At 41.1% G+C, this 121,896-nt stretch overlaps 7 protein-coding genes and 1 non-coding gene across 8 annotated transcripts; 2 read left to right on the forward strand and 6 right to left on the reverse strand.

Moving 5' to 3' along the window:
- Nucleotides 1-21,456: 21,456 nt before the first annotated feature.
- On the reverse strand, nt 21,457-22,364 carry LOC140366157 (EKC/KEOPS complex subunit TP53RK-like). The gene is made up of 2 exons (XM_072452831.1): nt 22,092-22,364; nt 21,457-21,967 (listed from the first exon to the last, which is right to left on the reverse strand). Exons 1-2 carry the CDS (start codon nt 22,291-22,293, stop codon nt 21,480-21,482), a joined length of 690 nt encoding a protein of 229 aa, XP_072308932.1. The 5' UTR covers nt 22,294-22,364; the 3' UTR covers nt 21,457-21,479.
- Nucleotides 22,365-23,465: 1,101 nt separating this feature from the next.
- On the forward strand, nt 23,466-26,328 carry LOC140365421 (solute carrier family 2, facilitated glucose transporter member 10-like). Its single transcript, XM_072451832.1, has 5 exons — nt 23,466-23,680; nt 23,833-24,990; nt 25,412-25,534; nt 25,783-25,918; nt 25,979-26,328. Exons 1-5 carry the CDS (start codon nt 23,677-23,679, stop codon nt 26,094-26,096), a joined length of 1,539 nt encoding a protein of 512 aa, XP_072307933.1. The 5' UTR covers nt 23,466-23,676; the 3' UTR covers nt 26,097-26,328.
- A 419-nt stretch (nt 26,329-26,747) lies between these two features.
- Nucleotides 26,748-31,626, reverse strand: LOC140365422 (casein kinase II subunit alpha). Its single transcript, XM_072451833.1, has 12 exons — nt 31,399-31,626; nt 31,214-31,325; nt 31,003-31,104; nt 30,529-30,579; nt 29,714-29,773; nt 29,545-29,628; nt 29,335-29,445; nt 29,118-29,219; nt 28,616-28,716; nt 28,365-28,513; nt 28,207-28,296; nt 26,748-28,068 (listed from the first exon to the last, which is right to left on the reverse strand). The coding sequence occupies exons 1-12, from the start codon at nt 31,497-31,499 to the stop codon at nt 27,950-27,952; spliced, it is 1,182 nt and encodes a 393-aa protein (XP_072307934.1). The 5' UTR covers nt 31,500-31,626; the 3' UTR covers nt 26,748-27,949.
- On the reverse strand, nt 29,828-29,961 carry LOC140366497 (small nucleolar RNA SNORA57). The gene has a single exon (XR_011928044.1). It is a non-coding gene; the product is annotated as a small nucleolar RNA SNORA57 (small nucleolar RNA).
- Nucleotides 31,627-36,287: 4,661 nt separating the features above from the next.
- LOC140365423 (transcription factor 15-like) lies at nt 36,288-41,076 on the reverse strand. The gene is made up of 2 exons (XM_072451834.1): nt 40,711-41,076; nt 36,288-36,376 (listed from the first exon to the last, which is right to left on the reverse strand). The coding sequence occupies exons 1-2, from the start codon at nt 41,059-41,061 to the stop codon at nt 36,314-36,316; spliced, it is 414 nt and encodes a 137-aa protein (XP_072307935.1). The 5' UTR covers nt 41,062-41,076; the 3' UTR covers nt 36,288-36,313.
- A 2,391-nt stretch (nt 41,077-43,467) lies between these two features.
- LOC140366158 (uncharacterized) lies at nt 43,468-45,585 on the reverse strand. Its single transcript, XM_072452832.1, has 2 exons — nt 45,172-45,585; nt 43,468-44,219 (listed from the first exon to the last, which is right to left on the reverse strand). The coding sequence occupies exons 1-2, from the start codon at nt 45,317-45,319 to the stop codon at nt 43,531-43,533; spliced, it is 837 nt and encodes a 278-aa protein (XP_072308933.1). The 5' UTR covers nt 45,320-45,585; the 3' UTR covers nt 43,468-43,530.
- Nucleotides 45,586-63,186: 17,601 nt separating this feature from the next.
- On the reverse strand, nt 63,187-71,811 carry LOC140365436 (ubiquitin-conjugating enzyme E2 variant 1-like). Its single transcript, XM_072451858.1, has 4 exons — nt 71,723-71,811; nt 67,497-67,645; nt 66,147-66,272; nt 63,187-64,214 (listed from the first exon to the last, which is right to left on the reverse strand). Exons 1-4 carry the CDS (start codon nt 71,742-71,744, stop codon nt 64,068-64,070), a joined length of 444 nt encoding a protein of 147 aa, XP_072307959.1. The 5' UTR covers nt 71,745-71,811; the 3' UTR covers nt 63,187-64,067.
- A 2,175-nt stretch (nt 71,812-73,986) lies between these two features.
- Nucleotides 73,987-121,393, forward strand: plxnb1b (plexin b1b). The gene is made up of 38 exons (XM_072451845.1): nt 73,987-74,112; nt 99,987-100,080; nt 100,555-101,680; nt 104,060-104,242; nt 104,831-104,959; nt 105,750-105,850; nt 106,713-106,845; nt 107,077-107,233; nt 107,337-107,445; nt 107,636-107,744; nt 108,529-109,368; nt 109,833-109,967; nt 110,102-110,224; nt 111,164-111,257; nt 111,645-111,811; nt 111,880-112,031; nt 112,308-112,413; nt 112,488-112,624; nt 112,711-112,887; nt 112,963-113,128; nt 113,225-113,467; nt 113,550-113,729; nt 113,806-113,954; nt 114,041-114,141; nt 115,702-115,919; nt 116,069-116,247; nt 116,336-116,402; nt 116,698-116,844; nt 116,926-117,091; nt 117,746-117,849; nt 117,931-118,015; nt 118,133-118,299; nt 118,402-118,562; nt 118,634-118,781; nt 118,956-119,020; nt 119,108-119,183; nt 119,261-119,335; nt 120,292-121,393. Exons 3-38 carry the CDS (start codon nt 100,577-100,579, stop codon nt 120,394-120,396), a joined length of 6,558 nt encoding a protein of 2,185 aa, XP_072307946.1. The 5' UTR covers nt 73,987-74,112; nt 99,987-100,080; nt 100,555-100,576; the 3' UTR covers nt 120,397-121,393.
- The last annotated feature ends 503 nt before the right edge of the window (nt 121,394-121,896 follow it).

Here is a 121,896-nt window from a genome sequence, read left to right on the forward strand (position 1 = left end):
CCACACTTAAATCGTTTTCAAAAAGTGCATAATTGACCTGTTTCTCTTTTGAACATTTATAAAATCAAAATCAATTCTGTTACACAAAAACAATACAAACAATAAACAAAAACATATATATTAAAGGGCAGAAAAATGAGCTGATGAAAAATAAAATAAACTTGAAATGTAATATTTCAACTTGACTTTTTGAGCAATATGTGAACTTCAACCAAGACGTGTTTGTACATATGATGGACTGCCTTAATATTGTCCAAATACTGAGAAAATATTGAAAGAGTTTTACATTTTGCCACCGGCAGAGTTGGCGGTAACACGATCAAACTTTTTCAAATCAGTAACAGTCCCGGAGCCAGTTTCGCTCCGACATTCTTAAGCTGTTACCACATTTGCCCACAATATAATGTTCCTGTCATCTTAGCCTTGTCCAAATAACAAACAATAGACAAATGTTGGTGTGTATGAGGATTGGGGAAAGTCCATTTGGAATCAGTCAGTTTCAGTTTCAGCTCCTGGGGCCAATCACACGACCTGAAACCTGCTCTCACCTGGACTCATCACCACAACGCAACCGTCTGCTGCTCACGCTAAACACGGACAGCACTACTTATAAGGGTAATTTATTATCCCGTAACATGTTTGAGGACCATGTAAGTAGGTGAAGTTCCCAAATTGCGTCATGGTTATCCACAAATTAATTGACACGCAGGCTTTTCACAAGTCATATTTGGAAATAGTTTTCACTCAACACATTAAGATGAGTCTGATGAAAGGAATAGACAATGCAGATGAATAGGAAAAAGAAAAATCCTCTCTTAAACCCCAAGCCCCTACCACGGGCATTATGTAACAGGGAAAAAAAACATGCATAATAAATAACAACACAATCCGATCTAATTATAGGGTCTTTTAATATTCTCCATCTTTCCATTACATTACTACAATTAATGCATTTGTACAAGAGAAGGAAACAGCTAAATTAAATGAAAACCCTGTGCACCCTGAGTCGCTACGGAGGCTACGGAAACGACCGGTAAGAACGACTTCATGTTTAGCCCTGGGTAGCGCATTGGAGAGGGAAGCGTGCGCCACAGTGTCCTTGGTAACAGGGAGAGAGGGACGGTCTGATGGACTCATGCGCTAACTAACGCGTGTCAATGAAGTAAATTTGTTTTCTTACAAAGTTCAAAGTGTCTCTCCTCCACCTGATGCACAGTCAGGTGTGCAGAGTCTGACCAGAATGTATTCAAGGCAAGGCAAGTTTATTTGTAGAGCATATTTCATACACAATGCAATTCAAAGTGCTGCACACAACAGGAAAAATGCATTAAAATCACAAAAAAGAACAGACCATGCATTAAAAAAATGCATTAAAATCACAAAGAAATTACAGACCACATACATAGCGTTCCAGACACTCTTTCCCATATTTATTTGACATTGTCTCCGGGATGGACACATCACTTTTAGATTCAAATAAAGTTAAGTTGGTATAATCTCATTCATTCATGTATTACAAATTCTTCATGTGAATTTTTCACATAAAAGGCCTTTTATGTGTCAAGAGAAACTAAATTGTATTATTTAGACATTTTGAGTTATTCACAGATTCTGAAAGTGTGAATTCAAAGCTTTCCAATGATGTCTCACTCATGTAGATCTGGTAATATTTGAGTAAGTTGTGGTCATTTGAATGTATACAACTCTCAAACCCATTCACTGAGAAAACGGGGCTCAAAGTTTCTCACCAGAGTGAGCCCAGAGTCACAGGGGGGCTCATTTGCATCTCATTGAGATAAGCCCCTCCCCCTACAGCTGTCACTGAAGACTCAAGGAGTGTTGTTATTGATGGTAACTGGACTTGAATCAGAATTAGAAGTTACTGTATTAAAATGGAAATACTTGGATTACAAAAGGCCCTGAATAGAATCAAAGAATCAGAATCGGGTTCATTGCATTTGTCGATAAACATAATGCACAGGTGATTCAGTGCAACACAAACAACAAAAAAGATAAGATAAAATAGCCTTTAATGTTACAACGCAGTAGATACAGGGGGAAAGGACAGATAACTTATAGGAAGTTTAAAAAACACTCTTAATAGAAGAACTCTTATAAACAGATGCCAGGGCCAGGTATACGAACTGCAACGGGTCCATGGCTTTGAATATATGAGATATGAGATAATAGATATGATATGTACACCACCAGAGTCTAATTACATCAGAGATCACATCCTCATCCTCTTCTTCGTCTGTGCACTCTTCTGTGCTGTGACTCATGTCCATTGTGTAGTGAAGCTTGGCCCCGGCTGCAGAGGGTTGGACGGAAAGTGTATCTGTAGTAGACAGAGAGAGAAAGGAGATTAGATTAATACATATGACATTTGATTAAGACGTATATGTCTCTATAATTGCTATTCTGCATTTGCACTATTATTAGTACCTGCTGTGCAAAGTCAAAGCTGTAATGCATCCTGATGTCTTTGCTTGCTGGCGGTGAGGGTCCAAAGACAGCACATTAGATTCTGTTGTAGAGATCTGTGCGTGGCCTGCAGCTTCTGATGTGTGGGAGAAGCTGTTTCCACAGTGATCTGAAGCTTGATTTACAAACTGCAGGCTCACCTGAAAAACAGATGTTGCTTATGGTTAATTATACTCAATAATAATAATCATTAAAACATGAAAATCACCAAAATAATGTTTTACACTTACCAAGCGCCTTAGCAGACTTCACGTAGAGACCTTAGTCACATGGGTTGGGAGCAACTTCACATGCCAGTCCCTATGGCCATGATGTCGACCAGGTAGCATTATGGAATGGACTTCTGCATAGTTTTTGATAAACTCCACAACGGTGTGAATCACTTCATGGCTGATGAACCTGCGTGAATGTGGCTGTGGGCGCTTCTTCCTCAACCATGGTGTTGCTCCATTTTCGTCATAGTGTTTGATTATGTCAGTCAGGGTGCCAATTCTGAAAAGGGGAAAAAAAGGATTAGGGTTAACAGTAATATGGGAATAACACGCTTCACAGATAACAGTTCACATTGTGACGTTAACGGTGTATTTAAGATGCAAAACGCGGAGATATTGGGACATCTGCCCTCGGTTAGCGGGGCTAGCTAGCTCACTTGAGATAACACGGCTCGTAAAAGCAGAACACTTGCAGAACGGCACACCAAAACATGAACATACACTCGAGTTTAAAACCGGCGCACATTAAAGTGATTAAAAGCGGGTGTTTTAGTCGCAAAGCTTACCTGATTCAGCCGTCCTGTTGTCTCTTCCAACACCGTGCACAGAGAGACACACAGGAAGCTGATAATGGCCAGGCAAGCGCGTGATTGGTTCGAGTGACGCAGTGCGTGCGTGACGTGCGACGTACGTAAGCCACGTGACCAGAAGTGGTATTGGGAGTTGTAGTTTTTTTCTATTTCTATTTTTTTTTATTTTCTAAAACTAACGCAAAACACCATACAACACACACAAAGCACAACCCACACAACCCACAGGTCAATAAATACTACATAAGTATATAATTTGTACAGACAAAACGCCGAAAAATAACCCGATAACATAACAAAGTTTAGCTTACAACTTATCTCCGAATAGCTGCGTTTAGCTCCGGGCTGTGGGGCTAACAGCCGGTTTGGCACCATAAAACAGACACAAAGTACGACCCACACAACCCACGGGCCAACCCACGCCGAAAAATAACCCGATAACATGATGATAACAGCAAGTAGTCATATTAAGCCCGTATTGCAGAGTGCACTGAAGCAACATGTTAGCTTAGCATTAGCTCCACCGGAGCAGACAAGTAAGATTCTAAAGTGATCACGAGGCCGCCTTAAAACACAGCGTTAAAGCAATAATTTAGTAGTAAAGTAAAAGTGTACCTGAGTAAACAGTTCCGTTGCAATGTAGTCCAGGAAATGTAAGCTCTGAAGACTGTGCTCTGCAGACGGTCTGGAGTAATGAGACGAAAACACAGAGCATGCAGCTGTAGCCATGCGGATCACAGCTGATTGGTGGAAAATGTAAACAATACGTTGGCTAGAAAAAGGTGACGCCCCCCAGGAGAGCAGGAAAAAGACCCGAAAACTCCACATTTTTAACAGCTTAATGTATACGTTTAAGACAACCAATAGTGTTATCTGAAGCACACAAGGGCTTATTCATAACTTCAACTAGCACATTCTGCAAAAAAACGAAAATCACACATTTGAAAAAAAAAATATTTTTTGGGGTTTATCCATGGATCTATTATAATATCTGGATAGGGTACGCCCCCTCTGCCTCTGGCTCCAAATTGAGTAGTGGCCACTTCGCAGAATGCAGCCTTTTGGTCGGACCATTTCAGGAGTTCGGCCTCTAAAATTACCAAACATGCTAAATTGTTTTTAGTCTAAAAATAAAATAGAAGGAATTTCACTCTTCAACTGTTTCTAAAATACTTAAAAAACACATTTTTAACCTTCCGGTGAACGGTGTACGCGCACCGAGCGCGCACGTCACCCTCATGAACGAGCCTCGGGAGAACACGTGACGGAAACTAAACACAAACAGAAGAATGTGACCAGACGAGACCACGATACACGTAAGTTGTGTTTGTATGTCATTCCTCACGTTTCACACATCGTTCCATATGAAGTGTAAAACAACGATTACACAGTTAACACAAGTTAACACGAGCTAACACGAGCTAACGTAAGCTAAAGTTTAGCTACACAAAGATGCAATAACACGTCGTGATGGCTCGTGCTTCTGCAAATAAATAACTAATTATTTCTCTTACTAAATGTTCTATTAGACAAGAGGTTATGCACAGATCAAGGAAAACTAGAGAAAGAAGGGAAATAAAGTGATGTTTGTATTATGTGCTATAAAAAAACAACCAATAATTCAAATATAACCTGCTATAATGGGTCATATCTTACATATATAAATGTAAAGGTGTTTAAAAGTGACAGTTCTGTACTTACAGGGGCTGAGACCACATTTGAGGTTTTATTACATATTTCATAATGACGTGTGCTATGTTTAAACAAAGCACACGCTTGTTTTCTATAGGAATGTCATGGATTTACTTCCATGGAATATGTAGAGATTTAGCAAACATGTGAGTTATGTTCTAACTTCTAAGGTTTAAACTTATGCATAAATAAATGACTTTTGGTTCTAGCTTTAAAAATTAATGTGAAAAGAGGAACTTTTGTGTTACAGAGCGAAATGTAAATCTGTCAATAATATATTCCATCTTTTCTCTGTTAAATGTGCAGAATATATCAACGTTCTAATGAGTACCTTTCTCATCTTCAGAGTGCTGACCAGTGAGTTCAGTCTGTCTGTGCTGTCCAGAGCTCTACAGGTCACTGCAGGTCACTGCAGACCTAATCACTGCAGACACAGTCATCTCAAGTAAACTCCTGACGACTCCAAAGCAAAAGGTATTTTAATAATAACTTGTGCCTCGACTAAAAGTAAACAGTGTAGAATCAGTATTTTGAATTTATAAAATGTCTGTTTTGTTATGACCAAAAAAACTAAATGATAATTGTTCTTCAAAAGAGCCACTGATGTGTCACATGTGTCTGTGAAGCAGCTTCAGGACAAACATGTGAAGTGTATGTTCTATGACTTTTATAAATCTAAACATGTGAAGTGTATGTTCTATGACTTGTATAATCCAAACATATGAAGTGTATGTTATATGACTTGTATAATCTAAACAAATGAAGTGTATGTTATATGACTTGTATAATCTAAAACATATGAAGTGTATGTTATATGACTTGTATAATCTAAACATATGAAGTGTATGTTATATGACTTGTATAATCTAAAACATATGAAGTGTATGTTATATGACTTGTATAATCTAAAACATATGAAGTGTATGTTATATGACTTGTATAATCTAAAACATATGAAGTGTATGTTATATGACTTGTATAATCTAAAACATATGAAGAGTATGTTATGTGACTTGTATAATCTAAAGCTGTGACATGTTCTGTTTGTCTCTGTCATACGATGGAGCTGAACGGTGCAATTACTGAAGTACAGAAGACTGCGTAGCCATGTAAACAAAGTCTTGTTAAATACTGAGATATTCAGTATTTAACGCAATAATGTCACATTCATGTGCATATAACTGATGTCAAAAGAGTGTTTATTTTACCATTATTATTAGTATTATTTTGTCTTACGCTGTTTTTATTTTATCTTTATTTCCCCCTCCATTCTTTATTAAGGTATGAGAGGTTCTGTCTAGAGGAGTTTTTGTTTATAAGAGTTCTTCTATTAAGATCGATCTATTAAGAGTGTTTTTTAAACTTCCTATAAGTTTTCTGTCCTTTCCCTCTGGATCTACTGTGTTGCAACAACAAAATTTCCTCATGTGTGGACAATAAAGGAATATCTTATTTTATTCAGTTTGTTCTATTTGACTTATACAGGTTGTTTTATCATTGTTAATATTTTTATGTTGCACTGAATCACCAAAGCAAGTTCCACTGTGAATTCTGTTCTTTGACAATGGAATAAACCTTTTCTGATTATATTAATGATGATAATAATAATGAACATTACACAGACTCCAAAACCCCTTAATAAGGGACTCCCACATTGTAGCTTTAAAACTCATTGGAGCTTTAAAACTCAACTAAAACTGGCTAAAATCAATTTATCATTTGTAGTTATAATCAGATTTGCATTTATTGAACAAGTTCATTCATGTTCATTATTTGTATTAAATACATTAATAAACAAATGTGTTTTGTATTTATTAAAGATTGACATGATAAAAAAAAACGACACAAAAGGAAACTGAATATAATTAAATACTGCTTAACTCAATTATGTAACAGAATCGATGATTATATTTTATATTTCTTCTCATCTGATTAAAAAAAATGCATATTGGCCAAATTATATTATGTAAATAAATAACTGAAAAGTTAACAAAATAAATACCCAAACCAAAAACTACAGAAAATGATGAGGACGTTATTCCACCTCTAAATGTAATTCATTGTCATTAAACCAGACTTTTTATCTTAACACTTCTTTATAATTCTCTTAAATATCAGAGCTTTACAACATGATACATGTATATTTATAGATGGATATAACAATCCATCATTATACGTTACGTAAACAGAATATTTCAAGCCGAATTATTCCAAAAGTCCGTGTTGACTTCTCAGTCTTTCACGCTGCTGTGACGTGCGCGCTCCCGACGCCAAAGCCTCACGGCGATGACGTCACAAAAGTGGGAGGAGATATACCACTGTTCAGGAAGTAATGCGGAACTAAAAAACTTTTTTGGAACCATGCGCCAATGAGCAGCTCCATAGGTTTCAATGGCGGCCATCTTGGCTTCCGGGGGCTTGGGTTTATCTCAGTTTCACCGAGGCCGACATGTACCGGCATTAAGGCTGCTGCGCCACATATACATCTGAAAAAAATTATGAAGCCAGGGTAAAAAAAAAAAAAAAAGCTTAATTTTGTTAATTATTTAATAGCTTATTTAGCATTTCAGTGAACTAGGCCTACAAATTTAAATTTTTAGGCCTAGTTCACTGAAATGCTAAATTCTCTTCACATTCACATTTACACAGCATGAGCACACAGTATGTCATGTTATGTCACAGTTTCTTGACCAGTTAGCCTTTAGTCTTCATCTACACATGCATTCTGTATTTAGGATCTTCACAACTTGCTTGCTCGCCACATTTTCTTATCTTGTATTGACGGTGTACAAACAAGCACTGAGAGTAGAAAGTACATGCCAGGATTTTTCTTTCAAACGTAAATAATGTCAGCAGCTGAAAACCATATAATATAAACATTAAGAACATGTATGAGCTGAATAAAAAACCCACAACAACAGGCCATGCATATGTTTCTACAATCGTACTTGGATTCGCAAAGATTACAGAGACTTATATAAAGGCCAGTGGAGCATCTGAGGATCTCCTCTCCCAGTGTTTCTATGAGGAGAAGATTTATATTCACATTTACACAGCGTGAGCACACAGTATGTCGTGTTATGTCATGTAAACAGGCCGGGCATTAAAGCAAAAACACAAACAGCACTGTGGTTCGGACTAACAACATTTTTTCTATATGTATTTTTGGACTCACAGATATTTTATTACAGCTTAGTTTACATTTTTACAAACACTTTCAGAATTAATTATTTCTTGGACAAATCCTTTTTATTTACCTATTTTTGTATTTTGCATTTGTTACCATTGGGGTCTACTTAGCACAATGTCCCTTCCCAGTGTTTTGTGGATGGTTAAAAGACTGCAGAACACTAAGACACTTTACAAGTTTGTATGAGAGGACAATTATAAAACTAGATGTTGAAATTGAATGCTGAAAGAAGCAATTATATATATATATATATATATATATATATATATATATATATATATATATATATATAATATCCTTATTTCTTATAATCCACTCTTCGATAGAGTGGTTAGTAGCTTTAAGATGAAGATGCACGGCGCTATGGGGTCCTTAATTTGCATGTCTTCTGTGCTGACAGTTTTTGTCTTAAAGTGTTGCCTGGTTTAAATAAACAGGGATTTCGTGTTGTCTAAAAAATCTTCACAGTTTTTCCGACAGTCCAGAGACATAAGGGTTAGAGACACCCTTCCTTCTCTGTTCAGTTTCTCTTTTGTCCTGCTTTTTGGTTCTCTTCACTCTGTTAAGAGCCCAATCGGGGTATCCACAGGCGGAGAGAGCATTCTGGACGTGTTTTTCCTCTTTCCTCTTGCCCTCTGAGCTGGTGGGCACCTCTTGGGCTCTGTGTTGCAATGTCCTGACCACTCCCAGGTTGTGCTGTAATGGTTGGTAAGAGCCAAAGAGCAGGTACTGACCCGAGTGTGTAGGTTTCCTATATACTTCTATTTGGAGTTTTCCGTCCTCTCCTCTGATAGTGGAACAATCAAAAAAGGCCAAGCGATTCTCCTTAGGGTCAAAACCAACATTGTTATATTTGGTAGCTAAACTGCTCTGGCTCACATAAATATAAACTGTGTTATTGGACACTTACATACTCCAGTGACCATGTACACTCTTGGCATATTTCTGATTCTTGGTTTAAATGAGATAAATAATTCTGATCTGTTGTGAAGTGAAACTATTTCCTATTTAGACTTGTACCTAAAATCATAGAATACCTTCCACAAGCAATGTTCAGAGGGCTATCCTTGCATTTATCTAGGCTCTATATATTTATATGTTTGAATACACTGGCTCCTCAATGGGCACTTGTCTCTTTTACAATTTATGGATGTCACACTACAAGATGAGGGGCAGTTAAGTCGTAAGGCAGAAAACAGATGGTCCACTCAATCAGTCCTGGCAATGACTGAAGTTTGTCTGAGACTCTCTGTGAGAAAGTCAGCCAAGTTGTAACGGTTAACTGAGGCTAGATGTTTTTGTGTTTGTAAAAGACAATGTCCCGTTCAAGGCAGAACTCATCTGCTGCACTTTGAGGAGAGTTTGTGTTTGGATTGATCGTAGACGCAGAGACTGGAGCGCTCACTCTGAGACCAGGAGATACAGGTTTGATATAAATCGCCGCTCGTCTTTGGTTGTGCAACAGTTCTAAGTTGAATCTTTGTCCTGTCTCACTGTGACACCTACGATTTAGAGCCACAACTTTATACTTTCCCAACGATCAGAAATCTTTCATCGCAGAAGGACAAAATCGTGCAGTGGACACCCGGCTTTACTCAGACCTGCAGCTCAGCGCCTCCTGTCTGCACAAAAGTCCAGGCTTGTGACCCTTTTCAGTGGTGGCTCATAAACTCTGCTCAGACTGTGTTTAAAATAATGCCCAAAACTCACATATTTGCATTGCCTTTTAACGCAGTTTAGACCTGTTGTCTTGGATGTTATTGGGACCACAACTCTGACTTTCTGTTCAAATGCTACAATTTCTAGCCAACTATATGTGAGTGGAGATGTTCGAAATAAAACAAAACAAAGTAATTCTAAAACATCAATCACATGTGGTTCTTTTGATGCCTGGGGTAGTCAAACCAGGTTGGCATTACTGTGACTATTATAAACAAATGGTACGCCTATGTGGTCAGTGATTATAGCCTTTTGATAATTATTATTATTATTATTTCTGCCCACAACGTTTTTCTTTTCTTTAAAAAAAATCATTCTCAGCTCTTACCGGAAATGATTCCCCTCAAGCAAACAAAGTACAATGTCTGAACAAAGCCTGTCTTTTCTACACACTTGAATCCCAAGTGTATTTATTTCCACCTCATTTGCATAAACCGTAGCGCACTTCCACCAGTGAACTTTGCTCAACAGTACTTGGCGTTATTGGAGCACAAAGCGCCTGTGTGCCTGCAGCTGTTCTTCATTTAGTGATTGTGGGGCAGAGAAAGCATGTAAACAACAGCAGAGCCAGGACTCGGAGACTGTCTGTGATTTAGGCCCTTCTCCTTCACTGTAACGTTCTGTTCATTCATTGTTCTGGTGCAGGTGTACTGTACGTACCTAGGGGTAAACAGTGACACCAGGTGGTCCGCAATTCTTTTTTAAATTAAAATACAGGTGTTACAGGCAACTTAAAGGGGATACAATATGCAAAGTCTTTAAACATCCTTAGTTTCCTTTGTTTTTTCATTGATTCTTGCATGTTTGAGTGATGCTGTATTGTCCTTGCCTGATCAGCCAAGACCACACGCTTTGAAAATACTTTTACAAAGACGTTTTTTTTATTCTGGAATCATATCCGGCTGCTCCAGTTTTTAAATCACAATGGATTAACCAATCATTGAAACGCATGGTCCGTTCGTGTCTAAACAAACATGGCGGCTTTGAGGAAAACATATAATGAAGATAACTGTAGAGTACGGTGTACATTAAGTGACAACGAGGAATGACAATGTCCTAAAATGTACACCGTAGTAGAGGCTAATCCTAGTTCTTTGTTCCTTCGTTTTAACCTCTTCGGAAAATAATGACTGCATGAGCCTGTTTTACGCGTAGGACCACTGGTGTAGTCGCAGCACGGTAAAACGACCGTGTTGCTCCAGCCATCTCTCTTTATTAACAGTTTTACAAACAAAACTTCTTCACCTGTTTTACATGACAGGTAACAGTAGTGCGCCCCCAAGCGTCCAGGACATGCACACACATGCAAACTTCTTTTAAATAAAACACAAATGAGTTATTATGAATAACATAAAATTAAGAATGCAAAATATCAAACCATATAAAATGGCGCTTACAATAACAGAGAGGACTGAGAAACGGCTCCGCCTTTAAACTAAACTCTGTAAATCTGAGATCAATTAAGTTATAATATATTTTGTTCTGAATGTTCTGAAATTATTTGAGAGGCGTTGTCTTCCACGTTTGAGAGACTCATGACACAAATTAGTGACAAGCATTGGACCGAGTTTTTTTCATGGATGTATTATATTATCATATATTATTATATTATATTATTTTATGCCCCTCTATGGTCCGATTCCTGACCCTTCTGCATTTGAACAGAACGCGGGAGGGACTGGCTGGTCGGGCGAGTATTGTCTGGCAACCAAGGTTCCAGTGCTCAGAAATACTGTAAATTGTTGCGACTATTTCAAAAACAAAAACACGTAATTGACAATCCCGCTTATCACATCTGCTGTGTTGAACAGGAAGTTAGTGAACCTGTTTCTATTATTGAGCTGTTTTAGATCAATAAGTACTTGAAAAATGCATACTATGTCCCCTTTAACAATTGCTATGATAGTTTGGATCTAACACAAAATCACTGCTATTGCCCACCCAACGCTCGAGTATAGCATTCATATACGTTTTAGTTTTTTTTCTGTTCTAATGTAATAACACTACAGTAGAGCTCTCTTTTGCTGGCCCCAATCTAAATGGTAATATAAGATTAATTGTCTCCCTCTGTGCTATCCAGAATACAATTATATACAGGCACAGCAAGTCAAAGAGTCCCCCTGAAATATAGTAGCAAGAGTCACACATATTGCACGTTGAAACCTTTCAATAGCCCCATGTTCTGTTATTAAATGCATGAAGCAAAAAACCTACCTGTGGATGTACATGGAAAGCTTTTAAAAACCAAAAGGATTCTCAGCTACTTTTTTTATATTTTTTTATCGAAAGCCTTCTAACATTTTCTTTCATGATGCTGATTTCACAGCCTGTCCTTGGAAGACAAAAGACAAACTGCAGAGTGTTAAAACCTGCACTCTTTGTGGAAGGAACAGGTGCTGAAGAATGCAAAAAGCCTCTCACTCCAGGGCATCGTTTTTATGCACCGCTACTGAAAATAAATAATTTTTCCTCATCTTTTGTGTCCTCTCAAAGTATGATGGTGCATTCTTAATTCTTATTTTGTTGTATTGTCTTTAATTATATACAGTAGCACCATAAGATTGACAAAGAGAGAAAATGCACACCAAAAAAATGGAAGAAATGTCAAAGGCGGATTGATAAAAGTGAGGTTTAAGAAGTGATTTCAAAGACGATACTGATGGTGCAAGTCTTACCTCATCAGGTAAGTCGTTCCAAGGCTTCAATCGACCTCGACTTTAAGGTTTGTAGAGTGTTACAAGTCCAGAAATGTAACTTGACGCGATGGACCTAAACAGGTTTCAAAAGTGCTGATCAGTTGTACTTGAGCGCTGAAATGAACAGAGACACATTGCTGATCTGAAAAATGCTCCAAATGAACGGCCCTCTGCATGGGATTCTGAATCTACCACTTGGTAAATACTGAATGACAACAAGGGCACAACACAAGACCTGATGTTAAACTGCTCATTGAATTTGCACAAATCCACACGACACAGTGTAATTAGTCTTTTTTGCACTTTTTTACAAACTATTGATAATGAATAACTTGATGTATGACTGGCTGTACTTCTGATTAAGGTCTGGTTTTATTGGTGTAATGATGATGACAATAAGGTACTGAAGAGAATTGGACTTTAACGCTCATGTTATGCAATAATACAAGGTGAACACTGGGTGACAGCATTGTCCTGTGTGTGCATATGACACGAGGATGACAAGAAGCATCCAAGATAATCTGGATCCAAATGAGTTCATGTTGCATGTGTCAGATATGTGTATTCAAATATTCTTTCATATTTAGTCCAATTATAACGTTTACATAGTACGTTTTTAATAGAGTCAGTAATTGAATATTTAGAACTTTCTGCAACAGGCATTTTGAATTGTTTCGCAAATAGTTGGATTTAACAAGTCTCTCTCACAAATGTCATTAAACTGAGCTGTATTTTGTGAATAGAACGTTATAATAATATACTTTTTCAATTCCTCTGAAGTTCTGTACAATGAAACTGAAAATGATTTTATGCCAAAACATAACATTAAACCTTTTTTTAAAGGTGTTGTACCTGATTTCTATTGTCTTAAAAATGAGGAAAAAACAAAACCAGTTAATTTTAAACAGTTTCCAGCAGTCCACGTGTACTTCTCACTTACCAAATGCATTCCGTGCATTCTAAATATCTCCTGCAATGAGTGTACGTGTAAGCGCTTTCCACAACTCTCTGTATCATGCAAACAGTGCACTTCCTGCTTTGTGGTTGATAAAACGCTCTACAAATAGATGCAGACATCACACTGCAGTCTCATTTTGACCTGAATGCTTTTGTACTATATCTGTTCTGCTGCAAAACTGACTTAACTTTATCACATGAATAAACAAAACAGGTGCAGACCCCTTTAAAGTGAACATTCTACATTCTACAACTACAGAAGCTAGAAATCCATTACAAAACTCAAATTAACGCACCCGTTTGAAGTGTGCTTTGGTTCTGCAGTTCAAATCTTCTTCCTGGTTCTCAAATCCCCCACACCTGCACACAGATGGTGTTTTTAGCCATGTGTGAGACCAAAGTGAAACTGTAAAGATTATCGATTTCAGTCGCTACAACACTCCGCTTCCTCCAGATGGCACGGTCGTTAAGTCCTCTGAAGACTGATCCTTTCAGTTCCCCACAAAAAGGTGGCAAAAAACTAAAAATACTACCAAAATACCACCATTTTTGTATACCACACTGCAAAAATTATTATCTACACGAATTGACTTGTTTTTAGAATTTTCAACTTGCAACACTGTCAAAATAAGGTCAAATGTTTGACTGAGTATAACCATCCCAAATTTAAATAAATATGCAGGCTCTACGAGAATAAAGTTGATATTATATGAGAATAAAGTTATGATAGTATGACAGTAAAGTATTAGTCAAATAAACACGTAATTTGACAAAAGTCGACATTTTCACGTAAAGGGAGCGACATTGAGCAAATCCCTTTAAACACCCCGACAAAAGAATGGCCTTGGATGAGTAAAAAGTTTACATCAAACTTTCTGAGCATGTTGTCTATCACCTCTGCAGTTTAGCTGCACCTCTCCGCTGTTTCCGTCATTCATAAACTGTTGGACCATATTCTGGTGTAACTGCAGTGCAGAATGCACCTGGAAAAGGCCTGTTGAGCCGGATGTTCCCTGGGGCTCATTGGGCAGGACGCCAGCCGTGCTCCGAGCCACAGCCGGCCGCAGACAGGTGGAGGAGTCCCGATGCGATGTTCACTCTCTGCTCCTCTAGCTTCTGTCTCTACTATTCTAAACAAGGGCCCTTTGCACTCAATCACTGTTCTTAGAAGTGCTTATTGTGGATTACATTTACTTCATAGCGGCTTGTTATGGGCTTGTGGAGCCGTGTGCACAGGGAAGCTCCTGTTTTACACACCGTTCTTTTAAGTTTTTGAAGATTTTGTGGCTCGTAGGCTTTATTGTCAGGACAGTACAGTGTGAAATGGGGGATGGATGAGGGAGTAGGGAGGACATGCAGTAAATTGTCGGAGTCAGGAATCAAACTCACGACACGCTCACGCAACTCACGCTATAGTGGTGGTTGACAATATTTTTTAATGTTGTTTTCACACAGAACACCAACATAGCTGTCTGGCAGTTACATTGGTGTACTGTCTGCTGCGCTGACTGCAGAGATGCAATGGCAGACTCATTTTGGTCACTGTGGCTGAACTACGTTGAACGAATATAAATAAGTCACCTGCCCTACGCTACGGTTGTGTTTGTGCGTTGTACTCGGACATTGTCAAAACCAGTCTAAATATTCCCTAGCATCCATACAAACCGGTCCTCTCACAGCCACAGCCAACACATGAAGCACAGGCTGATAACTACAATAAGAGGAGACTATAATCATAACACATAAGCCCCTCCTTATCGCCTTGAGTGCAGCTCCATCTACTCACACTACAAGGTACATGCACACCTACACCTACACTCGTCACGACAGCCTTTTCGTTTTACACTTATCTCAATGTGAGGCTGCGAGGATTTGCCAAACATTAACAAACATGAAGTTCTTGTCTTGATATTCAGAGGACTGAAGAGCATCCTCTAACTGTGCTCTGTGCTGATGTCTCCAAAGTTTGTGCTGCCTGGTGGTTGAGTGGTTAAGGCGGTAGCACATATGCCAAGCTCCATGTGCAGCCGAGTCTTGAGGTTGACAATTTACTGCATGTCCTCCCTTCTCTCTCATCCCCATTTCATGCTAATCTGTCCTAATAAAGCCTATTGGCCCCCAAAAAAATAGGTCTCCAAAGTTTATGTTAGTCGTATATGCAGGGCATAAACTGGTTTTGGTCTATGATCCCGAATGCTTTCTGCAGAATACACCTGAGCATACTGTCCTCACTGGCCCCTGGCCAACACACAGGTGTTCCAGACAGACTGCGATACAGGAGCTGTCACTGCCCGGGCTGCGCACGACTCCACAAGCCTATAAACAAGTGCTTTATTGTAAAATCATTCCTGTGAACGATGATTTAATACATTGTTTTGAAGGGTAGAGAGCTTGAAGTTGAGGGAAGGATTATTTGTGAAAATAGAGCAGCCTCCTTCACCTGGGACATGGGGTCCAGGGGCGAAACAATAGTTTCTAAGAGACCAGCATTATAAAGTTCGACATATATTGTGGGCTTTTATGTTAAAATTGTATTTATCCAAGAGCCATTTGCAGCGTGGCTGTTTTTGTCAGTTCCTAAATCTTTTAAATATTTAAACTTTTTCTCGATAATACTTTATTATTAAAACATAACCACTGTATTTTTGTAATGTTCATATATTTTTTTTATTTTACATAGCCGTAGTATGTTTGTATTTTTTATTTTTTTTTATTTTATTTTGATGAGCCAAAGGGGGGAAATGCCAATGGAGCAAGTTATATTCCTTAATAAAACAAAACAAAAACTTGTAAAAACATACTCGTATTTCACTGGTATTAAAGGTGCTCTATGTCACCTGCTTGTTTTCATGAAGCTTGTTTTGTGACATCATAAGTTGAAATGTTTGTGTTTTCCTGCACTTTACTGCATTTTACATCGCCAGACTCGCTCTGAGCATTTCTGTCGTCAAATCACTTCATGCTTATTGCATGTCAGAGGAGAGCTACCTTTTATTTCACCATGGTAATTCTCTCATCATTATAAAGTAATTTTTGATCTCAGTCGTATACATTATTTTAAGTCCTAAAATATAAAAGGCCAAAGCAGAGCAACTCAGGAGCATGTTTAAAGGAAATTACATGACATATAATGCATAATATGTCCAGTCTATCAAGTCAAAATGATCAAGATGAAATTCCAAATTCAAGCATTTTAAATATATTTAGTATTTTTCTATGGCCTCCCATTTCTGGTTTTAAGGTTTTCAGAATTTTAGGTTTTAAGAATTAGTATAAGAAAATAAGATAAATCTGCAAATGTAATTAGCTCGACATGAAATGCATTGTAAACAAGTCAGAAATACACTGAAACAGATTAAATAACTTTGGTCCTTTGTAAGGAAACTAAAAAACAAACAAAAAACTATTGAAATATCAGAATTCAAGTCATTTTACCTCATCCTGGTATTAACATTTTAGAGTGTATTTCCTCTTGCGCTATCACACGAGCCTCATAGGTGCAAGATTACGTATTTTTCATAAGCTATATTGGGTTATGTCCGCCGAGTTTGGAGCACTCTGTGGACCATATGTCACAATAACTGCAGCTATTTCCAAGAAAGGGCTTAACACACATTTGCTTGTAAAGTCAGAGCTTTGTGAGTTACGTGCTGTATTCTCGCAGATAAAACCAGGGCCTTGTTAGGGATGTGATGGACTTTATGGAGTCAGAAGCTTCTGAACTGGAAGCAGGTATTTAAATGTGTCTAACCCGTCCCTCGCTCTCACAATCCCTTTGGCACATCATTAGTATTCACATGTGTTCATTTTCAGGTGCAGGCTTGGCTTTACAACAGCGTTTTTTAGTGAAGTGAAGCTCATGCGGACTACCCTTAGCACAGCCAATCAGAGCACTGCTTTCAGCTCTGGCTGTGAAGACATAACATACTTTTATAATTATCTGTATATTATAATACAGACAGTGCACAGCGGTCTCATCGTTGTCTCTTTGAGAGAAAACACAAAATATACACAAAAATAAACACCAGTACCCCAGCTTTAAGGAGGCCATTCAAACATGGACATGTGCCCACAGGACTATAAACAGGGACAAAGGGACTTTTTACTCTCACACATCTGGGATTCTGTCCTAAAGAAGTCAGACTGCAGATGGCGATGTTGTCCCACCTCTGCCAGCGCCAAAACTGAAAATCAGCTGACCAGACATGAATCAAGAAGATAGCAAGTGAGAAGTCCAATTGTCACGTATGAAAAACCAGCAAACTCTGGTCTGAAAAAAAAAACTTTAAATTAAATATTGGGACTTAATAAGTAAATATGTATATAATGTTTTTCAAATTTCCTATAAGTGATATGTTCTTTTCTTCTGTATCTACCTCTGTATCTACCTGCGTTGCATCAATGAAATTTCCCCATGTGGGACAATAAAGGAATATCTTATCTTATCTTATCTTACATGCATATTGTGTACATCATTTTGTACCTTAAGTCAAAGTAACAGATATGTTGAATGGGCCATGAAAGGTCCGATACTCCACTTGACAGACAAGTCCAATTAGCCCGTCCTTTAACACAGAAGAATGCACCGTGATGCCACTGCGAATACTGTAGGTGCCATCTGCACTGAGCACTTCCATTTCAGTGCAAATCCGATAGAGATGGCTGACACTAGAGGGAAGTATGTGTGAGTCATTGTCTAGGAGCCAGCTGACAGTCAATTTTCTGGGGTAGTAGCCTCGTACATCACACAGAATCATCTTCTCGCCACGAGCAAGAGCTGCCTTCTCAGGGAGCAGCACTGATGGACGGGCTGTGGGAAAGACATGCTTATAAGCTCAAGATAATGACAAGCAAAACATGGAGTGAATGGCCGCTAGTTAACTTTTGTATGATGTAAATTGTAGGGATTTGGCGTGTAACATTATCAGTATACGTCGGTGTAATCCCTCATTCGTCCAGGCGTGTTCCATAGTAGAAAAAGCTTCAGTTGTAGTCATCTGGACTCAGTTTGAAAAATAGACGTTTCGACTCTCATCCAAGAGTCATTGTCAATAAAAGAATTTAGGTCGAGAACTCCGATATTAATACTGTTCTGTGGGCGGGTCTTACCACAGAACAGTATTAATATCGGAGTTCTCGACCTAAATTCTGTTATTGACAATGACTCTTGGATGAGAGTCGAAACGTCTATTTTTCAAACTGAGTCCAGATGACTACAACTGAAGCTTTTTCTACTATCAGTATACAGCATAAAGAGTGACATAATCTTATATTTTTGTTGTTGTATGGAGTGTTACTGCATTATAGGCAATTATGCATTTTGAACCATCTCAATTTCATGCAATAGTAAATTAATTGAATTGCATTACACTCAGATTTACTAAACAAAATGTGTCCAAAAATAGCAGAAATGTAGCATTTAGTTGAGTTAGATTGTTTCAAGTGCCATGATTGTCATTGTGGTAAATAGAGAAAAGTCTATACCTATAACCTCCAGAGTGGCAGTTCCTGTGTCCACGACAGGTGTGATGATTCGGCAGGTTCGACTATTGGTCGGATTCTCCTCTCCAGTACCTTGGAATAGACCTTACCCGGGAGGCTGAGGAGTGTGATCCCTCTGTAGTTGGAACACACCCTCCGGCCCCCCTTCTTGAACAGAGGGACCACCACCCCGGTCTGCCAGTCCAGAGGCACGGTCCCCGAACGCCACGCGATGTTGCAGAGACGTGTCAACCAAGACAGTCCTACAACATCCAGATACTTTAGGTACTCAGGGCGGATCTCATCCACCCCCGGAGCCCTGCCACCGAGGAGTTTGCGAACAACCTCAGTGACTTCAGCTTGGGTGATGGATGAGCCAGCCTCCGAGTCCCCGGTCTCTACTTCCTCTTCGGAAGACGTGACTGAGGGATTAAGGAGATCCTCAAAGTATTCCTTCCACCGTCCGACGACATCCCCAGTTGAGGTCAGCAGGCCTCCACCCGCACCGTAAACGGTGTTGGTGAGACACTGCTTCCCCCTCCTGAGGCGCCGGACGGTTTGCCAGAATTTCTTTGGTGCCGACCGATAGTCCTCCTCCATGGCCTCCCCGAACTCCTCCCAGGCCCGGGTTTTTGCCTCTGCGACAGCACGAGCCGCGGCTCGCTTGGCCTGCCGATACCCGTCGATGACCTCCGGAGACCTACAAGCCAGAGTGGCCTGATAGGCCTCCTTCTTCAGTCTGACGGCATCCCTTACTTCCGGTGTCCACCACCGGGTTCGGGGGTTGCCGCCACGACAGGCACCGGAGACCTTGCGACCACAACTCCGAGCAGCCGCATCAACAATGGAGGCGGAGAACATGGTCCACTCGGACTCAATGTCCCCAGCCTCCCCCGGGACATGGGAGAAGCTCTCCCGGAGGTGCGAGTTGAATACCCTACTGACAGAGGGCTCCACTAGACGTTCCCAACAGACCCTCACAATGCGCTTGGGTCTGCCAAGTCTGTCCGGCTTCCTCCTCCGCCAGCGGATCCAACTCACCACCAGGTGGTGATCGGTTGACAACTCTGCCCCTCTCTTCACCCGAGTGTCCAAGACACGCGGCCGGAGGTCAGATGACACGACAACAAAGTCGATCATTGACCTCCGGCCTAGGGTGTCCTGGTGCCATGTGCACTGATGGACACCCTTGTGCTTGAACATGGTGTTCGTTATGGACAATCCGTGGCTAGCACAGAAGTCCAATAACTGAACACCGCTCGGGTTCAGATCAGGGAAGCCGTTCTTCCCGATCACCCCTCTCCAGGTGTCACTGTCATTGCCCACGTGGGCGTTGAATTCCCCCAGTAGAACAACGGAGTCCCCGGTCGGTGCACTGTCCAGTACCCCTCCCAAGGACTCCAGGATGGCCGGGTACTCTGCACTGCTGTTCGGCCCGTAGGCCGCCACAAGTGAGAGACCTGTCCCCCACCCGAAGGCGGAGGGACGCGACCCTCTTGTTCACTGGGGTAAACTCCAACACGTGGCGGCTGAGCTGAGGGGCTATAAGCAAGCCCACACCAGCCCGCCGCCTCTACCCGCGGGCAACACCAGAGAAGTGGAGCGTCCAGCCCCTCTCGAGGAGATGGGTTCCAGAGCCCAAACTGTGCGTGGAGGTGAGGCCGACTATATCTAGTCGGTATCGCTCAACCTCCCGCACAAGCTCAGGCTCTTTCTCCCCCAGCGAGGTGACATTCCATGTCCCCAGAGTTAGTCTCTGTGTCTGGAGATCTGGTCGCCGAGGCCTCTGCCGTCGACTGCCGCCCAGATCTCTCTGCACCGGCCCCTTATGGATCCTCCTGCGGGTGATGGGCCCACGGGAAGGCGGCCCCACGTCGCTCTTTCGGGCTGTGCCCGGCCGGGCCAAGTCACAAGGGCTGTAACAATAATCCTAATGTGCCATTGATGTTCCACCTTTTTCATAGCATTGAAAAGAAACTGCTAAAGATCAGAATTACAGCAATAGTTAGACTTCCCACTTTTGCTCTAGGTACAGCCTTGACCTCCAAGCCCCATAGAAATATGCTTATGAACTACCGCCAATAAACAAAGATAAGCGACAAACGAGACTGGAGAGCCATCTTTACACAGCAATCATGAGGTGTAAACAATCTTAGTATTAATTTCCAACCATTGTTGTCATCTTTGAAATGTCTAAATGTCACTGCTCCTCTACACTTTTCTATTTTCTTGTGGTGAAATGCTGCATATTAATTTGGTTGGCCTGTGCATTTCAGTGCCAGGGAACCAGTGCCATTCAGCGTTAAATGCAGCAATCCTTATTACCATATGCGTGAATAATTGAGAAAGATTTTAAATTGCATTTTTGATGAAATACAAAAAACTAAACAAAGATTAATCAAACCAAAACATCTTTATTAAAAGAATGGATTCAAACTCATTAACATCGACATAGTCCTTATCCGACCATGGATCTTTTTCTCCCTTCTAACCGCACCTCATCCAGCTTCTTAATGACGGGCTCAGACTTCTTGGAAGCTTTGGTGTAGCTTCTGAGCAGCTTCTCAAACAGCACTTCAGTGTTGGGATGTGTGCTGAGGAAATCTTTCTCCAGAACATAGAGATCTACCTCTTTGTCCTCAGCAAGAGCAGAGATATAACTCAGGCCAAAGTCTATTAGCAGCAGGTGTTGCTCTGCTCCATCTGAGGTGTGTTTATGGAGCATGTTGGATGTAGTCAGGTTTCCATGGATCAGGTCCTCATCATGCATTTGAGCCAATATCTGGCCTATTCTTTCAGCCAGCCACTCGAGCTGCTGCTGTTCCTCAGGCTGCTGCTGTACAGAGACAATGTGGTCCCTAACGGTGCAGGAATCTACTATTTCCTCCCAGTAAATACAGTGAGTGCGGTGATCCACAAAATATACAGCAGGGGCAGGGATTCCTGGAAAAGACAGGAAAAACATCGAAATGTACTACAACGTCTCACTCTTTTTTTAAACAAAATATAAACAAGAAACAATCATTTATGTCTGAATCCCGTTTAAAATAAAATCCAAACATGGTTTCCTCAGCCAGTGCTCGCAGTATAGCGCGTAACTCCTGCACGGTCCTGCGGGGCGTCGGTTTCTCGTCAAGCGCTGGATGTCGGTATCGCTTTGAAAAGCGCTCTTTAACGATGACCGGTTTACCAAGAAAGCGTGAGCGGTAAAGGCGGGCTTCTGCCCCCTGTTTCAGCCACTCTGACTTCACCAGAAGCTCCCCAACCTCCATCCTCAATGCTCTGCTCCAGAGACATGTTTACTTCCGCTTTGCGAGATCACGTGTTGTTGACTTCCTCTTGATGAATCCATGTCTAAAGGGCGACACCTGCTGATGAGAATTAGAAATAACAGCACAATTGGATAGGTTTGACGTATAGAGCGTATTTATAGCCATCATAGCCACGCTGGTTTCATTTTGAGCTACACTTATTTTAATAATTGTCTGAACTATACGTTTTAGCCTACGTTGTACCCTCACTTTGAGAGGAGGTCTGGGCCGTCCTTCATGGTCCTCCCCCAAGAAAATGCAATGCATTCTTGTGAATCATTGCTTTTAGTAAAAGACTATTGCTAAAGGGCTATATTTTACATATACAAAAACCCGTTCTAAAAGCAGTTTCTGCTGTGTTTACACAAGGACTGTATGTCGACCTCTAGCTGCTGTTCAAAACTTTCTCTAAAGTTTCCCCGTCCCGCCCGGCGCCACGTCGCTCAGTCCTCTCCCGCGGTGCTGGCATCGGCTGGCATCAAGTGCCCTGGCATCAACTGCCCTGGCATCAACTGCTCTGGCATCAAGTGCAGCACATGCGATTAGACTTTGTAAATATGTGCTCGTGACCAAACAATGAAAGACTGTCCGGAGCAGCCCATGTGTGATCACCTCTGCTAAGTCCAGTACAAGGTAGGCTGCTTGTGTGCATGACAACCATAGTGTAGTTTAAAAAGTATAGTTTAGCCCAACACATTATGCTTTCAAAAGGGGCATGGAATTGAAACACGAGATGGGATGCTGCTTGTTAATCGTGCTCCTTTGTGCGTATTGTTATTCTTCACAGTTCTGCCTGCTCCTTGTCAAAGCACGTACCTAGTTTCTCTCGAATACATCTGTGTCTTCTTTATTCTAAAGAAAGCCTTTAAAGTTGCAAATATTCTGCTAAAATAGCAAATACTTAATATTATTCAACCAAACCGCAGTAGCCTGCTCTAGAAACTCTTGGTTCCTGTTGTTAACGACCAGGTTACCAGATGAGTAGCCTTTAAAAATATAATTTGGGATGTTACGACAAAAAGCTCGTTGGTAGTAGTTTGCTGTGAACCTTTACATATTAGAGCAGTGTTTAAGAAGACTATAATACATTATTTATCCTGTCGACACAAATGTATTTTGGAGGATGTTCTCTCTTTTCTGGTTTCTGTGTTTGATTGGGCTCAGTTCAAATGGAGTCTAAATTAAATCATTGCTATTAACAAGGCGATCCCCATGGCAACACAACCACAACAGCTGATTGCGGACATCTCAGCTCTTTGTGAACAGGACATTTTCTGATGTGTACTTCCTTCAGCTTTTGTAGATCCTGTCCTCACTGACAACTTCTCATGACCAGAACAAAATATGGGTAAGTCTTGTTTTATTAGGCTGTAGCTTAAATGCCATTGCTTTATATGATTTGACATATTAAGGCTACACATTTTTTTTTTGGCTATAACGCATTTGGAACCCGATACAAATATTTTGTCTTTTCCCACAAATATTTCCTACCTCTTGCAGGTCACTGTAACCTCCTACTGCCCTGCCTGGTGTCCATTGGAGGTGGGCTGGTGTTCGGGTATGAGCTGGCCATCATCTCTGGCGCTCTGTTGCAGCTCCGGGTGGACTTTGCGCTGTCCTGTGTGCAGCAGGAGGTTCTGGTCAGCGCCTTACTAGTCGGAGCCCTGTTGGCGTCAGTGGTGGGGGGCTCTCTGATTGACTGGCATGGTCGTCGCAAATCCATCCTATTCAGCAGTGGTCTGACGCTGGCTGGGACCGTCCTGCTCCTCATCACTTCGTACCCTGCCCTGGTAGTGGGGCGGGCCACTGTGGGCTTTGCCATGTGTATCTCCTCTATGTCCTGCTGCATATTTGTGTCTGAGCTGGTGCGGCCGGAGCGCAGGGGCCTTATAGTGAGCCTGTACGAAGTGGGGATCACTGTGGGGATTTTAGCAGCTTATGCCGTTAACTACATGATGGCTGACACCCCAGACGGTTGGAAATGGATGTTTGGTGTGGCTGCAGTGCCCACTGTGGTTCAACTGGTCACCTTATGGTATCTTCCTTCAAACACTCAGACCAACCATGCTCATAAACACCTTTTTAACCAGATGAAGAATCAGGAGACCACCTACAACTGCCTGTCTCTTTTCCACACAAAGGACAACATGAGAACGAGGACTATGATTGGCCTGGCACTTGTGCTGTTCCAACAGTTCTCAGGACAGCCCAATGTTCTGCTCTATGCCTCCACCATCTTCTACGAATTGGGGTTCCACAGCCACACAGCAGCAGTCCTGGCCTCGGTTGGCTTGGGGCTGGTCAAAGTCCTATCCACACTGTTCTCCATGACACTGACAGACAGAGTTGGGCGTCGACCTCTGCTGATTGGCGGGTGCTTTTTCATGGCTGTTAGTTTGATTATGATCGGACTTCTTTCTACGCAAACTCATGTTGAAGAGATGTCCTGTATTACAAAAGATGTAGTTTCAAATAGTAACATGACAAGGACACATGAACCGCAAATAACTGTTGAGTATTTGAATGAAACTATGATAAATGGTGGAACAGAAGTAAAGCCTTCTGTTGCATCACCCTTGAATACTCCAGCTGCAAAATGGGTTATTCTCCTGAGTCTAATGGCAGCCGTCAGCGCGTACTCGGTGGGATTTGGACCAAGTGGGTATTCATTGCATCATTTTGCCATGTAATACTATTTTCTTAGAATTCCACTTACCAATAAAGTTGAGGCTGTTTAGCTGTACATTAGGTCAATCCTAGCTACAATGTGAAAATGTCTTTAATTTTGTACTGAATGTTTTACAGAACAAAGTTATATACAGTAATCATCACAAAGGCATAAGCCTCACTGACATTTTTTGTGACCAGATAAGCAGGCAGTGTTATTTAGAAACAGGAACTTGAACAGAGCCACTTTATCAGATCATCCTAAGTGAAAGAATGTGCGCTGAAATTGCAGACAGGAACATTAGATCTTTCTTAAGTGACTCACTTCTATTTCCTGATGAACCAGCTTTTGATACAAAAGGCTCACAAATGTAAGCCAAGCCAAATACTGAACCTTTCTGTCTGCCTACAGTGACGTGGCTGCTCCTCAGTGAGATATTTCCCACAGAGGTTAGAGGCCGGGCATTCGCCTTTACCAACTGCTTCAACTGGTCTGCCCACCTCCTGGTTACATTCACATTTTTAAATATAATTGGTAAGAAGTTTATACATTCTATACATGTGGAATTTCAACATGCAGCACTTCACCTGTTTCTATTCAGAATCAAAAAGCTTTATTGTCAGTGAACAAAATTCACAAACTAGGAACTTGCATCAACAGTAAGACAGTATCATTCAATTGGTGTTAAAATACAATTGAGAGATAGCGTTACAAATTTTGATTTGAATTTTAATATTCTGCTGGACCTGTTGACTGATAAATGGCATGTTTTTATTCCGAAGATAACATAGGGCTCCCAAGACTCTTTGTGCTGTATGGGACAATAGCAGCAGTTGCTGCTGTCATCTTATGCAAGATACTTCCTGAGACTAAAGGTAAATCGTTGGAGGAAATAGACCAAGAGCTGCGTCTAAACCGGTAAGAAATTATATCTAGTCAAATTCTTAAGACATGGATTAATGTCAAGTTGTTTTGTAGGTTTTACCAGAATGAAGACTGCTGTGGTTTCCTGAGCAGGAGGAATAGTGCACCACAATATCACAAGGTGCACTGTCAAGACATTGGATTGCCAGTGGCTCTAGAAGGACAACACTAATCTGCCCAATATTTGAATGATATGTGAAAGCACTGACATGATTTGGGTTTCTGGGAAGTCTGTCAGAAGCAGTGGTTGGCTACTGTGATACACAGGGACCAATGTTAAGTTCTAATTGTTGCAAAAGGGTTGTAACAAATGAATGTTTCTCAAAACCAAATATTGAAAGTGTAGGTATCGAACAAGGAGTAAATATACTCATGTGGCATTAACCAAAGTGCCCGAGTGGCAGCCAGTCACAGCAAGAGCCGCTAAACTGGTGGTCACACAATTGACGGGATTGAAGACGTTAATCAGTGAGGGACAGGTGGACACTGGACCTAGTCATCATAGACACGCCTGCTCACCCACTCAATGGAAAATAGAGCAGAAGAGCTCATTCTCCAACAACTCATATTTTACGTTTACTATATTTTATTTGATAAAATATCTGTATATTTATGTCTTGGACAAGTCTTTTGCTATATTTTTTTTTACCATTAATGTGTCCAAATAATGTTCTTTGTGGATCAATAAAGTTTGCATATTTAAGTTACTGTACTACCTTTGCCAAAAAAACAAAAACAAAAAAACACTTCCTACAGATCGACACTCTTTGTTAAGCATTTAAGTGTGTATTCTGGATCCTGGGAGAAAATGCTTAAACAATAACTGATAAATAAAACATTTATTTACAGTTTTAAACTTGTTCTTCACATACACACCAAGACTTCCATACTCACTTTTAAGCATAGATGTATTGTTCTGCATTATATGCCATTTCACACTTTAAAAAATACCAGTATATGTACAGTACAGCTTTCACTTTGTGGCACTGATCAAAAGGGTTTTACATTTGTCTCTTGCTTAACATCAACACAACTTAATTCATGATAAGTCAGAATCAAAAAGGCTTTCAAAAGGTTTGTAGATTTATGAAGCCCTTTTCGTCAAGCTGTATGGAAGGTTTGAGGTTGATAGTGCGAGTCTAGAAAAATCATGTCTACTATATTACAAAATGTAGATTAGGTTTATTAAATTAAATCCCAATTTTTGCTAAGGGTTTATGGTTCAAAAACAGTCTATTTTATTGCATTGGTTTAACACCTGAAGTGTTTTATCCCCCAGTGTTCTCATTATCAACCATTTGTGCATTTATGTTGATTACTCTTTAAGATTGCGTCATAACAGCACTGTAATTGAGACAAACACCTGGAGAATATGTAAACTTCAATTGATGAGCTGTAAGCTTTTAGTGATACTATAAATTTAACAGACAATGTAGTTCCTTTTAGTACAAACAAGGCGTACTGGGCGTATATTACAATATGCTGATTCATTGCAGAATAGTAGCTGATGTCCTAAAATGAAACCGTTTGTGTGCAACTCAAAGCAAGGTCAGTCTGTTATTCCAAAGAATAAACCTTTGGTAATACTGAAGCCAACTCACATCACATAAAGCTGCATGTGTTGTTAAGTAGTCACATCTGTTTAGGGTTGGGAAGAATATAGTTTAAAAAAACAAACAATATAATGTCATACTAACCTATGCCCTTGATTTGGTTCTTATGGGTAGTAAAATGTAAGTCCTCTCAGGAATAGGGTTCTTTCACAGACCAGACTGGGCACAAACCACCCATATTCCCAAGTATTCCCAAGCTGTGCAACTGAGGGAACGCGTATTTAACAGTGTACATTCATGTCCATTTCAGGCAGCAGTCCTGAAGCCAGAGGAAGCCCCAACAGCCCTCTTTGTGGTCCAGCCAATAGGTTGGGTAGAGAGCAGCTACAGCAGACACATACGCCATTTAGTCTCACAATTGAGGCTGGATGGCGGTGGGAAGTGGCAGGGCAGCCCTTTTGAGTCTGGGAGGTCACTGAGGGAGCCCTGCCACAGCGGGCACTTGGGTGCTCAGGGCGTTAGTGGCAGAAGACAGGACAGGCGAGCCACTCAGGGGTCCCAAGGCAGTGGATGCAGGCAAGGCAGAGATTCCTGAGCGAGAACAGCAACAAACAATGGTAAGACTAAACTTTTGAACTCCACACAACAAAATATTAGGTTGTTTCACATAAGCCAAAATACCAAGTATAAATTATCATAGACCATTATATGTGGTTACCATAGACTGACCTGTGATCATGCTGGCTGTACTGACAGCAGGATTCCCAATGAGCTGGTTGGCTGATCCAACCACACGAGTCTGCTCTTTCACAACATTAACTGCAGAGAGGAAAGAGTGCATTCAGAACAAGTCAATGTGTTGATATGAAATGGGTATAAGTGCTTACAGAAGTAGGGGTGGTCCATGGCTTCCCGGGCTGTTAGTCGAGCCTGGTGGTCATAGCGCAGCAACTTGTCCAGGAAATCCAACGCCTCTGGGGTCACCAAGTGCTGGTTTTCACTGTGGACAAAGCGCTCCCATCGCTTACGAGAATGTCTGCAAGGACCAACAAGGCAGATCACATTAAATCCACTGGCCCATATGTTTATACTTTTATCCGGCCAATATTTGAAGTTAGGAGCCTTTAACACTACTTGCCTTCCCAGAATGTCATTAAATCGGGGCTCGAGCTCAATGTTGTACTTGTCAATATAATCATAGAGGTCCTCTGTCCCAAGAACTTTTGCTATTCTTACCAACTGTAAGAAAAGTTTTCAGGAGTTCACATGAAGCATAAAAATGGGATGAACGTGTTTACAGGTTCTGGCAGACTATGAAAACTGCACACATTACAATAAGTACACACACTAGAGAATTTCAACAAACTATTTTTTCTAGGGATGGGAAATACATCTGTATAGGTAGAAAAATATCCCTATTTTCTTACTTCTTTACCTCCATACAGAACTTCCTCTAAAATTTCACAGTAAAGTCAGCAAGGGTATGAAATTTCCCCATGTGTGGACAAATAAAGGCACATCTTATCTTAAAGCAGTACTAGAACAAAATAGTGTAGCTCCCTCCTCATGAGTGCTCATTTGACATCTTGTCTGAATTTAATGTTGGATGGCCAATAACAATGAGTGTACAAAAAAGGTACCTGGTCATAATTGTCATGACCATGGAAAAAGGGCTCTTTTCTGAAGATCATGCTGGCCAACATACAACCCAAACTCCACATGTCCAGACTGTAGTCGTACATCTGAAACAGAACATAGTAAAGACGATATTTTATGCAAAAAACAAACAAGGGGCAGCCCAAAGACATTTGACCAGAGACAGTCCCACATCAAAAAGCAGGGCAACGCAATAAATACCTGGTAGTCAACTAGGAGTTCGGGCCCTTTAAAATAGCGGGAGGCAACTCTAACGTTGTACTCTTGTCCCGGATGGTAAAACTCTGCCAGACCCCAGTCAATAAGGCGCAACTGAAAGCGCGCACACACACACGTCACTCAAATATATCATCAAGATGTAAGCACGGAAAGAGGTGTCCATCTCCACACTTGAAAGACTTCGTAATTTACCTTTCGGTGTTCATGATCAATCATTACGTTATGTGGCTTTACATCTCTGTGCATGATTCCCATGCTGTGACAGTAGTCCAAGGCCTACAGAAATGGTAAGCATAAAATAGTTTAATATTTGATCCAGTCAAGTAAGTTCTAATCATTCAGGAGAGGGATAAAGACTTACTTTGAGAATCTCATACATGTAAAATCGGATGTCATAATCTGTCAACGTCTGGTACAGTTGCTAAAGACAAATGGGTAATTAACAGTTAAGAAACTTGTTTAACCATATTCACAGAACTGTCCCAGTGATTGAGGATAGAATCAGAATACATGACATTCTGACACCGAAGACATAGCACTGGATTATAATGTCCCTCCATCACATACACACATGTGCACAGATTACCACAGGTATGCCAAGAAAGGAGGTAGGATCTAGAGACCTGCAACGGACAGGATTTCCCACAGGAGCCGGACAAATGCCTCAGGATCGGGTGGGATTGACGTGTCCTTGGACGGGGGAGTGCGCAAGTTTGCGCGTGCGAGCAAGCTTGCTGCGCCGGAGAAGGGCAGGTGAGAACAGACGGGAGGAGGAGAGCGAGCGTCAGGGGACGTTTTATTACATGGCAACGCTTTGAACCATGCAAGTAAAACTGCCCAACACCAGTGAATGAACTAACTTCACGAATGAGTGCGCCGAGTGCATTAGAATAGTTAATTATAATATCCCAGTGATAAAAGTGAGGCTTTATTAGAGATATAGGCCATCTCGGCACACTGCTGCTTGCATTTGAGGCTGGGCCTGTAGCTGCCTTTAAAAAAAAAAAAAAACAACATTTTAAATCTGAGGACCCACAGGGATCTCTTGGGTGGGCAGAGACTGAGTGGCACTCAAGACCGGGCAGAAAAACTTGGGGATCGGGAATGAGAATCAGTCCAGAGCAAGTCTCTAGTTGGATCATTTGACAGTAATTTGTATATAATCAAATAGCTTACCTTGAAGTCTGTGTTATTTACATGTTCAAAAACCAAAGCTGGGGTTCGTGACTGAAAAACAACAAATGTCTCTTTATGGAACTCAATGCAACCCATTGTAGGTCTAAGTTAAGCATAACTCAACAAAAAAATGCAAAATGATTAACTAGGCATACTAAAATGGGATTGTAAAATGACTTGCTACCACTAATCTACTGCTGCCTTGGAAACTACCTGGTTGGTGCTGGAGGAGGGAGAGCCACTGATTTTTCTTTTAAGATTTAGAATATCCTAATGCTTTTACTCACAGATATATATTTACCAAGCCAATGTGAAATGGAAAAGCTGGTACAGGTGGTTGGCTCACTACCCTATTGTACAGCACAGTAAACTTTTTTTTAAATGCTTAATGATCAACTGAGATACACATTGAAAATGAAAGTAACATACTCAAGTAAAGAATAAAATGTATGAATATATGAAGCCAGTACTTACAACAGGATCTTTTACAATATCAATGAGGGATATTATGTTAGGGCCTCCTCGTAGGTTTTCCAAAATCTTGATCTCTCGTTTGATTTTCTTTTTCTTCACTGGCTGCAGAAGCACATGATAATATTAATTAAAATATGAAAAACTCAATGCAATTTGTGGATGTTTGGAAAATCCTAAAAGTCTTTAGTTCTTAGAAACCGATGTATGTTACCTTTAATATCTTCACCACCACCTTCTCATTGTTAGTGATGTTAATAGCCTCAAATACTTCACTGTATTTGCCGCGACCAAGTTTGCGCACCAGCTGAAAGTCATCCTGGTTTCTGTACAATACACAGGCAGTTTTTTTACCCTTTAATAGAATTACTTATCTTCAAAATATTGTCATTTACTTACCCCCATTCAACCACATGTGATTCGTAGTCCCAGTACTCCCTGGGCCGGTGAGTGTTAACCTCTGTGTACACTCGAGCCCGGCTTGGCACGGGTCCTGACATGTCCGACAGCTTGGCAGAGGTGATGTAGCAGTTAAAAGGCGAGAGGGACAATGCGATGAGGAGGATTTCCAACTGAAGAGTGGGCTTGGAGAGACCTCACAGAGAGAACCACGTGGGGATAAAGGTTGTGGTACTGGAATTGATACAAACAATTGTGTGCATCAAAATAGGGCAGTTGGAAGGTACTTGAGTGTATTTGAGTGTAATCAAGACAAGTTAAACTACGTGCATAACAATGTGTAGCATTAAAAAAGGTGAATTATTATGTGCTCTGGTCCAAAAGCCTTAGATTTGTCTATCATTATGACTGCGTGGTCTTGCCACGCATTAGCATTTTGTGCCACTTTAGGTAGCGTAGGTTAGAATTTCTAGTATTTAGAAAGTGTCAGGACATTTATTTGACAGTTTTGATTATTTTACTGGTCGTCAGATAGTTGTTCCACAATTTCTCAAAGTTTAACAACGGATACAATATTACTTTAACCACAATCCGGTTTTATATAACTAGATCTGATAATAGTAAGTGCCATAAAATATATTTTCCACGTGCTGGAGAGCGCACATCTAGACCAACAATAGTGAGCCATTTGATTACATACTTAATAACTTTACACGCGTGAATAAGCTGTGATTGTGCCTGGGCCGTGCAGAGCTAACTTAGCTGCTATAGATTAGTGTCTCGGGTTGAAGGATGATTTGCATCAATATCTATAGATTCAGAGGAATTTCCACCAGTCAAATACGTGAAACAATACTCACCCCTTTATAAAGCGAGGGGATGAGATCCCCCCAAACCAGACATTTGGGTAAATTGGGCAGCGCACCTTTCCTGCTAACTCGCCGGTGTGTGATTACTGCTGTATCAGAGACAACATGGCCGCCCACCACAGCAGCACGAGGACGGGAGCCGCAGAGCAACAGTTGCGCGTTTGGGCGCTTTTTGAACGCTGCTGTGTCTGTCTCATGTCTGTCTATGACCATAAGTCTCTGTGTAGACCTGACCATAAGTCTCTGTGTAGACCAGGCCATACCAAACTTTATATATATATATACCAAGGGCCGAATACGGAGCAGAGGGCCGCAGGGACATTAAGTGAATTATTCCTATTTTGACGTAGTTTTGACAGAGCCTACACACGAAATAAAAAGAGGTTGTAATCAAAGGCGTGGTCTGTCCTGTCTCAGCAGGGACCATGGGTCCAAACCATTAAAACAATTACAGTGACCATGGGTCCAAACCATTAAAACCATTACAGGGACCATGGGTCCAAACCATTAAAACCATTACAGGGACCATGGGTCCAAACCATTAAAACAATTACAGGGACCATGGGTCCAAACCATTAAAACCATTACAGGGACCATGGGTCACCCATGTACATGTACGTGGTCTGTATGTCAGAATCAGATTTATTGCCATAGTCACAGAACAGAATTCACAGACTAGGAACTTGCTTTGGCGATTCGGTGCAATAGGGACAAGAGTCAATTTTTCAAAATCTTTTATTGTTGTAATTTTTCTCCAAAATTGTTGATAGATGTTTATGGAAGACTATATCTAAGCGATTCCGTTTGCCATTTAAATGGATAGGTCTTTCTAAAGGTCAAAGGTGGTTGCCAGAATGAAATAATTTCTTTTTTTTATATCTAATTTTCATCCTGACATTAGACCAATTTATTCACATTGGGAAAATAAATTTCTGGTCTGGTCAAATATAATAGAACATCATCTGCGTAGCATACAATTTTATGTTCCATCCTATCAATTGTAACATCGTCAATTGTTTTTGATGGTCTAATATAATGGCCCGATGGTTCCAAGTACAAAGCAAACAACAGACCTCTTTCAATGGATCTGTCAGATGACCATTGATTTTAATGCTTGATGGCTCATCATAAAGAACCCCAATAGTCTTTATTATAATTAAGTCCATTTAAAATTTGTTCTGCACTTTACATAAATAAGGCCAGCTAACAGAATGAAAAGCTTTCTCAGTGTCCAGACTTATTAGTTACAATTAGTTTTGTTTTATTGTTTTTGTATGGTTAATTATGTGTAAAGCCTGTCTTTTGTTAATAAATCCTGATCATTGTGAATAAAATTTGAGAGCATTTGTACCATTCATTTGGACATAGGGTTATATATTGAGGTGTATATACGATACTCCACATTCAGAATAGAAATGGGTCTAAATGAGGCACAATCGAGTTGGCCCTTCCCCTCTTTAGGTATATGAGGGCTTCTTTCCAACCAGGAGCTTTTTTAAGTGGCCATTTAAAATTGTTAAGAGCAAAGGAATAAGTGTTTCTTTTAGGGCTTTTACTCCCGGAGATTCATTGTTCTTTGGTCTCTGGATTGTGCCTGTTATTTCAGCTGCAAAATGCTCTTCTGTCATAACAGGCAAATTGAGGGTTCCCAGAAAAGAATTTATTTCTTCTTCTTTTATTGCCCGAGATTTTAGAGAAAAGTTGTTTATAGAAGGATTCAAATGCTGATTGATATTATTCTTGTTTGGCTAAAATTGCATTACTTTGCCTGTCCCATAATGGTTCCTTCAGCTTGTTGTTTTCTAAGTTTCCAGGCAAATAATTGAGCCAATTTTTATCCACTCTCATAATATCATTGTTTGGTATTAAGAGCATTTTCCTTAGTATTTCCTGTCAGGTCAGGTAATCAATTTCTCTTCTCTTTTTAATATTCCTGTAGCATTTGAGGATTCATCTTCTTTTTTTCTTGCAGGTAATTTCCATTTTTTCCCTTTTGTTTATTTTTTGCTGAGGCAATGGCTATAATTTTTCCTCTTCAATCTGCTTTAGCAGTTTAGACAATAGGTGGATGAGAGACAATCTAAAAACAAATATGGAAATCATATTGTATGTTTTTTATATAATTTATTTGTATGTTATTGCTGCAATTAATATGGTTCATAAATCGTACAGACAGTTTGAAGTTATTTGAAGACCATTGTATTTTAATAATTAAAATATGTTTTGGCCTTCAGTGAAACACACAACCTCTGACTTTCAAGTCAGCGCCATGTCAGGTGAGCTAATCCCACAGTGTTTGTATGACTGTTGAATTTCAAGTCCATGCAATAGCTACAAAATGTCAGCATTCTAAACATGGGCAACAACCAAAATATAATTTCCTTATATTTTCACTGACATTTTTACATTGTCCGTTGTGTGTGATTACATTGTAATCACACACAACGGTCTCAAACAACGGACTCTGTATACCAAAGGCACTGGCCGATAGCTGTGAGCATAATTATCAGCCTCAAACACCTGAATAATGTTACATTACACAGGACAAATAAGAGTTTTCTGCAATGTAAAATGTTTAGTTTTTTGTAATTAACACTTTTAAGTCAATAATTAACCACACAATTAAATAACATTAATCTAGAGATAGTTATATGAATCATGTGTTTCCTTAAAAGCATTACAACAAATTAGTTGACAACTATGTTTGACAACTTTTTTAGCCATAATAAATAGTGACCACCAAGTCGTGGTTGGCCAGTCTTTCCTGTTAGGCCACTGATTTGGCCACTTTTGGCGCCCCCTGGAGGCGGCTAATACTGTGGTCAACAGAGTGGTTGACCACTGTATTGGGGGCAGTAGGGGCGTCCTATGATTGACATGTGAATGAACTACTCGGCTGTCCACGACACGAGGAAATGAGACTCAGACTTGACGCTAAAAAAATCCTCAGAGAACTCAGCGTCTCTCCCTCTAGGCCTGTTCACTAGTCTATGCAAGCCCTGTCCGAGGCATTTTGTCTTCTGGTCTGTGTGGCTAATGGTCTCTGTGGTTTCTCTCCATAACTGGAGGTCCGTAGTCTGATTTTCATTGCCATTCGCCAAGAGACGGTTTAGAGACAACTCTGCCCTCTGGTCCACCTGTTGTTTATTTCAGTAAACCAAATCTGAAACTCTTCTGCAACCATCTCAGCTACTGAACTGATCAATGTTCTCTCAATGCTAGCCTGAGTACAAAACCAGACTGTAATGCATAATCAAATCTCCATTTTGGGAAGCAACGCTGTCCTGACGCCTTGCCTAAACTAGAAAACTGACCATTGAATAATGAATCATTGCTATTACAGACTGGCCCATCTATAATGTTTTGTACCTTGTTTGTTCACTGTCGGCTGCTACTACACTCAGCAGCTGTGTTTGTGTAGACGCTGCAGGGGGCTGTTAGTTGTGATGGATCTCTACCCCACATCTGCATTGACACGCCACACAAGACAAGACACCAAAGTCACCCTTGTGCACCTGATCACACAATGTTTGATTTGTTGAGGCTTATATGTTTGCCTATGCATGATTATATTGTACAATTAAGTGATGTGTTGTTGATGGGTCAAATGTAGGTTTTATTTTCTTACATTTCACAGCTGGCTGAATAAAGTTTGTAAAATGTGCTTTGGTAGCATGAGATGAAATCCACAATGACAAAAATAAATTCACTTTTTATTGTAGATTTGAGAACAAAGGCATATCCCTACATCCACACCACAACATTCTCTCTTTTTAGTCACACAGGTATTGTACATTGTTATTGCAACCAACGAGAAACGTTTTCTGAAGCCTGGTCATGCTTTACTATTCATCTGCATTGATTTATTTTGGTTTGGTCAGTTGGAGATGGTCTAGAGAAAATCCACCATGTGCCAATTTTGGTCAAACTGGCATAAGCTTGTCTCACAAGAAGTCCAAAATGCTTGTTCTGAATTAAGGAAGAGGAAGCCCTCAGAAACCGTGGTTCAAGTCTCACAAATGCAGATAAAGCAGTCTCCTTCAGTCTTATCGACAGCTGTGTCTTACACCCCGTCCATGCAGCTTCACACAGTCCTGTCTGTCTTTGGCCTTTAAAGAGAACATAAAGTATTTGGATTAAGAGACACAAAAGAAAGTTTACATTCAATTACAATACAGACCTTAGATCTTATATGAGACTCAATCAGGACTTGATGTCTGTCACCTTAGCCTAAACTTATGGTTTGAAAAGCCTAAGTGTTAGCTCAAAATAGGCTAGATTTGTGTTGTTGTTGTTGTTATTATTGTTGTTGTGATTGTTGTTGAATGAGGCCTTTTATATAAACGTACTAGACCTTAAAATGCACTTGCTGTTCTCCCAGAGGTCTCAGAATTGCTTCAGCGCAAGATGAGAGAACAAGAGAAAACAAAAGAGAACACAGTCTAAGGTCCGAACGAAATGGCAAAACAGATATGTGCAGATGCCTGGTGTGCACCGACTCTGGTCCAGGTGCGAAACGGAATGTGCGTGGGTCCCGCTTAAAATCCATGTGCCTTGTCTTACACTAACCGCCGAGCACTGCAGCCACGGGTCAGCGGAAAGAATCCTCAAGAAGTCTCTCTTTGCCGGAAACCGCAGGCTTCTGATGAGTGTTCTCGCGCAAAACCAAGTGAATATGTGCGGCGTTCATCAAAAATGGACCGTAGGGGACCGGAGTTGGTAAAACCTGCGTGGGTCCCCGACTGCATCAAGTCAGTGTACCCCGGGCATAAAACAGAAAATAATCCCAGCAGGGGTTGTGACCAAAACAGCACTCTGTCTTGAAGCCAGAGATACCACTGCAAGGACCACCGCTCAAGCGCTCAGACCACCGCTCAAGTGCTCAGACCACCGCTCAAGCACTCAGACCACCGCTCAAGTGCTCAGACCACCGCTCAAGCGCTCAGACCACCGCTCAAGCGCTCAGACCACCGCTCAAGTGCTCAGACCACCGCTCAAGCGCTCAGACCACCGCTCAAGCGCTCAGACCACCGCTCAAGCGCTCAGACCACCGCTCAGACCACCGCTCAGACCACCGCTCAAGCGCTCAGACCACCGCTCAAGTGCTCAGACCACCGCTCAGACCACCGCTCAAGTGCTCAGACCACCGCTCAAGCGCTCAGACCACCGCTCAAGCACTCAGACCACCGCTCAAGTGCTCAGACCACCGCTCAGACCACCGCTCAAGCGCTCAGACCACCGCTCAAGTGCTCAGACCACCGCTCAAGCACTCAGACCACCGCTCAAGTGCTCAGACCACCGCTCAAGCGCTCAGACCACCGCTCAAGCGCTCAGACCACCGCTCAAGTGCTCAGACCACCGCTCAAGCGCTCAGACCACCGCTCAAGCGCTCAGACCACCGCTCAAGCGCTCAGACCACCGCTCAAGCGCTCAGACCACCGCTCAAGCGCTCAGACCACCGCTCAGACCACCGCTCAGACCACCGCTCAAGCGCTCAGACCACCGCTCAAGTGCTCAGACCACCGCTCAGACCACCGCTCAAGTGCTCAGACCACCGCTCAAGCGCTCAGACCACCGCTCAAGCGCTCAGACCACCGCTCAGACCACCGCTCAGACCACCGCTCAGACCACCGCTCAAGCACTCAGACCACCGCTCAAGTGCTCAGACCACCGCTCAAGTGCTCAGACCACCGCTCAAGAGCTCAGACCACCGCTCAAGTGCTCAGACCACCGCTCAAGAGCTCAGACCACCGCTCAAGCGCTCAGACCACCGCTCAGACCACCGCTCAGACCACCGCTCAAGCGCTCAGACCACCGCTCAAGCGCTCAGACCACCGCTCAGACCACCGCTCAGACCACCGCTCAGACCACCGCTCAAGCACTCAGACCACCGCTCAAGTGCTCAGACCACCGCTCAAGTGCTCAGACCACCGCTCAAGAGCTCAGACCACCGCTCAAGTGCTCAGACCACCGCTCAAGAGCTCAGACTACCGCTCCAGCGCTCAGACCACCGCTCAAGTGCTCAGACCACCGCTCAGACCACCGCTCAAGCACTCAGACCACCGCTCAAGTGCTCAGACCACCGCACAAGCGTTCAGACCACCGCTCAGACCACCGCTCAAGCACTCAGACCACCGCTCAAGCGTTCAGACCACCGCTCAGACCACCGCTCAAGCACTCAGACCACCGCTCAAGCGCTCAGACCACCGCTCAAGCGCTCAGACCACCGCTCAAGTGCTCAGACCACCGCTCAAGAGCTCAGACCACCGCTCAAGCGCTCAGACCACCGCTCAAGTGCTCAGACCACCGCTCAGACCACCGCTCAAGCACTCAGACCACCGCTCAAGTGCTCAGACCACCGCTCAAGCGCTCAGACCACCGCTCAAGCACTCAGACCACCGCACAAGCGTTCAGACCACCGCTCAGACCACCGCTCAAGCACTCAGACCACCGCTCAAGCGTTCAGACCACCGCTCAGACCACCGCTCAAGCACTCAGACCACCGCTCAAGCGCTCAGACCACCGCTCAAGCACTCAGACCACCGCTCAAGCGCTCAGACCACCGCTCAAGTGCTCAGACCACCGCTCAAGCGCTCAGACCACCGCACAAGCGTTCAGACCACCGCTCAGACCACCGCTCAAGCACTCAGACCACCGCTCAAGCGTTCAGACCACCGCTCAGACCACCGCTCAAGCACTCAGACCACCGCTCAAGCGCTCAGACCACCGCTCAAGCACTCAGACCACCGCTCAAGCGCTCAGACCACCGCTCAAGTGCTCAGACCACCGCTCAGACCACCGCTCAAGCACTCAGATCACCGCTCAAGCACTCAGACCACCGCTCAAGCACTCAGACCTCCGCTCAAGCGCTCAGACCACCGCTCAAGCACTCAGACCACCGCTCAAGCGTTCAGACCACCGCTCAGACCACCGCTCAAGCACTCAGACCACCGCTCAAGCACCACTGTGTGCCACTGTGTATTTGCTGTCAAGTGAAAAACAGGGTGAAGGAGAGAGCCAGGTGGAGAGGACAAGGCAAGTTGCCATGTCGTAACTAAATAGCCTAAACCTCATTTTTGCTATATTTAAGCGAAAAAAGCATAAACTGATGTTCAAGCTAACTAAATCTTAGAATCAGACCAGCACAGCACAATCTGCCCTGTTAACCTTGAAAATTAAGACCTTTTCCACTTTCGGGTAACAGGCTTTTCAGTCTCTGTGATCAGATGAGCTGAAGTGGCAATCCTTGCGCCCCACTCCAGTTAACAACAAATCCAGTCCACTCAATTTTGCACTTTGTCGATGCACTTTTGAGCTGACACAGCACACATGAATGAGCCCTGTGACGGCTCATTCATGTGTGACAGACCTCACTCTGTTGTTTGGACAAGTTAAAGATGCACAGTCCAGGCTCTCCTTCTCCCAGCCTGGATTTTAGTTTGGTCAATTCATTTCAAAATAATAGGATACATTGTGAAGTAGGCCTACCATGAATTAGGGTGGCCGGCTTTTAAATGTCCGTGAGCAGCTGTGAGAGGTAGTCTGAGCGGTCAGTTTTTGCAGTGGTCTCTGGCATCGGGGTGGAGCTCTGTTTTGGTAACCACCCCATCTCAATAATTCATTCCTCACCAAAGGCTGACCTGATCTGACCTGATCTGACCTGATAGAATGCATGTTAGCATCAGCTCTATCTTGTTTATCTGGCACGGCACTTACGCAGTAGTTCATGTCAAGACCCAAAATACAATATTTCCAGTGCATAACGCTTCTACCACTATCCAAATCCAACACATTACATAAAGAGACATGGAAGCCTATATATCTCCATGGAGACAAGCAGGTCAAGTCGTAAGTCTGGTCCGTGAAAAGCCCGTTCGCAATAAGAATGCATGTTTTTCAAAGAAAAATAGCAATAAAAACTCCAAAAACTGAACAATTGCAAGATAATAATAATACATCTAGATACCGGTAGATGTGTTTAATGCCATACTTTGGAACACCCTCGCAAAGCAATAACTTCTCCATGGAGATCAGGTAGTGGATCCACCACCAGAACCCTCAGGGATTTCCAAATCATGGCTTGGGGCCCTTTAACAATTTTATTGCGCATCAGGCTTCCTGTTATATTAGTTAATTTTACTGTAAAAACATCATATCTTAAAACTAAACATTTCATTACAATGTTCCAATTATTCAAACGTGCGGGGTCTCATCAAACCTCCAAAAAGTTTAAAAAATGTGCAATGATTCACTTCATTGACATGTAGTCTGTGGCCCTTCGCTCCATATAATATATGAAATATTATTTCAAAATCTGGCCCTCGGTGAAAAACTTTGTGCTCCTTTGATTAGCTTTTATATCTAGTTATTGACATTTCCAAACGTGTCTTTTAAACGTCCTCGCTCTTTTGTGTCCTACTTGAGTGAGTGTAGCAGTTGTTACCTCTTTCCGCTGACTGCTGAGGCAGAAAGTGCAGATGCTCCTGTCCTGTTTGGTCCTCAGACACGGCTGGTCCGTCCCGTCTCCGTCCCCTAACACGTTGGCCAGGTGAGAGATGTAGCTGGACGCCAGTCGGAGCGTCTCTATTTTGGACAGCTTCCTGTCCGTGGGCTCTGTGGGGATGAGCGTGCGGAGCGCGGAGAACATAGTGTTGACGTTCTGAGCTCTGTGCCGCTCCTGGGCATTGGCCGTGACCCGCTGTCTCACACCGACGCTCGCGCCCAGCGCCTCGTGCCAGCTCAAGCTCTGCCCCGGGACAGCTTTGACGGAACTCTGCCCAAAACACAAGTCCATGGGGCCGGGGAGTGGATGCGCGGGCAGAGATCTCAGCAACATAAAAGCCCTCAGAGTAAACTGTTGAAGCGCAGTCCGTTTGGTGGAGAGTGTCGGGTTTGTAGAGCCCAGTTTGCAGCTCAGTGGGGTTTGTGTTCAGTGGGAGGGTTCAGCCACCAAAAGAAACAACTGAGGAGTGAGTGAAGGGAGGAGGGCGAGACTTAACGACCCTGCAAATGTCTGTAGCACCAAAACAAGCACAAACTGAGCAGTAAAGACACAGATGAGATGGTGGTGGGTTCACACTAAAGCACTGGAGACTGGAGCGTGCCTTTTCTGGAACAGCATGTTGCTTTTCAGGGCCAGCTTAAAACCTTTTTATTTAGTCAGGCCTTTTAATTGCATTTGCTTTAGGGACTGATTTGACTGTATATTGGTGTATATGTATTGCTCGCTGTAAGTTTTTTGTGTTTTTATTGTTTTATTCTGTGTTTTTGTGAAGCACTTTGTGACTTCTGTCTTTGAAAGGTGCTATACAAATAACATTTACTTACTTACTTTTCTGACACTCAACTCTGGTTTAGTCAGAGCCAATTTCAAGAGAGCTATTATTTTTATTATTATTATTACTACAGTATATTTATTTAGCGCTTCTCCACCTTCAAGGCATTCAAAGCGCTTCACTAGGCAATCAAGGTGAAGTGTCTTGGCTAAGGCCACAACACTATTTCCTCTTGTCACCCCACTGTGGCCCCTGGTGTTCCAGTGTTCTAACCAGGCTCTCTCCTGCTTTCGAGAGATGATGAGATCGGGCATTGGTAAGCAGGTACATAACAATAATCTAATATTGTCTCCTTACAGTGGCTGGAGTGGCTGTTGTCGGTCACTTATGGTGTGATGGGGTAAGTGCACAGGGTAAATAAACATCCCACATATGTAGGTGACCAAGCATCAACCAAAAAACAAATGCCCAAACCAAATGGCTTCCAGATTGTGTAACAGATCAAAAGCCAAGCCACTGCTCAGCTGTACCAACAACAACAAGCTGGTCCACTGCCCCTCCTCTACTCAAAATCAGCCCAAAGGTAAACCATTAACGAACAAATCATAAATAATGAAGAACAGGGGTCTTTCAAAACAACATAGAATTCTTAATAGTGTGTGTTCGTACCATCACCTTCCACAGACTTGCGCTCTTGTTTCTCTGAGCGCAGATCTCCTTCTGCCTGAATCTGATGATGTGTGAGTTACCAGTGGAATTAATATGAATTTTGAAACGTTTTTCTTTTGAAAACCATTTTACCTATACATTTGCAATCACTGTCTCTAGGGATGTGTAATTTGCCCCATGAAGGCACACAACTTGCATATTCAGTAGACCCATACGTCTTCTTATAGAATTGATAAATAAACCAATATGACGCTAAATGGCAATTGAATTACTTTCCCTCAATTACAGTTCAATACACTGCAGACTGACACTGATACTTCAACCACAATCCCTGTAGGCAGATAGCATTGTGGGTTAGTGTGTGCAGTGTGCAGTGGCCACACCACATAAATGTATACGCCTACTTGAGAAAGTGTACAGCCATACTGATTGATAATGAAAACAAATTATACTAAAATGTAACTTATTAATTACTGTATGTGCATGATTAGTGGAGTCGGAGTTCCTCTGAGACGAGTCTATAGCAGCTGCTCAATTCTCATGACACCTGACCCTGTGTACTTCCTGTGGTCACAGAGCTGCGAGTGGAGCTGTTCTGGTGCACACTATCTGCCAATATGGGTAAAACACGACTTTTTAAATATTCTGTATTATTCTGATCTGCCAAAGCAGGTACTCTGTAATTGAACTTTTTTATGGGGCCTGTCCTCATGTCACAGTCAAGACCATTGGAGAGGGCAAGTGGGTCCTAAACCGCTACCACACCATTGTTGGTCACAAGGGCGGGCAATCCTGTGTCAGTCTGGAATGATCAAAACAACTTCAAACAAAATAATGTACAATACCATACAATTTATTGCATCATAACATTACGAAAGAAAGTAGACAAATCCAGATAAAATGTAGATAAATATAATATTAATACTGCGCAAATGCAATCTAGCAAAAACAATTATTATTCTAGGTGTATCCCTGAAATATTAATTATTTTGCCCATAAATATAAATAACAATGCATCAATAAATAAACCTGGCAAATTAATAAATAGTTAATAACATTAAAAAACTTGTAATACACATAGATTATTTTTCCTTTTGTGTAGTACAAAATAAGGGCTAGTTGGCTAGTTTAAGATATATTATAGTTACGATAGTCACATTTGGTCAGTTTGGATTGTAGAGCTTTTTCTTTCGACTCAGCTCCTTCTTCACCACAATAGTCCCGGCCATGGATAAGCGGAAGAAGATGGATGGATTGTATATTGATCTACATTGTTACATGAAAAGTGCCTTCATGCATGCTCCAGTGCAGAGTTCACATCAGTTGAGGCAGGCTGACTCCAGGTGCTTGTTGAGGTAGGACTTGAGTGCAAAGCTCTTGTGACAGCGGGTGCACGAGTAGTGTTTAAAAGCAGAGTGTGTCTGCATATGGGCACGCAGATTGGATCGGTCTGCAAACGCTTTCCCACAGTGCGAGCAGGCAAAGGGCTTTTCTCCTGTATGAGAGCGCATGTGTCCCTGCAGCAACCAAGGCCGGCTGAACGACTTCTCACACACACTACACTGGTGCTTCAGATTGTGAGTAAGCAGGTGCATTGCCAGTGCTGGCATGGATACGTACAGCTTGTGGCAGGTGGGACACCTCCGGGCCTGCTGACTGTCCAGGCTGCGGTGGGTCTGCTTGTGTCTGCTTAAATTGGAGGAGGTGGCATAGGACTTGTCGCACTCATTGCACTTATAGCAGCTTTTAGCCAGCCCCTTGATTTGGTCCTGGGTGGACTTGCGGCTCAAACAAGCATCAGCAGGAAAACATAACTCTGTTTCCAGGCTGCTGTCTGACTGGGCTGTCCAGCTGGACACAGGGCTGTCAGGATGTTCCATGTCATGGTCTGAGAAATCCTCTGCTGCACTGCCCTCGGAGCCACAGGGCAAGTGCAGTGAAGCCTCATCATCACAGGGCTGCTCAGTTCTCTGCTGCAGGGACGGGATAACATAGTCCTGGATGTATCCTGGAAATAACAGATTCATTTAACTATGTTGTGCTTACTAAAACAGAGTGCAGATGACTACAACTGAACCTTTTTCTACTATGTTGTGCTTCATTCATCCAAAAATCATCACTATTGGAAACTATCAGTATAAGATTGAGTTTGGTAACTGTGGTACACAGGGTAATGACCAGTGACAGGGGCAATAGTGGTTTGTCAACAGTGGGTCATAAAATCAGTGAATTCAGGAGGACAGCCTTCTGTGGCATTAGAGTGTTGAACACTGTGCAAAGGCGGAGCTGGGGTGACAAAAGGAGCCCACGACCCCCTCCAACCCCACAACACACTTGCACAAAGACAGGCAGACAGATGGTATTTCTAATCTCTAAATACACATCAACTCAATCAGCTTGAAACTATGTTTATCATTGAGTATTGAGTTTTACTTTTACTCATTTAGATTTGACCATACTCTTCAATAAAAAAAAGTCAAAATAAAAAATTGCATCAATGAATGTAGACATATATAACATTAGAGCACTTTGTCCCACGCATACCTGCACTTTGGTCTGTATTATATATTACTAATCAATATCTCTCCATCAGAGAGCTTAGCCTCTCACGTCAGACCTACTCAACGATACAGAATGCATTTGAATTTGTTAACATCAGCACCAGATTTATGCTAAAATTACCTTACAAATCATGTATTTCAAAAGTGGTATCACATATGTAAAGTGATTTTTATTCTATTTTAGGGTTACTACATTTTTATAGTATGTTTTTTTTGTTAACAAATGATGAGAATAATGCCATGTTAAGGTGTTACCGATACTATGCCATATGCCACCAACAAGGGGATGTTGTAGCTGCTAGAGCCTGACCTCAATGTTCTTTATAATCTGCTCTCAATACAAAAATACAGTGTAGAAACCCATTCTACTAGCAAACAAGTAAATCCATTCAAACTTACCATTTTGGCTCAAGCATGTTGCAAGGCGTGTGGTTGACTCTGCAATGGCATGTGTCACAGCACACTTGTCCCAGTGCTGGTGATGGTAACCACCTGAAAAGGAGAAATCAACAACCTTTGTCTGCTTAACTAAAAAGGAACGTGGCATTTTAAGCAGTTTTAGGTCAATCCGCTATACTGGAGAAGGTGATAACAGGCTTCTTCTTCAAAACACTAAGACATGTGTAGCCAGAGGAAAGGAAATGTGCTCTGAGTGGAGTGACTATAGGGAAAGGTAGACAGCTGAGCTAAGCACTAAAGCTGCAGAGGGCTTTTATATGTGGTCTGCCCAAGTCTCAAAGATCAGCTGGTGTGGTTAGCATTAATCCATCAAACATCCCCAGGGACACACATCAATTTAGCAGCGTCCGTCTGTGCACTTTTTCTCCCCCCCCCCCCCCCCCCCCCCCCCCCCCCCCCCCTACCCCAAGAGACATCTCAGGACAATGCAGAGTGTGTGTGTGTGTGTGTGTGTGTGTTTCAAAAGTTGGGGCATAATATCTATATATATATAAATTAATAAATACAAAAAATAATTATATATATATATATATATATATATATATATATATATATAAATTAAATAAATAAAACGTAAGAGGTCACTTTTATCTTCTGTATTTTCTGTATTTACTTTTACTGTTCTGTGGTTATCAAGTGTTAGCTCCTTTATAAAGTCATCTACAGTTGTGGATGTGCCCTAGAGCTGCAAGTTCACTGTACACTCGGCACAGTCTTTATGACCATTAAGGTTTTAAAATTGATATAGATTATGATGTAATGAACAATTATAATAATGCATTACGTTTTTGGTGTTGATGGTGAGCTTCTTCTGTTGCTATAAATTCCCTGGGTGACTGAAGTGAGGCTGCCCCTCTCACCACCAATCACTCAATTAATCACACACCCCATCCACATAGGCAAGGTGGAGCAAATGTTTTAGCTGAGGATACAACAACATCACTGATTACAATAGTCTACTTTTTTAGTGAGGGTGGTGGACACTCAAATGACATTGTAAGAGAGATGTCTTTGCTGTAGGTAGAGGTGATCTAGGGGAGGACGCAGAGCGTGTACAAATGCATTTTAATCGAGTCAGCCTTCAGGAGTGGTACAAGAGTTCTGTCCATATAACAACAGTCCATTTGGGGGCTCATCCATCACTCTGTCTCTCTTTCCTGTCTCATGGGACAGCCAGGAGGTCTGTGCTCCTCTTTCTATTGACCAGTACTACTAAATGTACAAACTACAAGTATTTCAACATATAATCTAGGAGAGTGTATTTAAGTCAAGGTATTGTTTAATTATTTATTATGAGGATCTTCAGAATCAATTACCGTCATTGCTATTGTCAGTGAGCAGGATTTACATATAAACTCAAAATTAGATTCTTTTGCTTCAGTTACTACGGATAAGGTTCAAGATGTCAGTGGAGCAGTAAAAAGATTGGACACAAAAAATTCAGCTCGGCTCAAATCATGGGAAAAACACTCATCGTAATTGTTGAAATCTTTTCAGACTGGGCCAACTTAGTGTGATATAGCTATTGACCAAAGTGTCCGCCAAGGCTTGTCACTCATTCTGTGATTTTCTGAAGAACTACAACTGTCTTATGTCATAGACTTTTGGTTGCACCTATGAGTAAGTCACAGATATTCCCCCATCACTGCTATTGCTAGATTAGAAGAAATATGTATAAGAGTAAGAGCATGCAACCATCTGCTGGGGGGCAGCTGAGCCAGTCCAGGTCACTGAAGGCTGCACTCTTCTACAGATTTACAACTCTCTGTATCCATTTTCCATTTTGCTAACAGCCACTCACCTTAATTGCTCATTTGTCTAAAAAATAGAACAGACAGGAAGCTAATTATTGTCAGCAATATGACATCATAGAAGCAATTGTTTTAGGACAAAGATATTGTATAAAATCAATCAATTGCTTTTGGAGCAATGGAAAGGATCAGATAATTGGCCATTGTCACGTCTTGGCCACAGCTGTAAATAAGTGTTACTATTGTTACTTATATATGAGATTATAAGAGTTATTTCTAATTTATCTGTTTTTATTATTCCACTTCTGTTCCTAATCTGTGTTTCTATGCCTAATCTGGGTTACAACACTGGAATTTCCCCATTGTCCCATTGTGGGACAAATAAAGGTTATCTTATCTCTACACACACAAACAAACCATTTGTTTTTAATATATTGTTAAGATAATTAAGATTATTAATGCAGTAGTATATTTATAGTTCTGATTCATTCAATCATTTTCTATTGCCTTTCCCAATAGGGTTTGTGGGTGACTAGGGCCTATCCCAGTGACCAGGGGATACCCCACCAGGGGTGACAGATAGTCACTGGGTTAACACAGAGAAATAGACACACAAACATTCACTGCCACATTTATTCACTAGGTGCAATTTAAGAGAAGCCAACTTTACCTCACATAAGCATGTCTTTAGACAGTGGGAGCCAGAGTACCTGGATTATCAATTTATTGGGAGGCTAGAGCACTAACTGCTCTGCCATCGTGCACCTCCAAGTTCTGATTTATAAGCCTCAATAAAAAAAAAATCTTGGTTATAATAACTCCTTATTTGTAAATGCCTGTAAAAATCCTGTTTCCCCAAGTCAAAGGATACTTTCAGCATATCAAAGCTTTTAATTTGATTTTCTTGAAATGCGGCATGACATGGCGCCATTGAGGGCTGAGGTGAGGGCAAAACAAAATAGATGTGGCAGGCCTGAAGGCAGGAGGAGACGGCAGGCGTGCAACGTGCTCATTTGTATTCAAACAATACGAATGAGTTACGGGAGCTGAGAGCAGAGGCGGAGAACGATTCTGTATTTGGAGTCCTGATCCCACAGAAACCATCTCAGACTTGTAAGAGTCCCAGAGAATGAGGAGACAACAATCATTTGTATCCAGGACTGGAGTTCTCTATGTCACCATAGAGAAAGCACACTGTCTGGGCCAGAAAAGACTAGAAGCTGATAAGCCACGAGGCCTGATAATGCCATGAAGGTTGCAAAAGCTGAAGGAGACCTCCAGTACCAGGCAAGAAAGTGTTATTTGCTCAAGACTTATCATACAAGATCCATCAACACTAAGACATGGCGTTTCATTCCGGCAATTCTTCTGGTGACTTTTGAAGGTAAAAAAACATATGCTCAAAAAACCAACAGAAGCAGAAATACTCCTCAGCAGAAGGCAAAACACAGAGAAGTGAACTGCCACAAGAGACATGTCTGTTGTTTTGAAGAGACTCACTGATTGTTGTGTGATTTATATGTTTTTGGCATCTGACTTTATTACATCTTATAAAGCATTACTGTGGTTATTAGGATGCTAAACAGAAACATAATACTCTTACTTTTGATAATTATCTTTCTTTTTGTTTATTTGAGTTTGTATTGCCAGAACAATAATCGGTTGTCACGGTAAAAATAGTATTTACATGCGCACATGCTTTATACATTTGAGTTATTGATTTAGTACATAGTTGGAGCTGAGGTGGCTTTGTGTGATTAGCTGCACAAAACACATTCAGAATAGAAATGGGTCTATATGAGGCACAGTCTTTCCTTCATTTCTTTAGGTATTAGTGATATGCTGGCTGCTTTCCAACTCAGAGCTTTTTTAAGCGCATACTGGTTAAAAGTAGTTAAAAGCAGAGCAGTAAGTGTTTCTTTTAAAGCTTTTTACCGCTCTGAGGTGAACCTATCACTCCCCGGAAATGTATTGTTCTTTAAGCTTTTGATTGCACCCTGTATATTCAACACTGTTATTTCAGCTCTTAGTTTTTATTTTGTTCATTTTGTGTGTAAGGATTGAAAAGAGGATTGAATTTGGTCTTGTTTGGTTAAAATTACATTACATTGTCTGTCTCATATTTTAAAGATTGCTCTTTCAGCTTTTTGTTTTCCAAGATTTTTTCAGGCTAATCATTTAGAAAATTTTGATCCACAATATCTTTGTAAAGAGCATTTTCTTAACCAATTCCTGTGAGGTCATTCATTTATCCTCGTAACATTTGAATTTCCTGTAGCATTTGATGATTCCTCTTCTTGGCATTATTTACCACCGGCAGTTTTAGTTTTTCTTGCAGATCATTTAGATTTTACGGCCTTAGTTTCTTTTTTGCAGAGGCAATGTCAATAAATGTACCTCTCAAAACTGCTTTAGCAGCATCCCAGCAGTTTCACTATTGTCATGTTCCTCCACATAATTCTCAATGTCGTTTAACATTGTTTTCTTAAACAAAGGGTCATTAAGGTCTGTTTAACAATACATATTTTGAACCAAATATCCCCAGTTACATTTTAATTAAATATAAATAATAATTCAAAAATACAAAATTGCTATATAACTGCGAGCCCATTTTCCCCCTCCCAGTCAGGAACCCACTGCTGACACCTTCCATCCACACACAGCAGAGAGGGTACCCCACTGTTTCACTCCCTGAGGCTTTTGGAACATGGGCCCTCCCACACGCCCAGGTCATGTGCCGCTCTTTGTCCTTTAAGAAAAGATATACAGCTGGAGCAGCTGCAGGATGGGGTGCTTCCCTGATTTTAAGCATACTGCTGCCAGTGAAGATGACAGATGAGGATGGGCTACAGAGAACACATACTTCATGCCTCGCCTATGTTAACTAACAGAGTCAGACCTGAGTGTATGTACATGCAACGTGCTTGAAATATCAGACATCTGGGGAATGGAAAACTGATTTTTTCCACTGTGCACAATCTTCAGATGAGATCTTTATTCATTTTGGAGAAAAAAAAAGGATCATAATAACAAATTGAACAAGATAAATAATAATAATAACAATTAAAGCCACGGTAGGGACGATGATGAGCCATCATAGCGCCACCCGCGCGACCGCGTTTTGTTGTTGTTGTTGTTGTTGTTTTATGGCGGTTGGCATCCATTACCGCCAGACTTTATTCCTCAGACTTTGTCGTAGTCCTCAGACTCTGTCGTAGTCCGTAAAAGTACTCCTTCCATTGCTTTGGTGTTACAAAGCCCATGAGGTCATGATATGTCTTTGTGACTAGAATAGTTGTTGTTGTTTCAGAGACCAACCGGCTTTATTCCAGGGAGACTCTTCTTCATCTTCCTCTCCTTCTTTGACGTTCGGTGCTTCCACCGTACAGCTTTATTCTTTAGGCTTCATTCTATAGGCTTTAATATGTCCACTGATGTCGCTGCTTGGTAGCCGTGCGTCTACGAGACTGGGCGAGGACAGGAGACCACCCCCACCCCCATCTCGTCACTCTGATCACTCTGACTCCCCACAAGCAGACCCCCATCACTCCGACTCCCATTTAGCGCCTTTAGCCTGTTTTCTATATCTGCCCAATCAAGCTCCTTTGTTCCAAGGAATCTCCCTGCAGCTTTAGCAATGATCCTGATCCTTTCAGTTCTGCTTTGAGTCTGAGCAGCACAGTTTACAACATCCACCATAAAGAGTACAAAATCCTCTCTATCCACAACCAGGGTATTCTCATTAATTCTGGAACCTGCACACTTGGGACCTCCACTCTTGAAACCTTCACACTTCTTGGGAGCCACGCTGGCCTTTCTCATTTCGCCCTGGCTGGGAGCAGCGCTGGCTCCCCTCTCTGTATTTACTCTAAACTCGTTACTTGAAACTTTCTTGACTGCATCTGCATAGGATATACCTTGAGAGACCTTTATTTTCTGCACCTCAGCAGCTCTTTTGCTAAACCTGCATCCCCCGAAGGCAGAGCTATGTTCTTCCCCACAGTTACAGCACTTCAGTTTTGCACCCACGTCACACTTCCCATACTCGTGGTCTCCTGCACATTTACCACATCATTCAGGGAGTGTGGAGGAGCCTGAAAACCATCTCGGGCTTCAAAATCCCCCCTGCCCAGACAGAGGGGGATCTACAGTGGGTGAGTGATTTAAATGCTCACTTCTTGAGGTTTGATCGGTCACCCGCCCCTCCCCCTGCACAGCTGCATGCTCCCTCTTCCACAGCTGGACAATGCCCTGCATCTGTTCCTCTTCGCTTATCTGCCCCGGACCATCGGCTCCCCACTTCGCCTGGACTCACCCATCCCCCCAGCACACAGTCCCCCTGCCAACCACTGACTGTCACAGCAGCACAGGTGAGGAGTGAGCTGAAGAGGATTAAAGTGAGGAAGGCAGCAGGACCTGATGGCATCAGCCCCAGGCTCCTTAAGTCCTGCGCAGATGAACTGTGTGGAGTTGTGGAGCATGTCTTCAACATGAGCCTGAAGCTGAGGGTGGTACCACAGGTCTGGAAGGCCTTCTGTCTGGTACCTGTGCCTAAGACACCGCGCCCCAAAGACCTCAACAGCTTCAGGCCAGTGGCTCTCACGTCCCACCTGATGAAGACACTGGAGCGGCTAGTCCTGGACCACCTCCGCTCCACCGTGAGTTCAGCCATGGACCCGCTGCAGTTTGCATATCGGTCTGGCATCGGAGTGGAGGACGCCGTAATCTCCCTGCTGCACCGCTCTCTCTCTCACCTGGAAAAGCCTGGCAGCTCTGTGAGGATTCTGTTCTTCGATCTTTCCAGCGCCTTCAACACCATCCAGCCGCTGCTCTTGAGGGACAAGCTGGAGACGGCTGGTGTGGAGTATGACCTGGCAGAGTGGATCCTGGACTACCTCACAGACCGACCCCAGTTTGTGAGAGCCCGGAACTGTGTGTCTGACACTCGGACCTGCAGTGTGGGGGCGCCCCAGGGCACTGTCCTCGCGCCCTTTCTCTTCACCCTTTACACTGCAGACTTCAGACATGACACGGACAGCTGTGTCCTGCAGAAGTTCTCTGACGACTCTGCTATCATCGGACTCATCACGGACGATGATGACGCGGAGTACAGAGGACTGGCGCAGGACTTTGTGGACTGGTGTCAGCGGAACCACCTCCTCATCAACGCGGGGAAGACCAAGGAGATGGTGGTGGATTTCCGCAGACGCCACCCCACTGCCCCCTCACCAGTGAACATCCAGGGACGGGACATTGAGAGAGTGGACTCATACAAGTACCTGGGTGTTCATCTGAACCACAAACTGGACTGGACTCATAACACGGACGCACTGTACAGGAAGAGCCAGAGTCGGCTCTACCTCCTGAGGAGACTCAGGTCTTTTGGAGTGACAGGGCCACTCCTGAAGACCTTCTACGACTCTGTGGTGGCATCAGCCCTCCTGTACGGTGTGGCCTGCTGGAGCAGCAGCATCACAGAGAGGGAGAGGAAGAAGCTGGACAGAGTCATCAAGAAGTCCAGCTCCGTCCTGGGCTGTGCTCTGGACTCGGTGCAGGAGGTGGGGGACAGGAGGGTCCTGGCTAGATTCACATCTATGCTGGACCATGAGTGTCACCCCCTGCAGGACACTCTCTCCGCTCTGGAGAGCAGCTTCAGTGAGAGACTGATCCACCCTCGATGTGCGAAGGAAAGGTTCCGTAGGTCTTTCCTTCCTGCTGCTGTCAGACTTTATAACAAAAACTGTTAGTACTGAACACTCGCAATACTGACCTAACCATGTGCAATTCTGTCATATGTGCAATTGCTGTTGGAATTCATGTGCAATTCATGTGCAACCTATGTGCTGTCGTGACACATATTCATGTGCAATTACTGTCGTGATCACATGCAATGGTATTTATGTATTTATTTATTTATTTGTCTATGGGAGTTTTTATTTATTTATAGGAGATCTTCTACTGAAAGTGTTTTTCAGACTTCCTATAAGTGATCTGTTCTTCTGTATCTACCTCTGTATCTACCTGCGTTGCACCAATGAAATTTCCCCATGTGGGACAATAAAGGAATATCTTATCTTATCTTATCTTTGCTTCCCTCTACAGACCGCTGCAATATGTCCAAAGCGCTGGCACTTAAAGCAACGCAGGGGCGGCGGAACATATGGCCTGACGCTATAGCACATGTACCCAATGAACACCTTACTAGGCAGGCACCTCCCTTCAAGTGTTACCATTACGACAAGCTGTCACATCTTACCCCAAACCGGGTCACCTTCAAACGCCTAGCGTCCACCACCGTAACTCCAGTCAAATTCTCCTTAACTTCATCCACAGACGTCGCCGTAGGGACACCTACGATAACTCCTCTGACCGTGTTTCTTTCAGCATCAGACACAAGAATGTCCTTTCCACCCAGACGTTTAGTTCCAATCGCCTTCCGTTGCTGAGCCGCGTCCTTGCACACGACCAGCAGCGAGCCATCTCTAAGGACACTCGCACTCTTGATCACTCCCACAGCTACAGTTAGGCTCTTTGACAATGCCACTGAATTCCACTCCTTAAAGGATGCACTATCCTGTGCAAGCTTTATGATCACCTTACAGTCTCTGCTCTCACCCCGGATATCAATAGCTTCAGCCTCATCCTGCTGCTCATTCCCAGAACCCTCGGACGAGCTAAGGGACTTTTTACGTTTCCGGGCACGTGCAGGCAGAAAAGGCTGCTCCTCCACGCCGTCCAGAACGTCTTCCATCCCCGATCCACTCTCCTCCGCCATCTCCCGTCTCTCCAGACCGGGTGTTGAGCAAGGTCTCCTCACAGTTTTAGTCCAGGGCTTGTTCTTCCTCAGACTGTTTTATGGCGGCTGGTATGCGACCGCGTTTTGATCGCGATTGCCCCGATACTGCATTCTCTTAGGCTTTATTCTCTTAGGCTTTATTCTTTAGACTTTATTCTTTAGACTTTATTCTTTAAACCCCCTCCTCCCTGTACCCCCGTCACCTAGCAACAGAGACCCCCCCCCCGCTAATGCTAATGCTAACACTAATGCTAAGACCTCGGCACGAGAGGAAATGTTTCAAAATAAAAGAGGAAGAAGAAGTGAAAGCATTCATTGCGCCCCTGCTGGCAATTGTGAAAATACAATATCTGTAATGCACTTTTTTTCATGGCGTCTTGAGGAGAATATAATCCATGAGTTTCAAACAAATCAGACAATGTTTAGTTTTCACACAATGTGTAGGGGGCGCTATAGAGTAAATTTATTACATGGGTATTAATTATTTCCAATCAGACCCTAAAAACGCATTAGTGAGTGAAATATGAGCTCCGTAGATCAATTCCATTAGGCGTGACTTGTCCTTGAAAACACTGAAAATTAAGCCTTTTTTGAGGGCCACGTTGAAGTCAAGCGTGGCGGTGCCGTTCGACATGGCTGACTTCCTGTTTATCATATTATCATAGAGCGATGCTGCCAGGTGTGTTTTACTCCTCAAAGGTCAGAGGTCAAAGGTAGCTCTATCACTGTCCCAAGTCTCATGTGCCTAGGCCAAAGATTAAGAGTTTCATGTTTTTTCGTTTTTGAACTAGTTGGCACTGTTGCGACGGACGTTCTTGCAACCTCCATTTTATTCAAGTTCGTGCCAAGCCGATCGCGTCTATGTCCCATGTGTGACATTCATCAATGTTCAGGGGGTCAAAAATGCCAGAGTTGCGGCAAAATGACCATGAAAGAAGAATAATAAGAAGAAGAAACCTGGCAAGAACAAAGACTCGTCGCATTCCATTCCATGGAATGGCTCGAGCCAATTAAAATAAAATAAAATAGATCACATCGATCACTATGGGCACCACCGATACCTTCACACTCCAGGCCTTCTCCAGCTCCTCTCTGAGGCCTTGGTATTTCTCTAGTTTCTCGTGTTCCTTATTCCGGATGTTACCATCCCATGGCACTGCAAAGTCCACCACCACGGCTTTCCTCTGCACCCTGTCGACCACCACTATGTCCACTATGTCCACCATTACCCTTCTGTCTGTCTGCATCTGGAAGTCCCAGAGGACCTTGGTTCGGTCGTTCTCCACCACCTTTGGAGGGAGTTTCCCACTTTGTCCTTGGGGTCTCCAGTCCGTACTATCTGCACAGATGTTTCATTACATTATACCAGATAATATAATAGTTGTCCTGCTTCCGAAGAGTGCACACGCTTTTTTGCTCGCTCCGCTTGCTATCGCTGCTTTCCTTATTTATTTTGCTTTTTAATCAGTTTTTGTCTTCCAAACATTTTTGCTTTAGACTTTTTCAAGTAAACCAAGGATTTTAAGAACATTTTTCCAGTTTAAACGACATATCTGACGCCAGCGACATGTCCGGGAGAAGAAGGGAGAAAGACTGTGAACGCTGTCGGAAATATCAACAAGAAATTAATGAGCTGAAAACACGGATATTTGTTTTGGAATCTGAAAAAGTTCTTCACGATACCATTCCTGTGTCAACCGATGGTAAGAAGAGCACAATTTTTACAAGAAAAACTGCTACTTTCAACCTAAACCGCAGTGACTCTGTGTCGTTTCCAAAACTGTCTAAAAAACAGAAAGACCAGGCTGTTTCTTGGAACAAACTTGGAGCAAAGCCTAAACAATACAAAGATAACGTGAAGTCACCTAAAATACAGCTCACAAACATATTTTTACCACTTTCAGAGATGGAATTAAATGAAAAAAGGAAAGATGACGTGGCCAAAATACAGCGAGGAGGATCTGTGCCAGGAACCAAGGTCACGCAGATTGTTTTGGTTGGGGACGGCGCGATAAGTCACGTGACGCATGAAAAGATAAACACACATTCTTTTCAAAGCTCCACTGTTTCTGAGATAACGTCACTCCTTCCAAATATTATGGCTAAGCATGGAGGAGCTAAACAGCTGATAGTGCACGTGGGTGCAGTGGACATGCGGCGGGAACAGACTGAAGTTTTGAAAAAAGACTTCTTGAAGTTATTCGACGTGCTTGATAAAATGGAAATCAAAACATTCATAAGTGGACCTCTTCCAAACATCGACAGGAGGATAAACAAGTTTAGCCGGCTTCTTCAGCTGAACACATGGCTGTCCAAAGAGTGTTCCCCGAGAGGACTACACTACATTGAGAACTTCTATCTATTCTGGAAACGAGAGGACCTGTTTAAGAGAAATGGCCCCCACCTATGCAGAGGTGGAGTGAGGGTGCTGACAGAGAACCTGCTCCACGCTCTGAGGCATTGGACTGGGCCTGGACAGGATCCTGAGCAGATAGTTAGAGAAGAGAGGAATGAGAGAAGAATTCCTGCTCCATCAGCCAGAGACCGAGCCAATGTTTCAACATCAAAAGCACCACAACCTCAGCCTCCACCAAAGGATTCATCAGCAGCTGCTCCACCACCACCAGCAAAGGATTCAGCTCCAGCTGCTCCACATTCACCTCCACCGCCTCCAGCAAAGGAACAATCTTCAAAGGCCTTGGACCCATCTGTGACAAGCCCAACAACATCCCTGTCATCGCCCCTGCCTTCACACCAGCCCTGGGTTCCCCCTGCAACTTCTACTCCCACTAAAGATTCATCATTCTCCTTCTCATCTCCACTCTCACCCATGGGCCTTCCCAGCCATTTTGAAAGTCTGATCAAATCAGGCATTAAGATGGCTCCACTCACGCCCAATATAGCAAGGGCTATGTCAATACTTATCAACTCTTCCCTGCACAAGCCGACTACACCAACAAAAGCCCCACCACCCATCCCCCCTCGCCTCTCACCTGGTCCCAAACTCTCCTTGGCTACAAAAGCCCCACCACCCATCCAACCTCGCCTTTCACCTGGTATCTCCCATAGCTAGGATGCACTGGGTCTCAGCGTTGCCGGGACTTATTGTCACATTAAAAATCAAACCAACCCGGGGCCCTATGTAAAAAGAGCCCCCCCTAGTGCTATTTCTGTAGTCACATCATCACATAGATGGAAAAACAAAATGCAAGTCAGGCCCAATCTGAGAAATGTGATTCATATTCCCTGTGAAAAGATAAAGCCCAGTCCCACTGAAACTAGTCTGAAACTTGCTGTGCTAAATGTCAGATCCTTATGTAACAAATCTCTCTTAATTAATAATTTTATTTCTTCTTATAATCTTGATTTTATGTTTTTAACTGAAACATGGCTTGACAAAAACACAGGAAATGTAGTTCTGATAGAATCCGCTCCACCCAACTTTAAGTTTGAATCTGAAACACGAGAAAACAAAAAAGGGGGTGGAGTCTGTGCTGTCTTTAGAGATTAAATAATTACCCGCAGGTTGTCTTTTGGGGTGTTTTCATCATTTGAGTATGTATCCTTTAAAATGGAGCTAAAACGGTCTCCATCCATTCTCTTCATTGTTTTATACAAGCCTCCCCAGCACTGCCAAAGTTGTATTGATGATTTTACTGGGATGCTTTCAGTCGTATGCACAGACTTTGATGGTTTGGTCATTACAGGTGATTTCAATGTGCATGTTGATAATATGTGTGACAGAAACGCTAAAGAGCTTGATGCTGTCCTTGAAACCTTCAGTCTTACTCAGCATGTGAGAGGCCCCACCCACAGCAAAGGACACACTCTAGATCTCATAATTACAAAGGGGGTAAATATTTCAAATGTTAATGTGATCGATGTTGCTCTGTCTGATCATTTCTGTGTCTTCTTTGACCTGTCTGTTTCTCCCAAACCACCGGTTGGTCCTGCAGTTGTTCAGAGGAGACACATAAATGATGGCACAGGTGTACTGTTTATGGAAATGATAAACTTTGAAAATGTCTCATGTTCTAATGTAAATGATTTGTTGAACTCTGTTACATCTAGTGTTTTGAATGTTCTGGACACCATCGCCCCTATAAAGGCTAAAATGGTTAAAAATAAGCAGAAGGCGCCGTGGAGATATGATGATTCGGTCAGGGCACAGAAAAGGGAGTGCCGCAGGGCCGAACGGAAATGGCGCAAGTCAAAGCTCCAGGTTCAAAAAGAGATTTACAAAGAGAAGCTGAACATGTACAACCTAATCTTATGTAGAACTAGGGAAAGATATTTTTCTGAAATTATTGGAAGCTGCAGTAACAACTCGCGTGTCCTGTTTGCCACAGTAAACAGATTAACAAACCCTCCAGCTCAGCTGCCGTTAGAACTCATTTCCACATCCAAGTGTAATGAGTTTGCATTATTCTTTAATGACAAAGTTCAGGGCATTAAAAATGCTATAAATCCCACAATGCAAAAAATTACCCTAAAACCACCAAGACACTTAGAGCTAACTCACTTTGCACCAGTAACTGACAAAACTGTCCATGAGATCATCACCAGTCTGAGTTCATCTACATGTTGCCTCGATGTGTTACCCACCAGATTTCTAAAGTCTGTGCTGAACAGTTTGTTAGCACCATTCACTCACATAGTTAACATGTCGCTTCAATCTGGAACATTCCCAATGTCTTTGAAAACTGCGGTCATAAAGCCTCTCCTAAAGAAGAGCAGTCTTGATGCCGCAGTACTGAGTCATTACCGGCCCATCTCTAATCTGACATTTTGGGGCAAAGTCCTTGAAAAGGTTGTTTACCAACAGCTCACAGATTTCCTCTTAATAAACAACTCACTTGATGTTTTACAGTCAGGTTTTAGACCTCATCACAGCACTGAGACTGCTCTTGTCAAGGTGACACATGACATCCGCCTGAACACTGACACGGGCAAAGCCTCAGTCTTAATTCTGTTAGATCTGAGTGCTGCTTTTGACACTGTCGATTATGGGATCCTCTTACAGAGACTTGAGGACTGGGTGGGCATCACTGGCACTGCCCTAAACTGGTCAAGGTCCTATCTGTAAGACAGGAAGTACTTTGTTGAAATTGGTAGCTGTGTCTCAGACCACATGACACTGACCTGTGTAGTGCCCCAAGGGTCAGTCCTGGGTCCCCTTCTGTTCAACCTATACATGCTGCCGTTAGGTCAGTTGATACGCAGTGAAAATGTGTCCTTTCACAATTATGCAGACGACACTCAGATCTATGTTTCACTATCGGCAGGTGACTATGGACCAGTGGATTCACTCTGTCACTGCATCCAACAGATCAGTTTGTGGATGCAAAACAACTTCCTCCAGCTGAACTCAGACAAGACTGAAATAATCGTTTTTGGCCCACAGAAACAAAGAGAAAGTGTTAGCGGTCACCTCCAGAGTCTCGCTCTAAAACCTACAAACCAAATTAGAAATCTGGGGGTAATAATGGACTCAGACTTGAACTTTAATTGCCATGTCAAATCAATAACATCAGCAGCTTTTTACCATCTAAAAAACATTGCCAAAATCAAAAATATAGTGTCAAAACCAGATTTAGAGAGACTTATCCATGTGTTTGTCTCCAGTAGATTAGACTACTGTAACGGCCTGCTCACTGGCCTCTCCAAACGAGTTGTAAAACAGCTGCAGTACATCCAGAACGCTGCTGCTCGGGTCCTGACTAGAACCAGGAAGTATGAGCACATTAGTCCTGTTCTCAGGTCTCTGCACTGGCTCCCTGTGGCTCAGAGAATAGACTTTAAAGCAGCTCTGCTTGTGTACAAGTCTCTCCATGGCCTAGCACCAAAGTACATCTTGGATATGTTAGTGCCATATGAACCATCTCGGACTCTGAGGACCTCAGGGACCGGCCTCCTGCTGGTGCCAGAGTCAGGACAAAACATGGGGAATCTGCGTTTCAGTTTTATGCACCTGAAGATGTGAGACAGGCTTCTACTCTGACAATGTTTAAATCTAAGCTAAAAACAGTTTTGTTTATCTGCGCATATGACTGAAAGGATTTTTTCTTTGCACTCTTCTCTGTTGTTTGTGATTTTATTAGTTTGGACAATCAGTTGGATTGATAATTTTTAATTACGTTAATTTTATTGTATTTCTGTTTCTGTAATTTCTTTGTGATTTTAATGCATTTTTCCTGCTGTGAAGCACTTTGAATTGCCTTGTGTATGAAATGTGCTCTACAAATAAACTTGCCTATACGGCGCTCCATGTATGCCGTCTACTCATCCAAACGGGGTCAGCCCTATGTTCCCAAATACCTGGGTTAGGGTTATATGCTGCTATAGTATATAGTGAGGAAGGCAGCAGGACCTGATGGCATCAGCCCCAGGCTCCTTAAGTCCTGCGCAGATGAACTGTGTGGAGTTATGGAGCATGTCTTCAACATGAGCCTGAAGCTGAGGGTGGTACCACAGGTCTGGAAGACCTCCTGTCTGGTACCTGTGCCTAAGACACCGCGCCCCAAAGACCTCAACAGCTTCAGGCCAGTGGCTCTCACGTCCCACCTGATGAAGACACTGGAGCGGCTAGTCCTGGACCACCTCCGCTCCACCGTGAGCTCAGCCATGGACCCGCTGCAGTTTGCATATCGGTCTGGCATCGGAGTGGAGGACGCCGTCATCTCCCTGCTGCACCGCTCTCTCTCTCACCTGGAAAAGCCTGGCAGCTCTGTGAGGATTCTGTTCTTCGATCTTTCCAGCGCCTTCAACACCATCCAGCCGCTGCTCCTGAGGGACAAGCTGGAGACGGCTGGTGTGGAGTATGACCTGGCAGAGTGGATCCTGGACTACCTCACAGACCGACCCCAGTTTGTGAGAGCCCGGAACTGTGTTTCTGACACTCGGACCTGCAGTGTGGGGGCGCCCCAGGGCACCGTGCTCGCGCCCTTTCTCTTCACCCTTTACACTGCAGACTTCAGACATGACACGGACAGCTGTGTCCTGCAGAAGTTCTCTGACGACTCTGCCATCATCGGACTCATCACGGACGACGATGACGCGGAGTACAGAGGACTGGCGCAGGACTTTGTGGACTGGTGTCAGCGGAACCACCTCCTCATCAACGCGGGGAAGACCAAGGAGATGGTGGTGGATTTCCGCAGACGCCACCCCACTGCCCCCTCACCAGTGAACATCCAGGGACGGGACATTGAGAGAGTGGACTCATACAAGTACCTGGGTGTTCATCTGAACCACAAACTGGACTGGACTCATAACACAGACGCACTGTACAGGAAGAGCCAGAGTCGGCTCTACCTCCTGAGGAGACTCAGGTCTTTTGGAGTGACAGGGCCACTCCTGAAGACCTTCTACGACTCTGTGGTGGCATCAGCCCTCCTGTATGGTGTGGCCTGCTGGAGCAGCAGCATCACAGAGAGGGAGAGGAGGAAGCTGGACAGAGTCATCAAGAAGTCCAGCTCCGTCCTGGGCTGTGCTCTGGACTCGGTGCAGGAGGTGGGGGACAGGAGGGTCCTGGCTAGATTCACATCTATGCTGGACCATGAGTGTCACCCCCTGCAGGACACTCTCTCCGCTCTGGAGAGCAGCTTCAGTGAGAGACTGATCCACCCTCGATGTGTGAAGGAAAGGTTCCGTAGGTCTTTCCTTCCTGCTGCTGTCAGACTTTATAACAAAAACTGTTAGTACTGAACACTCGCAATACTGACCTAACCATGTGCAATTCTGTCATATGTGCAATTGCTGTTGGAATTCATGTGCAATTCATGTGCAATTACTATGAAATTCATGTGCAATCTATGTGCTGTCGTGACACATATTCATGTGCAATTACTGTCGTGATCACATGCAATGGTATTTATGTATTTATTTATTCATTTGTCTATGGGAGTTTTTATTTATTTATAGGAGATCTTCTACTGAAAGTGTTTTTCAGACTTCCTATAAGTGATCTGTTCTTCTGTATCTACCTCTGTATCTACCTGCGTTGCACCAATGAAATTTCCCCATGTGGGACAATAAAGGAATATCTTATCTTATCTTATCTTATATTTCATGCTGTAAAACCATACATTTATGCACAACTTTTGGGGCTGTGGAACCTGAACCATTAGCCTATGATAGTATTAGGGTAGTTCCCCCGTTCATAGAAAAGGGGGAACATAAGTATCGGGGAACATAGTTACACACCCCATCCAAACTATATGTGGCATATAATAAAGACTAAAAACAAATAGTAACTTAGCAAATTTACTCTAAAATATGTACAGTATAGGCCATATAATTAACAGATATTTTATACAATTATTTAATAATAAAAGCATCTCAAACTTTATTTCAAAATAAACCTGAGAGGTCAGTAAACAGCGTTGTCTACAATCACATGACCATGTTCCTCTAACATGGCAGCTTCCTGTTCACATTAATCTATTTTTCTCGGATCCATTGATGAAGTCTTGTGTCCTCAGCTAAACCCAAGGCAAATAAACTCCGGGTTTCCAAACTTGTTTTAAACTTGTATTAAATTTAAATAACGAATGTAAAGGTTCTTAGAAAAATAACACGGTTGTCTGTTTTAGGGGAGATCGACCCTCATTTGTCCAGGAGTATTCCATTGTAGAAAAAAATTCAGTTGTAGTCATCTGGACACTGTTTTAGAAAAACAGGACAGGACAAGATGCCTACTCAAAAACAGAGCAGTGTAGTATATTCTATCCAATACAGTATACAATACAAGAAAATTGTAAAGATCATTACAAAGGTACGTCTAAACAGCCACTACACAAGAGGCTTTATTAACACAGACGGCACACAAATACAGAGCATTGTGCATCTTCATCTTAAAGCCACAAACCATTCTTTTGAAGACAGTGAGGTGAAGCTCTGAAGCTGGAGAAGAGATGGTTTGAAAGGAGTTAAGACGGACATTTTTGGTTAAAAAAAAGTAAAACAATAATGGAGGTTTAAGGTTCAATTCATCCATAATATATAGCAGCATTTTGAAGTCATGCAGTGGGATCAGTCCTGGCAATTAATATGATAATCAGGTACTAATCAGTGATGGGGGAACTGCAGCCAGCTAACAATAGGATTATTACAGGACAAGAATATTAGTTTAAGGTGAAATTTAAAACTATACTACAAACAGGACAGGTAATTATCAGGGGGTTCCGCCGGGTGGGTAGGGCGTACTCAGTAGGATAAATATCCAAGTTCTCAGACTAGATCCACAGATTAAGAATTACTCTTGGCTGAGAGTTGAAAAGTCTGGTTATTCTAAAACTGTACTTTATCTACAACCTTAAACTCAGCTCCTTCATGAAATTAGGCCCAGATACAAAGATTTAATTTGAAAGTATCAAAATGGAAAAGAAACACACCCACACACGCATGCAAAAGTAATAACGTTTAATTCAATAAACATGCAATAGGTCACTGCCGCCCTTTTAATCCCATTATAAAATAAACACCCAAAGCCGTACAACGCGATCAGTGAACATATTCTGTATGAGAAAGAGAGTATGCATGTCTGAAAACCCAAATAAGATATACTAACAAGAACAAAAGAGCTCCACCAGTGTGGTACAGGCAGAGTACAGTGGGGGAACCTGACAGTGCTCCACCATCACCTTTTGGAACCATATGGCACACATATGACACATCCGGCCAAATAAGCTATACCAACTATCAGTCGGTTCATGTACCTGTTGTTTCACATCCGACACAGCATTAGCAACAAAAGAATCTTCACAGAGAACACCTGCTTTAAAGATGTATTCTACCACCATGTTTAGGATTATTTGGAAGTGTCGTTTATAAACAGTCAAAAAAAAATTTGACACTGAGATTTTACATAAATGAATGCTTGGAAATTGACCAGAGGGAAGCCTTTATATAGTCATTATCAAAAATTATATCACCCAGTGGCTTCTTTGTTGGTTTGTTTTTGGAAAACAGAGCTCACAAGAACATGTCATTCAGATACCAATTCTGTAATTCTAGAAAATCGTTATTTCTTTCTGAATAGAGATCCCTACACAGAATACATTACATGGTAAATATTTAGAATGGAAGAACTCGCAAAATGCATTGGCATATGAAATCAGGACACTCAATCAACTTAAAAATGTTACCGAGCTCTTGAGGAATGGATGTGAGCGAGTGTGTTGGAAGCAGATCTGCTTGGTGCATTTTGGGCACTGGTGAGGGCCGGCCTGTGGCCCTCTGTGTGGAGTTAGTGTTGAATGTGTGGTGTGAGGGTGGTGAGTGTGGGATCAGTTGCTGTACACCAGGCCTTCAGGCGGCTGGGACAGTTTGCAGTTCTCTTTTGCCATCATGTGGTGTCTGAGCTCCTGCAGTACCGTCCGGATGTAGTAAGAGAGCTTCCATCGGGCCAAAGATGGCACCGCCTTTGTGTCCACCTGCATTTGACGAGAAAGTTAGAATAAACAGGAGAGCGATCACAAATGTTTAAAATTGAAAAAGTGTCTGAGGCTTGAACTTTACACAATCACTTGATTGATTGAAACTTGGGTTTCAGTATAATTATGAAGTGATGATTATTGAATTTGGGTGGGGTTTTGGGTTTGACCTTTTAGCTTTTTAGGATAAAAGCCGATGTTTACAATAGTGTTGTCACGTGTTAAAACTCTATTTTGATACTGCAACTACCACAATAATTTTTTTCTCCTATTCATTTTCAACACAAAATAACAGTATTTTCATGTGGTCTTATAGTAGTTTTAGTTCCCATAATGCATAAGATAATTCTAAAACATTTTTAGATCCTGTTTGGGATTTTTTCCACTATCAATACTTCAAATTATCATGTGTTGATACTAGTTTTTGAATTCTAGTATTTGGGTTTTGACACTTTTGACAATCCCACTCCAACATTCAATATTGTCAGGTATGGAATGTGTGGTTTGTGTTCAGACTTTGGAGACATAAATCAGGATAATCTCTTGTGTGAAATGGAACCGATTCATTGATTTTGTATTTACCATTAAAGCATTTTTATTTTTACTGACTAGTATTATTTTTTGCCATATTGCCCAGCCATATTGTATGGCTCTAAATAAACACAACGAATCATAGACTCTATCAGTCCCTCTCATTCTCTGTAGCCTCATTAATGCTTTCATCACATCTAGAATCGCCCAATGTAAAAGCGACAGACAGCTTCAACACATGTAAAACTCTGCCCCCCTCCCCCACACAAACACATGGTGCTCTGGCCTAACAACAATAATAATAAATTGATTGAAATGGCGCCTTTCTTTTTTAGATGATCTGGGCCAGAGGCTTTATTTCACAGGACAAATGCAGAACTTCCGGCACATGGTCGAGACCGAGAAGTGAACCCAGCTGGTAACAACCACGGAAGTTGGACCGCTACACCACTGGCGAGTACGACATATAGTGCTCTTCAAGACATCCAAAGAAGCTTTACAGTGCATTATTCATCCACATCATTCTTGGTGGTGGGAAGGTACTACTGGCCAGAGCTGCCCTGGGGCAGACTGATGGAAGAAAGGCTGCCAATCTGTGCCACCAGCCCCTTCGTTAAACACATTCACTCTCACAGCACATTTATACGAGGAAAGGAACATGAGATTTTAGTTCAATAATGTTTGTATTTCCTTTCCTTATGTCATCGCTTCTGTGAAATGCAACACAATAATCATCTTTTTGATTTATAATTTACCCCTAGCTTAAACTATGAACATTTTAGGAGTTTAAATACCAAATTTAGCATGTGTTTAGTATACTATGATATTCTGACACTAGAGTGTTATAAATACATTCATTTTATTTTAATCCTCAATATGCAGAGCACCTCTTTGCCTTTTACAGTCATAGACAAAAAAGAAGTTGTAAAAATGTGAGTTTATCTTGAGGTAAACAACGAAAGTGGAGGTATTAAAAACAGTATTTTTTGTAGCCGTATTAATTTTCGGTGATGAGCAGTGCAATCTGGCAGCCTTTGCAGCATGTGTAGATGTAATGCCAAAGGCATGTTTCTATATTATTTTAAGAACATTTAAATTGTCTCAATTGGTTGCTAAGCATCATAGCTCCACCACTGTCTAACCCAATTCACTGTATAATTCAGTTGCAATTTGTAAAATCAGTCAATAAAAAACAAAATTAAGTTGTTAACATGTATTCAATGCAATTCAAGGGCATGTACACTATATGTTTCACCCCGTTTACTATTGGAATTCAATTTGTTACAATTAATTTAAAGGCAGAATGTGGTCTGAAATATTTGTCCTTGTGTAATCAAATTGGTTACTTTAGTGTTTGGAAAAGCAACAAAAATAAGTATCATTCAGTGCATGTCTACTCACCACTCCAGTTGATCTGTGAACTCCATTCATGTGGATCTGAGTCATGAACCGCACATGAGGAGGGTGCTCAGGATATCTTGGTCCACATTCAATTTTCAGACTGTATATTCTGTTTTCATAAACAGTCTGCAAGATTAAAACATAAATGCTTTTAATTAATGAAACAAACTCACATTCAAAAAAAAAAATACAACTACTTTTGTTGATATAAGGAACAAGCAAAGGCGGTCACTGTCTGCAGCTAATTTGAACAGGTTCCTACTTGGAGCCGTGTTAGTAGGATGACAGCACTGTAACTGCATCACGTGACACTTCTGAGGAAGGCAACATGGAAAATGTCAAGGTGTGACACTAAAATACAGGTTTGTTTGATTCACTGGGGCTCATTATGTCACTCACTATTCCATTGGATATAGGTGCAGGCCGGCTCTGGTATGGCGGAGCACATTTCAATCCTCCATGTCCAGAGACGCCTGTAAAGCTACAACTGGGAACTACTGCTGCTGCTGCTGCTGCTACTAATAATTTCTGATAGGTTTTGTCCTTTTAATTCACTTTCCTGTGCTGCAACACAACATTTTCACATATAATTTATTTATTTAGGTTTATTTGAAAGGGACAAGTATGAGTTAATTCATGAGCTCAAGTCACACACTACAACATTTTAGCCAGGGCTAATTCTCACCGTCCGTCCCTCTTAAAAAGTGTCAGTACTGAAATTACTCATTAACATTGTTTCAATTTTAGCCAAAGCGTTCCTGGACGCAGTCTGCCCTGAAGTTCTTTGGCCAGTAATATCTTGTTTGAGGGCCTCTTCAGAGCCCTAAAACGAGGAGTTACATCTCGCTTTAGGCCGTGGAAACACCCTGAAACCAGACACCATTCCTAGGTATGGTACTTTTCCTCTTGTGATTTTCATTTTTTCTCATGTCACTTGTAATCATTCCTCATATTTGTCAACAAATAAAAGACATACATTTAGTTATATTATTTTTCAACTTTAGAGTGAGTGCAGTTTTTCACCTAAAGACAAAGCAACTGTCAGTAACTATTCATTACTTTTCAAAAGGCAAAGAAACTGGCTTAACAGGTGAGTTTGGTTTGTGGAAGTGCTCTTCACAAGTTAAATACCAATGAGTAAGACTTTCAATTAATATTCATAGCACAAATAGGCAAATAAATCAAACATTTCAAACATATACTGTTAACTAAGGATTAAGGAACAATAAATATGGCACTGAACGTTTATTCTGTTCCTTTTGTCACATTGTTGGAATAAGCCTTTGAAACTCCTGTAGAAAACTTTAAAAAAGGTGATGACAAAATCAGAACAAAAATAATACACTATACCTTTGGTGGTCCAAAGATTACGCCCGTCCAGTAGGTTAACGATCTATCCTCATCATCTACCAGGCCCCAGCTCACAGTACCGTCTCCAAAGCCCTTCTGGCCCTCTTCTAACTCCTCCAGTAAACGAAAACTTCTGGGAACCACGACACCTTAACACAAGAAACAAAATGCTTTAGCTTGATAAACTTACCCTTTTCTTCTAATACATTCACAACTGACAGTCCGACAGCACCACAAAAATATACAAACGGGCTAAATAAATGAGTCAACCGGCAGTAGGGTTGTGCAATTAATAGTGTTTTAAACAATTCAGTAATATTTTATGTCCAATAATCAGATTGGGTCTTTTTAATCAAAGTTCTAGTACAGTCAGTAAGTAGTCAGGTGTGGTTTGGAGCAGAATTCAGGGTTGAAGAAGAAATTATACTATTTTTAGTAACATAGTAGAAAAAGCTTCAGTAGTAGTCATCTGGACTCAGTTTGAAAAAATAGACGTTTCGACTCTCATCCAAGAGTCATTGTCAATAAAAGAATTTAGATCGAGAACTCCGATATTAATACTGTTCTGTGGTAAGACCCGCCCATTGGGCGGAGCCTTCCTGAAGTAGAAGGAGTTGTTTGTTTCAACAGAAACTCCCCCCTTGTATCTACCGAGCTAACCTATTCAGAATCTTAATGGGCTATTAGAATCCTCTTTGTCTTTGTGAGACCCTGGCTCAACCACCCTGAGTACCTGATTAGCATCTAAATGTCCTGGTCCTGGTCCTCTACCTTTCCAGGGGTTCAGTAACCCATTATAAATAACAGGAAGATTAAATCTTAGCCCTCCATTTCTGTTTAAAGAAGGTCTTTCTTTTTTAACAAAAATAGCTTCCTTGACTCCTCTTTCAAACCATCTTTTCTCCCTGCTTAAAACCTTCACCTCACCGTCTTCAAACGAGTGATTAGAGGCTTCAAGATGGAGATGCACGGCACTTGTATTTCTTCTGTGCTGATAAAGCCTCTTGTGTAGAGGCTGTTTTGTCTCACCTATGTACCGTTCTTTACAGCTTTCTTCACTGCATTGGATCGAATAAACTACATTGCTCTGTTTTTTGAGTCGGCAACTTGTCCTTAGGATGAACCAGTTTTTGTCTTAAAGTGTTTCCTGGTTTAAAATAAACAGGGACTTTGTGTTGTCTAAAAAATCTCTGCAGTTTTTCCGACAGGCCAGACACATAAGGGATAGAAACACCCTTCCTTCTCTGTTCAGTTTCCCTTTTGTCCTGGTGGAGGTGAAGGTTTTAAGCAGGGAGAAAAGATGGTTTGAAAGAGGAGTCAAGGAAGCTATTTTTGTTAAAAAAGAAAGACCTTCTTTAAACAGAAATGGAGGGCTAAGATTTAATCTTCCTGTTATTTATAATGGGTTACTGAACCCCTGGAAATGTAGAGGACCAGGACCAGGACATGTAGATGCTAATCAGGTACTCAGGGTGGTTGAGCCAGGGTCTCACAAAGACAAAGAGGATTCTAATAGCCCATTAAAATTCTGAATAGGCTAGCTCGGTAGATACAAGGGGAGTGTTTCTGTTGAAACAAACAACTCTTTCTACTTCAGGAATGTTCCTCCCAATGGGCGGGTCTTACCACAGAACAGTATTAATATCGGAGTTCTCGATCTAAATTCTTTTATTGACAATGACTCTTGGATGAGAGTCGAAACGTCTATTTTTTCAAACTGAGTCCAGATGACTACAACTGAAGCTTTTTCTACTATGGAACACGCCTGGACGAATGAGGGATTACACCGACATATTTTTAGTAACAGCGCTGAGAAAGGTGTAGGTCAACACTGTGAAGCTTTTATTGTCCAGGCCATATGGGGTAAAAAGAGATCGTTCCCTCCATGTGCACACAATCTGCCCCATCCCTAAATGTATGAAACTATTAGAAGATTAACTATTAATAACCAATGGCTTGATGTCATGTCATTGAACATTAGAATTTACATAAACAAGATTTATTTTAATTCATAATGAACCATCATAAATTAGTGTATAATAAAAACTAAAAGCAAGTGTTAGACTTGTAGGGAGGGCGGTGGTTGGTGTCCTGGTGCCGTGGCAACAACCTGGAGCCGGAGTTGCCACATATTCAGAGACAAAGTCATTGGGGGAAAAAAATTAAGAAAACAAAAGGTCCAAAATATGCGACTAGTTAAACGTTGTGTGTCACTATTGAATGAGCCCTAATGAGATGCACACATTTTAATAGCATATTTTACATCTATAACAACTTTAAAAGATGACCATCTTATATTTTGGTCAATATTGGGTCCATTATCCTGAAAAGGACTAAAAATCACCTATTTTTATGACGTGAAAGTGCCTCTCAGGAGTAAAAATAAAAGCCCAAACGTGCTATAAAGAAGTGGACTTGGCAACTCTGCCTGGAGCTCAATGCTCAGAAGACAGTGGAGAGATGAACGCTTCCGCTTCCTCCACCACCACTCAGGACCACCACCACTCAGGACCAGGACCACTCAGGACCAGGACCACCACCACTCAGGACCAGGACCACCACCACTCAGGACCAGGACCACCACCACTCAGGACCAGGACCACCACCACTCAGAACCACCACCACTCAGGACCAGGACCACCACCACTCAGGACCACCACCACTCAGGACCAGGACCACTCAGGACCAGGACCACTCAGGACCAGGACCACTCAGGACCAGGACCACCACCACTCAGGACCACCACCACTCAGGACCACCACCACTCAGGACCAAGACCACCACCACTCAGGACCAGGACCACCACCACTCAGGACCAGGACCACCACCACTCAGGACCAGGACCACCACCACTCAGGACCAGGACCACCACCACTCAGGACCAGGACCACCACCACTCAGGACCAGGACCACCACCACTCAGGACCACCACCACTCAGGACCAGGACCACTCAGGACCAGGACCACCACCACTCAGGACCAGGACCACCACCACTCAGGACCAGGACCACCACCACTAGCTCCTCAGTCAGGCTCAGCTGAGGAAAGCCAAGCAGATGATGGTGCAGTCTTACACGGCCATCATCGAATCCATCTTCACCTCCTCCATCACCGTGTGGTACGCTGGAGCCACAGCCAGGGACAAAAAGAGACTACAGCGCATTGTGCACTCTGCTGAGAAGGTGATCGGCTGCAGACTTCCATCTCTGCCTGTACGTCTCCAGGGCTCTGGGACGTGCAGGTCGGATCACAGCCAACCCTTGACCCTCGACATAGACTATTTGAGCCACTCCCCTCAGGCAGGAGGCTACAGTCCATCTGGACCAGAACCTCTCATGAAAGAACAGTTTCTTCTTCTTGGAACTTCTGAACACACCTCTAACTTTAGATTTAATTGTACTGCTAGTTCTGCATGGTTGTAGTCTGTCCATGTTTTGTATTTAGAGTTTTACTATTTTATTTTATTCTTAATACTTATTGTTAAATTATTTTTCTTACTCCTCGTTTCACCAAATCAACAAAGCACATTCCTAGTTTGTGAAACGTTGTTCATTGACAAACGCAATAAACCTGATTCTGATAATAGTAAACAGTTGCTCCCTTTAATGTAACTTTAACGGTGGCGGACGCTCATCACAAAAGTTACGTAGTGAACCATGAAGTTAAAATGCCCTTAACTCGCAGACAGTACTGCATATTTCCAATGCTACTGCACAACGGATGCTTGTTATGACTCATTCAAACGTCAAGTCAATAAAAGGATAAATCCATAACCAGATTAATAGTGGCGACTAGTTTGCTGTACACATCACACCTTATTGTGACACGTTAGAGCCTGTTGTGAAAAGAAGCTGACGAGAAAATGTACGAGATTTGTGGCTTATTAAACACGGGGCGGTAAGCACTGGGTGAGCACGATACGAAACATAAAATAAGGAAAAATTGCCTGTAAATACATTTGAAAAAATCGATTAAAAACAAAACACAGAGAGAATAGAGATAATTTCTTCGGTAGCGCGGCGAAGAACAGGGCAGCGCCTACAGCGGCGCTCGGCGGGGCTGAGCGAGCACATAACGCTCATATTGACTTACGACAAGGCTGTTTACTGCCCCCATCGCATTACCTTTCCCCGGTGTCATATTTACCGTGATCATGGTCGCGTAATCGCTAACAAAGCCCGCATACGAGTGAAAAGAGCATCGTAACTCTCGTGCTGTCGGCTTACCTGAACCTGTGCAGGCCGCCATGTTGCTCTGTGTTTTCCGGAAGCGCAGGACACCGGGTTGCCAGATCACAGCGACACAATCCCGAACAAAATATGCCAGATCAGTTTTGACACATTACGCCCAATTACTTACTAATTGGGAATTTGATTTGATTTATTTGCCATAAAGTGCATGAACATGTAATACACACACATATATATATATATATACATATATATATATATATATATATATATATATATATATATATATATATATACATATATATATATATATATATATATATATATATATATATATATATATATATATATATATACATATATATACATATATATATATATATATATATATATATATATATATAAAAATCACATGTAAATGCAATTTAAAAAGCCAGGATAACACAAAAAAGCGCAAGCACTTATTTCCATTGTGGCCCTTGGATAATAAGTAAAAAGGAATGTTAATAAAATACATACAAGTTTGATTCCTGGCTATTTAGACATTCAAATAAAAAGGTTTTGACTAGAGATTTTAAAGGGGACTTATTTTGAGCATTCTGTACATGACTAGGTAATTGATTCCAGGCTTTTATTCCAGTATATAAAAAAGTGGATTTTCCAAACGATTTTCCAAACGGGAAATGAACTGACTCCACGTACGTTTCCATGTGGATATAACTCGAGTGCTTAAATAAAATGTAAGGGTACAGCACGGTTAGGGTACTCAAAGTAACCGGGATGAACATACTCAAGAACGCATGAATAAAACTACAAAAGAAAATACCCACACCCAGTTGCACTCCACGTACTGTAATAAAACACTGAGTCACGCAGCCTCAACATAATCTCTCTGCGAGGCATTTCCCACAACTACAGGTGAATGTTGAGAGCGTTTTTCATGATTTTCAGTTCAATTAAAAGACTGACAATTATATGGAGAAACCGGATGCCATGGCGCCCCCTACTGGATTCACCACTGTCCATTGTACATACTATATCCAGCTGGGTGTCCGTAACTTGTCTGAAGTCAGTAAAAAAACGGAAACTGACGCAGCAACCGACTTTTCAGACGTTTTCAACTTGCAAACATCTTTAACACCTGTCACACACCTCAAGCTCAATTAAGCTGCAACACCAAGATGAAGCCTCATGATACCGCCACTAGGGTAATTACAAATCACGTTTATTTTAAGATTTCCTACCAGTGGATACTCTTTGGTCGATTATAACGATAACTACTTCTTAAGTTACTGTAAAACTGTGGTATATTGCACTAGAGAATTGTATGGTAATTGTATATGCTATATTCAGAGTGTCATTATTAGTGCTCACCAATAGAGGGCGCCCTTGCCCTTGTTCTCGAGCATGTACTTGTTGGATTAAAAGTCACGACTGGAATTGAGATGTTGTTCTCCTTTATTTACACATCGATACAACAAAAACGTGTTACGCGCACTACTCAAAAGTATTTCTCTATTTTGTCCCGCGACACACGATTCAGTTCGAGTTCGATTGACACTTTTGTTCTAACCGCGTGAGTGAAGCTGCGCTGCCGGTGTCGGCCGCTAGATGGCAGCAAAGTCTCTTAAAACCAACACAAACTGCGACAGCCTTAACTTAATCAGAGCGCGTGTGAGTTGGTCAAATAAGGTTAAGTTAGTTGCTACACATTTTCAACGTTCTTGAAATTCAAGTAGACCTCGTCTCGCATGTTCGAGGCGGAATTTCGATTCATAAAGTGCAGAAAAGTCACATTGTCATCCTCTAAGCTGCTTAAATTAGCATCTTTCTATATTATACCTAGTTCTGAGCTGGTTCTCTATCTGAGGGATGGTTACTTTGAGAGGCAGGCCATGTAACGTTACTAAATCCGAGGGGGTCATGAACGCAACACGACTGTCCTTTCTTTTGTTTGTTTGTGTGTTTGTGTATTGTGTGTTTGTGTGTATGTGTGTTTTGTGTGTGTCTTTTGTGTGTGTGTGTGTGTGTGTGTCTTTTGTGTGTGTGTGTGTGTGTCTTTTGTGTGTGTGTGTGTGTGTGTGTGTTGTGTTGTGTGTGTGTCTCTGGAGCGGGGGGCGGGCTCAGAGCAGCGCCGGGGGCTGGACCTGGATGAGACCCGGGACCTGAGACTGGGACCTGCCTGGACACCTCAGCGCACCGGGCAAACTCCCGGCGAACGCAAGACTTTCTGTGGTGAAACTATTCCGCAACACCGTGTGTGCGCAAGGGAATTATTACGTTTCTGACCCTCGTTCGTGTGGGACTATTCCATGGTCGAAACCGGTGCGCGCTGTGGTCACAAGCGAAGCCCCGGGACGAAGAGGGAAAAGACGCGTGCTCGTGCGGAGGAGCGCGCAGGGCAACGGGGCTGGACGTGGTGCAAGGTGAGTGCCTCTTTACACTTGCCATTGTTTGGGAGAATAATCCATCTACTGATATTTAATTAACGTCGATTCCATTACGTTGCATGTAGTTTTCCGATGTTTGGACTGAACTCGATGAAGAGTCACTTCGCTCCATGGAAATCCCAGCGAACACACGCTTGATTGAGACTTTCTAATGACATTAAACTGCTCCTGGCTCAGCGCAGACGGCGTCCTCACGGCTGCTAAAGGACTTTAGTCTCGGAAAAGTTGTGCAGTCTGTTTAGTTGGTTTAATTGGTGGTATGTGGCCATATTTACTTCACATTTACGCTACTCTGGGATCCTAAATCAAAAGGTTGCAGACTTGTTGGCCCCCGGGGGGTTTCTCTGTAGGCATTATTATAGGCTTCTAAGTGACGTTAGGCTTAAAGGTTCATTGTGTAACTTTTTTTTTGGAGCAGGGTCCGCTACCCGCTTGAATCCATGCAGCTTTTAGTGCTTAGCCTAGAATGTTCCACTGTATGGCATTACATGTATCCACCTTGCATTTATTCAATGTGTTTTCACTGTTGAAGAACTCGCGTATATATTGCGAACAGGTTCATCTCGCCACAGATCTGACCTGTCACTTGGCCTAGGCATCACCGGCGAAAAGACTTAAGCCATACTGTGGAACATTCTATGCAATGCAGTGACATCTCCATGGAGACCAGCTCTGCCAGAGAAGTTGCATAGTAGACCTTGAAGCCCAACAGAATCCCAGCGTTATGAAATTAAACTCACTCTTTTGTTGTGCCATACATTCTACATGGCGTGTTTGGGAAGTGAAAAGGACAGACACCACATCTTTGAAAACATCAATGTACTATCAATGTACTGATGCAATAACTCCTCTGCAAATAGGTTGGATGTATGAATTGGACTTTCTTGGTCCCAAATTGTGGCAAATTCAAACGTCAAAGCACATGATTGTGGCGCTGACCTACTTAACACTGTATTTCAACCGCTGTAGCCAAAGTGTTTTCCACCACCATCACAACCAAATAATCCTTCTTCAGATCCTTCCCACAATCATAACCAGCATGCTGTTATTTCAGTCAGAGCCAACTCACTTCTGGGCTGCACAATGCGAGAGAAACCGGACAAATGTGATCATTGCATGAACAGAAATTGGTGTTATTAATTGCTTTGGTTTGTTACATTTTTGTATTTTGTCTCTGAAGGCATCAATCAAGCCTAAAATGGACTTCTGCAGGTTTAGCTAATGTTTAGACATCGACTTGACACCATGGGAGTTCTATTTTCAGAGGAATTTAATGAATTTCAATAAATCCTCAAAGCAGGATGCTGCAACACATTTCATCAATTGAAAGTTATGACACATGTTATTTGGTGACGTTTGCCCTCCCATAAAAGTGTTTGTGTCACAGAATAGCCTACATTTAGAGAGAATAACGCTCTTTGCATGGCACATCCACACACTTTTGTTTATAAAATGCAATATTCTCTCTGGAGTTGCCTGCCCCTGAGATTTGGAAACATGAACTCTAAAATATGTGTGTAGTGTAGGTCCTCTGTGAAAGTGCAGCCTGGAGCCATTGTTGAGTGCTGACAAGTTCTCCTCCTGAACACAGAGGTTTATTCAGTCTGTAGCCGATCTGTTTTCCTCAAAGCTGATTGGTCCAAGGGCCTCTCATTCCTTGTCAAGCCAATAAATGTGAGGGACAAAACAATCTCATTCGCTGGCTCAGGTTCACTTGAGTTATAGTGCATTCGACACACAAACTTAGTCAAATAAGGCTCAAAACCTTTTAATCCTCTGTAACTGCAGTTTTCTCTTTTAATAATATACCTCTCTGGTTTACACTATGAAATATATCACAACTGCATTGCAAATAAAATGGAAAATCTGTGCCCAGTCAGTTGCAGAAATGACATTTATTCACAAATATCAGCTGTTAACTTTCACATTCATGCACTTCAGGGGCCTTTCATTTTAAAACTAATTAAAATCAGAGAATCCTGCCATCCCCTAAGAGCAGGATTGGCTTTCTGTGTGGATCACTATTTGGGCAGATTAACAGCTCATTTAATTAAGTCGCTCTGCATTAACTCAGCCTTATTTATCACATCAGATGTGGGCTTTTATGGGCCAAATGTTGGTGGGACATAATCAGAAGGAATGATTATTTATTTGGTAAAAAGGGCACAGAGTTAGAAAGTTGACTTGGGTGTAGTTGAGTAAATATTGCCACGTTGTTGCCGGTGACTGTTCTGGGCTGGGACACATTTCCGAACCAGTTTTGCCATTTTTCACTCAAAAAATACTGGCTCCTGGTGCTGAAAACTGGTTTTGAGATGACAACAGTTCAGAGCTGCGCCAGAAATGAGAACCGGTTCTGATGGGATATTAAAACATAATATAAATAAAGGAGCACTTGAACTGGCCCAGAACCATCTCTCAACCAGCACCGGCCCAGGACCAGCTCAGGTGGAAAATTGGTATTAATATGTTGCGTTCATGTCATTCTCTTGAGAATCTTTATACTTTAAATTGAGCGGGAGCAGGTCAGAATTGTGTGATTGAATTTGCTGTTTAACTGTCAAATTGCAGATTTCTTGACCTGATTTGATTTGTTTATTTATTATTATTAATTTATTTGGCAGTGACGTCGTACATGTTTTTATGTTCATATTTCTGCAATTATCAGGGCCTATCCATATGAAACACAAACTGGCACAAAGTTCTCCCCTGTCAGCATAAATTGACAAAACAAAAGATAAAACATTTTTTTTAATATGGCCTCAGAAAGTGGTGCAATTATGCATCTTCTAAGACGTTTTTATTGTCAGTTGAAAAGACTTTAAACCATGAGGTTAATATTGGAATATTATCAAATAATTTTAAGGTTCAACGTTTGTGTATTTCTATTTAGAATATTTAATTCAAAAACGACAAATCTCCCATAGTTACTGTGCATAGCCCCCTTGCCATGATCTGAGATTATAACATCAAATTCTAGAACGTAGAGATGGGAGGAGATCAAAATTCAGCAAGATTATGATCTTCTGATATTTAGTTTCAAATTTGCCACCATTCTGTAACCAATATTAGTTAGTTTTTATCAGGCTACTTAAGTGTGCAATTACAATGTTAATCACCATTGTAAAAAACAATTAATTGACTGAAAATGATGCATAAGCAATAATAGAATTAATAGGCTATAAGTGTAATAAGTTGATAAAATCTGAACCAAATGTGTAATTATGTCCAAATATTAGCTCAATATTGTGTCACATATTTTGTGCTCACACATGCTTAATCTTAATTCTGTTTGCTGTGTGTTTATTGAATTGCCGAAGTTAAACTCAAATGTGTTATTTTCTGAGTAAAGTAAAGTACCGCATCATTGAAATTCGATTTTCTTTTAAAAAATACAATACTTATTTGTGAAAACATTGCTTTGTATCTATGTGATCTTGACTTGAAATTTTAAAGTTCCAAAATGTATATTAATGACTAGGGACGGGAATTGAGACCTGGGCTGTGCCTGCGCGTTTGCCCACTCACACCGGGGACAATAGATATGATCATTTTAAATATATTTGTAATATTTTTTCCACCCTTTTCTGCAAAGAACCAGCAGACACGGCCTCATATCCTCATGTGTTTGTTTAGATTCCCTCTTGTTGAAATCAATTCTGAAAAAGGGCAAGTGTGTGGCGTCTGTGTCCTTCATGCAAGTGTGATATAAACCTGTTGCAAAATGCACACTTTGTCTGTTGTCTTACTGTGTACCTGGCCTTGGTGTACACGATAAATCAATTCAAATCAAAACTTTAATCTAGGCTTTTCTTATTTTTTTTTTTTATTCATAATGCACTCATGTATTTGCTGCAAAACCTTTCCATTACACATATTCATGCCAAAGAACCCCCAGGAAGCTAGATGGTGTTTTTTCTAGTCCTTTATAAAGCAACGTTTGATTTAGTTTTGACTTAATGACGGGGTTTTGTCATAGATCTGTCTCTTATGTTGATGCCTTGACGTCCTAAATAAATATTTATGGAGTCTCGTGAAGTTCCCTCCAATTACTGACATCTGCCTGTGTGCGCCTCTGTCATTTGGCTCCAGCAACACACTGGACACTCCATGGCAAGATATGACTGGACATTTTGGGCTTCATGAAGAAAGAGGAAGAGTGAGGGATTCAGCATTAGCTTAATACAGTGGACAATGGGCTGATCAATTTTTGGAACAATATTTTCTGGCAAGCATGTCTTAATTGTGCTGAACTCCTAAACTAATACAGATAATGCATTTCAGAACATGTTTGAAGAGGTCTAACTTCAGTGTAACAATTTCTTTACGAATAAAAGTAGATTCTTTATTGTTTTAAGAGAAAATGCTTTTACTTGCACTATTCTAATGGCGACCCGTACAATTACGATTTGGATTCAATTGCGATACATCTAGTAGGCTTTATTGTACATCAAACTACATGAATATAGAATGACCTGGTTATTTAATCACCAATGGATTATTTTTCTTTTACGTCATGGCACAGGCATAAAATCTCACAATTTGCAGGATGCATAAAACAATTAAGATGTTCACTAATTCTATATATTTTAATCATTGAGCCTGTGCTAATCATATTCCACATGTGGGCTTCTTTACAAATACATTTTTCTTTACAGTAGTTGAAATGTTCCAGATTTATATTGACGATGGCATCATCAGGATATGTAGTATATGTTATAATCATCATCCCGCCCAGCCCTAGTAGACAGATAAACAGCTTGCTAAGCTGACCCTCAGGATGCGGCGGCAGTGCCATATTAATATTGATTTTAAATATGCAGCTTTAATGCATAGTGATGTGTTCTCCAAGTGCATTGTCACATTCTGGCACGTCGTGACACTCCTAATGTGTCTCAAGATGGCCACCAAGTTTGACAGAGTTATAGCCATCAAAGAGACAAAGTGAAAATAACAAAACATGTTCCTTTTTAATGAAAAAGAAAACCGAAAAGAAAGCTAATTGTATGAGAGTTAAACATTAAAGTAGCATTTGATTTGAATGTGTGTGAGGCCAGTTTTGCTGAGATTGTCCTGTGCAGTAGACACAACACTGCTTTTCCACTGCTGTTTTTTGGACAAGAGGGAAATGTCACTCTGTTCTTTATCAGTCTCCTCTATAGGTTTGTGTGGCAGGGTCTCTTCCCCACAGACCCCCACCCCATTTTTTCAGCTGTTGATAAAGAGACGTGCTGGTCCAGCCTCCTTTGTGTCTTTTGTGAGACTCAGTTTGAAAAGGCCAGCCAACCAGAGCAGGGCAGAGGCTTTGGCAAGAAAGGGCGGAAGACGAGGTAAAAGAAGAGTGGGCGATGCTTGTTGGATATTTTTAAGTTGGATATGCAAAAGGACTGAGCTTTTAATCATGTTACAAAGTTGTTCCATCGTCTGAAATATTCTTATTTTAATATATTAAGTATTATTCTAATCATTGCTGCGGTCAGTCTGCGAGCTGAAATCAAACTTAATTGTGCTTTTCGCATTGGGTTCATGAAACTGTCACTTCATCCACTCTAAAATGATTAATTAATTCTTACATTTAGGGCAATTACTTCAAGTTAAGGGAAGTGTAGAAATCTGACATTAACCTTGTGTTAAAACAGAGGTAAAAACTTGTAGACGTAAACCCCACAGCTTTCATAACGTCAAGATTATCAGCTCAGGTCTTATTGAACCTGCTTTTGAAACAGACCTTTGCTCGAGTCGAGTTTGGATTCTTTGGTTTATCTTTAGATAGATGAAGAGAGTGGCAGTTGACCTCAGCTTAGATTACATTCTTTCTTTTTATTTTGGTTTAGTCATTTATTCCTGATTTAGGATATTTAAAAAAATAATCAAAGGTAGTGCCTACATTCCTAAATCAAACTGGAAGTCTAATGAAAACCTTGCAATATATTAAACAAATGGTAAAGCTAGCGATATAGCTCATTATACTGTGCTGTAAATAAATGCATAGTAAGATCTCTTGCATACATATTTTTTCTCTTGACACTAATTTGATCCTGTAGATTCCTCCACATGAAGCATCTTGTAGGTCGACTAAGGCCCAGGTTTGGTCCCCGGCCCCTCGCACACACCAGCATCGTCAATAGCATAATTCTAAAATGGCAACGGTCCGAGTGTTGCCAAGTGGTTACCATACAAGTGCTGTTTGAGAACAGTGAGAGCTCAGTTCGCAGAGTAATGGCCTTTTCTTACCACTGCACCCCTAAATCCAGCCCCCCTCTTTCTTGAAATGCCTGCGGGGAGGGGGCCGGGGCCTGGGAAATGGGGGGTTGCTATGGAAAGCTCAAGATGAATGTTGGACAAGCGTGTCAAAAGTTCAGGACCTTGGCTGGCTTTTGGCTGATGCAAATGTTAAAGGACAATGTCACCTCCTAACCCTCTGCCAGGGTGTGGTCCCTCCATGGAGCAGAACTGGCCTTTTTAAAATGACATTGTGCTTTCAGTCCAATAAGTGATGACGCTAAATAGTCCCACTGTAAGGGCTGTATTATGTCACTGGTTTCATAAAAGAATGAAACCAGTGACATAATCTCATGTTGTTTGGTGGTCAAAGAGAGTGGAATAGTGTTTAGCCCAAAAAGTGATTTACTAAAATATTTTCTTAATGCACAACACTGTTTGTAACAAAATAATCACGTAAATGAGATCTGTTTTTAGTCATACTGCAGCACACATTACATCCATATTCATATCTGAAACATTTATAGCAGAAGAAAAAACATTGTTGTCTATCAAACTGAATTTTTGTATATTTTTGTATGTATCATTTTTCATTATTGCCACGGTTTTGTTGTATCGTAATGGAAACCATGTATCATAACTTCAATAACATCTGCAGTGCTTCACTACTTTCGCAGTTGTAGTGACAGGAGGAGAGTACAACTAACTACTTATCTGCCACAACTAACTACATATCCTTACTGTATTTAAAAAAGTATTATAGTGGGTAAAGTCTCACATTACTTAATATTGATCATAATTTATCATTTAATGCAATATATTGAAATCGCAATACGTATTGTATCGCGCTCTAGGTATTGTGATTGTATCGTGACAGTGACAAGTGTATCGTCCTAGCCCTAAAATCTGCTACTTCTATAAAAAACAGATTAAACATCACAGTATTTCTTAACTAATTTAACTGTCACTCATTTGTCTTCTACTTCTTGTTTTACTGTCAGTCTCTTGTGATTTATCTTGGTTTCTCCTTTAGTGATGTGCTTTCATATATTTATTATGTTCATTGTTTCCCATGCTATCTATTTTTTTAAATCATATATTAAGTCCCTGAGCGCATCTTCCTGAGCGCATCTTCCTTGTCATCAACATCCCTTGGGGGGCAAAGCAAACTGGAGGTGAAAGAGTTTTTGTTCTGAGAGCTGTGGGATTAATTGTAATCAGCATTTCTAACCTCTTACTACGGCATTAGTATCGACTCCAAAAGCAATCCACATCGGCCCTAGAAAACACCCTAAACTCTGTTACTCAACTTTAATCTGAGCCCGATTTTAACACTATCTGATCATAAAGAATTGATGGGCTGGTTTGTGCTAAAATAACATTAAAGTCACAAGATGGCATTAGCCAAAGTTCTGTTTTTCAATTAGTTCCTCTCACATTTTTGTTGTAAATCAAACGCCTAACGGAACCACAAATTCAAAGGTTGATCACATGGACCTGAAAAAGTGCAGTTAAATCCATCAAACCATCTATAAATGTATCTGGCGGTGTTTGCTAATGTGTACATTGTGTCACCATGGTAATTGTGGTTGTTTCATTTTAAGTTTAAGAGCTTTGGGTCAAATCTTTCAAGTGGCATCCACCTCAAAACACAGTTGACAGGATGTCTCAAGTCTGCCGGTTGTAGCTACCGTTACAACACCAGCGTGTGCATATTATTGGCCCAAAAATACAGGTATTTAAAGAAGTTCTGTCAGGTAACGGTATCAAAAATTATGTATCATTAAAGTACAAAAGGTTTGCTACGGTGTTTGTGTCCTGACAGGCATTAGTTTGACATGCTTTCACCAACAGAGGGCTGGCTCTACATTTTGAGTAAAAGACTCAAGTTGATCATTGACTTCATTTGATTTGATTAAAATTAAATGAATCCTAGTTTGTTGTGTGTTTCGCATGTTACATGTTGGAGCTGTTCTTTATCTGGCCTGGATTGATCTGAATATTGTGGACGTATCAGTTTGACAGACTTTACATTGGGCATTCATCGATCCTCCGCTGCCAGGCGACTGACCACTGTTGTTCTGGTCTTCAGTAGACTGGGCACAACTCACACTTGTCACTGAAGTCGTATGCTTAAACTACACATATAAAGAAGCGCTAACAGCCAGATTGACCATGGTGCAGTTGAAATGCGTGGAAATGTTAGCACGTTCGAGAAGCGGTTTAAACTTTTTCACTGGACGGGCTACAGCAGTTTGCTTGTCAATGTGTTGTTAAAATATTTGTGCTTGTACTGTACTGCATATGGCTCATTTAGAAATATAAATTGTTTTGACCATGGGCGGGGTTTTTAAAAAAGCACAGATTACCTGCGACACTTTAGGCTTTAGTGTCATTTGTATCCAAATGAACTGGACCAGCTCACAAGAGTTGTTCATCAAACGGATTTAAAGAGTCTGTTCCACGTCCTCCCTTAGTGACGTCCGTCAGGTCATTGCACGGACTAATGATGATGCAAAAGGAGGCGTGTTTCACTGTTCACCTTTTCATTGCATTTACTGCATCTCCACAGTGCGAGCTGTGTGCTCGTGCTGTCCTGTTATCCCGTTTCAGACTACTTTGGAGCAGGCTCAGAGGCTATAATCAAATCCTCGTGATCCTTGGTCCCAAAGTCGGCTTTTCGGCAGGTTTTTGCCCACACATTGTGCAACACGTCCCTCTGTGGCCTGTGCGCTGCAGCGATAAGTGTGCAGAGGTTATGTTCAATCAGCGTGGTGTAAATATGATTTAAATGTTTAAAGGGGACGGACACAAATCACTGCCAATCTTTCCCCATAACCTAAGATTTTGATCTCATAAGAACATTGATTTGCTTTTGAATAACAATTATGCGTTTCTTTGAAGCGATTAATATTAATAGCATCATCGTTCATTTATCCATCATAATGTTTTATAGTATATGACTCTTCTCTCACAAGGTGCTCTGTGGCACACACAATTGTACCTCCTCTGCTCAGCGTATTAAACTTAGTTACCTTAGTTAGTATCAGATTTGCACCACAAACAATATGCATATGTTTCTAATGTTAAAGAAGGTGCAACACATGCTAATTTTAAGAAGCACTAAAAACCTACAATACAATACAATGTACAATAGGCTCCTCCCCTCAGTGGGACTTAATATCATCAGCTGTCCAGGGAATACAGGTGAAAATGAGCTTGAGCTTCAGCCTGGTACAATGTCCCTGTCTCAAATAAATAAACTAACCTTTAATTAACTTGTATAACTTATATATAGCACCCGATTTTTAGTAACGCTGTCCCTAAATATGTCATATGTGGACCTATTGCCATTTGTGAATTATTCATTTGGCTAATCTAATGATTGGTTTTGCAACAATACCTCATCAAGAGCATGGTCAACATTTAGTTTCGTAGTAGACCAATGGGACAGTTGGGGTCCTGAACAGACTGCTGGGCACATGCGAAAGGATTGTGAGGAGCATGTCTTTGGGCTTTGATGTATAGCCAATTCATTCATAGAGTTCTGTAATGGACTCACTGTCAGCTGTCAGAGCAAATGCAGACAATAACACATGCTTCTTTTATCAAGTTATATCTTTATTAGACAGGCACATGTGTTCTAGTCCGCACTCACTGAATGCATGCCAGTAGACCTTTAGTATTTGGTTCATACCTTCTGGGCCCAGACGGTTCAATTGTGAGTAGATAATTAAAATAAGCAATGAGGCACACATAATGAGCGCTGTTTGTTTCTGCAGAAAAACGCCACACTTTAGTGTTATTGTCTAGCGTGTTCTGACTGACAATGCTTTTCTTATTCAATTCAATCTTTTCCACGTTTTTGTTAAGTTTGATGGAAATATATGAAAATGCGTATACAAAAATAAACTTCCCTGTGCGTTCACCTTGAGAAAGGAATCCAGTTTTTATACTGGGTGGAATGTGGAAATGTGGGCAGTAAAGCAGGACGGAATCAGCAGCACATTACGGCCCAGCGCCTAACCCTAAACCGGGGGAGAGCCGTGGGACTTAATTACAGTGTGGCAGGCCCAGGCGATCTGTCAGTGGGAGTTTGCAAACCAACAGTTCCTCTAAAAGGTTGGTACAATGTTGAAAATAGTTTGGTGTCCATGGTTTTAAATGACGTATTGGTTTGGGTTATATATAATCCTGCTCCAATACGTTCTCTCAGTACAATCTGTATTGTGTGACACAATGTGAAGTTGGATATTCTTCCAGACAGTTCCATCAACATTTTTTTCAGCTGCTGATATCTGATATTCATGAGAGAAACATTCGCTCAGCTTAATTAAAAGTTCCATGAGTAAGATTTAGCTTGAAATGACAGTAATGTTTTGCAGTGGAAGCTTGGTTGGTTTTGGCTGCTGATTTACTGGATTTAGCTTGGCTGACTGAACAGGAGATGTCACCAGTGAAGGCGTTATACACTCTTTTACAATGCAGCGCTCCACTTGCGTTGGCCGCAGCAGTACTACAGCCTCGGGCCTCAAACCGAAGGAGCTGCACCACTGTAGAGCTGTGAGAGAGACAGATGAGCTGAACATTTTGTGAGGGCTCATTTACAGCCCAGGCCCTTCCCACAGGGCAACAGGAAGTACCCCAGTACTCAGGCTGGTCTATGTGTTAGTGATGCCTCCCGCTGGCGCACCCGCCTGACACACCCGCCTGACACACCCGCCTGACACACCCGCCTGACACACCCGCCTGACACACCCGCCTGACACACCCGCCTGACACACCCTACTGGAGTCATTACTTAATTCATTCAGAGTCGGGGGGGGGGGGCAGAGGGCCAGAGTCGGGGGGGCCAGAGTCGAGGGCAAAACACATGGATTCCGTTGCTGAAATAAAATAAAAATAAAATGGTAGTCATGTCCATGTCATGTTGATTGAAAAGTGTCTTGTCAAATAAAACCTTTGGGACAGAAATCCCAAATAAGTTTTGGTCATAGTTAATTAAAATGTATTACATAACATTATTATAACATTATTATTCTTTCTACGGTAATTACTATTATACTACATTTGGAAACGCCCATACATGTCATTTTTGTAGGGTTCTTGTCAACTAAAGAAATGCCTTTTGCATCGATTTAATAAGACTGTATTAAGGTAGGAAAATGATGACAGAGAAGTTCTAGTAAACAGATTAAACTGTCAAGTCAGGTAACTCTCCGCACATTCTTGTTTTTAATCCTGTAAAAAATATTTAGTTGTCTAATAAAATAAAATTATACTTGTAATCAAGTATAATATATATTATATGTTTTAAATAATACATTGTACAATTTAGAATCAAAACATCATTCAAGTAAATTAAAATGTAATGCTTAATAATAATTTTAATTAATAATTAAAATAGTAGAAAAAGCTTCAGTTGTAGTCATCTGGACTCAGTTTGAAAAAATAGACGTTTCGACTCTCATCCAAGAGTCATTGTCAATAAAAGAATTTAGATCGAGAGTATCTACCGAGCTAGCTACAACGGGGGAGTTTCTGTTGAAACAAACAACTCCTTCTACTTCAGGAAGGCTCCGCCCAATGGGCGGGTCTTACCACAGAACAGTATTAATATAGGAGTTCTCGATCTAAATTCTTTTATTGACAATGACTCTTGGATGAGAGTCGAAACGTCTATTTTTTTCTAACTGAGTCCAGATGACTACAACTGAAGCTTTTTTTTACTATGGAATACGCCTGGACGAATGAGGGATTACACCGACATAATAATTAAAATAAATAAATAATGTATTAAGAAATACATTGACACTAAGATTACAGGAGTACGTAACAGTCTTTCAAGTTAACTGAGGTTGGAGGCTTAGAACTGAATCCGCAGTCGTAGAGCTCTACTTACACAGGATTAAATGTGAAAAAGTTTAGGTTTTAGCTTGTTCCATATCCCAGAGATCAGCCTCAGAACAAGACCTGGCAGGCCCTGAGAGCGCGGGAGGAAGTGGAGGAACGCTTTTCTTCCCACAGGGCCCATTATAAAAGCCACTCTTGAGTTGTTTTTAGGACACATTTTTGGTGTAACGTTAGTTTGATCAGTGATAAAACATTCGCCACTGTATACCAAACTAAAGTAGATTTTTTACTGTTGGAAAAACTGTCATTATTCATAGACGTAAGCAACGTCATGGTTGTACTGTGTATTAAGCTACAACACAGGAAGCCTGTGGACATATTCCATGGTATTTTTTTCTTTTGAATATAGTTGTCCACATACACTTTGAATTGAAAGGCAGTTTGTTGACCTGAGACTGAAAGCAGCCTCATTGTCAACAGTGGTTAGGTGCGTCATCATCTATTATCTGTGTTTTCATATTTCTAGAGCTCTAATAGTTTCCACCCGCATGCCCAAAGCGCAAAAGACCTTGAATAAGTATGAAAATGGAGATAATTTTTTTGTATCGTGGCAACAGTAAGAAAAAACTCTTTCTCAATTTTTCTACCGCTTGTTCCCTTTCCCAGTACACCCTGGACAGTGGCCAACTTGTCGCAGGGCCAACAGACATAGACATACACACACAGATAACCATTCACTCTCACTTCACTCTCACATTCATTCACTAGGGCCAATGTAGAGTTGCCAATTTTGCCTAACACATGCATGTCTTTGGTGGGAGGAAGCTGGAGAACCCAGAGAGAACCCACGGTAACACATACAGACTCCACCCAGAGGGATCATGTGATGTTGGTCTGGCCACCGTGCACCCTCGTTTTATACCATATTTATTTATTAATATTTAATTAATATTTTGATTATGCTCCTTGTTGTCATGTTGCCTCTTATCTACTAATTCAAAAACATGGGATAACCTTTTTAAACATTATTCTGAGAAAGTGTTATTTAAATCCCGGATATGGATTTCATTAAGTTTTCACATTTATATTGTTCCGTCTAAAAAATTCCACTCAACCTCAACACTACCTTCAAACTCTAGTGAAAAATAAATGTTTTTCATACTGAAGCCCTGATAAATGGAACGGTTTCTGTGTCGAGTCTGGCAGGATGCAACACTTGGCATAATTAAACCTATATTAAGTGGCATGCCCCTTTTGAACTCCTGTAAATTGACTGATTATGTCTGACGATGGGGTCTTGGATTGCTCTGCTGTGGCCTGAGTGCAGAGGTCAGAGCTCAGGAAACCATAGTGTTTGAGGCAGCACAGAGTGTCTTCTATGAGCTTTCTGTGGCTGGACACAAATAACATGTGTGCAATGCCAGGCCTGCACCCTAGCATTATGGACTATAGCGGGAATGGATCGCAACAGGAATTCCACCAAACTGCACTGTCCCGCTGCAGACTGAGCTATATCCACACCAAAGATCTTTACAAAAATGTCTTGTTTTACCAGTCACGATTATGTCATATTTTTGCGGGCAATTAATTGTAATATTTTTTTTTTGTGGTGGTTCAGGTTGAATGAGGACATCTTGCTTTAGAATATTGTGCATTTTGTTTAAGGGTTTAAAAAGGACCTCCATAAAAGACACAGATGTCAAGTAGTCATCCAAACAAGGGTATAAAGTGATATTTCTGCCCTTTTGTGGTTCATTTTAGGGTTAATTTTTTTTTTTTTGGCGAGACTTGAACCTCATTTACAGACACTTCTTGGCACATTCTTGAATCTTGATGCACTGGTAAAGAATTAAAGGGGTTCATTTATGTAAATATTAACAATGCATTTTTGACTACGGCTGAGCAATTCATCAAATTTGAATTGAGTTATTTTTTATCATCAATGATATGCTGGGTGTCTATAATGGAGGAGTCCACAGCTAAAGCATGTGCAGACTCTGGAGGACAAAAATGTACTGTGTTTTATCTTAAGTGGCAATCATTTGAAGGTACGCATTATTTATGTCCAGGAAATTGATAGTGAAACCCCTTTTTGATTTCCATTTTATTTATTAAATCAAATCAAAAATATGTATCTAAAAATAGCTCTATTTTTGCCTCTGCCGAGCTTGTATGTTTTAATTGACTATAAAAACAAATGTCTTGCACTTACTCAGGAGTGATTTCTATGTGTGTGCATGTGTTTTTGTGAAAACGTTGCCCACGGGTTGGATCTTTTTACATATTTTGTGCTGGATACATCTCTTACTTTGTACTACTACTTTGTTCTTGTAGATCAAAGTGAGCAGTCGCACCAGGCTTTCTGTCTGTGAATAATCACTTCGATGATTCTGATTTAAATTATGATGAAAATAATAGTGAATATTATTTTTCCATAAGTGACCCTATTTTATGTTTGATATGATCTTGATTTATATTTTTGATCTTGTCCTGTACATGATTTGTCCTGTTGTGCTCCTGCAGAGGTCTCGGTTGATCCTAATTTTGATGTGGTGTTTGTGTAAGTGCGAACACATCTGCCTTGATCTTGTTTTGAATCCTGATGTTAGCCTACTTAAAAATAAAATAAATGTAAGTGATATTGGTCAGAAAAGTGGAAAACTCAGTTTGGCCCTTTCTTGCTTTTCAAACTGAAATACAAACGAGTGATGTCATCCATGGTTGATATAATAGAGCTAATCAGAAAGAAAATACAATACAACTTCAAAATGTTGAAAAATATGTTGTCATTCACCTTGTCATTCAGTTTTCAAAACGACAAATGAGATTATCAGTTTGACAATATTGCATGTTGCCAATATTGCAAATTGCATTGGGTTTACGACTTAATATTAGTCCCTCAAGACATTTCCCGTGTGTGGTTTATAAAATGTCCCCTTTCTTTCTCGTTTGACTTGGACTAATCTAATGCAGAGTGCTCCAGAGACAGGTGGTCATGTTAACATGTTTATAATGGCCATGTAATGACGTTAGGACCTTTGTGGTGCATTTAGGAAGTGTCTGTGGCTCTTAAACGCCTCTCAGTGGGACAATAAACACTCAGGAGGGATGTGTCTTCATAAGCCATTTTAGGCAACATGTGTGTCAGGTTACGAATAATCTTGTCATTGCGAAAATAACAAAATTAAATGCATCAGTTTTTTGCTGAAATAAAATGAGTATTTCAGCATTTTGAAGGCAGTACTTGTATCACTTATGCTTTTTTGATAAAGACATGGCTCACATGCATAGCATCTGTCCCTCTTTTGAATAATTACAGTAATCTGCTATTTAGACTAAAGACAACAATTCATCTCGTTTAATTAGATTTGTTCTTTATTTAACCTGGATAGATGTTTACTTCATTTAGATTATGCTGTAGCTCATTTGTAATAGACTCGGTGCACCTCAATTGTTGAGGATAAACCCAGTTATGGCCTTGTTTGTCCCATGAGCCAAGGTGACTTTCCTATGTTGGTCTAATCACATCTGTGCCACAAATCACATGAGCATCAGGATCACATGACTTGAGGCAGCAGTGTGCAGACAGACCACAGCAGACGTCCCAATGCACTGCTCATTTCACTGATTAGTGCCCCCTCAAAGTCACCTCCATTTATCCATTTGACTGCGGTGTCTGACACGGGCAGGCAGCAGCTGAATCTAAAGTACACAACCTTTGAGAGACATCTGGTTACAATTGAATTAGTCTGAATTCAACCTCTGTCCATACATCAAACTGTGTGCTTATATGGTTTGGACTACACAGGTTGCACAGTTGAGTATTTATTGACCAATTAGTATGTTTTAAGGAAGATGGAATAAAGTGTCTAGGGCAGAGTTGTCGAAATCTTTTTGTGCCATATGGCTATAAATTTCATATAACAATGTTAGAGCTTTAAAAAAAGTAATAGTTATTTTTTGAGCACTGTTTTGCACAAATCTGCATCATGTGAAAAACTGTACAGAGTTTTAGTCTATATTCATGCGTTAGCAGCATGACGCATGGATATGGATATGATGTGATTTTTTTATATGAAATGTTGATCAAAAGACAGGTTGGCTGTTGCTGCTCAAACTCGGCTTATTATTTTATAGTTGTAGCTTAAGCTGATAAACTATAGCTTTTTATGTACCCTAGTGAATAGAATGTGTGTATTCAATGGATGTTTTCCTCACAAAGCTACAATCATAGTAGTTTGTTTTCTTGTTGTTAGCTCCACATTAGCGACGCTTTTAGCACAGCTCTAACGTCTAAACGCCTCACGTCTCTTTTCCCACTCTCTTCGCAAGTCTAGTCTGTAAAGTTTGGTCTGTAAAGTCGGCACAGAGATGGATAAGGGAAAGACTGTGTGCTCAGCAGCAGCAGCATGAGAGAGGGACGGCTGCTGCAAAGGCTTATGGGACTCATAGTTCTATCGGTAAAAATGCTGTATATCGATTGGATACTAATTAATATAAATGTTAATAAAACATATTTTGCGGGCTTGATCAAAGCGCCTGGTGGGCCGTATCTTACACTCCTAGTGTTGATGGTCACTCAGGAGGTGAGCTAACGTAATGTTAGGAATCCATGATCATTTAGGCTCTAACGGATAAAAATAAAAGTTTTATAGGTGAATAGGCCTTATTTAAATATTGTGTCATGTAAAACACTATATCAATAATATTAATACTAATGAAAAATAACTCTTTATTTATTTATAAAAGCCAGTTAACTTTTTTTTTCTTTTTGTGAACTGATGATTTGTTCTTTGGTTGACTATAGGCCTAGTAATTGTTGACTTGTTTGCAACCATAAGGAACTCAAAGTCCACTTCATGGATTGACCAACATGTTAAAAACACAATGTCAGGAACAAATGAAAAATAAATCTTTGTTTATGATCATTTCCAGTGGCGTGCAGTCAGGACAATCAAGGCCAGCAGTTGACTGATACATTCTAAAATTACAGTGTGTAACAACTGTATTCAAATTGGTCCGAAATATATTCATGTAAGCCTGTTTTCCCCTCACTTCTGCTGCTGAAGCTTAGCTGGAAGTTATGGTGTTTTTAGTGGCTCCTACAGGCCAGTGAGGCCACTGAGCATTACTGCGCGGGAAGCTTGGTTCTTATTATCCCACAGCTGTACAATCTGTGTTCAGAGGCCCGTTCATGCTCTCCAACATGAACTTTTAGAACCAGAGCGTAAAGCAGCTTCTTTTAGAGGCCAACGCATGCGCTCTGAGGATGACACAACCTGAACATGTAATGAATTGATCAGAGAAGTGAGCCTAGTTGGTCCATTTTCTGGTGTGGGAGTTTAGCTCAGTAGGATAGGTGTTCGCGCTTCACTTGGGAGACCGGCTCACTTTTGCATGTTATCTTTATTTATTTTTTCCCCCCACTTTTGCGTGCAAATGTTATCCACTAAATATTGACTACCCAGAATCTTCTTGCCCATCCATAAAAGTCACGGCACACTACTGATCATTTCATTCAAGATATCAGATACACTGGGATGAAGGACTGATGATGATCAGATGATGTTTTGTGTGTGTATGTTTGTATAACCATGTTGATCCTACATATTTCTGTTTAAAAAAAAAATACTCCATGAAAGCATTATGTTTATTATTGGTGCTTTTGATTGTATTAAAATACCTCGCCAGAGACCCGACCCGATATATTGGCCTGGTGACATGCTAAAAACCAAAAAGTTAAACCTAAAAAGTGTGTCATATAAAGTGCTCAAATTCACAAATTGAGTTATTCTCTGTAGGTCTGCAGAAGTAAGGGGCAGTGTGCTTCGTAGACTAGTCTCATGATTACTGTGTAATTACAGAACTACCCTGATGCCAGGCTGCACGTGTAACCCGACACCTCCGAATTGTAATCCATGAAATACATTCACCATACAACTGAGTCGGTGCTCTTAATGCAGCCAAATGAATGAACTTGTCTGTTCTTTGAATGATTCTATTGAGTTAAGTTTTATTTACACTTATTTACTTCCTTTTGGCCTTATTAGAAGCAGAAGAATAGTGATAATGGCATTTATAATAAGTCAGATTTTTAAATTTTATGGCTGAAATTTAACAAGTAAAAGTACAGTTTACAAATTGAAATTTAGGTGTAGATGTCTAAAACCAAATGCCAGGGATGGATTTCAGCTTGTGGGAGTTTTCTGAATCATTGTTGACCAAAACCAATTGTATGCTGTGCAGAAAACAGAAGCTTAGTGTGAATGTACAGTTACCGCCACAGAAAACGGCGAGGCCTACAATTATAAAATACTGTATATTTATGCACACACATTACTGCATCGTCTTTCAAATACCTTCTCTCTGACACAATATAAGAAAAACGTTTTGGAAAAAGATTGTAAGTGGTTGTCAAAACCTGACTAACAATAACAAATAACATTGTTTTGTATGAGACAATGTATAGACAGCGTTATGGCGCAGAGCGGTGTGGTCCTGTGGTGTTTCCACGGCACAAAGTGATCTGTACCTAACCCTTGTTTGAGGGATTCAAAGGCTTCGAATGCATTTCATAAAGCGATTGGAAAAGAAGTACGCAGAAAGAAAATTAGGATAAACCAGGTGTTATTTCTTTATTCTAGATTTAGCCATGTCACAGCGCTACAAACTTGGAATTTCTAAATGTCTATTTGTGAATTACTGGCCTCATGAAGAAAAACTATAATTTTTGTATGGTTTAGAATTTATTTCTTGAGAAAACATTTATGTTTGATTGACATTAGCTGCTCTCGTAGACCCCTGTGAGCCAGTCCATGAGCATGAAAATGCTGACCACCATTAACCAGAAGCGTCCTGAGACGCTCCAAAGTGAACCGGTCTGGGGGACCAGGGCCAGTCGAAACGTGGCTTATGAGACTGGCTAGTCCTAAAACTCCCAACCCCCCACAGCTCACATACAACAATAGAATTTTTAATCCAGACCATTCGTCTACATTATCAGATTACTGTTTGATATCATACTGAAAATGTAGAGTTGGAAATGTTAGACAAATGATCTTTGGCGTTTACATTTTTATGTAGAAAAAGATTCAGTTGTAGTCATCTGGACTCAGAGAGTCATTCTCCACCTGCCATGCTACGCTTTTTTATTATGTCCGTTATTTGTAGTTTGTCTTTGACGTATACAGTGCTAGGTTAGACATTTTGGTCTACCATTAGTTCACCCTTCTCAAATTCTGTAATACTCAATGAGGACAGAAAATCAGACACATTCAATTTGCTGCATGATTCGACCAAGATGACACCCAGCTGTTGTTACAGTATTGTTGTAGGTTCCAAAGGCACACCCAGAGAAAGGGGTCTCACAATGGGGCAGGGACAATAATTGCTATGACTAAATGATCCTATTGTATTGTTGTGGAGTTATGAGGACACTCTGTCACAGGGGACTCTGATAGGCATTTGAGAGCAGTGCTATTGTATTTAAATGAAGCTGAATATCTTTTGTTTGGAGAAGAGAGATGCTCGGGTGCACACCACAGGGACCATCCCCCACTGCCCCTACTCCCCCCAGCTCACCTCCACCCCCTTAGTACAAGGACAGAGCTGTATAATGGGACCAGTGGGTCACTTTGATTGCTTTAAGCGGCAGGGATGAGTCATAAATCAAGTATGCGACCTGTCCTACATAATCCACACCCAAGTAGGAATTGCAAATATGTTATACATAGATTTTTACGTACATGAATTGTTTTAAAGTTTTAGTTGTTGTTGTTTCATGCTGTGCAATCTGCAAGCTACTTACTAATTGGATGAGCTAAAGTGCATTCTTATGTTGAGATATCTTGTATGGTCCACATATGAGACTTGAGTGCTCAGAAATGTGTTTTCAACTACCCCCCTAGCTCAACCCACAGCTCTGAACTTTTAACATACAAATATTAAAACATTAAGACTCAGAGCCATGCATATAGGGTTCAGAATTATCACATTGTTTTCAATAAAAACATTGAACAAACATTTCAAAAACAAACAAAAAATCCACTGCTGACATGAAATGTACTGTAATCATTTTTTGAACTTATGAGTTCTGCAGATTTGAACAGGGAATCATTGGGCCCATTTCTATCATCAACCAATAAATAAATAAAATAAAATAAACAACATGTAAAATAATGTTATACTTATGATATAGTTTAATGCTATTTACAGGAAAAATACGTCTTCTTTAATAGTAAAACAAATGACACTAGTTCAGTTATCATCATGGAAAGTATACATTTTGCCTGCACCCATACCCTGCCCCTCTCTATTTTTTAGGATCTCCTGAGTACGAATGCTTAGGCTATGGTTGCTTTATTGGTATCCAAGGGAATACACATTGGCTCTCATTATACTATTCAAATGAGGACTTCTCCCCAGTGTGCCTCCCCACACTTTTATCCTAGAATGAATTGGTCTCTCTAGGGAAGATGGGGGTTGGTCTTTAAACTAAACAGAAGCTTTTTAACTTGTTTTCTTTTTTACTAACAAGCATAAAAACCCTTGTTTGTCAAAAAAAGGTCCATGTTTCTTATAAACGGCGCCGTTGTGTGTTGATGTGGCTAACCTGGAGGTCTTGGTTGAACCATGAGTTTTGGAACCATGAATGAAAGGGGTCATCTGTGTGTTCTGTGCCATGTGCTATGTGCCACTATTTGCTGATTGCTTTAGTCTGTGACACAAAAAGGTCAAAGGGTCACCTATCGCTGTGGTGAGCTACACTCTGGTCAATAAATGGATTTCTGCTTGTTCATAAAACTGGAACAGAGCCTTGTCAATCTTAATGTGGACAACAATAATAAAACCTTTCCTGTCTTCCATCAGCAAGGCAAATAACTAAATGAAAAATAAAAAAATGGTATGAAGTGATATGTCGGCCCTTTTTGTGGTTTATTTTAGGGTCCATCCAAGTTTTGTGTGATTGTTGGACCTCAACCAAGACATTTACCAGCACATTTTAGCAATTAGCCCATTCCTGATTTATTAATAAAATGTTTTCTGAATACTGGCTTTGGGGAATTGAGAAATTATTTTTTGTCAAAGTCACCCACCTCTATTATCATTAAGGATTTTAAATTCATTATTTAATTTACAGCATTTTTATTGACATAAAGAGTTGCAGTCAATTTAATAAATGGTTTACATTTTGTGTTTACATTCTAGAATTTATAGTTCATAATTTCAGATGGAGGGCTTTTATAACTATGGGAGATTCACCGTTTTTGAAAGAAAAGTCTAAATGTATGAATGTTGTGAGGGATTAGTTCCACAAATGTGCCATAGTAATCTATGGTTTAATGTCCTTTCAAGTGACAACAATCACACCTTTGATGTGCCCCACTTTGTGAAGCCACAGTCTGAAAATAATTTCCCTTTTGTTTATTTATGCTGACAAAGAAGTGAACTTTGGGCCAGTTTTTGTTTCATGTGGATCGGCTCATTCAGATGTTGAATGCGGAGCTGTCCTGGCCTGAGGGTTTTTGATGTGGGACAGGCAGCAGCAGGTCCCAATGTCCACTGCTCTCCAGCAAGAATCCGAGGTATTTAACAGACCCTGATCACTGGATTAGGGCAAAAGTGTGTCAGCTAGAATTGCTCTTCTAGTATGTTACATAACCAGGAAAACATTCTAAATTTAACTGCAATGCTAGATTACAACAGATACACGGCACGTTACCACTGTTTTACAAAGTGTTGCCTTGAAAGCTATAGAGTTTTTGGTTCACAGTGCACTTTTTCCTTCTTTTACGGCTTGACTCTTACCTGGCTCCAGTCACCAGAATACACCCTGACTTTTATGAAACTATGGAAAACCGGCATTCACCGCATGCTCTACAAAGCTGCTCTTTGTGTCCACTGCTCTCCACACTGAAAACTGCCTTCTCCCCAGTCTGCAGGTCCTTGTTAGAGCCAGCACAGACACCCTTTATAAGTTTGTGCATGTATGTTTGTGAGGGTTCTGTGAGAGCATGTTGTCCAGGCTGCACCAAATCACCTCCCATCTAATATTATTCTTAGGTTGCAACAGCCAGGCTCAGCACAAAAAGAGCAGTGTTAAGAGGAAAGAGGATTACGTTCTACTTTGGGGGAAAGCCACAGAAAAGCTGGTATTGTGTGAAGACTGTGGCTCATGTCACAAATAGCATGCCTGCTGTAGTATTGCTTTGATAGTGGGAAGGAGATTGCATCGTTCATGAAAAAATGTATGCTAGGACAAAAACGGTGACTCATGAATGACTACTGTCTGTGATACCAAAACTTGAGCCTGCATTTATCACCCAAAATAATGGCCTGCTGAAGACCATGAGAAGACTAAAGAGTCCCTCTTTGTGTCGCACCCAACACTGGATTAGGGCTGGATACCAGCTCTTCCCTGAATATTTTTTATTTTGTTAAAGTTGATTAGGACGATGCATGTTCATAAATGCACATGATACACATGCTGTAAACATGCTGGGTTGTTGTCATGGGCTAATTTGTTAATCTGTTGTCCCGCATTCACTCTCACAAACACACTCATATGGACACTGGAGGCAGGGTGAGTGAAGTATCTTGCCCAAGGTGTTCCAGCGGTCTTTCATCCAAGTTGTAACCAGACCCATCTCTGCTTAGCTCTCGAGACCTAATGCACTTGGCCATTGGCACGTTGGTAAAGTCTAGTTTGGTTTGTGTGAGTTAAGTTGGTACTTGACAGCATTTCATTATGCACACATACACATATATACACATACACATACACATACACGGGCTGCCGTCTGAAGTCTGTCAACAGGCCTACTCCATGATGAACACTGTTCTAAATCTAGACCAGATAAAGTTTAGTCACTGTCCAGTGTGCCCAAGAGCTATGCTTCTATCTATGTTTAGCACTAACTATCTTCTTACACTTTTTTATTTCCATCATCATGTAGATGGATTATGTTAGTGAATGTGGAATATGAGAAGCGTTTGCCTCTGTTATAGTTGTGATAAGTGAACCAAGGCTAAAGTTATTGCTTACTCAAACCCCTGCTACCTACTTCTACCTTCATTGAATTAAATAACTTATCACCTTAAGGGTCAGACTTTGGCAAAAACCACACAGAAAGGTCTCAGAATATTTGGTTGGACAATATAGCAATAAATGTGAATTTTTATCTTTCCGTTTGTTAACGTTGAGAATGTAAGTATATAAGTATATACACACACAGACCATGATGCCCTGTAATTGTAATTTAATAATTGATTATATGAATAAAATATCATTTAAGATATGCATTCCTAATTTTTTAACTGTTGCGTCTTCATTTTACGTTTTTACTTTTAACATCAGTCTCAATCTTACAGAATTCCTTTTGTTTCTTGTTATCATGACACATTTCCCACTGTTTCAATTTCACAGTTCTAGCGCTGCCCTGTATGATTCACCAGTTCATGGCCAGGCTGTTTCCCAGAGTTTGAAACTCTTTTGGAGAAAAGTGATGATTGCGAACAATTTAATGAGGAAGTGAATGTGAAACTGTCATGGAAATATCCTTCATCTGCCAACAAGACTTGTGCCATCATGGCCTTTCCACAAAACCTGGCTGGTTGTTTACAATACTGTTCTCTAGCGATGCAAGAGAATTGTGTTTTTACTGGTTATTTGTTCAGCTCATTTTCAAACACAATCAGCTCACCAAGAATGCCCTGTGCAAAAATAACTTGTAGCCAGCTCAGCGCAGTCGATGAGATAATGTGATCTGGTGGAAATGCTTGTATCTTTTTGTATATAACAAAATAGTGCAACATACAGCTTTAGTTAACTGTTGTAAAAGGATTATTAAGTGACCAATAATGCATATCTTGCTCAATACATAACACATTTGACATCTGCACTGGAGGATCCTGTGACTCCAAAATATCCATCAATTGCTGTTATGAGAATATAGCAAAATATAAAAATATAAAAAATATAGCAGTTTGTTGGTTTTGTGATCAGAATGTTTGTAATCTTCAGAACTACAGCAGTTCTTCTAAAATGACCACAGCATTTAGCAACGATGATATGATTGTTTTCTATTGCCTTTATTCCGGGTTGACTCTACACATGATAAAAGCTGTACAATGTTAGTGGTTACAAGTTCTGTCAAGACTTATATTTGGTGTTATTTAAGGAATCATATGTAGTCTTAATGGTTTAAAAAAGGAACTACAATCACAACTCAACACACATACACTTGGTTCTCATTGTCGGTACATGGACATGACTGATTCATTATTAGTGCAGGTATCGGGCTTTAGTTAGTGGGTGTTCAGCTCAGAGAGGACGCACAGGTTTCAACCAACTTGATTTAGTTGTAGGAACTGTTTTATAATTGGGAATCAATCAACATTACAGTTGTTCTCAGTAAGAGCTAAATTTGATTTGAACATGTTTACCTCGTATCTGGGGACGAAGAAAGGACATGTTTATGAAAGTTGGAAAACTAATTCTGCATACCCTCCCTTTGAAAACAAAAGCATTGTGTCAGCTTATTTTTTATCTTATGTTAGAAGCTTTAGTGTGACCTTAACCGATTAACATATATCCAAACTAAAGTTAAATAAAAGCAGTTAAGATCTGAAGTTGAAGTGTAGTTTGAGTAAGGTGAGAGAGGACACTGAGCAGAAGAACTGCTTTGATCTTCAGGTTCATGGAGCACATAATGCAATGAGCTTGAATGCGGGCGTGTAGTGTCTAATAGGAATGCATTCATTCACAGAAAAACATGACATTGCTTCACTGGTTCAAATTGAAAGGTTGAAGTTAAGTCAAGTCTAGATTAAAATGTATTTGGTTATTGCAATTTTATCTTGTCAATTTTTAGCATGTTTAAGTTTAACAAAAAAACATAGAACGTACTAATTTGTGTTTTTTATATACCAGTAATATTGTTTTTATTGTTTATAATTAGTTTAGTTGTGAATCATATAAACCCAGAGGAAACCGCTGCTTAACCACATTTATTTGCAAGATGTATTATTTTTCAAAATCAGACGATAAGCGAGCCTAGTTTGAGTTTACTCTGAGCACTTGGGCATCACCTCCGTCTGTTCTGTGTCTGCTCTCATGCCACTCGGCCCCTCCCCCACATCACTGGCCCTCAGTGGACCGTGCTGCTGTCAGCCCGAGGGGAAAGTGAAAGGTATCTCCATTCATTCTGCCTTGGAGAATGCTGCTTATTGTGATCTGTGGAAGTCTACTGTGCATCTGTGTATCTCTATATATTTTTTCTGTGAACTTGGCACCAACAGTTTATGTGATAGTGAATGTAGTGATTCTGGACATGCCTCTGTATACTGTATGTGCCACTATAGTAGTCTCAAGATCTAATACAACTTTTCTCTTCTCTATACATTACATTTTGCTTGGTGCTGTACTAGTATTGTTGTTTCTTTGTATTGCCTTGTTTCTATGGACTTTGAGTTTGTTGACATCTAGTTTCTATAACGTGTTTGAAATACTTAATGTATAATACATGAGGAGTGTTTCCTTCTCTATGGGTGCACCCCATTCATCACACTGTCCAAAGACATGCATGTATACACTGATTGTTCATTCATTCAAGTTGCCCCCAGTGAATGCTTGTATTTCAACCAGATACTGTCCACTATTCTAACCGAAATGTTAAGTATACTGCACTAATGTTACAGTTGGCACTGGTGGTTTTGACACAAATTACTAATTTTATGTAATAATGTGTAACTATTCTTGTTTTGGTCCTCTGCAGGTGATGTCCCGAAGGATTGTAGCAGAACATTGATACTCCACAGACAAAAGGAGCTGGTCTCTGCGAGGATTATGCTGCAGGACACATCGTGAGGGTACGTTTGTATCTACCAACAGATTTCTTTCAGCCTCCATGTGGAAATGAATGATGTATTCATCTACACTATTTAACAGGGCTGTAAGGCTTTCTGTATCTACTTGATTATGTGGGCCAAATATCATGATAGCAAATCTTGAAGTGTGCTATATCGCCCCAGAAAATATCTTGTTAAAGATAACATTGAACCCACTTAATTCCACTGGCAGAATAACCTTAAAGCAAGATAATCCCCCCCCAAAGAAAACATTCAAATTTAACCATATCGTCAAAAACACGGGTTACAATTGGGCCAGTGTTCCCCACCTGTGCAAACAAAGTACATACGATAAATATTGAGCTTGAATGGATATTGTTCATCTCTGTTAATTGAGTAAATATTGTTACAGGTCTATCACTCACTCAATGTGCAAGTGTCAACACTGTATAACATATAGTAAAAACAAAACATATTTTCTGTGTGCTTCTGCAGCTTTGAAGCCATTCCTCCAGGGATGGGAGCTCACTGTTGGGCTGGACCCCCAGTGCTAAGCCTCCTGGTCCTCAGTGTTGCCTGGCCTATTGGATCTGATTCCTCTGATCAGTACCCCACGTTCACCCACCCCAACACTCTGTTTGAGCACTTAGCCCTGCACCCGGACCCTCATGTTGGTCGGGTGTATGTGGGTGCCCGGAACCATCTCTTCCAACTTGACAAAGGCCTCCAGATGGAGGTCCAGGCTGACACTGGCCCAGTAACAGACAGTCAGGAGTGCCTCCCCCCTGTGACGGAGATCACATGTCCCCAGGCTCGAAGCACTAGCAACCACAACAAGCTGCTGCTGGTTGACCCATACTCTGGGAACCTCATCACCTGTGGGAGTGTCAATCAGGGAATCTGTCAGAAACGAAGCCTGGACTCTGTTGATCAAATCTTCTTTTCTACTGAAAGACCAGTGGATACTCAATATGTAGCAGCCAATCATCCTAATGTCAGCACTGTAGGTGTAGTCATTCGGGCTTATCCTGACCGGCATCCTGTTTTGTTTGTTGGACGAGGTTATACCAGCAGCCACCCTCCCATTTCCACCCGAAACCTTGCCCAAGGATCTATTTTTTCTTATGAAGACACAGCTAAACTTGCTGTAGCTGGACGCCTCTCAGAGTACGATCATCATTTTGTTGCTACATTTGCACACCAACATCATGTATACTTCTTGTTCTATAGACGAGATCTGAAGTCCCAGTCTAGGGAATATCGGACATACGTGTCTCGAGTTTGCCTGGATGACCAGTCATACTACTCTTATGTGGAGGTACCTTTAACATGTCGCTCCAGAGCAGGGAAGGTGTACAGTCTGCTGCAGGCGGTGCAGCTGGGCCGCTCAGGGGTTGGTGCAGGAGGTCAGGACGTCCTGCTCGGGGTCTTCTCTACTCAGTTGACCTCATCACCTCGACCCAGCGAGGACTCTGCTCTCTGTATGTTTAACCTTCGAGACATCGATACAAGGATCAACTCCACCAGAGACCTGTGCTACACTCAGATGGGGAAAGAGGCAGGAGGAGAGGCAGCCTACATCGAGTACGAAGTCAAATCCATCTGTGCTAATCTACCTACGGTAAGAAATGTATTATGGAAGCACACTTTCCCCAGAGAAATAAACAACTTCTAAATAATATACTTTTTATTAGTTATCATGGTAGAAAAAGCTTCAGTTGTAGTCATCTGGACTCAGTTTGAAAAATTAGACGTTTCGACTCTCATCCAAGAGTCATTGTCAATAAAAGAATTTAGATCGAGAACTCCGATATTAATACTGTTCTGTGGTAAGACCCACCCATTGGGCGGAGCCTTCCTGAAGTAGAAAGAGTTGTTTGTTTCAACAGAAACTCCCCCCTTGTATCTACCGAGCTAGCCTATTCAGAATCTTAATGGGCTATTAGAATCCTCTTTGTCTTTGTGAGACCCTGGCTCAAACACCCTGAGTACCTGATTAGCATCCGAATGTCCTTGTCCTGGTCCTCTACCTTTCCAGGGGTTCAGTAACCCATTATAAATAACAGGAAGATTAAACCTTAGCCCTCCATTTCTGTTTAAAGAAGGTCTTTCTTTTTTAACAAAAATAGCTTCCTTGACTCCTCTTTCAAACCATCTTTTCTCCCTGCTTAAAACCTTCACCTCACCGTCTTCAAACAAGTGATTAGAGGCTTCAAGATGGAGATGCACGGCACTCTGAGGTCCTGAACTTGTATTTCTTCTGTGCTGATAGAGCCTCATGTGTAGAGGCTGTTTTGTCTCACCTATGTACCGTTCTTTACAGCTTTCTTCACTGCATTGGATCGATTAAACTACATTGCTCTGTTTTTGAGTCGGCAACTTGTCCTTAGGATGAACCAGTTTTTGTCTTAAAGTGTTTCCTGGTTTAAAATAAACAGGGACTTCGTGTTGTCTAAAAATTCTCTGCAGTTTTTCCGACAGGCCAGACACATAAGGGATAGAGACACCCTTCCTTCTCTGTTCAGTTTCCCTTTTGTCCTGCTTTTTGGTTCTCTTCACTCTGTTGAGAGCCCAAGCGGGGTAACCACAGGCTGAGAGGGCATTTCGGACATGTTTTTCCTCTTTCTTCTTGCCCTCTGAGCTGGTGGGCACACCTTGAGCTCTGTGTTGTAAGTTTCTGATCACACCCAGCTTGTGCTGTAGTGGGTGGTTGGAACCAAAGAGCAGATACTGGTCTGTGTGTGTAGGTTTCCTATATACTTCTATTTGGAGTTTCCCGTCCTCTCCTCTGATCGTGGAACAATCAAGAAAGGCCAAGCGATTCTCCTTAGCGTCTTCTCTTGTAAACCTGATATGTGGGTCCACTTTTTTTTTTCTACTATGGAACACGCCTGGACGAATGAGGGATTACACCGACATTAGTTATCATGGTTAAACTGAACTTTTTTTTTTTAATTTTTAAATAATTTTCAAATGGACAGAGAGTGAAAAGAGAGTTTTGTGGCTTTGTTAAGGTCTGTTGCTTTGCTTGTCTGTTGTAGAGATATGTGATTGTGTCAAAAGTTCACTGAAGGCTTAATCTGCCATAAGAATGTTAAACAACACAGGCTTAAGACACTGCTATATGCCACTATAGTGCTTGAAGACGTTTGGTGCTTGTGGTGATGGGTGTGCCATTTATCTTGTATACATGGTAGCGTAAGGACACACACTCATTGGCCAAATAAGGGGTCCATTCATAAGAGTGAACAAGCCCATTCCATGCAGCTTTCGGCAGGCAATGCTCGCAGGTTCATTGCCTCCATTTCCTATTGAGGTGAAACAATGACCCCACTTTGACATATTTTGGAGGAAAACACACGCTGCACATACTGCACAATGTCAGGCATACATATTTCTGTCCTAGCACAAGGGCTGACAAGTTGATTAGATATCCGCTGCACCCACATGCAAACAAAAAACAAGAATAGTGGGAACAGTTGTTATTATCAATCAAAGCGGCAATAAATACCGTAATGTTTTAGCGGTTTGTTATCATGTATTGATATTATTTGGAAAATGTGCCTTTGCTAAATGCTAGTGATTCAGATTTTTGCTGTCATCATACAGATGTGAACTTATTTATATTCATTTAAAAAGCAACTGATGATGTTGACACTCTTGTCACTGGCAAGAGCCTTTTCCCTGTCCGTGTAGTGTGCCTTGTGCCTCAATGTAATCTCAAAAATACTTTATTAATTGTCATTGTGAAAACATACTGTAACAACATGAAACTATCTTGGTTATACAATATAAGACTAAATTAGTCATCGGTTGGCCAGCAAACTTACAATATAACATACAATTGTAAAATATTATATTTGTTTTGATGTATACATTTGTGCAACATTTGACTTATGCTTATTGTGAAATAATACAGTAAAAATAAATCTAATTTTATAATCCTATTATTCTTGGAGTACTTCTGTGGGTTGATACACAAATTCTGCTCCTGTCTCAGAACACCCTGGAGGCGTACCCGTGTGGCTCAGATCACACGCCCAGTCCCATGGCCAGCAGGATCCCTGTGGAAGCTGAGACCATCCTCGACAGCCCCTCAGCCCGACTTACTGCTGTGGCTGTCAGTGTGAGGCTGGGACATGTCATCACCTTCCTGGGTGACTCCAAAGGGAATCTGCATAAGGTACTATTTATTTATTTGATTTAGACCATTATTTATGGACACACATGATACAAAACAGGAATGTAAACACATCGGATTGTAGCTTAGGGCTAATTTTCATCAATTTTCCCAAGACAATTACCTAGAGAAAAAAATCTTGCAAGATAGAATTGCCACAAGATGGTATACACCTGTGGAAAATTATACTTTTTTTTTTTACAAGTTTACATTCCGCTTGGACAAAAAAGGGTTAAGTGCTGAATCCACATGATTTATTTACGGTATTATAAATGATGTCATCGTTACGTCTTATCTCATTCCTATGAACCCCATCTCATGTTTGGACTTGAATTGTGTCAAGTTCATTCACTACAGAATGTGTATTTACTGTTTTTGTCTCAGATTCTCCAGTAATGATTATGAAGAAACAACAGTAGACTTGGTTTAATCTTAAATTATGTGCATAATTTAAAATCATTCAAACAAGAGATGGGTTAAGTTGCTGTGCAATCATATGAAAGGCTATAAATATGATCTGTTACTGTATGGTGTGCAAATATGGATATTACCACACATACTTTGGCCCCACTAATGTGCTTTTCCCCCCAGGTGTTTTTGGGGCCAAATGGTGAGGTGGAGGAGTACGCTGTCATATCCATCGAACAGAACACTGCCATCAGTGCAGACCTCATTCTGGACCAGGCAGAGAAGCACCTTTTTATTATGACTCCAAACATGGTACAACATGCTAGTATAGGTTCATTTTTATTATGCATTGGACTTTTGGTTGGAGCTCAAAATGTTGATGTAATGAACATGATATAACATCAAATCAAATAAGGCATGCATTAAAAAAAATATATTTCAATTTACTATACGGTAAGATAAAAATAGACTTAGTATGTTACACCTATATAGGTATTGTTGGCACATAAGCAAAGTACAGGTAAACTACATTTGATTTTCAAGTTTGGAGGCCAGGTAGACTACAACAGTCTGTGTACAGTCATGTTAAATAATCCATCTATTCCACTAAAACAAGGAATAAACTAATGTGTTCATCAATGAAAAACATTTGTCTATAAAAAATGTAACGCATCTGAAACTATCTACACTCCATGACGAAGAATGTAGTTGTAAAGTTGCGGTGTAAATATTGTATTTTAGTTGTAAATTACAAGTTATAATCAGTTCGCTCAATAGTAAAGAATTGTGTTATGCTATGCTGGAGCTATTGGGCTTTACTCAAACATTCCTCAATATCACCCAGTAAAACCTGTTATTGTTTCTGCATTAGTGAAGACCACAAACGCATTCCTGAAGTGCCCCCCATCCCTCCCGTAATGAGACAGAGCAGTAGCAATGACCCCCGGATTATTCTAATGACTGCAGTTAGTGGCCATTGTTGCTGTGGAGAAAATTGGGGCACCTATTCTTCTTAATCAGATTTCCCAGGGTTTAGCGTGTGTGTGCTCCCTGAATATACCCGGATGTTGATGGTGTGGTGATAGTTGTTCCCTGGTTACAGCTACAGAAGAGACCAGTGGCCGAGTGTTGGAGGCATGAGGACTGTCACTCCTGTCTGCTGGCCCATGACCCATACTGCGGCTGGTGCGTCCTGCAGGGAAGGTGAGGCTCAACACAACAGGACGAGCCACATTAAAATACATACACATTTGATGTAATATCTTTGCTAGTATCAAATGGGAGTTGGCACTGATTTCATGCTTCCAATATATGACTATAATCTGGGAGTAAGATGGGAGTTTTTTTAAACAACATCTCTTGGACAGTGAATGGATAGTACTTTTAAGGCTTCTAGTAATACAATTACTATAAGGTTAAAATTATGTTGCTATGGACCCTACTTGTACAATTATTGAGGGATTACATCAACAATAGTGTTATGATATTAAAATATCTAAATTGATTTTGATATTAAGGAATAGGCATACTCAATACCTGTCATTTTCTGCAAAAAATGATGTGGTCTATTTCTGATAGAGCTCAAGATCATTCTACAATTGTTTGAAATGTTCTCCTCCTTTCATGATTTTTTTCAGTATTTATACTTGCTCAAATCAGTATCTAGTTTCAGTACTAGTTTTAGTGTCAATCAGTATCAGATTTGCAATACTTTTGGAAACTGTTTGACAATAATAAAACAACTAAAATGTTGCTAGACCAAGCAAATACCAATCAGTGTTTTATTGGAAATCAATGTAAAATATGACAACATGGATAGCAGTGACATCTATTGACTGAAATAAGAATTACACACATATATATATATATATATATATATATATATATATATATATATATATATATATATATATATATATATATATATATATATATATATATATATATATATAAAAAATAAAATAAATAAATCTTAAATATTTAAGTCATTTAAGTCCATATAGAAAGTCTGTTACCAAATACATTCCCCTCTGTCTAAATCTAACTTAGCATTGTCCTTTGTTAGGTGCATGCTGCAGTCAGAGTGTGCTCGTGGACAGCAGTCTGGACAGTGGCTCTGGAGTTTTGACATGGAGCAACAGTGTCTGACCATTCAAGAGCTCAGCCCTGCAAATGTCAGCAAGGATGAGAGTCACATGGTAAGTGTGTTTCAGCCACCCCACATCACACTCTATTACAACTGATCCTGGAAGTGTAGTGGATTTAGGGATGCTCTACTTTAATATCCTTTGCGTCTTTTCTTTGTGGAGTTAATACAATTATTCTATTCCTTTGCACACATATTAATAACATTGAAATTAATGTTCTATGTCACTAATGTGTCACTAAAACCCAATTATAATTTTATGTCTCCTTTGGTGTGTCTTCAGATATCTCTCTTTGTCCCGGGTCTCCCTGTGTTGGAGTCTGGAGAGTCCTACACCTGTTTCTTCCAGAACAGTCAAAGTTCTGCCACAGTCGGCTCCACAGGCGTCTCCTGTCGCTCCCCACACCCCAGACAAGTGCCTGCGGTGTCTCCAGGACAAGGTGAGCTTAACCGCAAGATTCAATACCAAATTCTGTCAGTCTGGATGCCATACCTGTATTCCACTGTACTTATTGTTATGTCTCACATTTGTCGGTTTGTCAGACTTTGTCAAAGTGGTGTTGTCCCTCCGTTTTGGTAATGTGACGGTGACAGAGAGGGACTTCTCAATCTTTGACTGTCAAGCAGTGAAGCAGCTATCTGGGAGCATGCCGTAAGATCTTTTAATCCTCTTTGTTTCTGTGCTAGATATTTAGTATTGGGAAAACTGTGTGCATTTGAGCTTTATATACATCCATTACACTGTTATAATGTAATGGGCCTGGTGTCATTTAGGAATCAACAAAGCTTTTTTTGACAAGTAGAATCTGGTGGTCATGTTCATCAATGTCCTCTCTGTGCAGTTGTCGGGGGTGTGTCCTGAGCCGCTGGGACTGTAACTGGTGTGTTCATCAGCACACGTGCGCTCACAAACCCACCTGTGAAGAGGGAGTTATCATTTACAACCAGCATGTAAGTACCTCTTCACTCATTACAAACAATATATTACATAAGCACTACCATTGCATTTCTCGATGTTAATCTCTTAAAGCCATACAAGTGCTAGTAAAAAACAATTGGTAATTTGTTAAAGAAGCAATTCTCCACATAATAACAGGAAAACCAAAAAGCTCTTATTTTCAACCGACTTGTATGTTCTTAATGTGTTAAGGTATGTTCGTCCTAAGCTGTTGATGCACAATTTTGTTGCACAAATATTGCAAAAACATATTTAATTCTGTCAAATGGACAAAGGTTTTGAGAGTTTTTTTAAGAGTGTAGATGTTTTGCCGCTCTTTCTCTGACAGAACTGGTGAGTCACTTCCTTGTAAGTCTCTGATCTGACACTAACTAGCTGTTAACAGTGAGAAGTATCTTTTGGTAAGTCTTTTGAACTAATCTAACTTCTAAGGTGTGAACTGTCATCAATTCCCCGCCAGAGGATAAGTGTCGAAATATCTTCGCTCTTAAAACGTTTGTCCAATTGACAGAATTAAATTATCTTTGCTTATGGAACCAGCCTGGGCGACTGAGGACTTACAGACATCTTGCACAAATACATATTTAAAAAAAAGAACAGTGCAGATAAAATGTGATACAGTACATCCATACATAAGATGTCATTGCCCTGCATTTAGTTTAGATGCCATGGCTTTTCCCATAATCAAGCGCTTTTATATTTTTTGTCTTTTTTGTTTATTTAAGTTATTTGTGTCACATTTGCTCCTAATCTCTCCCATTGTCGCCTCACCTCCAGTTCAAACTCCCTACATCTCCTCCCCCCACTTCCAAAGCCCTGGAGATCATCACCACAGACCTGATGCCTGCATCAACTCTGACTACAGTGACTGTTGCCGCGACAACTACCACTTTGGCGCCCCCTACCACCACTTTACCCCTAACCACCACCACCACCCTTGCCACCACCACCATCCTTACAACTACTATGAGTACGACTCCTACTGCTGTCACCACAACGGCTGTTACTACAACTCCAGAGACTACCACCCATCCCATCGCCACAGCAACAAACACCCAGACTAGTAGTGCCCTTCCCCCCACTCTACCTGTTACTGAAAGCCACACTGAGGCGACTACTGCCACAAATGAAAGTCCTCATTTGGTCCCAGTTACTCAGGCTGATGGTCAAAGTGGAGAATTAGACCATGTCATACCTTTGATGATTCCCCACACTGAACCAGACATGGTGTCCCAGGTGATGCCAGCAGAGACGCCAGCTATAATCCAAGACGTTTCTGGGCCAACTATTCTCGATTCAAATACTTTTCCTCTACCCACACCCTTCTTTGTGGGTGAAGCTACGGACTCTGAGCCTATTGAGTTCCAAACAAGCAACCCTCCTCCGCCTCCACCTTTTAACCCACCAACTGAAAGCCCCAAGGTGCTGGTGTGGCCAAAAGACAAAGAAGAACCAGAAGACCAAATGAAGCAGGTTGAAAATGACACCGCAACGTTTTCAGCTGGGACAGTCCTGTCAGGAGATGGAGAGATGGAGCATGCCCCGCCACCCCCTTCCCCTCTTCTCCACGACTCTGAGCCAGACTATCAATATGACCAAGACGAGGGCTTTCTCCCTGTGAGTTCACACCCATTTTTCATGCTTTCCTCACGGTTCCAAATATATTCATGGTATTAACAGAGCAATGTGTAGCGTATCCCCCAAAAGTATTGTTTTCAGATTAGATTCTTGAAAGGGATGATCCCTACACGAGTGTGCAGTGGGGGCAGTAGCCAATATGGCTGTATATGTATTCTATGGTTCTAGGGTTCTATTTCCTTTAAAAAAAACAACTAACATTTTAACTGACAACGTTCATAATTAAACTTATCCAACATACCACAAAATCAACACATACATGTTAAAAAGTTATTTTGTCTGACCCTCCCTGAGTAATCATTTTCCTGTAGCAGTGGTTTCCAAAGCAGGAGCAGGGGTTTGCAAAAATGATCTCTAGATGTAAATTTAAGATGTGACAGTGTATTAAATATTTTTTTTTTATTGAAAATGACATGTTTTAGTAATTTGCTGTGATGTTTCAGGGAGACGACGGGTCTTATGTGAGCTGGGGGGCCTCTGCATGCCCTTGTGTAGAGAAGATCCAGGGCTCCTCACTGCTGCCTGTGAGAGTCCAGAGGAAGATTACACTCTTGGCACACAACCTGCACCTGTATCAGGTAAAATTTCCCTCTCAAGCAGAGCAAGTTCAATTCTAACTGCTCAAGTAATGTATCTATTGGTGAACAACTGCTTTAAAACAAATCTGAACAGTATTTTATAACAATATAGTAATATTAAGATGTTTGTACAGGACTCAGATCTGGATTATGAGTGTGTGCTGGTCATCGAGGGTCAGACTGTGGTGGTGGATGCCTACGTGGAGATGGATGACATAAACCCATCTAACTTTGACATCACCTGTCAGCTGCACGAGGTAGCTTTTTGTCTATAGGGCTCCAATATATTATGATGTATTGCACTTTTACTCTCCTGGTTTATATAAATACATTGCACTGTCTGTCCAATAAAAAGGTCTCCACAGGGAAAAAAGGGTCTCACGCTCTTAATATTTGGTAGGACCGCCTTTTGCTTTGATTACAGTACACATTCGCTGTGGCATAGTTTAATTAAACTTAATATTAAAAGATTTATTTACATCCAGTGTTGCATTATTTTTCACAAGTTGATCTTGTATTGATGACGGAGAGAGTGACCACTGCACAAAACCTTCTCCAGCTCGTCCCAAACACTCTCACTGGGGTTCAGATCTGGAGTAGATTAGTTTCTGCTTCTCCTTCGATGTTTTCTGTGCTTGATGCCAATGATTTGACCCTTCTCAAACACACTGACATCTTTTCCATGACCACAGGATTTGTCTTTCCATGTGGTTGTTGCATCAGTTGGGTTTAACTATCCAGTAGGAGGCTTGTAACTACTGTATTTTGCTTAGTTAAATCCAAGTGGCAACATTTTTTTGGACAGGCAGTGTGTATTATAAAGAAAAGAGTATGTAATATGGAATGTGATGGGGTACCTGATGTATTTGAAGTAGTTCCCAACACTCACAAACCCTTTGGCATATTGTTAATATTCTTGGTACCACAGGCTTTAGGATGATTATGTCCTTCAGTCAGGTCACAGGTGGCACCCAGACAAAATATCAGCCAATGTTGGAGCTTTTAAGACCGAAAGCAGATACGCTAAAAAGTGCAAACATCCATCTGTAATCCAAAAATAATTGTAGATATATTTTTTTATGATATTACTATTTTATTTCCAATTTATGATTGTAATGAAAAAAAGATTAAAAATCTGAATAAATATTATATTAATTGATATATATATATTCCATATTCCACTGTTTCTTTTCCAGTATGAATACTCCGCACAGTTGGAGGAATATAATGCCATGGTTTATGTGAAAAGACGTGATACATTTCATGTGGACAGCACACCAGACTTATACGGTGAGTGCTTAGCAGTCGGCTCATGTCCTAAGTGAATCTGCGTTCTTTGTCCACCAAAAAATCATTGAAGTATTTTGAAAAGTTTTACTAGAACTAGAAGCATCTGTCGGACCGCTTATGTTATGCTTTAAAGGTGAAAATTACATTACAAAGTGTAACGGAAAGGCTTTGCATATGTGTTCTATGTCAATAGTATTGAACTCAATTTTTATACAGTAATTATTTATGGGGTTTGTGGGATGGGTTTTGCAACATTTACTATGCAGTGTTTGGTGCTCTAAATTAAATGTTATTTTATTATGACAATGGCAATAAATATTGAATTTGAGGATCATCTTTGAACAAAATCACATCAGTTTGCTAACTGCAAGTTTGTGCTCTGGTTAGTGACACTGTACAACTGCTCAGTGGGGCGCTCAGACTGTAGCCGCTGCCACACAGCGGATCAGAAATATGGCTGTGTGTGGTGTGGTGGGGCTCAGGCCAGCTGCGTGTACTCCGACACCTGCAGCCAGCTTGTAGAGAAGACGTGTCCTGCACCGGTCATACTCTCAGTAAGAATCCACCCTCTTGTAGAATCAAGTGGAACACAACAAAACCCTGATAACACTTTGCCTGTTAGATTGAACCGCTGTCTGGCTTGTTGGAGGGAGGAACTACGGTCACCATAACGGGCTCGAACCTGGGACAGAAGCCTGAAGACATTCTCCACTCTGTGTCTGTGGCTGGGGTTCCCTGCACGGTCATCCCGAGTCTCTATGAGGTGTCCTCCAGGTACACAGCTCAATAGAAATATATGAAATATATAATAAATATAAGGCCTCACAGCACACACAAGTCATTTTTGTGACAAAAATATTTTTTTTATAAAATTGTAAAAATAGTTTTAACCAAAAGGACTTTTTTGTTTTCATTCTACTTTCCAAACCCTGCTGCCTCTATAAGTGCCGATATTTGACGTACATTTTTATTCAAATGCCATGTTAGTGTCATTAGTTGTTACAAAATGTATTGCCTGACAGTAATAACATAACAATTGTTTGTGGCCAGGATTGTGTGCAAGACCAAGGCCAGTGGAGGAAAGACTGAAGGTCACGTGTCCGTCACTGTCAGCGGAGGGGAGTTTGGTCTGTCCAGCCAAATGTTCAGCTATCAGGTAACTGCAATTCAACTTCAGGTATTGCTGGAGAAATCTGGAGTATATTTGAATGTTATCGATGTACTTTTCAGGATCCATTAATCATGAGTATGTCACCTATAAGGGGCCCTATGGCTGGAGGAACTATTCTCAACATTACTGGCCAAAACTTGCTAACAGGGCGTCCAGCAGATCTCAGCATTACAGTAGGAAGAGTGCTCTGTAACATGTAAGTCTTCTGTGCCCCACTGTTTTTGTATTTCGTCATTTCTACCTTCACTTAAATTATTTAATCTTCTGGGCCTGGTACTCCAGTGTCTCAGAGGTGGACATGTCCAGTGTACAGTGTGAGACGGGCCCAAGTAAAGAGACTGGAGAACATCGGCTCACTCTGCATTATGGTCACAGCCAGCGCCACCTTCTCTCAACAAACTATCTCTATACCTCCAATCCCAATGTCACCCACGCCTCACCTGCCAACAGTTTCATGGGGTAAGAATATTGATCCCTAAGTGCAATTTTTTTGGCAAAATTATTGGCAAATGTCTTGTTTTCTTTTCTTCTTAGCGGTGGCCGACTGATCTATGTGTATGGCTACAACCTGGATGTGGTGCAGAGGCCCCGCATGGTGGTCACCTTCTCTCTGTTGGAAACTTCCATTGCGCAGACTAAAGCTAAGAGCCGAAAGAGGAGAAGTGGCCGAAAAAGCAGGACTGAAACCGATTTCAAACAGGTCTGTGGATATGGCTAGAATGTTTTTAATTGTTTTAATTTGTGTCAATGTCACTACAGTTTTGCATTGAGTTTTCAATTTGTTTTGTGTCTTCAGTTTGTGGGCCCATGTGAAGTAAACTCCTCCTCTCTCATCCTGTGCCATTCTCCTGTGGTAGACCCCACTGTGCAAAATTCAGTGGTCAAAGTAGAGTTTCAGTTGGATAACCTCAGTTTTGACTTCAGCACTCTGAACAGCCAGCCTTTTAAGTACGAACCCAACCCCATTCTACAGCCCCTCAGCCAGCAGGACCCACTGAAGGTCTACCGCTACAATCCGGGCAGCTTTATCCAATTGGAGGTTTGAATCAAAACAATTTCATATCAGCTTTATTGCTTGCCGCTATTCAGAGTCAAACAATAAGATTTTGCGTGGTCCGCAGGGCGAGAACCTGGACCTGGCCATGACCAAAGATGAGGTGTTGGTTCAGATGGGGGAGGGAGTGTGTGCAGTGAAGACTTTAACCAAGAACCACCTGTACTGTGAGCCCCCTCCTCAGCAGCCCGCACCCGCTGGCAATGGAAAACAACGGGAGGGGTCTGACAGCCTGCCTGAGTTCACAGTGAGTTCCTAATTGGCTGTTTGTACTGTATGTATCTTAAGAATGTAATGTCTGTAGGCTCAAATGTTCATTTCAGGTCCGTATGGGAAACCTGCACTTCTCCCTTGGTAAAGTGCAGTATGACAACCCCAGTCTGGCCACATTCCCTTTGGAGGCCCAGATTGGAGTGGGAGTGGGAGCTTCAATTGTGGCTCTAATCGTCCTCATCATTGTTCTCATCTACAGGTCAGTTATTTTTTGACAAAATGTAAAAACTCAAGTTTGACATACTGTCTTGACCCTTTTATTTCTGCTCAAATTTGTTATTTCAGGAGGAAGAGCAAGCAGGCTTTGAGGGACTATAAGAAAGTTCAGATACAACTGGAAAACCTGGAGACTAGTGTGAGAGACCGATGCAAGAAGGAGTTCACTGGTAAAACAGATAATAACATTTTAAGATAAGATAAGATATTCCTTTATTGTCCCACTTGGGGAAATTTCATTGATGCAACGCAGGTAGATACAGAGGTAGATACAGAGGAAAAGAACAGATAACTTGTAGGAAGTTTGAAAAACACTCCATTTCCCAACAAGGGAAAAATAATAAAGATAAAAATAAATAAATACATAAATACCATTGCATGTGATCACGACAGTAATTGCAGATGAATATGTGTCACGACGGCACATGGATTGCACATGAATTTCACAGTAATTTCACACGAATCACGACAGTAATTGCACATATTAACGAGTGATTAAAAAAAAAAGTATATTTGATACAAAATGGCAGCCTGTCAGCCAAGACTACAAACATACAAAGACGTGCTTGTAGTCTGGGGCGAGCGGGTTTGCCAATCAGAGAAATGTGTTGTTTCACTGTGTCAAAGCAAACAGGGCAGCATGCAAGTACAAAGAAATGTTTAACAAGGAATAACAAAGATCACACAGAGCCTTTGGCAAATCAATGTCTGAAACTCTAAACACTGTTTATCAGCGGTTAACAAATTATAAAATCATTTAATATATATAAAATTGGAAAACTGGAAAAGTGAAAAAATAAATAAAAAAAACTTTCACACCCATACACACACATTCGCATTGGGGCGAGGCGGGTTAAATGTCTTGCCCACGGATACAAAGGCACTATTCACCTGAGGGAACTGGAGTTGCATCTGTAACTTGTGGGCCAGTGGGCCGGCCCATTCAAGCAAGAATGTTAATGTCGAGAGAGGGATGCGAACTGCTCACTTTTGGATCAGTGTATGTAGTGGCACTGTGTCGATGGATGTATGGGTCATTAAAATTCAGGGTGATTATTGCTGTGTGTAAAGATAAAGTCCAAAGTTGTTGAAAGTTCATTTGGATGTGCCAATCCGTTTATTACAAAATCTCCCTAACATTCCCTTGCACATTGCATTGCCAATTATTCCCTTTTTCTACATTTTCAGGGTAGGAGCCTCTGCTTCATTCCACATTTTCAAAATGGATTATTATTAATATTCAATGTACCTGAAAAAATTCGACATTTCCAACATAGATCATTTCTGATATTATATTCATTTTATAGAGCCTTGATGGGGTAAAATAATAACTATTTTTTTATATTTAATAAATCAACCCCAAGCTTCTCTCACCAACTCATTGTTGATGCCTCTCAAAGCGCTACATAGTTATTATTCTTTCATCCCATATTCTGTGATGGTAAACCAGTTATGTAGCTGCGCTGGGAAAGACTGCGCCATCGTTTCCTCCGATCATCACCTGTCATTCACGTACACACCACTTTCATACTAGGCAATGTGTGTTAACTGAAGGACACAACAACAGAACTTGATTCGAGCGGGAACTGAACTTGCGACCTTTGGGCAATGGACAGTGCCCCGAGTCCCATGTTGCCCTGAAAGGACCCTTTTATTATCAATGTGGTATCAAAATCAGTATTGAGCCTTTCCTTAATATTGAAATCTAACCTTCTTCTGACACCTTCCAGACTTGATGACAGAGATGATGGACATGTCAAGTGATCTGGTGGGTTCAGGCATCCCCTTCCTTGACTACCGCATGTATGCAGAACGTATTTTCTTCCCTGGCCACCGGGAGTCCCCACTGCGACGGGATTTGGACGTTCAGGAGTGTCGAAGGCAGACAGTGGAGCAGGGTCTGGTGCAGCTATCCAAACTACTCAACAGCAAACTCTTCCTCACCAAGGTATTTGGTTGCCTTTACAATGACATTCCTTAACTTTCTAAAAATCACACAAATATCAAAAACAGTTTAATAGAAGATTTTAAGGCTAAACTGCAGATAGGTTTGCAGAGACATTTAGATGTATGAATGCCTGTCTTCTGTACTTGTAGTTCATCCACACATTGGAAAGCCAGCGCACATTCTCGCCTAGGGATCGGGCATATGTGGCCTCTCTACTGACGGTGTCCCTGCATGGCAAGCTGGAGTACTTCACCGACATCCTGAAGACCCTTCTGAACGACCTGGTGGACCAGTATGTGGCCAAGAACCCCAAACTGATGCTTCGGAGGTCAGCACATGCCACAAGGCATTAGACGGGAGGAAGATGAAGAATTTGTATATTTAAAACACTGATTTCTACTGTTGTATCACTACAGGACAGAGACGGTTGTAGAGAAGCTGCTCACCAACTGGATGTCCATCTGTCTATACATTTTCCTGAGGGTCAGTCTTGGTCTATCACCTAAATGTAACGTTCCAAAAATATTTCTGTCTTTTCATTTGGGAAGAATTAGAGATAAATTGAAAGTAAATAACGATTGAATTGGTTGATTAAAAGGTTTGCTGGTTATTAACGAGACAAATAATACTCTCCTACATTTGAATATAATTAATTATCATCTTATTTTTCTTTGATTTACAATGACGCATAACTTAAGTACTCTACTTTCTGTTAAATAATCTAATCAACATGTTTTATAGCTCTTTTTAGCCCACTCACCCTTTGTTCTGTGTACAGGATTCAGCAGGAGAACCGTTGTACATGCTGTTCAGGGCCATAAAGCACCAGGTGGACAAAGGCCCAGTGGATGCAGTGACAGGAAAGGCCAAATATACTCTTAATGACAACCGGTTGCTAAGAGAAGATGTCGAGTACAAAACCCTGGTATGCTCTTGAAAATGCTTTGTTAACGTTAATGTGCTTTAGTGCTCCCGCTGATTACCGGTACTGTGTGCTCTGCTGCAGACTGTAAATGTCCTGGTACAAGGAAGCGGCCTCAGTGACAGCCAGCCCCTGACCTCCAAAGTGCTGGACTGTGACACCATCTCCCAGGTCAAAGAGAAGATCCTGGACCAAGTCTTTAAGGGCACGTCCTTCTCACACAGGCCGCATGCTGACTCTCTGGATTTAGGTATGATGCATCAGGGGGGATTCTTTTTTTTAGATAATCTTGGTATTTATAATCTGATTAAATTGGACAGCATGGTAGCACTTCACAGCGAGCTGGGGTTCGATTCTTGCGTGTGACCTTTCTGTGGGAGTTTGCATGTTCTTCCCGTGTCTGCTTATGCTCCCTCTGGTTACTCCTACCACTAACAACTATGTACAATAGGCTCCTCCCCTCTGGGTCAGGACTCTCCTGAAAAAGAGATTCTGAATCTCTGTGGGAATTTCCTGTTTAAATAAAGATGCAGTCAATTATTTGTTTACAATCTTAAGAACGTGGCTATTAAACTCTTAGTTGAGGTTCAAGTATCACACAAAATCCAATCCATTCCAAATTCCAACTTTATTTGTAAAGCACTTGCAGTGCTTTACAAATAAATGCTCAGTGGGTGAAAATGTTTTGCTCAGAAATGCGGCAACATTCCTTTTTTATATTTCATGATATATATATATATATATATATATATATATATATATATATATATATATATATATATATATATATATATATATATATATACTTTTTCTATTGTCATTCTCATTCAAAAGGGCAAACTACTGTCCCATACATATTCTTTTTGTACTAGAAAATATTTTCTGTGTATATGTTTCAAACTAGAGTGGCGGTCAGGGGTGGCCGGGCACCTGATCTTGTCCGACGAGGACCTGACGTCAGTGGTACAAGGCAATTGGAAACGCCTTAACACTCTGCAGCACTACAAGGTCAGTACCAGCCATCTGGACAGATCGTATTCTATGAACAAATGCGGTTAATAATGTTATCGATTGTTTACTGTTCTGCAGGTACCAGATGGTGCTACTGTCGCACTCATACCTCGCCACACCAAGCACATCCATCATGACAACCATGAATATGTAGCTGGAGAAAGTAAGTACCAACTTGGAGTTGACTGATATCTTTCCTTGGTCTTTCCTTGACTCTAGTGTCTATTTTTAACTGCTATTATTTCGATCACCTCTCTAAATTTAATTTCTCACAACACAGAAACTCCTATGCTGGAGGATGCAGATGAAGGTGGAGTGAGATTGTGGCACCTGGTTAAAGCCAGTGAAGAGCCTGAACTGCCCAAGCATCGTAGAGGCAGCATGAGGGAGAGAGAGAGGGCCAAAGCTATCCCAGAAATCTACCTTACCAGACTACTGTCCATGAAGGTAAACTGTCAGCATAAAACCAATCAAACGTTATTGTGTTAGACGAGGACCAAGTGACAACCAAATGACTACGTTTGACATGCTTTTCCACTTGTTTTTTAGGGAACGTTACAAAAGTTTGTGGATGATCTATTCATGGTAATCCTCAGTACCAGCCGCCCGGTTCCTCTGGCAGTAAAGTATTTTTTTGACTTATTGGATGACCAGGCAGGGCGACACGGCATCACTGACCCAGAGACGATCCACATCTGGAAGACCAACAGGTGCAAAAACAGACTCACACACAAGCACTGTTGAATGAGGGCTCTTCTTCATCTCTGCTCTGCTTTTCTAGTCTTCCTCTGCGTTTCTGGATCAATATTGTGAAAAACCCTCAATTAATTTTTGACGTCCAAGCCTCAGACCACGTGGATGCTGTGCTCTCAGTCATTTCCCAGACATTCATGGATTCTTGTACGATCGCTGAGCACAAACTGGGAAGGGTAAGATGTTCAACTCCCAACAAAACTATGTATTCATCCAGAGCTATTATTATTTGGATATTAGAAAAGTCACTGTATGAAAAAATGTGTTGTGTTTTTATGTGTTTTTACATTTGTTCACTGTTTTTACTCACAAAGATCTGTTTTGGATTTTTTTTTTTGTATTAAATAAAGGACTCTCCCATAAATAAGCTGCTGTATGCCAGAGACATCCCTCGTTACAAGCAGATGGTTGAAAGGTATCATCCACTTTCAAAATCGGTTACCTAAAATGTATTTGAATGCGTGTTTTTCAGAATGCGTTTCTCCTTTGTCTATCTACACAGGTACTATGCCGACATCAGGCAGACAATCTCAGCCAGCGACCAGGAGATGAACTCTGCTCTCGCTGAATTATCAAGGGTCAGTCCTCTGTCACACATTATGTCAGTCATAACACTGAATAAGCAAACCATCCGACTGTGTGCTAACTATTTCAGAATTACTCTGGAGAGCTCAACTACCTGGTGGCACTGCATGAACTCTACAAATACATCAATAAATACTATGACCAGGTATGATTTCATTATTGTACCAGGAAAACTAACGAATGAATAGAATTATATATTTGCTACTGAAAATGGTATGGACAAAGTTATGAGATGGTTCTGTACATCATTTTGTCTGCCCTTGTTCATACTGTTTGGGTGCAATTTTCACATCACAAATCTTTATTTAGCTCGGAACAGTATCACTTCCAACACTGTCTGAACAAAAAAAAGGGGGTCACCCGTCACACACTCAAATATTTATTTAGACAGCCGTTTGCTTTGATTACTTTCGCTTCAATAATGTCAAAAGATTTATTTTCATTCCGTGTGTTATGTGTGAGAGTGACCACTGCACAAAGCCCTCTCCAGCTCGTCGCTGGGGTTCAGATCTGTTGTAGATTAGTTTCCGCGTTTTCTCTGCTTGATGCCAATGATTTGACCCTCAAAAACACTGTCATGACCACGGGATTTGACTTTCCACATGCTTGTTTCAAGAAATGAGAAGCCAACTGCATCAGTTAACAATCACCCTTGCAGCAATTGTCCAGTAGGAGAGGACCTGTTTGCTTAGTTGGTCCAGTTCCTTCAGATTGTAAACGATTTCCAGATAGCAGTCGAAACAACATCTCTATTTCAAAAACAGATGTCCAGACGACTAACTTTGAAACTTTTTCTACCAGTTAATATCTACTTATTATTCACTGACAAATTAAAAGTCATTTAAAGGCTAATATATATTTATTGACTAGTGTACTGTATGTTAGCTACTGTACACGGGCCATAGGCTTTCTTAGTCAGGAGAGCCATGAAGACTAAATTGGAGTGAAAGGGAAAGACATTGGAAAATGGTCAGGGCTGGCAGTCATGAGACTTACTTGGTGGTATCAACCACAAATGTGCAGTGCCCTAAACCACCAGGTTGCACAATAATTTAGTTTTAAAGAAAAGCCTTATTTGGTGTGTTTTGTTCTTCTCTTCAGATCATAGCAGCACTGGAGGAGGACCCCACAGCCCAAAAAATGCAGCTGGGATACCGACTCCAGCAGATTGCTGCTGCAGTGGAGAATAAAGTGACAGACTTGTGACAGAAAAACACCACTTCATTGCTCTCTGCTGGTTGAGATGGACTTGAGTGGGATGGATATCGATGCTGAACAGGACAGTGTTCAGTATAAAGGCAAATGTGTCAAGTAATGGACACTTTCTAAGAAGTGGATGTGCAAAGTGTTTTTTCCTGCAACATTTTCAGCTGCTGCCTTATTGTAGTCTACAATGTGATCGTTTTGGGAACCCCGAATCCTTTATCAGTCCATGTAGTACATGCCCTGGTTTCTCTCTAGATTGCATTTAAAAGCAAAAACATGTTCTTTGTTTGCACTTGTTGAAAATACTGTTTAACCCAAATTCCCAAGTGAGAACAAGATGGTAGAGGTCTGTTCTGCTACAGTTACAAAAGTGTGAATACAATTCTTATTCGGCCAACAGTGGTGGAAGAAGTACTCATTTGTTTTACTTAAGTAAAAGTACAAAAAAATGAGCTGGAAAAATATCAATCTATACTTAAGTAAAAGTGCTGAAGATTTAAAAAGATGTGACATAATGTTTGTGGTTATCTTGATTTAGTATTGTGCTGATTTTTGGTGGCTTCTGTTGACCTAAAATCAGCAGTAATTCTATTCACAGGCTGTATTTTAGACAGCTTGAACCTTTAGACGGGATATCACCATGAATGTGCTAAAAAAACTGACCCCCCAATGAAAGGAAAACTACTCTTACTTTTCTGTCCATTTAAAAAATGTAGTAGATAATGAGTCTATATATACCTGCTCTCAAGTAAAAGTATCCACATTTGCTTTAGTAAAGCACATGTATCTAAAAATGTTAGTACTTTTACTTTTGTACTTTATTACTTCCCACTACTGTTGGCTACTAATTTATATTTTATGAAAAGGTATTGGCAACTTTTAAAATTGAGCTAAAAACGCAATTTTATAATAATCTTATTCAGAGTACATGTCTCCCCAGTTAATTCTGTCATGTCTATGCTCTCTACCTCAGCCTCATGTTGCAGCGATAATATATATATATATATATATATATATATATATATATATATATATATATATATATGGAACCAATTAATCAGCTGTAACTAACATACATGTGCACAGAACAATTGCCATTTTTAAAAGTAGGCTGGAATCCAGATGACAACTGCCAAGTTTTTAATAGTTTCTTTAGTTCCTCTGTGTATTTAACATTCCTTTTTAACAAATATTTTTAATGAAATAGGGCATTTTTGGATGTAATTGATGAATGGAAGAAGCAGAAATATATCTTGCTATGACACTGTAATCAGAGCTTGAGAAATGACTCTTTACGTGGCAAGTGAGGTAAGCCATTAACATGTGCCAACAATGTGTTTGCATGTGCTGTTAGGCTTTATCATTAACGACATACCCTGATTGTTTGTTGAAAATGAGAGGCTCTGCGTAATTAACTGAGGGACACTAAACTGCTGTACGGCTGGGTACTAGAAAAGGCTCCCAGGAGCAGCTACTGTATATGGATGTGTATTTTCTGTT

This window comes from Eucyclogobius newberryi, unplaced genomic scaffold (assembly GCF_026437365.1).
Source record: "Eucyclogobius newberryi isolate DKJ021-1_F unplaced genomic scaffold, fEucNew1.0.hap1 SCAF_19, whole genome shotgun sequence".
Taxonomy (NCBI): domain Eukaryota; kingdom Metazoa; phylum Chordata; class Actinopteri; order Gobiiformes; family Gobiidae; genus Eucyclogobius; species Eucyclogobius newberryi.

Coding starts and splice junctions, on each gene's coding strand:
- LOC140365421 (XM_072451832.1), top strand. Junction 24,991..25,411: donor CTCGGTGGGATTTGGACCAA/GTGGGTATTCAT, acceptor GTCTGCCTACAG/TGACGTGGCTGCTCCTCAGT. Junction 25,535..25,782: donor CACATTTTTAAATATAATTG/GTAAGAAGTTTA, acceptor TTTATTCCGAAG/ATAACATAGGGCTCCCAAGA.
- LOC140366158 (XM_072452832.1), bottom strand. CDS start 45,319: ATGCCACGTTCCTTTTTAGTTAAGCAGACAAAGGTTGTTGATTTCTCC. Junction 44,220..45,171: donor AACATGCTTGAGCCAAAATG/GTAAGTTTGAAT, acceptor TGTTATTTCCAG/GATACATCCAGGACTATGTT.
- LOC140365423 (XM_072451834.1), bottom strand. CDS start 41,061: ATGGACTTGTGTTTTGGGCAGAGTTCCGTCAAAGCTGTCCCGGGGCAG. Junction 36,377..40,710: donor TCAGCAGTCAGCGGAAAGAG/GTAACAACTGCT, acceptor TTCTCTTTAAAG/GCCAAAGACAGACAGGACTG.
- LOC140365436 (XM_072451858.1), bottom strand. CDS start 71,744: ATGGCGGCCTGCACAGGTTCAG. Junction 67,646..71,722: donor GGCGGCCTGCACAGGTTCAG/GTAAGCCGACAG, acceptor TCTTGTGTTAAG/GTGTCGTGGTTCCCAGAAGT. Junction 66,273..67,496: donor TAATCTTTGGACCACCAAAG/GTATAGTGTATT, acceptor TTAATCTTGCAG/ACTGTTTATGAAAACAGAAT.
- LOC140365422 (XM_072451833.1), bottom strand. CDS start 31,499: ATGTCAGGACCCGTGCCAAGCCGGGCTCGAGTGTACACAGAGGTTAAC. Junction 29,446..29,544: donor TTGATCATGAACACCGAAAG/GTAAATTACGAA, acceptor GCGCGCTTTCAG/TTGCGCCTTATTGACTGGGG. Junction 28,514..28,615: donor TTTAATGACATTCTGGGAAG/GCAAGTAGTGTT, acceptor TGGTCCTTGCAG/ACATTCTCGTAAGCGATGGG.
- plxnb1b (XM_072451845.1), top strand. CDS start 100,577: ATGGGAGCTCACTGTTGGGCTGGACCCCCAGTGCTAAGCCTCCTGGTC. Junction 113,730..113,805: donor ACAGCCTGCCTGAGTTCACA/GTGAGTTCCTAA, acceptor TGTTCATTTCAG/GTCCGTATGGGAAACCTGCA. Junction 117,850..117,930: donor ACACTCTGCAGCACTACAAG/GTCAGTACCAGC, acceptor ACTGTTCTGCAG/GTACCAGATGGTGCTACTGT.
- LOC140366157 (XM_072452831.1), bottom strand. CDS start 22,293: ATGGAGGTTGGGGAGCTTCTGGTGAAGTCAGAGTGGCTGAAACAGGGG. Junction 21,968..22,091: donor TATACTGCGAGCACTGGCTG/AGGAAACCATGT, acceptor TCCTGTCTTTTC/CAGGAATCCCTGCCCCTGCT.